The sequence below is a fragment of the Apteryx mantelli genome, chromosome 10, assembly GCF_036417845.1.
Source record: "Apteryx mantelli isolate bAptMan1 chromosome 10, bAptMan1.hap1, whole genome shotgun sequence".
Taxonomy (NCBI): Eukaryota; Metazoa; Chordata; class Aves; order Apterygiformes; family Apterygidae; genus Apteryx; species Apteryx mantelli.
The window spans coordinates 18,326,849-18,471,027 of NC_089987.1; the positions used below are offsets into that span (position 1 = coordinate 18,326,849).

Here is a 144,179-nt window from a genome sequence, read left to right on the forward strand (position 1 = left end):
GTATTCTAGAGAGCAGTAGGTTATAGGGCAATAGACTGAAATTAGATTTTAGCAGAACATGTGTCCTGACCTTTCTTTAAAGCAGATCTATTTACTTTATAATGCAGTTCATCTTGTAGGAACTGATGTACTCATAGCCAGTGTAAAGGTTAAGACATATGTGACTTAAACCTTCTTGCTTCTACCTCTAACATAATTCTCTTTGTTTATATTGTGCAAAGAGATATTTTAAATACCAAGTACTGAAGATAATCTTTTTTGAGGTGATGTTAATTTCAGCTCCCCTAATGTTTATACATGCAGTGGAGCAAATGCGTCTCTAAATTGCAAATCTAATGGGCCTGATCTTCCCAGTGTAAATCAGAATAGCTCCAATGAATCAAATAGTCGAGCCAATGAAATTTCACTGATTTATATCTAGGTACCTAACTTGGAGCTTAAATGGATTAATGCCAGATTTACATGATTGTAAGTGCTAAGATCTTGGCCTCGTGTACTTTGATGCATTATGAGCCAGACTGCGAAACCCTTATGTCAGCGCACAACTTGCATGACTAAGTGCTCGCTGAGGTGGCTGTGGGCTGTGCAATCTGGCTCTGTATTACACAGATGTAAACAAGGAACCACAAGAAAGTTATTAAGTGGCTTTGATGATATCATAAATAAACACGTCATGACACTTAAGTAGCTTTAATAGTATCAGAACCACAAGAAATACGTACAGTCGTATATTAGAGATACCCTGTGTTGTGGTCTTTAAACATAATAGATGAGAGCTGGTTCAGCTATATTATACCCTGATTCTGGATACCATTTGATTTGTAGGGAAAAAATTGCATGGAATAGGACAACAGTAGACAATGCAACGCAAATAGGGGGCTGGCACCTTCCTTACTACTCTTACTATTGTAGTCTACTGATACCCCAGAGCTGCTTTCTCCTTTTTCCTTTGGCTTGCAATCTTCTTTGCTTTCTCTTGTTCTTATTTTCATATATTCATATACTTCATATATTTTCCTAGCCAGACCTTCACCTTCTGAGCACTACCTTTTTTTTGCCATAGGTAAATTTGTGCATTAATGCTGACAGTAATTGAACATTAATACACAAAATAGACATTATATACATGTGTGTGCACACACATATGAGTACCCACATATATAAATACACTTAACAGACATTAATATACACGTAGTAAGAAATGCTGATTCTAGGTATGCAGTGCAGGCTGATTTATAAGGAACACATCCATAATTTAAGTGGTGACAGCATCCAAAGTCTCAAGGCAGTTACTACTTAGGTGATCTTTCAAAATGCATGCACACTCATACAGATATTACCGTGTAATGGCCTGGCAATGCTTCATGCTCTGACGTCCCGCAGCCCTTTAGGACCTGTACAAACACGCTCCCATAACATATCGCTCATTCAGCACAGGGTGAGAGATCACAGAATTAGCTCTTTGACCATGTCTGGAGCTCTTAACCACTGAGCACTACATAAATTATCACAGCCAAATGGACAGGTCTTTCTCTGCTAAAAGTACCATGAGCAGAAAATACAGAAGAATTGAAAGAAGATAATATTTGGCTTCAAACAAAAAGCAAAAATATCTCAGTTTATGGAAGGTTTTTAAACCTAGTCTGTTTGACCATTTGGATAATGATCAAATTTTGTAACATGCAGGGATAAAATTTGAACCTCCAGTTGACAAAAAAAAGTGATGAATGACACCTAGGCAACTTCTCAAACATTGTAGGAAGCAGAATTACAGAAGGCTTTTATGAAAGAAGCTACTAGAAGTAAAATAACAAAAGAGCAACTAAGAGATTAGCTAATTAGTTATCCTGAAAATGCTGCAGGCTTCAAACTCATCCCACCCCAGAGCTGCTCACTTCTTCCATAGCGAGTTTTGTCATATACCAAGAATCAGTCATCTCCCAAGAAGTACTCAGCTAACAGCATGCTTAATGATGGAGTCTTGTGGGGCAGGAAACAATTCCTGAGGAGCATTTTATCTTTACCAACATTTATTCTGAAAAATTGATTTCCAAGGGAGAAAAATAAGTAAGTAAAGTTTGAGTTAAATGAGTTCCTCAAATTTAAAATAATCTGACATAACACAAAACCTCTACCTTAATCTTCTTCAGAATTATATAAAAATATATGCCATAGAGATTTTTTTTAATGATTTTCCACGACAGGAATTTGTACTTCTTGATTTTGCCATTTCTGTTATTCAATACATGTAATCCATATGAATTACAAATTCCAGTTTTATAAACCATAGTAAAAATGGTAATAGAGTAAAAATAGGAGGTTTCATTGAGAGAATCTGAACCAATAGCTCTATTTAGACTTGATATTATAAAAGCCAATTCAGCTGGCTTTTAGGTATTTCCACCTGATTATACCAAGGCTGGTTTTATTAGTGTTTATGTGTACACATAGAACTATACCGATTTTAGCACAATTAGGGTCTGGAACAGAGCAAATAGTAGCAATTTTGAACTAGAGTCTGGGTGTAAGCGCTATCTCTGCGTAAGAGGAAGGGGCTGGGACAAAGGCCAGGAGCAACAGACCCCAATGCCTCTAGAGAAATGGGCCACCTTCTCTTAGGAAGGGTGACATCAAGGCTTAGCTGGGTTAGATAGCAAAGGCTTAAGAAAAGACCAGAAATTTCTTCTTTTGGAAAAAGCAAGCCCAAATGCACAGCACCTGTGATGATATCATTTCCTGATACTAAGTTATATATATCAGGGCACGAAGAGGGGAAAAAAGAGCAAGGGAAGGGTGGATGTTGGTGACATTTACTCGCAGGACACTTGCACTGAGGAACAGAGAACCGTAAGAGATCTCTTCCAAGGCTGACACTCGTGGTAGGGATTTTCCCAGCCGCCTGCTCAGCTGGATGGGCAGCTCGGGGCCTCGGTGGCCACCCCTGTTGGTCCTTAACCAGGCTTTCCTTTTGTTTCATAGCCAGATTTAATCCTGGCAAGTGAAGAATTATTTCAGGAGAAAGACTTTTTTCCATTTTCTGTATGGGAATGAGGCTCAAGAGAAGTCCTCCACGTGTCCCTGGAGATCTCGAGGTCTCTAGCCGGACCACAACCACGAGCCGCTGGAGGCAATTGGCAAAGCCACTCTCTCTACCTGCCTTAACACAAGCGGGACGGTCTGTCCCCGAGTGAAAACCTGCTCTGCAGCCAGGGCGACGGCGCGGCGACGGCTCGATGCAGCCCTCGGCCACGAGCAGGAGGCTCCAGCAGACCATATGGCGTGCGAGTTTCTCAACTCTCCCTCATCCTTCTTTTTTAGATAAATGCATATAAGGGCTGCATTATGCATAGGGAGATAAGGGAAACGGCTAATCATGAAAAAACAGTAATTAATGCAGAAATGTCACAGACAGCATTTTTTTTTTAATGCATTGAATGAGGTTAATGTTTTATATGGATCATTTTTTCAATAAAAGGCCAAGCTATCTCTCACAACTAAAATAAAAAGCAAACTATGAAACAGCACCAAAAACATGATCGTGGTACCCATCCACAGTAACATAATTTCCAGTCCCACAAAAATGCACTTAATCTGGCAGTCTTAAGATCCAAATAACAATTACTGCTGGAATAATAAGGGATATCAGCACTGATTTTAATGTGAACAGAATGGCTTTTGCAGTGTTCTTAGAGGGAAAAGTAGAAATATTATGGAGAAGGCCTTACATAATAACCTTTTTGTAAAGCTTGGATGGCAAGATGATTCTGTAAAACACTGAAGTCACATGCCATTAATCAGAAATGACAGTCTTTATTCATGTATATTTGACTGAAACTGCATAATTTTAGCCTCCAATAGCCCTGGATAAATGACCCTAAGTATAGTGCTTTTTCAAATTGACAGTGATTGATGATGGAGCAAAAAATTATGAACATGGAGAAAATAAACATGAAAAATAGATAACCCCTTTAGTATCAAACAGATTTCTTGTTTTCACTTTTCAAACTCTTTCCATCTCATTTTTTATCTCTATAACCTTGCTCATCATGTTTTAATCATTTTTATGCTACAGCATTTTTTACATTTTGCCTGCGGTGCCCCCACACTAAACCCTGAGCTTGCTGAAAGATTCATTCAGATAAATGGAATTGATTTCATATTTTCCCATTCATGAAAAGAGCCTTTAAAGTTAGAAACTCTTTATGCAGTACAAAACTAAAGCAACTGATTACTTCTAGGAAGCATTTATCTACATCTCTTGACAAAACTGAATAACACTTACTTACGTGCGCAGCATTACTCCTGTCATTAACCAGGCTCCCCAGGGCTGTAGGAGCAGCCCTGCAGCACTCCAGCCCCCTTTATAAACATGAACCACCCAACTGACCATTGGATAAACAGTGCTTTTAAGTGATTAAAAACCCCACCCTATTGACCGCTTTTACAAATCATTGTGTGTTTGCACTAATTGATGAAAAAGTGAAGAAAGACCAGCACCTAATTAAATCTGTTGTGCATTAAAGTGACCATGGCTGGAATTAATTACTGCTGTTACCTGTATCTGGGTGCAGCACCTGCGTCTCTGCACCGCACCTTGACACCAGCTGATACACTGCACATGGAAGGATACAGGCCTGGGCCAACACAACCCATAGCTGGTTTTTATACTCTCCTCAAGGTGTTTGCTTGAGTTTACGGCAGGATATTTGTGCTGGGGACAGAGTGAACAAGCACACATCGTGATGGAGAGAGTGCAGGTTGTGCTGCCAAATGGGCTGGCCCTTGTGGCCAGGGTGCACCCCAAGGAGGCAACTGGCAAAAGGGAGAGGCCCATGAGTGGCCACGCACTTATTGCTGTCCACCCTGCATGGTCAGGTGTGTGGCTGGTCACTCTTTCCCATTGCAAATGGGCTTCAGACGATACAGTCACACAGATGATACAGAGCAGATTTCTTATCATGAGCAAAATGACTGAGCAAGATGAAAGCCAGTGGAGGCTTGCAAAATGTAGAAATGTTTGGACATATTTAGTAACTTAGCTCCTTACAAAAAGCCTTAAGATCTGAAGATGAAATAAGAAATAGATGGTGACATTGTTTTTTTCTCTTCAGACCAGGTATTGGCCAAGTCTGAGCACATTTCAGAAATCACCCCAGTCCTGCTGCTTGCTTTTGCTGCACGGGCTGATGGTTAGGCTAACCCAACACACACTGTTTTGTTTCCCCGTTGAACCCAGCAGGGCTGAGTTTGTGGCAGTGGCTAATTGTCCTAGCCACTGAAATGTTGTTCTAGATAGTGCTTTTATCTGGAGCTATAGGACAACAGAAATCTCTTCTGCCTGTCAGGCTTACATGAAAAGTTTGGGTTTTTTTTCTTTTTTTTAACCAAAAGATTCCTGATTTGAGCAAGTATTGTCAGTTGTTATGAAGGTAAAAACAAAACTTTAAAAGTGTTTCCATTGTTGTTGGTTCACTGTACTCCAAAGCTTCGAACAGATTCTGGGAGATTAAGATTCTGCATCATTTCATTAAGGATACACTAGCGTATGATGTTGCTAGCCTGTACAAAATAAAAGGCTTTTACTGACCCTTTTCTCTATCATGAGAGTAACTTTAGTATTGGATTAATAAGGCTAATACTACCACTGCAGCATCATTTTATGAAAATTTGCTAATGAGATTTGAAATAGCTTAATGAAAATTTCCCGGCTCTTCCAAATACCTAGGCCGCTAATTACTTAACAAAAGTTGGGCTGCATAGCCAGTGCTGGCATTGATAGTGAGTAGTCAATGCAAGGAGAGACAAAGTTTGATTTTCTCACGCTACATCATGTAGTGTCATCCCACATCCCTTTACATTGCTCTGTAGCATGGTCAGGGCAACACGCAGGACCACAAGCGGGATCCCCAGCTGTGGCAACAACAACAACAAGAACAACAACAACAGCAAAAGTTATTCCCTGTTGTTTACTTTGAACAGCTTTTGCCTTTTGGGTTGAAGACGAATGGCTCTTCATCAGACATGTAGTTTTGCCTGTCCTGCTTTCTTGTGTCTGCACGAGGTAGCTGGAAACGTTGTTTTGCAAGTAGGAGGACCTCGGAGGCATTTGCCATGCAGAGACACATGGGGAACACTTGGGACTGGGAGAATAATCACAATAGAGATGCAGCCTGAGTCCACAGATTTGTGACAGATCCATTAAAAGGACCAGTTCCCACTTCTTATAATTATTGCTAAAGGCCATCTGACTCGTCTGGAAAGCAATAGAGCTCCATGTTGTCCTCAGTTCCAGCTGTCACAATTTTCTACTGGGCCACGAAGACAAGGCTCATGAAAGCTGGAAAAGCCTAGGTCATAATTCTGCATTCCCTGGCACATTTTTCAGCTGTGGAATTATGCGAGAGAGGAATCTGTCCTCGGGTGCCTGCTTTTCTCCTACCATAAGTCATGGCTTGTAAAGCTGCATTCAATAGCAGTGAAATGAAAAGAGCCCCTCTATGTAGGAGGCATCAGGGCAAATTTTCACTGAGCGAAGGCCTCCACGCAGGGAGCACTGCAAAGCGATGAATGCCAGTGTTTATCCAGCAGGAATCTGGAGCATCTGAATTTCTCTTTTGTTTTTTTTCTTCTTTACTATCTTTTCATCCAAGTGAAAAGCTTGTGGGGAAGAGCCACTGTGCAGTTTAAAAACAGATTAGAGAGCAGATGTTCGTCTAATCCAAGAACCCACCATGAATTTTTGTTTATTGTTAGATCATGTTTAGACCACAGGAAAAATGAGGCTGCTGCTGGAGTGTGTTTGTGCATATTGCTTATCAGGCCATCCTACCTCAGGTTTAACGCAGAGAGCCTGGTCTTGGCAGCGCAGTCTCAATAGCGTTCATTGGTAGTAGCTGAGTCGAGCTGTTCCTCTGACCTCCTGGTGTCGCCTGGGTTTACACCACTGAGGTTTACCAAGCCTGCAGAGCCATCTGTGTCACTACAGTCGCTATAAAGTGTGACATAAGCTCCAGGTTACTATTACTCAGGCCTTACTTTTTACTAAATATTTATCTACTAAAGCCTTACTCAAGAGATTTTTCTAGGCTCTGGGAACCAAAGCTCCAGACGGGAACCTACCAGCACATGGTTGTCTGATCATGGCTGAAGTCCAGCTGCGGGCTATCAGGACTCCTTTCCAAGCTTGTAGTCCAGATCACTTTAGACTGACTGTTTGGTTTCTTTTTGTTTCCCCACAGTTTGAAATTATTTCATATAACATCTGGGAAATGTGTACACCTTGACTATAGCACTTGGCCAAAGGCAGGTGGATCTATTAGTTATGTCACTAATTAGTCAATCCCCAGCACAAAAGGCATAAGCAAAGGTACATGAATCAATGTTAATAAAATATTAAAACAAGGAGTCCCAAACAGTCTTCATCTATTGATCAGAGAAGGAAAACCACAGAAACAAGCAAAACTCTCAGCCAACGTCCAATATGGCAATTCAGGGACTCAGAGCTCCTGATGTTCATTCACACAAAGGTTACTGATGCATTACTCTGGCGATGTAAAGATATCTCAAAGGGGATATAAATATTCAAACCTTAAGGTCCATTTGTATTGCTGGAGTGGGGGTAAAGTGCCCTTAGGGTAAATGAGAATTAAGATAATAGATTTTAAGGCCAGAAGGGATCACTGTGATTATCTAGTCTGACCATGGAATTTTTACTCAATAATTCATTGACCAAGCTGATGTCTTCTGGTAGAAGGATTGCATTTCAGTGCCACAGGTATTTACCATACAGTGAGCCATGAGAATATTTGCAGTGAATATGTCAAGGCCACATGATGCAGTGAATATGTCAAGGCCACATGATGCAGTGAAGTTCTCTTGGGGTATTCAGATTTGTAAGAGCTGGGTTCCTTGTGTTTGGGAGAGGTTTTAATAGGCTGGGAGCGCTAAGGCTACGTAGCACTGCTTTAGCATTTCTGATATGGGACACTGCAACCTACAGCAGCAGAAACAGGCGTCAGGACCAGCATTCAGTAAAACTGGCTATTAAGAGGAATTCTTTTTTTGCTGTTTAAGGCAACTGCCTTTATACACACGGAGAAGGCACAGCCTGAAACCAGAGACCACATTTATCTCATCCCCTTGCTCAGCTGCCAGCAGTCACGTTTCGTGGTGGAAAGAATCATGGTACTGAACTGGCTGTGGCAGAAAGTGAGGAGGTGGGGAGATTTTGGCTCCAGGGGGGATGCAACAGTTTCAGTCTGAAACATCAGACGATACCATCATTGACCTTGGGCCTGAGCTCCCAGCCTTAAAGATACAAAAGTTCATAGGCACTTTGCTGGATGAAGCTCTTTGTGCTTTAGATGACCTACTTGTAAAAAAATTGGGTTCAAAAATAGGGCCTTGCTGAAAACCAGATGCTGCAAGTGAGCTGAACAATCTTGGGTAATTAAATTGTAATAAAAAAATTGCTTCATTCATTAACTATGGTAATTGACCAAAAAGCAATAGGACACCTGCTATTTTCATTATAACTGCCTCAGTATAAATCAGGGTGCGATCTCTCTGTGAAACAGGTCATTTAGGTTTAACATGGCTTTAGATGGTTTTATTAAACAGCTCATTAATGTCCTCACTTTTTTTATTTCCAATCACTGATTTCAACAGTTTGACCAAAGAAGAATCCTTAGCCCAGGATTTATATCAAATAACATTTCATCAGATTTCTAAGACTATTCTCATCGCCTTTAGCATTTGTTTCATTGCTTCCCATTCCTCTGCCTGGCATGAAATGTAGTCTTTATAGATCTCTCAAAGTTCAGTGGATGTTCCCTCCTACTTTTTTGTTTGTTATTTAAATGTGATAACATACTGTCTCATTGTTATTTTTATTTATTATGTGCCAATGCATGGAAGCCTCTCCCCTACAGAGTACAGTCTGACAGACAGATGTATTGGAGGTGTAAGACTTTTATTTTTCAGTAGAGTGCTTTTTTTTTTTAACATCCTGCACAATAAGGATTTATTCTCTAACTGCATGGATGTCAATACTGGGCCAATTCCCAGCATCCCACTCAGACAGAATTCCTAGGACAATAAGGTACTTACTTACCCAAATAACAACTGCTCTTGCAATTGGTTGACCAAGGACCCAGCCAAACACATTTCTTCGAGTTTTAATTAAAGTAGTAACAGAGCCTGTACTAAGTAACAAGGAAAAGAAATAAGATGAATTTTTATAAAATAACAATTTCACTGTTTATAGTGTCAAAATTACCCCACAGCTTCTGACTGTTTTGAGAATTTTAGCTAAGATTCTTCTTGGCTTTGTTTCGTAAGGGCTCCACTTATTTTTGGTTTCAGCTGTACAGTTTGTACGGCACACTGAATGATTTAACCAAGCAGATTTAGAGTTCAGTAGACAGTGTTCTTTGTTAGATTTTAGTCACATACCAAATTCAATAGACTCTCTGCTGCAGGCGTACGTCAAAATGCCAGGAAGGCATGAGACATTGTTGAATATGTTGGAGTTTATTGTTTAGAAAAAAATTAAACTTGGTCTCTCATTCAATCTTTAATTAAATAGTCATACTCTCAAGCTCAAGGGACAAAGGAAAAGAGGGAATAAAGGCAGTTGTTCTGTAAAATACAACAGATATTTCTTTATCTCTGTATTGAACAAGTCAGTATATGTCATCCTCTCTGAAAATAAATCTCAGTATTTTGGGTAAATATGTTCCAAGCAACGAATTACCATCACTACTGCTAGCTATTACCTACATAAGATCATTAACAAACAGACAGCTTTTCTGCATAAACAGAGCTGTGTTTGTTTCCTAATAAGAACTGCCATCATATTCTCTGTTGGTGAGTTTTGGAAAACAAGTCTTAGATCTCTGTGTAAAGACCTCACACAAAACTGAACAGCCATATGTGATAGCTAGCTAAAAAAACAACCAGTCATTTTTCTACTCCCTGTCTGTAAATTTGTCCTTAAATATGAACACAGAGCAGACTGTATCTTAAATCCTAGGCATGAAGCTTAAATTGCTTAAGACTGAAGACCTGCTTGGAGTCTGCCAAGCCCACGAGTTTGAGCAATACTTTCCAACGCCACTACTAGTGATCTGACCACTAATCCTGCCAACAGGATTCAGAGCAGGAATGCTTGAAAAGTGCCCAAAGTGTGGGCAGGCTCTGCCACAAAAACCAGGACCTGCTCATTATGTTAACCCATGATGCCGGAAGTGTTGACATTCTCCAGTGGTCACTGAAGGACACATACTGCTCTTCAGTAGGTGGGAACACATTTCTTGCATAATTTTGTTATATGATGGAGGCAAGGTTTTCATTTCATGCCATCCAAGCATGTGGTCCTTACAACTCTATGCCATATCACATCATCAACCGACAGTAAAAGAACAATGTCCTTGGCTGCTTTCTGATGTTGACTGTACCATCATCAGAATAACTAACAGAAAAGATAAATCTCTTTTACCCTAGGAATTGTTAAAAAAAAAAGTGTGACAGCATCCTTTATTTCAGCCAATGTAATGAGAAAGGGAAATGGTACAAACTGTAAACTATTCAGTCTTTAAAGTGTAATCTTTTTTTTTCCTCCTTGCAGGACCTATTCACAGTAACTTGCAGCAAATCAGTCAGTAGCACTTTAAACTAAGCTTCTTAAAATTCATATTCTTAATCATATTTAATGTGGATAGTAAAAGTTATTTATATTTCTTCTGAAGTTTTACAGAGTTATGGCCAAAATATGCGCTATTTTCTCACTTTGAATTGTGAAGGTCGGTAAAATCTCCCAGTTAGAGGTGTGCTCTGGCAAGGTAGTAGCAGCAGACTAGGGGTGACCAAACAGCAATCATGATCTTACAGGCAAGAGCTTCCGCGTGTTCCCATTGAAACCAAGAGCACTTGAGCTGCCAGCTAGAGCAGAGTTAGGTCAAAGCTGTGTGCTGCTGAACTTTATTAATATTTGAAAAATAAAATAACAAAAGACTCCTTCAGCGCTTGACAATTAGGCTTAAGGCTTGGAAGAGACTAACTTAACTGAAAATAATGCATTTTCCCCTTTTCTTAGGCTCTCATTTTTATGACTTTTGCCTACAGGTTTTGTTCATGAAAGTTGGCTTTGCCTTCCATTCTGAACTGTCCCAAAACTGGAGTAACCTTTGCAGGGGTTCTAAATTGGGTCCTTTAAACGTAAGCACTAAAAGTAGTCATACCAAAGGTTTACCTAGCCCATTCCCCTGTGTCCAAAACTGGCTGCCATGGGGAGAGTGTAAGAGGAAGACAAGCACAACATGGTATTTTCCCAGACTTGCCTTCTAGTCTTCAACAAATTTACAGCTAGCCGCTTCCTGAGCCAGAAATGGTCTCTTCGTATTGAATAAGCCTCAATGGATTTCCTTGGTGAGTCTGACCAGTCCATCCTCTGATTCCACAAGGACTTCTAGCACCCTCAGCATCCCATCGGAAGGAGTCCTGCACTTCAACTACCCATTCTGCAAAGAGCGTTAGTACGCCACTTGCAGACGCTCTATGGAAAAAGGATCTGACCTTTCCCATCAATGTGTCTAAGCAGGTCTTTACCTGAGAGTACAACAGCTGTTTGGCAGTTTTGTTCAGTTCTTTTAAAGCAGAAGTTAGCTTTTTTACTTAATTGAACAGGCTTGAAGTAAATTCTGCCAATGTTCATTTTCAAACTACAATAGCCAATAATCATTTGCAATCCAGGTGCAGGGGAGGTGTGCGAGAACCTTTTTAAATGTAAAATAACATGATTCTGTGACAAATAGAAAGGAAATCATTTTCAATCTAAAAGGAGTTGGAAAATTCAGGATGTGTACTCATTAAAAGTGCCTTCAAGATATCAAGACAGGCTTTCTCTTTAAATGCAAGATGAATAAAAATGGTAAGCAGCAGTTATGATGTGCAAAACACTTCAATGAGCACAGTTGTTTTTGTTTTATAGAGCTTTTTTTTTTTTAAATCTAAGCAAACTTGTATTGCTTTAAAAAGTTGTATATGGACCAAAAGTGAGAAATGGAGTTGGGAAGAGAGTCCAAACCCATCACTGGTGTGAAGAAGTGCTGGGACTAGCCCCCACCTTCCTCAGCCAAAGGGAGGTCTCTCTGCAGCTCCACATATTCTGGGGCAATTTCCCTGTGTGGAGGAGTTGGAGATTCACTGGACTAAAATAATGGTAAGATTGATTCAGCTTCGTGACCAATGGAGACAACACCTTTCTGTAACGAATACTTGTTTAACTGCTCAGGTGTGGAAGGTGAGACACTGCACTTGCAAATAGCTGAATCACAATGTACTTCACAGGGAAACAATATCAAGACAATATTAACTCTTTCAATACCAACTACATACCAAAAATTTCCCCAAAGCTCAGGACTGCTAACAGTTGATTATACAGCACTGCAAAGTTAAACGGGACTGTACATATGCAGGTCTGGAGCGTTTAATGGTACCAAGCGGGAACAGAGAGCACCCCAAAGCCTCTTAATGTATTTCAGCCCGGCACTGGGCTGTGAGTCAAAACGGCCTTCACTTAAACTTAGTGCAGGCATTTAAGCACCACTCTGAGTTATGATAATTCTTTTTTAGTTAATAAAGATATTGAAGCAAAAGCCATTTTTTTCCTGCTCTGTCAGGACCTGATCCTGAAGTCATTGAGAGCTTTACAATTGACTTCGAGAGGTGATGGCTGAAACCTGACTGTCACTGAAATAGAACTGTAGGTTGGAAATGCTCTACGTGATACTGTAATGGGTTAATGTATCTTTATTCAAGTGCTGTTTAATTCACAGAGGAATCATCTATCTCTGTTTCCAGTTAGTTGAACAATGCTGCTTCAAGGACTAAGTTTCTTTTAGTGTCTGACCAGCAAATCTCAGTCACAGCAATATTTGCCCTGAGCTGCAGATGATTAGCCACTCATCCCGTGCTTTTCCACATATGAAACCCAGGAGGATGTTTTAAAGAAACATGCACAGTTATCAGCACTTAGACAGTCCAGACTTTAATTAATCACGAGAATAATAACCTCCTGGTTCAGCTTTTCATGGAGTCACCTATTTAATCTGCTGCTTCAAATGTAATAAAAACCTCCTTAACAAACTTTTCTTCTCACTCTATTTGCACAGAGCAAAATCTTTAACAGAACTGAAAAATAAAATAAAAGTGTAACATAAATCCTTTGGGAATTCTCATTATTTCCATTTCAGATGTTTGAAGAAAGATGAGATAGATTATAATCAGTTACAGGCTTTTCTACTGTTCTTAATTATGTTTGCTACTCAGGGACACACTTCTTAAGGAGCTTAACTTTAAGCATGTGCTTAAGAGTCATTGAATCCAAGAAGTACAAGTTACGGTTGGGATGCTGGCAACCAGAAATGGTCTTTTAGTAGGCCACAGATATCACTGGCTTATCATCAAGTTCAAAAGGCAGCAGAGGCCATTGGTGCCTGTGGGAGATTTAGATTGGTTTGATTTGATTTGGGTTTTTATTACTGTTTATAATTTTTCTGTAATTAAAAGCTATTAATTTTAAGCATATGCTTAAATCTAAACACATGCCAAATCAATCACCTGAATATCAATAGGCTCGAACACATGTTTTTGCACTGCCCAATAAGGGCCCAAATACAATTATGGCAACCTGGAGGGGTTAGTGTCCCATACCCCATCCCAGTCCCAACATCCGTCACAGACCACCCAGCCGGACATGCACCGTTCAGTTACACTCTTCTCACGCTGATAGCGAGAACGGCAGTGAATCACCTGCAACTGTTTTCTTTTTCTGAGTATTTCCTATCCCTTACACTAAGCAGTCCCCTACATGTGCACTATGCCTTGCAGGGACTCTGCAAGTCTGTCACGCTTATTGCCAGCAGAATTTTATGAGTAGCAAATACAAATCTGGAGGAACTTCTGCGGCACATAAAAGCTCATGAAGTCCATAAATTTGAGAGCAAAAAATTTTCAATTTTTTGGCACTTTCTAAGAACCCGAAAGCTATTGGAGTTCCTTTTCAGATGGTTTCTTGGCTTAGTCAACTTTTTTTTGCCTGTGTTCTCAGCTGAGACAGTACCATGAGAAAAGTTATTGTTTTGTTAAGCAAGACGATGGTGATACGCAATGTTCATGTACGCTTATGTTTCCTTGGCTCCCAGATGATGGCTGGAGATCTGCGTAATTAAAACCACGCTTCCCCACGCAAATGCTCGTTTCAATTCTCTGCTCGGAGTAGGACAGCAACTGCTCCATGTCAGGGTTTCTTAAGGGTGCAGACTAGCCCAAAATATGTAGTGTATCCCAAAATAGGTAGATGAGAAAATAGGTAGGCATTTCCTTTTTCCGAGCTTGCTGGCACGTCATGCCTTGCGCAGCAGCAGGGCCGTGCTGCTCCGGCGGCCGAGCCCCGGGCTGCGTCGCCGCGCGGGAGCCACGGCTCTTCCCCGATGGCCCCACGCTGGTGGCGTGCGGCTCCCCAAAGAGGTGGCCTCCTTTTGCTGCTGAGGTATGTGTTACCCGAGCCCTTCTGTTTGCGTCTTCTCGTGCTCCCGGCTCTGCAGAGCGGCCCTGGAGAAGGCAGAGTTGCTCCCGAGGACGGGAGAGAGCCAGCCTCTCGCTGCTAACAACTCCTACCGAGCATAACTGCGCTCTCTTTCCATAAAATAAAATGTAATAGAATATTGCGTTTTCCAGTTACACAATAGTAATTGTGAATAATTATACAAAATCTCAGGCTGTTTATGGCTCTTTCTAACATTGCGTTTGTGTACACTATATAAACACCATCTGTAGAAAACGTAAGACACAAGCACTGCATGAGCACAGATATATAAAACTGTATCATCTTTTCAGTGAGCATCCAGTTAAACAGTTATTGTCTGCATCTTCCTCTGAAGTACGTCAATTCACCAACTTACCCTTTGGATTCACATTCCTGCTTCATTGCAGGGAAGCTTACTTATCTCCAGGATTTTCTGTTTATTGCAAAAATCTGTAGGCACGTGGCCTGAATCTCTGTGGCCACCTCCACCGAGTCTTTCCTCCGAGGTAACCATGCCGAACGTGCACCCCGCGCCCTGCCCAAGCCCTCTCCGCGCAGGGGCGGCTCTGCACCGGCGGGTGACACCACAGAGCGGTTTCCAAATTTCCCACAGGGAATAGCTTGGGAGGTGTTTCGGGAGAAGGCTGCTAGCTGTGAATACCAAAGCAGGGGCTTTTCCCTCTGCAGAGGCCCCTGCTTAAGTATAAAGTACCAACAGTGCAAATGAAAAGCAATAAAAAAGAGAGACTCTGGGCTTTGAATGCTTCCTAGGGTCAAGCACTAAAACCTCTTTTGACAGTGACACAACCCACACTTGTTGTCCTCAAGAGAATTTGACCCCAAGTAAGGAATTGAACAAAGTGCGCATTTTGTCTACAGTGGACAAATATCTTGCTCTAAAGCAACAAACAAACTTCAGATAAAACACACAGACAGTGATAGGGGGAAAAAAAAATCCTCCCAGAAATGAATCCTCACTACAATTTATGCAAATTTTTAAAAAAGGAACAATGTATTTCTGATTTTATTGACTTTGTGTTGTATGGCAGAAGGTTAATCAAACTAAAGCATTACATTTCTCCTCTGTTATTGATTAACCAAAGCCAAATAGCGTTATCATTTTCCTTAATGCATTTAAATCATGAACATTTTCTCAGATGCTCAGCAGTCACTGTGCGGATTTCAGTGGCAGCTGTCCCCATGTGGAAGCGTCGAGCCTGGACAGAAACACTTTGCTGTGACGGCGGCACAGGCCCAACAGTTTTCATTTTTTCACTTCAGGAGAAAAATTGCTTTCTTTCCCTCCCCTTGGAATTATCTCTGTTTGTACAGGAACTATTCCTACTTCTTTTGAAACATTATAAGTGTGCTTGTAATGGCTGCATGTCGGCGCTGGTCTTCAGCTAAGCCCTGCCCCAAAGTCCTCTGAAATCATTGGGATTATTTCTACTGACTTCATGACCTCTCACGTAGCCTCTAATACAGCACAAAGCTGGGTTTAATATTTAATATGCGCAGTGCTGAGTGGATTTGCTTACGCGGAGAATTTGGCCCAATGACATAGCAAGTGAAATGCTGCCCTGCTGCAGTGACTGTAGTTACACAACTGATTTTGATGGGGCCAAAATGTTACCCTTTAATGAAGATGCAGTAGAACCAATCTTGGCTGATCCTGTTCCCTTAGAAATTATTACTTATATCTTCCATTGATTTTAACACTAAAACAACGTGACCTGAGATGAGGGTTGAGCCCACCATGAGAGAGCCCCAGACAGGGTCTGGTGTGTCCCTTGGTGGTTGGTGCAAGGCCACAAGCCCTGAGACAGCTCCCCCGCTGTCTTGCATGTCATGCAGCTCAACTGCTAGAGAGGCATAATCATGGATTGATTAATTTTTGTTGATCAGCAGCTTTGAAATGGAAAGAAATAAGCAGAACAAACTCAGCTTTGGTTTAATTCCAAGTAAAGCTTCAGCAGACTTCAACAGAACCCAATGCGAGGACATTAGATTTTTATTACTATTTTTGTTCAAAGCTGTTTAATTTGTTCAAGCCTGCTAGCAAGTTCTCGCCATCTTCTGAAGTGAAGGATAAGAATTTCATTTGTATTGGGATAAAAAAAGAAGAAGAAAAAAAAGGTTGCACATTTCTTATAGAAACACAAGTACCTCTGAACTGACATTTGGAATTACATGTATTCCACCAGGAGCTCAAGGTGTGCCATAATATGCTGTAAATGACCAAAACTCTTTTAAATTTACCTGTCACAATGTTATAAGGGAGAAAGTCCATTTATAGAAGGATGATATGTATCATTAGCATCATCTATATTCTGCCAGTGCCACAGTATGCTAAGCAATAACGAAATCCTACATCAGGGCTTGCTGCAAAGCACCTAGAAAAATCACACAAAAAATCCCCAAATGTATGCATGACTTTTACATACATTATATACATTTTTCACATACAATAAGCGTACACATATAGGCATCTCTTGAATTAACTAAGTAGCTGCCATCTAGTTGGATTCTATTTATTCATTTTTTTTGCTGTCACCAGGATGAGGAGGGATGAGGGGGGAGACTGGGAAGAGAAGCAGCCCGTCAGGAGGAGCTCCTCACAGGTGGAGAGCAGTTAGGAGCAGGGTGCAGGAGCTGTTGCGGGGCCAGGCGGCGGCCACAACGTGCTCAGCACACCCGCGGCACACCAGGAGGGGAGCTTACGGGCAAGGCTGGACACATACAGGCATTGCTCACTACTGTCAATTTATATATATGCATATACATACACATACACATATACACACACGCATCCATGCATAGGTACATCAGCCCATCAGAATCCCCTGATCAACAGCCGATAAGCCAAAATTTTCAAAAGTGGCTTCTGGTTTTCAGACACTGAACATTTAGCACGTCTGAAAATCAGGAGCAAGACAGAAATTCAGCAATATTACAGCTACTTACTAATTTTTAAATATTTGTGCTCTATGATTAATTGGAGTACCAAGACCAAGTCCAAAGTTAAGCACCTTTAACCACCAGTTAGAAAAGTAGCTTAAGTATACAACATGGGACTTATTATGTACTTTGTGTTAATACAATGCTCATGTCTGCTATCAGTACACCATGGGATGTAGCATTAAATTAAACCAGTCTGGAGCAACGATATCCTTTAGGTTTTACAAATATCACTGGTAGGTATAACGCTGTTTTGTTTGCCTGCATTTACCTCTATGTTTTGTAAAATATAAATATGTGGTCAAGGCATGTGCTTAATCAAGAACAGTGACTACTGATGCAGGTACAGGTTTTCAGATCTGTGCACAGCTGAAGCACATACCTAAATGTCTGAGTATACAAATGACTAGTCAGATGGTTAATTCTTCACACATTTATCAGGACGCATAGTCACTGAACCAGCACAAAGGTGAGATACCTGTACTTGAAAATCAGACCTGTGACTAGTTTAGAATAGAATTTCATACAAGAAAATTTGGCAAAATGGAAGTTGGATTATGTGAATATCCAGTTCTGATAATTCTTATTACTGCTCTTTGGAATTGTTTGGAAAACAAATACAGCATTTTGCAATTAGACCCCTGATCTATGAACGCACTTGAGCAACTGTATAACTGTAAGCATATGGCTAGTCACTTTAATGAAATTACTACTTATATACATGAATTATCCACTTGTTTTAAGTGATTTGCTGGATCAAAGCCTTTCTTTTTCTATTAGAGCAATAGAACTAAAGTAATACAATGACTCTAATTGGAGAAAATAATGGAGTAAAGGTGGCTGTATCACCGCAGATATCCATCCCCACAGGGGAAGAGGCACGATATCTGGAAAAAGTGCCTATAAAACTACACCACAGCAAGTATTGTATTATTTCAACTTTTTTGGCTAAAAGATTAAAATCTATTTCATTTCAAACCTCTTAAAAAGGCTCTGCACTACTTTGGTTTGTGTAGGAGCTGAAGAGATAAATGCCCCACAAATTTAAAGAAAAAACACGATTTAAAATACTACTTCTACTTTCTAGCTGAAGCAAACACAGTACAATATAAATCTCCAGTGCAGCCTATTCAAGTGTCAGAACGGCTCATTCAAAGCAACATGCTCACTTCTGCAAGATTTTAGTATTATAATCGAAAATGCTCTCCCTCGGATGCACCTGAGAAGCATTAGCTTCTTGGTGACTTTAAGAACCAAATCCTTTAATATAAACCTAGCTTTTCTCACAGGCACTTGAAAATATTTAGCATTTTTTCAGTTGAACACAATTTTCATAATAGAGTAGCTCACTCGGCTACCTGACACCAGAGACAAAGGCAGCGAGCAAGCGGCCGCGGCGAAGGCGGGCAGAGGCCGAGCTGCGAGCCCCAGCTGCAGATGCAAGGAGGCTTCGGGCCACGCCAGTGCCCAAACAATTGCAGTGATTTAGGTGCACAAGGGAATATGCATTTTATTCAATAATGTCCAGATATGACTCTTGCATACCTGATGTCTTTCAATCAACCTTAATGGAAGGTATAACAGATCTTAAATTCCTCTGACATCTGAATTCCATCTCTATGAGCAGTTTTAGGACACTGAAGAAACCTTTTGCTTCTCTAAAACCAATTTGGATGCTTGGTTTAAACTTCTGTGTGCTAAGGGCTTGTAAGCAGAATCTGGTCAATAAACCATCCCTTCTGCTATGAACCAGATTCCTCCACCTAAGCACATATCCCCTTCCTGAACTGCACTGGCTCATCATCACTAACGACTAATAACTACTGACTTTGAGAAAAGTATTCATTTACATTTCACTGGAAAACCCCTTGAAAACATATGAGGGAACGAGGCATTTTTCCTGTGCCAAGCGCTCGGTCCACTCCACCAGCTCAGCCCCGTGCGCAGGGAAACGCGGCTCCGGCACCGGCACACGCGCCGTTCCAGGGCCGCAGCGCCTTTTGCGAAACCAAGCCCTGCGACGATCCCGCGTCGCTTCCCTCCGCTTAGCCTATTAACGCGGGCAAACGCCGCGCGTTCCTGCGGCCGCAAAACCGAAGGCGCGCCGAGAGGCTGCAGTGATAGATTACACGTGCATGCTGTGTCATATCCAATTAGCTCAAACTGACTGTGCGCGCTGCATGCTGCTGTTAGTGCTTGGAAGATCAATAAACATGGCGAAAACGCAGGCAGGCGCTCTGCCTCCGCGGCCGATCGCAGGAGGCCCGGGCCGGATCATGCTCCGGCGCCGCGCGCGCGGCTGCTGAAGAGGGCAGGTGGTGCATAGACACCATTCAGCCTGGGCCTATTCAGCCCCAACTCCTCTAACTCTCCATTCATGCATAGCAAAACACCATCTGGTCCTATTTTGCCTCCAGCAATCACAGCTGACCAAAAACGATAATAACAGCTGTTGCAAAACAAAAGCCAAACAAAGGGGGGAGGGAAAGGTTAGAGCGGAGTCCAGCGCCGAAAAATACTCCGTGAAGGGAGGAATGGAAAAGGAGCCATTCAGAGGCGCGATCCCCATTGAAAAGGGCGAGCGCAGGACTCCTGGTTAAACTCGAGATATTTAATCCATCTGTCCTGCAACCCACAATGGTCAGGTGATAATATAAAATTGAGATTATGTTGCATAGAGGTATTTAAAGCCTTTGTTCTCCAAGTTAGAAACTAATGACCCTGTGTCAGCTAAAAATTAAACCTCCTTATGTTCTTTCATCATGTGTCAGCCTGGGTTAATGTGAAAGCAGAACGTGGTTAACTGGGGTGATAAAGCAGCTGAAACCTTGGGAAAAGCAGGGAGCAGTTAAGTACTTGTAAATGATAGGAAGGAAAACATTATTTAAAAGGTAGATGACACTGAAATCATAGAGATGCTACATTTTTTCCTGTACAAATGGCATATTAAGTGATTTAAATTAACAGTTTTATGTATGACCTATGGTAGCAAAGTTATTTACTCAGACTTGGAGAATATGAACACCAACTTGTGCAGTTTGAAACACAAGATGTTCTGCAATATGCTATTGTGGGTAATGTAAAATACAATTTTGTAACAAGTAGGGGTATGTTCTGTTTTTTCCATGACTCAAATCTTGATATTTAAAATGTACAGTCCCTCCTGATGTTTAATTTTTTTAACTGCAGTAATTAAAACTATTTTTCCTGGAATTGACCAACAGTAATTCAGCAGCTCTTAATCAAATGTGATAAAACCCAGGATTTATGAAATCATTTAATGAGTGTAATAACACCTGCTTCTCGCTGCAAATAGTTGAAAACAGACTTCAGTTGTAATTAACTCTTATCACTAGTGACATTTTTCCAGCGATATTTCATAGGTCTTCAAAATGACAATTACGGAACTAATACACAATTACTGTCACATGCAGTTTAGCAATTATTTCTGAAGACATTTGTCTAAAGGTTTCAAAAAGACTATAAAATGGTTCCCTTTGTTATGTAACATTGCTTAAAACCGACACACACACAAAATCTTTCCCGAGCAGCCTCTGCTGTGACATTTCCAAGGCACGCCGGCTTCCTCATATTTGGAGTAAACATTCGCCATCCCAGACATTATTTGATATCATACTAAGGCTATTATGAGTGCGGGTAGCTGTCAGCTAACACCGATTACAAAAAGCTTCAGTTTATACATGATTTTTTTCTCCTGCTCCAAGAAATCTATAAATTTATAATTAGCATCTCTTGCTGTTCAATATTTGTACATAATAAACAGAGTACCAGAGGATTATGAAATATTGAAAGCTGAATTCATTATTAATAACTCACACTGTACAGGGCATCTTCCCCCAGCTCGGGCTGCAACTTTGGGGGGCTCCATATTCCACTGTTTTTTGGTGGTGTCCCGAGCGCGGTAGCCATGGACACCGCCTGGAACAGGATTAGGATTCTGCTCAGGCTTGACACTTGCTGTTTTTAATTTTCATTTTATCATAAGCAGTTTAAGATTGTTGCCAGTGGTAATTTGCAATTTTTATCAAGACCTCTTCATTATAGCTTCTGACAGGACAGATGCTGTAATTAATCATGCAAGACAACTGGGGATAGTGGTCAGACGGCACTCACGGCGCGGCTACTGCCTGCAAAGAAGAAAATAAAGGATTTCTCCTCCCTGTCAAGAGTAAAAATATATAAACAGCACTAATATCCTGGCAATACGCTGCACGTGAATGTTTCCGTCATCTGAAACCCTTGTCCTCTCCGTCCCCCACCTCCCACTTGCTCCTTTGCTGATGCAACGCGCAAGTCGGACGCGCAGGGACCAGCCGCAGCCACGACGCTGGCGCTTGCAGGCACGAGGCCCGCGGCAGCGGCTGCCTTTACACCGGAAACGCAAAGATACACGGAGAAAACCACGTTTCGCACTTATCGCCATCTCTGAACACGACTGCTCAGACAGGTTCACTGTCCGGTTCCTCCTGCTACCTGCAACGCAGGCGAGGATGAATGTTTTACAACTCTCCCACCTGTTTTCGCTCTCTGATGTAAGCCAGAAAACCTCGGAGAAGCTGCAGGCAGCTCTGCGGCAGCGAGCGCTCGTGGACACGAGAGCTGAGCACACGGTTCACCTCAGGACCCACTTACCCGCCACGTTTGGCAAAACAAAAATCCAAAAAGTTAAATAAATTTTCCAAGATGGCATTTTTATGAGCAAACACTTCTGTTTTTTTATCACAGACTTATGGCCCACAGGTTTTACTGAAATGTGTTTATTCTATAGCAAGATAAAAGCATTTATTTTAGATAAGCAAAATACAAACAACTTAATTGCTGCTATCATAACTCATAAAAAAGTATAAAACAGCATAAAAACACAATAAGCAATGTAGCAATTAATAATTCATGTTACCAGTGTTTACATTAAAGCCTCATTTATGAAAACTTTACAACACATGATATGAAAACTTACAACTTTTAAAGAAAATATTTACATTGATTATTCGGTCGTGGAGTTTCTTTTAAATATTCTACTGGTTTTACAGCGTATTAAAAACTCTTGCTTTTTTATCTTAGCTTTTTGTAATAACAGTTTTATTTAAGTGCATTTCCCTTTTAAAAATACAGTGTATTAAATCTGAAACTCATCACTTCGACACAGAATATAATATTCACATTTGTTCTGTAATTGGAATTAACGTAATAGGGTAACCGTCAATATATATTTTGTTACAAACTATGGTGGGTTTATTTGGAGAAACTAAGTGAAAGGATGGGTCAAACATTTAAGTTTACTCACTTGCATTTGTTTTTCTGAAGACATTTAGGAAAGAAAAAATTAAGAGCTTTGGCAAAAATCTGTGATTTACTCTATTTTTTCATGACAAAAAATGCCATCAACTAACTCATGTCATACAAGTATGATTGTATGAAATCCAATCATCATTTTACAGGTAGTTACAACTGTGCTTTAAGGGCTTCATGAGTTCACACTGCCTTGAAGTGCATTATTCACTTTTAGAGAAAGAAGGGTTATATTATATAACTCTGAAAGACCATTTTGCAGTCATAAGGTCCAGGTATTTATTAGGCCATTTGATTCACATATTGTAGGTAAAGCTTAAATAAATTAAAAAGGCATCACATGAAAAAGAGCACAGTTTTTTTTAAAAAAACAGAAACAAAACCAAAAAGATTTATAGTCAGCTAAAAGATGATACACAGCTACATTGTAGTTCTTTATTGCCTATCTAATAGACACTTTAGAGGATCATTTGATCTGTTATGCATCCCTGCATAACAACCATCAACAATTTACAGTTTCCAGCCAAATATGGTTTACCCCTACCCCCTCGATAAACACACAGCGATGTCGCAGCATCATTTATCTTCAGAAAATACTGACCTGTGATAATACTTGAGTCTGTGCCTGAGGCTGTATTTGTGCCTGGTGCTGCTGAGGTGCCGGCTGCGGGCTCCCCAGGGCCGGGATGGGAGAGGTGATCTGCGAGGCCACCGGAGAGTGTTGCTGCGGGGAAGGCTGCGACTGGTGCTGCATGTGCTGCAGCTGCTGCTGCTGCATGTGCTGCAGCTGCATGTGCTGCAGCTGCTGCTGCATTTGCTGCTGACTCATTTGCTGCTGAAGATGCTGCTGCTGCTGCAAGTGTTGCTGCATGTGGTGCTGGAAATGCTGCTGCTGCATCTGTTGTTGTATTTGCTGATGCATTTGATGCTGGTGGAGTTGCTGCTGTTGCATCTGCTGCATCTGTTGCTGCTGGAGCTGCTGTATCTGGTGCTGCTGGCTTTGCATGGAGGGGCTTACTTGAGATGAAGATGGTGTTGCCACCATGTTTGTGCCCATAGAGCTTATCAACGGAGCTGCAATGTTTGTGGGCATGTTTGATGCAATGGTAACAGAAGCTACAATCTGATTCATGGGCAGTCTCATGGTTAAAGGCTTGGGAGCAATCGCCCTGGGAAGGGACTGCTGAAGAGTTTGAGGAGATGCAGAAACTGTTGCGTGTTGCGAAAGAGAAGTATTCAGAATGAGGGAGGAAGACAAATTTGTGGATGCCAGCGTTTGCTGAACAGAACGAATGGTCTGGGCTTCAGCAGACTCTGCAGCTGCCTGTGTTTGAAAAAGAAGTTCAAGAATTGATATTGGTGAAAATAAAGATCCTCTCATATCAAGTCCCAAAATTATCAAAATCCCTTCCAGCCCTCCCATGCTTCAATGTAAGCAGCTCAGCATGCAGTGAGAAAGACTTCATCCTAAGAATTTGTGCAATTATTATAGTGGTCCCATTTCAGAAATGCTGTGCAGAACATCCTCTATGTTGCCTGCTTTCTTCCTCCAATACAAGCTTTCACAAACGTATTTCTGATTTCTCCTTTTTCAATACTTAACTCCACATTAAATCTAGCTGATTGCACTTAAGATATTTAGAAAGGCAAGTATCCTGGCTCAGTATCACCCAGATCAATTTAAGATACCTTGTATTTTTAACAGAACAGCCTTGTTACTGCTTCTACCAAAACAAAAGCCACAGGTACTCAAGGAGACTTTTTCATCTTTTTTTTTTAATTGGAAAAGACCAACCAGCAGTCTGTAGAAGATCATTCTCATTCACTGATGCCTTCACCACACCTTAATCTGTACCCTGGTGCCCTGGACAAAAAGCTAATTTGTGCCCTTGTTCAACACCAGAAAGCTACAGATGCCACTTACATCGTCTGGTGAAAGAGATATAAGGGGCCCAATGCTTTCTATATTTATATATTTAAAAAAAAAAAAAAAGTTCTTTGGAAGACGGATCTGAACAGGATTATATCCCAAGCACCAATTAAGAGTAGTGTACAGATGCCACAAATTCTCAAACAACTTCTACAATTTGTTTGCTGTAGTTTCTTGTGTCCAAGGCATCAAGTCCTCAGTACCTCCACCAGACACAAGTCTAAGGGGAATGCTTTCAAGAGCACGCAGCTGAAGGAGCCTAAATATGCTGCAAGCAGCACTGCTGCAAGAAATGGGGCACTCTCGTGCTTTTAAAGACATAGTTATACTAGGTGTATTTGAAGATATTGTGTATGCTTAAATTGGACATATTTAAGCACCAGAGGTAAGATTCCTCTCACCTAGTTTTGCACATCTACAGTATACACATTACATCTCAACCAGTTGCCTAGAATGCCTTTAAAGACAGTGGAGAGGAAAAGTCTCTTCCAGTGCAATTATCTGACATGCTTTAGGCATGTACCCTGGAATGTGTCAAATCATGCTTTAGAAGCGTCTTTTCTATCCCTACTCTCAGCAACAACCTTGGATGAAAAAGCTACAGCATGGATGTCTCAAATGAGGGGAAATGAATTCTGGATTTAGAGCATATTTCCACTCCCAGTATTCCCACATGCAGCCCAGTAACTCAGCAACCCAAGTCTCATGGAATTTGGAAGAAAATTTGACTTCTGATGGTTTTGAGAAAGGAATTTAGGATTAAAAAAAAAAAAAACCCTCAAAGATGTTTAGAATTCCAGCTGCCATTGGACTTAGTATCCTGATAGTAAAGGCTTTGCAAATATCATCTAAGTCCTGAAGACAATGAGAAAAACACAGCTTCTCAAACACAAGGAGAAGAAATCTTTCAGTTTTCACGAATGTGTGGGTCTAATTTTTGCTGTTGTATTTCTACGCACTAATGAGAACACCCAGCAACCTTCCCTGTGATTTACTAATGCTCTGCAGTTGCACATTCAAATAAGCATTCTCAGGAGCTACAGATCATCATTTTATTTTATTGCTTCCTTGTGATTAATGATACTTTTGTAATTGATCTTTGTGAAATATCACTACAGAAATAACCACCTTGGTTAGTTTTTACATACATTTTTGATGGACATAAACATATATCCATTCATGTGGTATTCAGGTGCAACAGATCTACCATCAATTTAATGCTGCCAGTTAAAAAGGTAACTTCTCAAATAAGACAGCAGAGCCTTGTTTACACCATATGAGTTCTAACTAGAGATCTGCTAAAACACTCAGCATGGCTCACTGCCAGCTTGTCCATTAGTAAGAACTTCCCAAATTCAGAGACACAGCACATCTCTTTCCCTCACTTGGAAGAAATACTTAAGCTTTCTCATACAGCAACTGCTCTCCAAACCCAAGCAACTCAAGCCTGTCTTTTGAGAAGCAGCACTTACGGGAAAACAAATCTGCAAATAACTTGCAAATGTTAATGATGCAAAGTCAGTATATTTTTCATGACTAAATTTTACTTTACAGTGAGTGGCATTATTTTGCTTCCAAAGATAATCCCTGAGGAAGCATGTTTGCATAGTTACTGTTTGGTAATCATTACTGTGGCATTAGAGATACAAAACAATTTTTGCAAAGACTAAAGACTATTGTTCAAGCAATAGCACCACATCTTTAAAAACTGTATTAAAAAAACCCTAGAATTTTACTTTTGTTTTGAATAACAAACCCTTTCCCCGCTCCCATATGTAAAAACCATTGCCAAATGTTAACTTGCATTACACTGAAGTCACTTCTTGGCTTACCTTGGAAACAAGGCTTGCTCTATAGGCAGCAAGTGCCTTTAGGTATTCTTTTTTGGCAGCTTCAGTTTTTCTTTTATACACCTATTAAAAGACACCACAATTTCACCATCTCCAATTATTAAGAAATTTTTGTCAGAATGCTCTCAAAATCACTTATAAAGAAACAAAAAGCAAAGACCAAAAACCACCAGATGCTCTAATGCTACAACGTTTTCATCCCTGAAAAGTTCTAAATATTCTTGCGGGTGACCACAGACTGTCAGGTCCACTTGCTGGACTTTTACCACAATTTATGTTGATTTATCATGAATAAAAAAATCTGCTAGAGCAACCAACTGTTTTACAAGAATATGTATGCACAATTCGCCTCCCCAGGAAAGGATGTCGTACCGACTCTGAGTACCAGGGATTTGAGAACCCTGAGTATTTCAGATGCTGAAAGGCATCTAAAGTGATAAGAAATAGCAAAAACACCAAGTTGGTAATTGCTTTAAATAAGTATTTGAATTACTCGTAGAAAATCTTTGTATCTCTGTAAAAGGTAGTTTACAGAGTTTGGACAATCCACTTTCCCCACAGCCAATACTAGAGAATCCCACTGAGCGTAACAAGAACAGTTGGGCAAAAAGCCAGTAAATCTTCAATCATTAGTAAATTTAAGGTTTGCCCTTAAATCATGATCACATGTTAAATCAGACAAAAAGCTTCCAAAGGTGTATCACAAACAAGGAATTTTCATACCATGCCAGAAAGGTGTTCTATTAGGGATCTCTTCTTCCACCACAGCTTCCATTAACTATTAATGGGAGCTGCACAGAAGTACCAACAGCCCCAAAGGAATATATTATTTTTTCAATTCATGTGTAGGAGTTACATGTGTATAGAAAGAAGAATAGCCCTCAAGGAAGAACAGGTGATCTTTGAAAACTCATTCTGTAGCGAGTTTGAGCTGCAGAGAGCATTTCACACACTGCATTGTTGTAATGAGGCATACAGGATTGCCTTCAAAGGTTCAAAATCAACAGGCTTTGTAACAAATTCATAAGGCAGATCAAAGGAAATGGTAAATGTGGTGTACCTTCCCCTTTTCTATTCTAACTTCTGATTAATAGGAAACAAGAGCTTTGAAACAGGAATTATCAAAAGGTGGTCTTAACAGGCCTCTAGGATGGCATCACCCGAGCTTTCTACAAACTGCCCTTTAAAATTTAAAGACAAACACAGCTATTCAATATTACCTACTGGGTCATACAACAAAATGCGTTTTAGAGGCCAGATCTTCAGCAAGTTCAAAATCAATGTAGCTCTACAGAGTAAGATGTCTACATCAGCAAGCAGTGCAGCGCACTTGGAGCAGAGGCAGGAGGAGGATTAGTTAGGGGGATTACTGTTTTACTTCTTGTGAGACATCCCCGCATCGATTTTTTACCTGTTTTTGTTCTTCTCCTAAACTGTCCCACATAGATGCCACTATTTTTGAAACCTCTCCAAACGTAGCATTAGGGTTCTGCCCTTTAATTGCAGCCTGCGTATCCCTGAAGAATAGGGCATATGCTGACACCGGCTTTTGTGGCTCATTGGGATCTTTCTTTTTCTTCTTCTTCGGAGTCTTGGGCTTCTTGCCAGAATCCGGGGCAGCTCTTTTTTCTCCAGTGGCCTGGGAAAGAGGAACAAAAGCACAGTCTATATATGCCTGAAGTATAAGTTAGAAGAGTTCTGAAAGATTCTGGACAGTTTGGTTTAATAATAAATGAATAAAATTAGCATGTAGGCAACATTTTGGAGAGTTCTGTTGTGCAAGCCTTACTCCTACCAAATAGGATTTACTGTCAACTTAATCTCATCAGCTCTACCGAGACTAAATGCATAAATAATTACTACTCGTTGTGAGCATGGCTCAATCCTGTAAATTTAATCTGAAAAAGCACACCCCATCACTAATTTCTACAAAAATTTAAGATCTAATCTACAATATATTTTGAATTGGCAATCTGTGTTTCTCCATAAAGACATAATTTCAGCAACAGAGGCTCAAAAGACAAGAGCTTGGAGGCATTTCCTGATTCCCAGGCTTAGACTGTCAACTAAGACATGGGGCAAGGGTTAAAAATGCCTTACCCTTCAAGCAAAAACCAGAAGCAGTTCTCCAGTTTCTCTCTACCTGTAGTGGACACCCACCATGGCAAACACCCACCTCCCCTGCTTCCCATGCAGGGACAGGGGCTGTGCGGTGGCGCAGGTTGTCCCCCTTTCGTTGGACTCTGCATACATTATGGCAGCAAGAGGATACAGTGGCTTAAGATATACCTCTATGATAGTCATTATATTTTGATATTTTAGGGACCCTATACAAAGACCCTTCCATAGACATGATTTCCTTCAACATCATGAGAAAACCTTTCATGAAACAGTCTGCATTAGGCCCTTTAATTATACAACCATAATAACTTCCGCGCTGTACTTTGTTGATCCAGTTTTCCTTTAATAACAGGCTTATTTAATGCAAAATGCAAATTAACTAAACTTTCGGTTTAAAAAAAGCTTGTTTTATTTCTATCTAAAGGCATATATATTTTAAATGAAATGAGAGAATACTGAAATGACAAAACTGTACAAAGTTGACGAGTAAAGAGATTCACCAGGTCTATAAAATCGGAAATTAATCATGAACATGTTCAATAGAATATATGTGTCTATATTATACCCATATATTCTTACATTTGTTATTATGGTGGTATTATGGAAGCTTCCTAAGTAAAGAAGCTAAGCAGCAAGCGAATCACATACTCCACCATACTGTAATGCTTGTATATTTTACATGGCCGCATTGCAGCTGAGACGCTACTGCGACATTCACGGAAGTACACTGTATAGACGCGTAAAGCTTACTCACGACAGCGCTTGGCACAACTTACTCTGTTTGATTCATCTGCATCTTCCTCATTGATAGAGCTGGACGGGGAAGGAGTGGCTGATTTACTTGCAGGAGGGGAGGGAGAAGTGTGTGGCAGGTTAGTGCCTCCTAAATTCAGCCCCAGCTGGGCGCTTAGCTGAGACTGGTTGATGGTGGTTAGCTGAGCAGGAGGCATCATTCCTGAATGAGCCGCGTCCGTCATATGCACGATAGACCTCATGATCAAAGAGTGGTCTTGGCGATACTGAGAAACTTGTGTGTGACTCTGATCCTAAAAGAGATTGAAACATTAGTCATCAGTAGCGACCAGATAACGTGCTCAGGTAAAGTTGTTTTAGCAAGCGGGCAGAACTGACACTGCCTGCTTGCAGCTTGCGTCATTTCTCCTTCATGAGCTGAACGCAGCAACGTGACCACACCTGCCCCAGACTTCACTTCTCCCCCACTTGTTTCTGTGTGGAATAAAAATTGCATTTCCCCATTTCTAAACATGTGTATTTTTTCTCTTGTTGCTGTGTGAAATAACCACATAAACAACAGGGAAACCAGCTGACTGACTACACAGGGAAAACATTGCTACTGAGTAGACACAAACTGCTGTCAAATGCAAAAAGTAAACAAAACTGGTGGGGAAAAAAAAAAAGGAAAAAAAATTTTTCCTCTCCTGATATTCAGTTATTCATAGCTGTTACTAGGAACAGTGGTAGGTAAAAAACAGTGCGGTCTGAGTGGGATTTTTAAGTGATTTTAAAGAAAAGAGCATGGCCCTGCCACGTCGCGGGCGCAGATGCTGCCGCGCTGGGGAGAGCCGCCGAGGTGGCTCCAGCCACTCCTACAGGTCCTGTTTTGCAGGGGCCATTTTTATCTTTAATCCAACGATCAAATACGTATGGAACTAGCAAGCTACGTACCAATCACCAACTTTAATTTTCTTGTGCTTTGTCTCTCAGAAACTCAGTGCTTGCAGGTTTTTGTCTTTACCGTTTCTTGAGAGCAAGAACTATGTCTTCTTATACATCTACACAGTGCTTATCACATTTGGGGAAAAAAAAAAAAAGGGAGGCCCTGAAGGTAAAAGTCAACTGGAACCTGATTATGAACTACTCAGTTTTGTTATTTTTAACTACACACAGAAGATCAATATATAATAAAAGAACATTTAAGCTGAAAAGAAGATTTTCAGAGCAGCTAGTAAATGGAGAGAATAAATAGCTCACAAACTGATTCAGCAACTTGACTAATCTATATCCACTAATCTATATCTATATCTATATCTATATCCAGAGAAAACATGAGAAATAAATGAGATTTTGAAAACTCTTCCATAATTAATAACCTACATTGCAATTAGTAGCAGGTACAATGAGCCTTAATGAAATAACATAAAATGAAACTGCAATGCTGAAAGGAGCCCGGCTTGTGCTCCGCCTGACTTCCCCAAAGGATTCTGACTTTTCCAGGGCTGTCTTAGCACGTGCTGACGAGGCCAGGCCGATTTTCAAAGACCTGCACCAGCAGCGAGGTAACTTTAGCCCAAGTGGCTTGGCTCGTACTTTTTAGGAATCTGCCCCCCAACGGGGGCCTCTGAAAATCTTAGACGACACAAGTGCTGGCAGTGCAAAGAAACAATATACTCGGTAAAGGTGATACACACTTAGTCCTCCCCGCACTTCATCCATCCAAAGTCAGACTGCTACAGCAAACTGCTTCTTGACAGCAATAAATTACATTAATTCTGAATTTGGGGTTCACGTGCCTTTGTGCTGAAGCCTCTATGCAAAAAAAGAGAGCTACTTATCAGCGCAGCAGCGCATTTATTATGCCAGATGTTTCACCTGGATTCAGTACGGATGAAGCACATGCTCATGATCCAGATCCTACACGCTAGATCTCATTTCTCCTATGGGCGTCCGCACTTGTCCCTGTGCCCTCCACACCTTTGCCGGCTTGGCCCATCATCCATACCAGAGCAGGTTTCCTTCCCTATCTCTCAAATTCTTTTAGTGTTTTCAGGAAAGAAGCTTAGTCCCTTAGAGAAGAATGGGTGTATCAGAAGTGGAGCACTTGATACAGAAAAGATCAAACCATCAGACTTACTGGCTGAAATACCCATTTGCTTCAGGGCACCTTTTTGTGAAATTTCCTACTGTTAACTATAGGGTCATTTTGATTTAGAATTACATTGGCAGTGGCATCTGGAAGTCATTCAAAGTCGTTTTTAAAGGATATCACTTTCTGCATATTACTCCACTCTTTTTACTTACAGGCACCATTGTACCGCACGGAGAAAAACTCTGTCTTTAAAACAAAGGCAGAGATAATCAGAATTAGCTTCCCTCATAGAAATTAGCATTCTTCATTAATCTTGTACACAGTGTTTTCCTAGAGGTATTCTACCTCTAAAAGGCTAGCTTCTGTTTTCTCTTTACTATTACGCAAAAGAGGCTTTTTTGGCCTTTACACCAAGGCAACAAAACATGATGACATGGGTTACAAGTGATTTACCCTAAGTCTTGTCATTTCAGTTACACCCATGATTTTACTGAGCCTAAATTCTCTTGACTTGCACTGACCCAGAATCTAATTTTATACACAAGCCCATGAATTCTTAACTGTCTCTTCTTCTGAGACTATTTGATGTTTGTGTGGGTCTTCAACCAACTTATTTCTTTCCTCTTTTTTCTTTTCTATACTTTTACCTAACTTTTTAAGCTAATTAAAAAAAAAAAACTTTAAAACCTCCAGTAAAAGCTATAAATATGAACAATGATATTTTGTAATTGGCCACCTGACATCAGATGAGACATAATATATGAAAAACAATATTTATAGCATTTCCAGTCTCTTCTCGTTTACTGATTAGTAAAAAATTAACGTTCCTATGACAACTACAAACAATATATTTGTTGTACCTTGAACATAAGTTACATTGCTAATCAGTACAAAAAAAATCATGAGGAAAGGAGTGGGAATTTAACTTTTACTGTGTGGTACGGTGTTGTGGCCTCCATAGACTACTGTACATACCCATGTGCAGAAGGGCTTTCAGAGAAGGAAGCACAGACCATTTTTTCATTTGTACAGTGGCTTGCTACGTAGCAAGAAGGTATGGTAGCTAGTCTTTAGTAACATTAGGTCCGCAGCCTTTGTACACACCTTCTGAGCAAACAAATCGAACTAAATCAAAATTGCCATCGGCTATCTTAATTCTTATTTTTTACTGGATCATTGAAACTTCCTGTTGAATCAAAAGGATCTTTAACATTTCACTGTCTAGGCAACAATGAAAAGCATCATATACCAGGAACACGCATGGAAATAAAATTAGAATTGCACTAAAACATCTGCATGACATTCTAATTACATTACTACCCGAATGAAAATTGAAAAGTGAAAAGGTAAAGCTTATGTATTCAAAATAAACCCACTGAGAATACCGTGAAAATACTACACAGTATCACATGCTCATTTCTTACATAAAGTTAACCAGAACAGAAGTGATATATAAGTATTACAGGCATTCAGGATTTTCGTAACATTACTCAAAAACCACAGATTAGTTCTGGCAAAAAACCATGAACTTTCAAGTGGAAAGAATCAAGTTTTGAATGACCCTGATTTGCTCTATGGTTTGGATTGAAGCTACAGAAAACTTGGTGATTTTAGCACAAAGCCAGGCAAAACTCAACAGCTGGTTCTCTGAGCTTGACAATGAAAGAGGAGCATAACGCAAGAAACTGAAAACCCAAAGAGAAATAACTGGTGTGATTCCTTTGCAGGCTGAAGGAACTTTGTCTAGGACCTCTCTGTTGTTACTCTGCATGGTGCTACAAAAACGGAGGTATAGACACATTTATGGAAGGGAACGCCAGCCATGCCTCTGGTCTCTTCAAGGATGCACATGGCACAAAAAAGCAATATAGGGTCCAATAAGCCTTTCCCTCTCAAAACAACTCTATTTAGGCACTCTGGCTTTCTGTCACCACTGTCTTGCATTGCTGCAAGCCTTGAAGGCAGTATTAATGCAGTGAGCAGAAGGCAGGATCAAAGGACCTCATACAGATGTCCATCCATCAAACTATTCTACTCTCTGCTACTCTTGTCTGCTTAGAGACAAAATCACCTCTCTCTTGTTAGGCTACAGAAGTTGTGCTGTTTCTCCTGACGTATGCCAAATATATAGCTGATTTTAATTTGATTTATAAAAGTATGAACTTCTCAAAAAACAATAGAATATCTGTCTTCCTCAGCAGCTAGTAGAAAGCAAACAAAACAAATACAGAGAAATGAGACTTAAAAAAAACAAACAAAGAAAAGAGCAAACTCCCACATGTTAATTTATATAGCGTTTTCAACAGTGGTTTTTGACAGTCAGTGTATTTAAGCCTGCCAAAGAGATACAGCACTGGGTGGTAAGGGAAAAATTAAGGTAATAAAAGACAGTTGGTTCTTCTGATATCAACTCATAAAGCGCCCAGTAGAAACTACAGCCAGCAATACAGTATTTATCTTGATAGATAAATGGTATGAAGGGCCAGCAATGACCTGCAGAGATGTCCTAATTTCCAATTACCCTGCATTTTGAGTGTCATTTCCATTCAATAGCTTTATCCTGGATTTCTGCCCTGATACAATTTTAATCCCTATGAACATTCAACATGATATTTCAAAATATAACTTAATCTAGGAAATTACTTTTTAGAACATTGTGAGTAATACAGAAGTCCTGATTAAAATCAAGGTCTAGAACATTCAATCACTTCAATAGGCAATGCCTCCCCCTAAAGCTCTTCCTAGCCACGCCAGGACAGAGCCCAGGGAAATGTGGGCCACGAAGGCGCAGGCCCAGGACCCAACCCTGTACCACTTGAGCTAGATTTTCGAGGAAAGATTTGGTAAACACACCAACAAAAATAACTATGCAAAAACTCAACATTTACAGTTATGCCTCCTGTACCCTGGTTTTGGAAGGTGACTTAGAACATAATATGTTTTATTGCCTTAGGAATTTGTCAACATCAGTGTAACATAAGCTGAGGTAATATTTTAAAGAACAAATTTAAGCTGAAGCAAATGCACTGTAATGTAAAGAGTGAAATCATCAGTGCCCCTGCCTGTCAACTACTCACTCTACTTTTGGGCAGGTCAGTGTATCTTTAGAAGAAACCCTCAATACTCTTTCTCTCCACAAATAAACTACAGATAAAATAATCCATTAATCTAAATTGTTACAAGATTGGAATTCACTGCCAACCAAAACAAAACAAACTAATGGGATGCTCTTCTCCGTCAGAGATTAAGTCCTTAATTAACAGAACACAGAACATGCCCCTTGGTCCCACCACCACTGAAGAAGTGCCCTCTCCCCTCTTTACACGCCGCAAGCAGTAAGAGCCCTGCCGAAGTACCGTTATCAGAGAGCCACGACAAGCAGGATCTGCTTTGCTCTAGCAGGGAGAAAACTCCCACTTTTTGCCTCCTGCCTCTATAGAAAAGTAAACCTTACCTAATTTAACTCCCAAATAAACACTACAACAACAGACTGTACATCCTAGTTCAGAAGAAATTATGCCTGCAGATGGATCTGAAAGATTGGTTGGTGACAGGAGGCTTATGCACATTCTGCTGCCTGGAAAACATCAAAAGCATGTAATATCCCAGTCCCAATACATCAGAAATTACCAGGTTTTGTTCATACGTAACCCAGAGAAGGGCCCTGGGAAGAAGAAGAAGAAGGAAAAAAAAAAGGAAATAACATGAAGGTCTGCTGGTTTATTTCTCAAAACTGAGCAGCTATTTCCTTTTGTTCTGGCAATCTCAGACGTCTCTAGAAATTTATCTCTCATCATGCGATAGAATCTTCTTATTTGCCAGCAACTCTCAAGTTTCTCTTTAACTTCTGTTCTTGAAATCTCTCTAATCTTTTGTCACGTAATTTCCTTTTTGTCCCTTGATTGTCTTTTGGGTCTGACCTGGAGCCACTGCTGTAGTGGTCCCTCCAGTGGCTGGCTTTCCTCACCCTCGGGCACTGCTCCATCATCTGTAAGTCAACTCAACTGTTACCCAGTGGCTTTCCTGCTGATCCACACGTGTCTGAAAGACAACCAGGCAAGTTCCCACGTGGTCCCCACAGGAGGGACGGAATGGGGCTCCCGCTGCAGCCTGGGCTCGCTCTGGTCCCGGACCCGTCTGCAGCTGGGGCCTGCCAGCGCTCCTACTGATGCTTTGCCATCACCCAATTCACAGATTCCTTACCGTTTGAATTTCTGAATTCCAAATCACAGGCAGACTTCAAAGGTCCCCTGTTACGCAGGAGGCAGCGTAGGGAGAGACTAGGAGGAAGCCTGACAGCCCATGGCCATTCCCAAAGTTATCGAAAATGGGGCGAGGAGTTGGGGGGGCTCATGGCATTACATTTGTTTGGTTAACAATTGCTATAGGTGTTGCAGCTATGTTTAGGATTTTTTTTTTAAAGCAAATCAGTAAAATAGGTCTCACTACCTTTTGTATTACCAGAGCCAGGTATTTTTTTAGCTACTTGGCAACACAGAGTATTTTAAAATTCTAGGGAGACTTAGCATTTCTGCGTGTTTCAGTAATTTGAGCGGAAGCTGAGTATTGGATAAGCTGTCTGAGGGGAAAGGTAACAGCAGGGAATAGGAGGAATTGCAAAGGAAGATTTTTAATGACCCAGGAAGGAGGGTCGCTGGAGCAGCCACAGCCTCCGGCCAGGTGCAATGCGGCGGTCTCGGGAAAGCAGCAGGCTTTGCTCCCACCTCATTTTAGAGGTTGGGCCTAGAGACAGGATACTCTGCAGCCGCGGCCCCGGCGCGAGGCCCAAGCGGTGCCCGCCACCACGTGCAGCCCGCCTCCCCTCTGCACAGCCGCGCGGCGCCTTACAACCGCCTCTGCTGCCCACGGATCCTGCGTCGGGCCTCGTCCAGAGCAAACGCTCTCAGGGGTTTCCCCGACCACTCTGCCCACATCAGCATATTTCTCTTCTTCCATGTGCAAGTCTCTCATACGTCTGGATGGGTCATAACCTACTCGCACCATGTTTTAGCAACGGTCATACCTGCTCTTCAGACAGGTGCCCCCAGCACCTGCTGCCTGTTGTCACCTATGGATGCACCCTTCCTTGTGGCTGCTGTGCACAGTATATGCACATATGGATGCACCCTTCCCTGTGGTTGCTGTGCACAGTATATGCACATATGGATGCACCCTTCCTTGTGGCTGCTGTGCACAGTATATGCACATATGGATGCACCCTTCCCTGTGGTTGCTGTGCACAGTATATGCACATAAGGATGCACCCTCCCTTGTGGCTGCTGTGCACAGTATATGCACATATGGATGCACCCTTCCCTTGTGGCTGCTGTGCACAGTATATGCACATAAGGATGCACCCTCCCTTGTGGCTGCTGTGCACAGTATATGCACATATGGATGCACCCTTCCTTGTGGCTGCTGTGCACAGTATATGCACATAAGGATGCACCCTCCCTTGTGGCTGCTGTGCACAGTATATGCACATATGGATGCACCCTTCCTTGTGGCTGCTGTGCACAGTATATGCACATAAGGATGCACCCTCCCTTGTGGCTGCTGTGCACAGTATATGCACATATGGATGCACCCTTCCCTGTGGTTGCTGTGCACAGTATATGCACATAAGGATGCACCCTCCCTTGTAGCTGCTGTGCACAGTATATGCACATATGGATGCACCCTTCCCTGTGGTTGCTGTGCACAGTATATGCACATATGGATGCACCCTCCCTTGTAGCTGCTGTGCACAGTATATGCACATATGGATGCACCCTTCCCTGTGGTTGCTGTGCACAGTATATGCACATATGGATGCACCCTTCCCTGTGGTTGCTGTGCACAGTATATGCACATAAGGATGCACCCTCCCTTGTGGCTGCTGTGCACAGTATATGCACATATGGATGCACCCTTCCCTGTGGTTGCTGTGCACAGTATATGCACATATGGATGCACCCTCCCCTGTGGTTACTATGACATGGAATAGTCTGTGCTGACCAAGAGACTACGAATAAAGACTCACTTAAAGACTGCCTTCTGCTTCGAATTACCTGTTTTTGAAAAGAACACCAGAGCTTGTGTCGCCTTCTTCAACCACAGCAAGCTCATTACCGCATGGCCTGTGGTGCCCATGCCTAGGAGTAAGGAGGGACGCGCGTGTCTCGCAAAAAGCTGACTACATAATCCGCGCTGAGGACATGGGAATCTGCACGCTATCAGAAAAGTCTATCATTTATCACATCATCAGGCTACCAGTGTCTTAATAGCATGTTAAACTGCTCTGATACTGAGTTGTAGCCCATGGTTTCCGTACGGAAGCGACGGCTCTCTCTTGCCTCCCAGAGGGTGGTTTCCAGCCCGCTGTCCACCCTGCCGCGGCCCTAGGAGCTGCGTACACGTGCTCTGGGAAAGGCAACTGCAAACACACGCCTGCGTCGCTAGACTTAAAGTACTGCACGGAATATCAGCAATACACAAAGCAAAAAAATTACGCCAGAAAAAGTCAAAAGCTCATCAGCTAAAGCCACAGCTCAGATCTGCAGGCATAAAAGCGTCTGCCGCCGTGGCTGATGGTGGCACACGCCGGCACTGCGAATCCCACGCCAGCCCTGAAGGTCCAGCTGCACAACGCATCAGCCACCTTTCGCAACGGTCTGTATTCGGCCAAATGTCACTGATCCGGCCCATAAGAGCATCACTGAACGTGTGATTACTTAGTTTGGAGATTAGTTTCTCACGGTACCACAAATTCTTAAAAAACAGTGGCTATAACAGCTACCATTTACGTGGGAAAGTCCAGTACGAACCAGACTAACATTTTTGATCTGAAGCTTGAGTTTAGTAGTCATAGTTCCTCAAAGGAAAAACAAAAATAAAATAACTTTGAAGAAAATGTCTTCTACTGAGAATAGTTGCTATTCTTACAAACAAATAATTATAATCTTCCAGAATTAGCTGTATTTTTTTGTATTAAAGATGGCAATAAACACGTTCATAACAATAACAAGGGCTTGTTTTAATAGAACGTTCCAGGCACTAAACACATTAATGACCCATGAAATAACTGTTTCATCTGTAACACACTAAACAACATTGTTATAACATTGCATTAACTGAAAACCTACTCCATTTTCTCTAAATATAAGATTATAGACTGAATATTAAAAGAGAGATTTACAAATAAGTTTCTTTGTAATGGAAAATTAAACATATAAATTAGAGGCAGGCAGGCAGGTGCTCTTTTGCCAATTTTAAAGCAACTTTTTTAGCTTTTATTCTTGCAATTTTCTGGTAATCTATTCATTGGGAAGATAAATTAGTAATTTGGGAATGAACTCAGTAAAAATTAGATTTTTAAGTAAAAGGCACCACTATTTTGAAACGTTAATGACATTTCTGTTATGTTATGCAGTCTTTAACAAGCTAAAATTTGCAACTCAGTTGTTTAAAGCCACATCACTGAGCTGTTTATTTAAGTCTCTTCTTGAAATAACAGCAATAGCCACCTTTGGTGTTTGATTTGAGTGCAGGGCCACTCCTAAGTAGTAATGTAATTAAAGATGCGCCTATTCCACTATGAATTAGCCATAGCTGTGCAGAAGCCTAGACGTACTAACAGCATCGCAACAATTATAAAATATAAACAGGCTCAAATCTTCATCAAATAGGGAGCACTATTTCTCTAAAAGCATAAGTAGTATAGGGACCAGTATATGTAAAATTAACAGTCTGTTTCTGAAACATCTGTACTTTTTTGAATAAAAGAAAAAAAAATCAGCCTGAAAAGAGACAATTATTGTACTGTCTTTCTTAGATATCAGAGAAAGAATTTTGAAATTCATCAGAGCTAACCTTCTGTTATGTACAACAGGCTAAGCTGAAAAGAATGTTAACAAGTTCAATTTTCATTCAATCAGCACTACTGCTCTCTGAAATGTTTCATTGCAGGAAAGAAATAAAAATAATCTATATGGTAATTATGAGGATGAATCCCCCAGTAACTTTCAGCTACATGAAAGGTCAGTTCTATTCAAGATATTTTATCAGTCCCCTGCACATACTCCTGTCCTGTCATTTTAAATCTGAACAGCATTTTATTTTCCCATTTACAGCTACCTGCAGAATTAAGTACTTAAGCCAAATAAGAAAAAAAAAAAAAAAAAAGAAATGTTGAATGCTGGCAAAGGCTATAATAGCATGGAGATAAATCGTTCAGCTGCTCTCTCTCAAGCCTCTGGGGCTGCAGATTTTTCTTCTCCTGGTGCACTGTGGGTATTCAAAACTTGTTCAACATGATTTCATTTCATTTCAGGCACTGCCTGAGAAAACTAAATTACAGAATCAATCATACAGAAGGTCAGAGTGAGACTTCATTACAAGTATTGCATGCTTGCATGAATATCTTTCATTTATGACTGACCCAATATGTCACAATAGCTGTCTAGTAAAAATAATCCACTTTCTGAAATTGATGTACTACTGATGTCAATGCTACTCAGCAGGCTGGGCAGATTATAGAGAGGTGTTAAAAAAAGGAACCCTCAGGAGCACCAGTTGTAGTTTTATAGAATTGCCACATTTTGCAGATTAAAATAATTTTTGTATGGCCAGCTCAACAGAAAACAGAGCATTAATATAAAATACTGGGGCTTGATTTTTAATGAGGATATTGCTATTGATTTCTACTTATTTATATTCAGGTATTTATATGGATAGTATTTGCATCGCGTAAATCCACGGTGTTCTTTGAAGTCAAACATACATTAGTGCTCCATTTTTCAGCAGTTCATTTTTGAGTATCAGGATTTTATTTGCATATTATTAAAATATGAAAGTTAATCAAACTGCCTTCATTTTATCTCCTCTTTTTGTGCTGTTGTCTGTTTTTAAATATAGTAAAATGCTCTTAAGAAAGATAAATGTGTTGTGTTTGTTGCCAATATTAATGAAGTTAATCAGTATTGTGACAAATTGTCACTCTTTCTATAACATAAGCAGCTCCTGTATATCAGGAACTACCTTGTTCTTAATAAAATGACCAATTGTTAACTCATCAATACAATCTTTTAATAACTTCTAGGGCAGATTTATTATGAGAATAAACATCTTTCTCGCATTCATTCATTGTGAATGAATTTTTCAATACAACAGTACACAAATAATATGTTAAAAATAATTATTTCCTTTTTTTTGGTCTTCCTGTGGGAAATATGTGAGGTACTTGCTAAAGTATTATGAGGTAGCTAGCCAACTCCATACCCTAAGGGAGACATAGGAGAACCTTGACATAACCTATTTTTAACCATGCCTCTGGCGAATCTGCATTCAAGTTTATAGGTGAACATGTCAGGTAGTACATAGAAAAAAGCCAAAGACACACAGTATTAATCATAATTCTGTCCAAGCCCATTTTATTTTTTCAACATTTGTGATTTAAAATCTCATGACATTTCTTCAAGGTGAAATTCTTCTACTGGACTTTTCAACAGGGCAGGACTACATTTATCTAAATTAAATATTGCTTACAGTAAAGCTCTTTAATGCTTCATAAGATAAGCATAAACTTGCTGTAGTTCATATTACAATAATTTAACTTTGTATTCAGCTAAAGAAGCTTTAGTGATTAGCAATACACTACTAATACAGCCTTTAAATAAGACTATTCTAGTATCACTGCAAAAGAACATTGTTCTGTAAGTGTATACGAACATCATAATTATTTTACAGCCCCATCTTTAGTTCTTTCAGATATAGTAAATTCAATTGACCATGAAATGAAATTTCATAGTCAAAATGCCTCCTTTACATTTTTTTTATTGCTGCAATAAAGTTTTTATAGCTCCAAGGCAAGGTAATTCATGAAATGTCTAATTTAAAGATGAATTCTAATATTATTAATAAATATTTACCAGTTTAATAAAGTGCACATTTTCAGCATAAAATATGATATACCATTTTCATTTTCTATTTTTGAAATACAGATTAACCACTGGAAAATCTCAGTACTAAAGAGAGCTAGAAGAGTTCAGGGGAAACCTATGCAAGGACCCTCTGTTAATATTTTTCAAGTTCCTGAAGTTACCCAGCACTTATGAGCAGCGCAGAAAAGATTAATAACTAAAATACTAGGGAACAGGTCATTCCATCTCACAGTGAAACTCAAAGCTAGCAGTGACAGGGGAGCACCTGGCCCATGAATCTCCCCTCTGGCTCCTCCCCACCAAATCAAGCAATTCCTCATCTGGGAACGAATATCCCTCTGGGGGGGAAACGACACACAAGTCCCCAGACCACAGCTTTGGAGTGGCCACCGCCCTGGAAAACACGACTGAACTCTTGACTTAAGGAGGTATGAGCTCCTGTAGACCCTCTCTTCAACGTATCCAGGGACAAATTCTTGCCATTGAAGCCAACAGGAACTATGTCATTAATTTCTGCATTGCACTAGCTAGAAAAAAGGCAAGAGGGAAAGCCTCTAATCTCGTGGAAGAAGGGGTGAGAGAAGAAGTACCTAGCCAGAGGAGGCGTCCTCAGGCAGGAGGTGTGAAGGTGACCACACAGCCTTTATTCGGGGAAGAATCACATTCAGTGAAAGCATGCAAAATGAAAAGCCAAATCTCTGTCAGGTTACAAGCTACCTGAAAGCACTGATGGGACTGTTATACATGTAACATAAGACTGATCTAGCCCATGATATTTACTACGTGTTCCTGAGTAGCTTTCATTGGATTCAGTGTACACACACCCTATTACTTTAGTTTTCAGGCACAAAACTCCTGGCTCCAAATCCTAGGGTGTTATTAATCTTTTCTTTCTTGCATTGTGATCCAGCATGCCCAGGGCGTGCAGAAAGACCAGGCAAAATGAGATCTGGCAAGAAGCGTCGTACCCTTCCAGGCCCGTTTCAGGCAATCCCCGCTTTGTATCTGTGGTGGTACTGAACTCTCTGCCTGCTAAACACTGAGCAGTCTGTGGTTATTTCTCTACGAGTGCTAGCTACTTCGCACGACCTCAGTGGAAACGTTCACACTTGCAATGAAGCTGGCAGCCTGGAGAATTCCAGTGAAATATTTGCTGCATGTTGACTTGTAAATCTTTAATTGTCACTCACTAGAATAATTAAAAAGAACAAATGATTTACATGAAATCATAACATGACAACACGATGACCTTTATTATAGACAAGCAATAAATCTGTATTTTCATTTCACCAACTTTAGCAAAAGGTCCTATGAAACCACTGATCAGAATAAATATGGGCAATGTAAAATATCTTTTCAGCTAAGCATTCACCCTCTCTTTAATATGCAATAGAGAAACTAATTCTAATTGTAACCATTGAGTTTGAAATGCTAAGTATGACTCACAGCTATTTCTCATCACTGGGAGTGAGAATATTACTGCACACAAGCTCAGAGAAAACCAGGCGGAGACATTCTCCAAAGTTGAAAGGGAAAAATAAGAGGAAAGTGGAAACTGCTCTTGTGCAGCCTCCCACGGAGATCACAGCCAGGCAGTGCAGAGAGCTTCTGCAGAAGCCTCCATACAGCCTCGGGCTCCACTGCCGGTTTCGGTGAAGGCAGCAGACACCTGTGGCTGCCACACGCGTGCCCTCCGCCCGGCCCCACTGCCCCTGCCCCTCTGGCACGGCTCCGCAGGAGGCCCAGCAGCGCGGCGAACGGGCTCGACCCACCACCACCGCTGGGCTCCATGGCAGCCCTGGGCGCAGGAGGGCCTTTTTACAGCCCCGTCCTTCTACGTATGCTTGCGGTACTGATGGTCCCTACCACCTCTTTTACAAGCTTAAAAAAATGAATTTCCATTTATATGGATCTATCCCTTGGAATGTACAGAATACAGGGATTTTTATTTATTTATTTATTTATTACAGCTAGCATAGTGTCTGTCTCCCTTTCTGAGCTACTCTCAATGTTATGATTTCAAAATATCCCTGATGGCTGTTAAGTGTAGTCCCTACATTTAAAATACAGACAAGCAATTCCTTCTAAAGGCTGTAGCTCACCCTGGCCAACAGAATCACTGAGGTCAGAAGGGACCTCTGGAGATTGTCTAAGTCCAACCCCCCTGCTCAAGCAGGGTCACCTAGAGCACATTGCACAGGATTGCGTCCAGGAGGGTTTTGAGTATCTCCAGAGAAGGAGACTCCACAACCTCTCTGGGCAACCTGTTCCAGTGCTCTGTCACCCTCACAGGGAAGAAGTATTTCCTCGTGTTCAGATGGAATTGTCTGTGTTTCAGTTTGTGCCCGTTGCCTCGCGTCCTGTCACTGGGCACCACTGAAAAGAGTCTGGTCCCATCCTCTCGACACCCTCCCTTCAGATGCTTGTACACATTGATAAGATCTCCTCTCAGCCTTCTCTTCTCCAAGCTAAACAGGCCAAGCTCTCTCAGCCTTTCCTCATAAGAGAGATGCTCCAGTCCCCTAATCATCTTTGTGGCCCTTTGCTGGACTTGCTCCAGTAGTGCCACATCCCTCTTGTACTGGGGAGCCCAGAACTGGACGCAGTACTCCAGATGGGGCCTCACCAGGGCTGAGTAGAGGGGGAGAATCACCTCCCTCGACCTGCTGGCAACACTCTTCCTGATGCACCCCAGGATACCATTGGCCTTCTTGGCCACAAGGGCACATTGCTGCCTTGTGCTTAACTTGGTGTCCACCAGCACTCCCAGGTCCTTCTCGGCAGAGCTGCTTTCCAGCAGGTCAACCCCCAACCTGTCCTGGTGCATGGGGTTATTCCTCCCCAGGTGCAGGACCCTGCACTTCCCTTTGTTGAACTTCAGGAGGTTCCTCTCTGCCCACCTCTCCAGCCTGTCCAGGTCTCTCTGAATGGCAGCACAGCCCTCTGGTGTACCCGCCACTCCTCCCAGTTTTGTATCGTCAGCAAACTTGCTGAGGGTGCACTCTGTTCCTTCATCCAGGTCATTGATGAAGAAGTTGAACAAGACTGGTCCCAGTACTGACCCCTGGGGGACACCGCTAGCTGCAGGCCTCCAACTAGACTCTGCGCCACTGATCACAACTCTCTGAGCTCTGCCATTCAGCCAGTTCTCCATCCACCTCACTGTCCACTCATCTAGCCCACACTTCCTGAGCTTGTCTATGAGGATGTCATGGGAGACAGTGTCAAAAGCCTTGCTGAAGTCAAGGTAGACAACATCCACTGCTCTCTCCTCATCTACCCAGCACAACGTTCCTTCAGCTCCTGATGCCAGCAGCAACCGTACAGCAGATTTTCAACTTCTGCAGTACTCGGGATGCACACGACACCAATGGACATGGGCTTCCATATCCCATCCCAAAATTAAAACTCTACGTTTAGAAAGCCTGACTGCTGCTTCACAGGAGAGAGCGACCTGTTTACACACAGTGTAGCATCACCCTATACCTTAACAACAACGTGCATTTGGCTGAATCCACCATTATTAAACACTTAAACTTTTGCCAGCCGCGCAGGGGAACCACGCGATAGCGTACCCTTGCCTGCGGGGTGGCACTGGCAGCATGTGTCATCCCTCATGGGGAGCACTGCTACACAGCTGCAGAGTACTAGCAAGTGCTTGGCACGACCAAAATACCAAGAAATCACACATATCTTCCCAGAGGTCAGTTAAAACCAAGACATTAAACAAATCTATACTACTAAATTTTGACAGACGACATCAGGCAACCGAGACGCACAAAGAACAGGACCTACCATATGCAGCCCGTTGCTGTGGATGACACCGTCTTGCTCCACCAGGTTTCGGGAGATGGTAATAGAGGGAAGGTCCAAGCTCTGCGGAGGAAACTGCGGCGTGAACTCGCTCCCCGGCGCGGGCAGCTGGTCCCCCAGGCCGGGAAAGGGCAGCAGTACGTCAGCCATGCCCAGGGTGGGGTCCGCCTCGGGCGGGGGCGTAATCGGCGGGATTTCGAACTCCTCGTCTCCCAGGCTCGGCGTGTGGAAGGTCTGCTAAGGAAAGCACAGCGCGGGGCGCCCCGTGAGGGCCTGCTCCGGGGCCTGCCGCCCAAACACTGCTTCGCTCCTCGACGTGCGCTCTATACGTCGTAAAATTTATAAGTTTCATATACTAAAGGGCTTTGTGGATCATTCTGATTAAAGATTTAAGTCTCATTATCATATGGCTTTAATGGAGTATCAGTATTAACAGTTTTTTAATGCGTACTTAATTAGCAACATCTGTCTTTGTTGTTAGTCTGAATATCAGCTACATTGGATTTGGCTGTATAACAAATTGCCACTTTATTGATATGTTAGTGCAATAGCACAAACAGCTTACGTTACTCTCATGCTTCATAAAATACTGACAATTTTGCAACACACACACAACACCATCAGTTCAGCACTGACCATTCCACATCTTTCGTCTCCTTCTTAACCACTAACAAACATGAAATATTACAAATCTGGTTTTATTTCTCTTTGAATTCCATCCCTGAAGCACCCTTTTGCGGGCGGGTTATAATTTGGAGGGCAGAAAGGCGAAAGCAGGGTGGGTGATCCCAGCAGCGTCAGGGGCCCTGGAAGCACGCCAGCTTTGCTGGCGCAGTAGGTCTGTTACGGACTAAACACCTGTTAAGACGCCTTGAGCAAAACGTTTACTGCCAGATATCTTTGGGGTTTGTGCATGTTCGTACGTGCACATGTGTCTGTCAAAGATAATCTTTATTCAAGTAGAGTCTGTACCTGGCTTCAACAGTGCTGACTTTTATTTGGAAAACAAACGAGCTACACTCATTCAAATTTCTTGAGCGCTAAACGCACTTTCATATATTATTTCAGGTCCGCTGCTGCTTAATAATAGAAATGCAGCACTTGAAATTAGGCCATTTTATATGTACCCAAATCAGGACTGTCTTGATCAAATCGGGCAGTTGGCAAACCTCAAACAGGCACTCTGTCTTGTTTTGGACATGCAACACTGCTCTGGGATTTGTTTGTTTGTACTAGTTCAAAAATTCTAGGGGGGGGGGACTGTTTTATGGATTATTTACATTGTTTGAAAGAGTGACTTAATGCCAGTTAATTTAAAAATGATACGTTCAGCAAAAGATCTCATTAACTGCCATAAATTGTCATCCTTCAAACTGTTAATGATGATATAAATTAATAACCGCTCGAGAGAAGATGGAAACTGAAACACAAGGAAAACCTTTGCTTGCATATCGAACCTGTCAGCTGTCATTACTGGGCTCACACCAGAAGTGATGAGGTCCCAGGCTGTGGTACGGGAAAAGGCTGCGGAGAGTCTCCAGCTCTCACTCGGTGGCGAATCCTGCAACTTAATCCTAGGTGGGAAACCTGGGCCGTGATTCGGGGGACATTGGGCTTCCATGGCTCTATTACAAAGGGGTGAATTTTTCTTACTGTGGAGCCCCGAGTCCGCCAACACAAAGGAGGGATTGGCCAGGAGAAGTGGTTGGCTAATGAACATAACCCTATGGCTGCATTTGCAGTTATTTTGGCACTAATGTGGTCTAGTAACAGATGCAACTGTAATTTGTGACTCATTTGCTACCCCATTACTGCTTAATGAAATCTAACATATCACATTAACAATACGGATAAACACTCATTCTTGATATGTGGCATTTGGCTGTTTTCATTACCACTGTAATTAACACTTGAAATATTATTTCAATAAATATTTAAGGCGCTTTAAAATGGGTTGTGGTAATCATGACATAGAGACAGAAAACATAAAGCAAACGTGTGGCTTGTTAGCCTGAATATGCTCTAGGATTATACTGTTAAGGCATTATTTACAGGAATAAAATGGGCTTCCAGCTCAGCCGTGCTTATGCCCAAAATCATAGTGAGAAAGCTACATTCATGTTAATGTAAAAACACTATAATTAAATACATTGTAATGCAGTAATTGCAAAGTTAGGTTCATGCTTTAATGCAAGCACTAACACTTTTAATGCAAGCACTAACACTTAATCATATTTTTATTCATTGTTCAAGCAAAGGTGTTCAGTGAAATCAGTATTATTATAGTATGTCTGAACCTCTCTTTACATGTCATATTTATGAGATAGTGGTAATTATAAGAATTGGATCTTCCTTCCCCATCTAACAGAATAAATTGGGGACAGCTGTATAAATATATAACAGAGCTATACAATAATACAATATTTTACTTAGAAGCAGTATTAATCTTAACAGTTACAGCTTACTAGAAAAGGGAGACTAAATTGATGAATACCTTAACATTTTTTAAATGTGAATTTAATTCTCACAATATAATTTGTCCAAGTATGCATATATCTCTTTTAAAAACATATAAAGGACCTAAGAATGAAGATGAAATAGATGTAATCTAAGACGAAAAAAAGCCCCTTAGTGAAGTAGTCTTAAATCCAAATCACTGGGCTATTCAGATTGTAAAGAGGGTCTGAATAGTATGCAATTTGGGATTGCAGAGAGGTGCTGTGATGACCAAGATGGTATAACATTTGTGGGATTTATCTTACCAATCGCATTTTTAAAGTTATTAACTTTTCAAATATTTATATCTTACATATTTAAAAAAAACTGTGTGCATGGTTAAATGCCATCTGTACCGAAATGTTCAAAACATTTGTTCCTTTTGATAAAAATGCAAATCTGGAGAACTGTTGTATCAACATATAACAGCCAATGTCTGACACGGTGAATTATCACAGCTGGAATTAAATTGTCTCTGAACAGCTGCTGGCAGCAGAGCTTTCATCAATGTTTGATTCAAATGTAGGAAAGAAATTCAACAGAAAGAAACATCATGTTGTCATTACAGATGGGGTTTGTGTTCATTATCACAAATAACACTGGAGCTAGTGCCAAACAATATTCCCTTATCTAAGCAGTCTTGCTGGGTAAGAAGAGATGGTGACCATTGTATAAATGATTCATAAAATACTACTCTTAATTCTAACTTTCACATTTATTGTTACACCTTTCTCCCAGATCTCAGATCCCTTTTAAAAGCGCACAAGAATACTTAGGACTGAATTGCCACTTCCACCACGTAAAGGCAAGGCTGCCCAGTTTGCTAACTTTTCCTTATATTTGAAAGATCATTTATGGCATATACCCCATGCATGTATTTAGCTATGCCTGTCGCTGCCAGACCCATCTTGCACGTCTCACCCTGCCGCGGCCCTTGGAAGGAGAGCTGCTGTCTCTTCGGGACGGGCAGATGGGGCTTCTGCCTGGAGCTGGGGCCAGCGCTGGCCTGTTGATGGTCCATCAACAGCCTGTAAGGAGGTGCCACTGGAAGGGCAAATACGGGAACATGGGAGCTGATGTACTTCTCCCCATTTCCCTTCTCAAAGCCAGTGACCAGACGGGTCAGCTCAACCACCAGCTCCGACGCTGGGCGTTGCTCTCCATCCTTGCCGGAAGCTTCGCCCGCTTTCACCCAGCACATGTGCATCAGGCAACAAAGTTGGTTTTGTTTTTCTAACTTAGATGAGTATGAAGAACCCAAATCAAAATGTTTGCATCTATGCCAGAAATTAGCACATTAGCTAGTAAGGACTTTTACTAAGCTTGCCTTCAAAACGTACACCTACTGTGCCTTTATCTGTTTCCTTCTGTTTAATTTTTTTTTCATACATAAAGCAGATTTGTTTCTATTGACATGCTATGTAAGTAACAGCCTTATGGACAGCTAAATTGACTAGTAATGGAGAGCTGTCAGGTTATTTTCTTTCTCATTAAAGTCTTTATTTTGTGCTCCATAAAACACACAAATTCAGCACTTCACTCTTCAGCCATTCAAAGTCTGTTAAATTATCAAAGCAAACAGCAGAATATGAACATAGATAAAAAGAAAAACATCTACCTCATTTGCAGCAAGAAATGCATTATTTGCCTCTGCCATGTTCATGTAGTTGTTATTGTTTCCAAACTGAAAAAAAAAAAAATTTGAATTTTAATGCATGCCACGATAAACCTTTCTTTACCCCATCACTGGTATAGAAAAGAACTGCTTCTGAAAAACAGGTAAGATGTAAATTTGCTGATGCTGTTTAGAAGTCAGAACCAAACTGGATTTTAACATTATTATTATTGCACAGACTTGGGGATGCAGACAGCAGGTGGAAGAGCTCTGAGTGCAGCTCTTCAGCCTTCCCTGTCTACGGAGCAAAGTCACCCCTCAGGCCGAGGGATGACTCTGGAAATTAAGTGTCCCTTAGGGAAAGGCTATTCTCCAGAAAAGGCATTTCAACTCTACTGCATCTTTACGAACACATTATTGTATTTCTGCAGATGATCCTGATCTTGAGGATGGCTGTAGCTGGAAGTAACCTATTGTATTATTATTCTGAGTAGAGCTGGTTTAAAAGAGATGAAGGTCAAGAAGAGGAAGGCAGAGAGTCTACAGCATTTCCTTTAAATCCCATTCTTGCCACAAAATTAAAAGCTAAACAACTCCCTTTTGTCCATCCTTCCTTCCAGCTGAGCTTCCACATCCCCTGGGAACATTAAGGCCGGAAGACTTTGCTGAGGGTTTTACAAATCCAAGAAACACCTCATGCTGAGACCTTGAGAGCTACCCAGGGTGGAGCAGGCTGAGCGACCACTTGCTCCACTGAGATGCGACTCATGGATGCTCACACACGGATGGTCAAGGATGCCATCAATTTATGTCATCCAAGCTCTCCATTGTGCAAATTGGCCGATGAAGATAAATGCTTTTTCTTTTAGGGACTGAGCATAGAAAGGAAGAGATGATCAGCTTTTGGCTAACTGGCACTTAGTTTGTCTTATTCCCTTAAATGGCACTTGCAAAAAAGCAGGTAGTCCGGTAGCTATTTCTGCTCATTTTCGCAGAGGACACAGGCACTCTGCAGTCTTTGCTTCAAGGAACCGATACCATGCATGTCACGAGCTGCCATGTAAACACCAAACCACAAATTTAAGCATTTCCACATTTCTAATATATGATCAGGCACAGCACACATTGAAAAGCAAAATACAAGTAACGAATGAGAGAAAATCCCTCTGCTGTCTTTACAATGCCCCATCACTTTACTATTGCTGAAGCCACACTAAACATCCTTACCTAAGTCACTATTTTTGAGTTCTGCAACTCACAATTTTTGAGGAAGGTTTTATCTTGCCAGGTCTTGAAAATATTTAATTTTTTTTGCTTTGTCAGTAAGTAAGTAAATAAATAAATAAATAAATAGAGTGGCAAAAAACAACACCAGCAGCCTAAGCTCTGCAACAAGTGTATGATGACGGGTAACTATAGAGATTACAGAAATTGTTGTTCTTTTCAAGCAAGAAATCACAAGGTGTCAGGAATCTGTCCTGAAAGGAAACATCTGCCTTGCCCCAGCTCAATTCACCTTCCCAGCACGAGGTGCCTTTCAGCGGGAAAACGTTTCAGACCTCAACTCTCCCCAGCAGCACCCTAGAGCAGTGGTGGCCCCATGAGGGATCCTTCCTGGGAAGTCCCTTTCCTTGAAAGCTCCAAAATCTATTTCTCAAAATCAGACAAAAGTCAAATGGAGTAAAAGAGGAAGAAAAGAGAACTATAATGACAAAGGATGAAAAAAAAAAACCCAAAAAACAGACGAACACAAGCAATTGGCACATTGTGCGCGTGGTGAGCAAACCGGCTGCGAGTCCAGGCTGACCAAATGGCAGAGGACAGCAAAAACCAAGACAACCATGGGGAACAAGGCGAGACGGGCTGGACACCCACCGTTTGTAGCATCCAAACTTTGATTCCACAAGTATAGAACTCTATTCATGTGCTCAGTCTTTAAAGCTGTAACATGTGTCAAGCAACAGGGGACTTAACAGAATACGTAGGCTGCCTCACAGTCATTTAAACTGTTATCCTCAGTTAAATAGATACTCAAGTAACATCAGCCATTTTAAATGCCCGAATGTCACCCATTCTTTTAAATTAAAAAAATTAAATAGAAATGCATAATCAAGTTACTTCTTTGACAAAAAAGGATTTGTGTGCATGTGTGTGCGTGCGTGTGTGTGTGTGTGTGTGTGTGTGTGTGTGTATTTTTGGCAAAAGGACTTAGTACTTAAGCTCACCAGAGTAGTAAGCTTGAGATCAACAGGATAGATTTTCTTGCGCATCAGTTAGTGGGGAACTAAGAAGCATTTACACCAAAAAATCAAATGGCTGCAAAGAAGCTTTTATTTCCTACAGTAACTTTTTAATAGAACAACTTTTTCCTAGAGTCAGTTTTTCAAATTATACCTAAGTGCCAGTAGGTACAACAGGCAAGAATGGCTCTAACCCTGGGTAAATATTTGGGAACAAACCCAACTTTGTTTTAATGAGCTTAACTTCCCAGGAGCTATAGCATCTCAAAATGGGAATGTAGCTGGGTTTTTTTTAATGTTTTTTATTTTTAAATCTTAAACGGTAAAATTCTACGTTGTTTGGATTTACACATATTGTTCCTATCACAGGTACTGCTGATCTGAATGCTAAGTGTTCTTCTTCCTTTGTGTTTTATTAAAGTAAAACAATGGAGAAAATGACAACATAATTTTCCACTTAATATTAAGAGTGTGGAAGCAAAATGAAGAAAGTCAAAGCAAAAAGTTACAACTATATGTCCTTACATTCATTCTGTTACTGGGCGTCAATATTTAAGATTCTACTGTATATGATTCAGGCACTGACATCAAAACCTGGCATATTTAAGCTTTTGTTAGTATGGATCATAACTAAAATTATTTATTTTTTGCCTCTGAATTAGAAATCCATTTAAGACACACAGCAATTATCAGTAAGTATTTTTAAGATTAAACTTCCTTATTATCTAATGGTACCTATAACAACAAAAGAAAATAAAATGGTTATTATCTTAAGGACCTAAACAATTCAGAAAACAAATTAAGCTTAGAGTGAAATAAGAACTGGGTTAGAAATCCTCTTCTGAACAGTTAGTCTGCGAATGTAATTACTGAAGAAACTACAGCTAATCAGCTGTGAATTGTATCCATTAATTAGTATTTGCCCTGGAGAAATGAGAAAAATCAGTAACAATGTTAACACTGCAATGCACTGATGAGTACTGAAACACAGGGCTCTCAGCATTTAGTCAAGCAGGTGGCTCCAATGGTCCAAGTAATTTAAAAAGCTCTCACCTGAAGTGCAGAGTTGGAACTACAAAGCACTTCTTGCATATCTTTGTATCTATATAAGGCTATAATTAATGGCTTTTAATTTAGAAACACTTTGTGATCAGCTGGGAACAGTTATAAATCACTCTAACAGAACAAGGGGTTCTTGTCTATTTTAGTAAAATAATTTGGTAAAGATGTTTTTTTTGTGAAATTACTCTTGTTGCAGTCAACACTTTTCTCCATTTACTTTCCAGAGGATCACCTGCCCAGACCCCTCGGAAACAGTGCAGAGCATTCCTGTGCTTGACGACAGGCGTCCAAATTAAAGGCTGGATGCAGCAATCTGGCCTGCCGAGGTTACTCTTGGGTGTCCCACCTGTTGCACTTCAGTGGGACAGAAAAAGATTAAGATGCAGCATCTAGTCCAGCTATCTTCTTGTCTCGTAACACTTTGCAAGCTACGTAGCCATAGTAATTAGCATCATTTTGCATAAACCTTTGCATCCAAAGGTCTCCGAGCACCCTAACTCTGTCGCTACTGGGAATAAAATCTGTTCAGCATCCTTTGGCAATACACACTGTCAGCCCATTTTTACAGAAATGGTCATAAGTTTTGCATTTTCAAGCAATTTCTGCAATGTCATCCAAATGAGAGGCACAGTAGTTTTACAACCTACTATTTGTTTCCTTTGATATTAGAAATTCAGCATACTGCACTTTAAGTCTTGATAAATATATTAGGCATGAGTACCATAACTTACTGCCACAAAAAAAGACCATACAAACATGCTGATTTTACGAAATGGATTACAAGCAAACGAAACCTCTTCTGAACTTTTTGTGAATCGCAGCTTTCATTCATCATGCAAATCATTGCATTAAAACTATGACGGTTTAGTCCTCTGCTCTTTATTGTACAAGAGCACTTGGATTTAATCTTGATCCTACTGAAATCCGTAAGAATTGACCTGAAGGCTACTATGAGAGAGACTGAATGTTTCCTTACCAATACCTGGTATAGGGAGTGTCAAGAAAACTGATTATTTCTAAAATAGCTTGTTGAAGCTCTTCTCTTAGCCTCAGCCATCAAAACTGAAGCCCAACATCTAGCCTCATTAACCTTTTATCGGAAGGGTGTGTATTTGTAATGCTAAGGGAAAATTCATGTCCCCTCTTCTTCCCCCAGCACATACCCTAACAAAGACCAAATCAACTCCTTGAGCATGCCCAGGCTTTAAATAGTATACAAGGGTCCCACTTTTACTAACCACACACTTTCAAAAAACAAGTATCATGAGCCAAACCTTAAAATATCAGTTTACAAGTCAAGGGATTTGCTGCTTTGAATCATCACAGCACCATGCTATCTGAGCTTTCAAGCTATCTTCTGCATTTACCAGAGCTTATTTTTTTGGTCTTGAAAGCTCTAAGGCTAATGAATTCACATGAATCAAGGAACTGGTGTTTTAAGATAGAAGTCTTATATGGTGAGCTTCATAAAAAAATCTTGGGAGTTAGGAATACAGAGCAGTGATTAAATGTTCGCAGAGTTTGAATTCCTACTCCAAAAAAATCTTCAGAAATCTCAGAAGGTTAAATAGGGGCTATTGTCTGGGTTCTTCTTTTGCAACTGTGATGAGTCAGAAGCCACTGCAAGAAATAAAACAGCAGCTTACACCATAGAAACATAATGGTATTTGCAAATCTGAGCCGTCCTAGCCCATGCCTGAAAGGAGGAAAAGTAAAACTAATGACGAACTTTGAAGGTGTTATGGATACAGAGAATAACATTCTGGACTTACAAACATTAGTGGAAATTTTGCTGTTGATTGCTATTAATGGAGAAATTAGTTTACTTACAACGTTTAGTCATTAGACTTTATTACAACTTCTGTACATTTCTGTCTTTAAATCAATCAAACTGTGGTGAAATTATAACTTGAAAAACATTAGAGCTCACGCCCACTATTCATTACCCAAAAAGGGCAAAGACAGAGATATGTAAGTAACTTAAGACTTATAGGAGCCCACAGACCTTTATTTATCTCCATGGAACAAAAATGTATTTTTATAATCCTAGTATTTTTATGCTCAACAGTATTATTAGATTAATCAGGCAAATCCATTAGATTTTCTAAATAATTCTTCCTCCTGGTTAATTAAAAAAATGCAACAACAAGGAGAAAAAGACCATGGGAAGAATTATTGTTGCTGCAAATAATAAAAACACAACCGTGGAATGTGAATAAGGGTTAAGAAAAGAAAATTTCAAACAAAATAGTTTTGGAATGGGACTGAAACCCATTTTATCATCTCAGAACATACCAGGAGACAGGTAAGATATTTGGCTTAAAAGGAAAGATAGTAATTCTGTACTAAAAGATTACATTTCATAAATTTGAGAATAAATAAAAGATTTATTAGAAAAGATTATAGAATGATTTTTTGGGGGGAAAGCCATATCCCAACCCTTACAGTGAAACAGAGTTCAAATCTAACTATCATGAACACTGACAGTCCTTTAATAACTATTTGTTAATGTTTAGTCAAAATACTCATTTCGAAGTTTCGTAGGATAGTATATTTAGACTAAATTCTCACTGTCTTCATGCAGAACTATGACCTGCAGAACTAGTACCAGATTAGCTTCTGTCAAAGTATTATACAAATATCCTCTTGTATCTGTATTTTAGACAGTCATACATCCAAATTTATCATGTGTAACGTCAGTTTATTGCTTATGGAAAGTGGCAGCCTCAAAAGATTAAACTTCCAGTATTTCTGCAGTAAAATTACAAGCCATATTTTTAAAATATGTCTATTAATAAGATCATTCTTTTATGGTGTGAACATGCTCATATTTTTATACAGAATAATATCTACTTGCACAAATATATATTATGGCAAGGATCTCAGTTCTATCTTCATATTTGGCAAATTAATTCCTCAGAGGTTACACTATCCTTATGAGTAAAAAGAAAGATAACGATCCCAAAAGATGTAATTACAGACCAAAACTAAATTACTTTGCAGGTCTAAGTACTGTATCTTAATAATTTCACCAGAGAACATCTTTACTGCATTTGGGCAGATTTGATTTTGCTGCCTGACCAATAATTACAGCTCTGGCAAATACAATGTCTGATAAGGACATCAATTAAGAATAAGCATTGTGTTATGCAAAAAAAAAAAAAAAAAAAAAAAAAAAATCATGTTCACAGCCTGTCTGATTGAATGAAATGCCAAATTAAATTAATGGAGATTGCTAAGTCTAGCTGGCTGGTGGGGAACCATGCAGAAAGTGGGACAGCATAGACAATAAACTGTCTGTAATTAAAAGATGAGAAGCTGGACTAATGGTACTTCAGCCTGATTACTCCAAACAAAACAATATACACTAAAATTATTCTGGCAACAAAAGTAGAGGGAGTGAGAGGAGGGTTTTTCCCCCCCCCCAATATCAACTAGCATCATCTATGAACGCCACTGTCCTCATCAGAGGTATTAAACACTACAGAAAATAACAACTAAGTATTACTTGTTCTCATCATGAAACACAATTTATTTCGCTAATAAATGTAAAGCAACAGACTGGAATTCTCCAATCATTTCTATATCTATGCATCCAGCTAATCTCTGTAGAGGCTTTACTTTTAAGTGGGATGTGCTCATAGCAGGAGCAGAGTGCTCTTTTCGGGAAAGGAAAGTCCTTCCTGACAGCTGCAATACTTCTGAAGCAGTAGGTGGTATTCATATTATCTTATAAAATACAGGTATTATAGTTTATTTTTGCTACTAGAAATGATGAGGCAGATCTTAGTAGCTGGTTCACAGATGTAATATCACTAAAGTTGTTAGAGATTTAAACTCTCACAGATGAGTGAAGCATCTTTTTAAACTTGAATTTTAAAACCTTATAAATAAATAAAAAAAGGTAATTTTATCTCGGATAAAATGTGCATCCTCAATTTTGACGCTACTTATAGCTACCCTTAGAAATTTGGGTGTTTTTCTGGCAGGACGCTAACATTTTTGAAGAGATAGCACTCATTGCCAACTGCAAAAAGTATTATTTACTGCAGACAACAGGCAGCTATTGGAGCAGAGGCTGGGTGATGCACCGGGGTTAAAAGGAGCTGGGGAGTTTGAGCAGCTGTAGCCAGAGGGCTGTCCATTTGGGTCAGCCTTCGACCAGATGTCCGTAAGCAGATAATGCATCCCAAGTGCATTAAAAACCAAAGCACTCTGTGTACATACATAGTGTATGTACAGATATACATAGAGAGGATATTTCTGTTATCAACAGATACAATTTCTGTAGAAGTTCATGAGGTACCAGACCACCAGTTAACATGTACTATCTATGCCAAGTTCGCACTTGAGCCTTTCAATTCATATTCTTAAAGCAAATCTATGCTAAGTGATTATTATAACACAGTACAATAGAAATCAGCTTTCTGAGATCAATTACGATATTGCTCTTATTTGCAGAGGATGATATCTCCTGGAAGCAGCTTTCTTTCCTACTAGCTTCTGCCTACAAACTTCCACGGGGAGAGCTTAGTTTGTGTGTGGAAGAACTACCTGGGAAGTTTAGTCTAACTCTCTTTGGCTAGCAGAACTTAATATGCAACAGTTAATGCTATGCGTTTCTTCCACATACATTTCTCTAAAATACCCTACCAGTTTCCTGACTTTTGCTCAGCTGTGCAGTCATGCAGGCCCCCCGGAAAGCAAAAGACGTTTCTATAGTGGGTCTCACACCAAAAAGCTTCATTTGCTGAAGAACACATCCGTGATGAGCAACTAGCCAACATCACACAGGAACGTGGCATATTAAAATAAATGGATCTCAGTCCCCAGTACCAGAGTCACATCCCCAATGCTGAATTTTAGGCAGATGAATAATCTCATTACTGGTTCATTAATTATTAAATCTGTACATAAGTGTCCGCACAATCATACATTTGACAATCTTTTGATATTTAAGTTCTTAAAAGCCTTTAATACAGTTGGACCATTCAGATTCCTATATTTGAGTCTTTAATGTCTGCAGCACTAACTTGTTTTTGGTTTTTTTATGCATTCTCTATGCTTACAGCCAGAACAGAAATCTCGGTGGGATAAAACACTTGAGCAAGGTCCTAAAGAAAACAGACATCTTTATATTTTATTCATATATCCTCAAATCTCTGTCAGACGTACTGTTTGCAAACACTATTTAAAAGTATTAGGAAAGCAATTAGAACAAAAATATTTGAAATTACTTTAAAAGCTTTCAGCCAGCAAGTAACAACTTTGACAATAATAATAAAAAACACTGACTTAATCTCTCTAATTCCAGCCAAACTCTTTAATATGAACTCCTTCAGTGAATTCCATGGCCAAAAGCAGTAACTGAATGATATTTTGCCAAGTGTGATACTGTGCTAGTTTTAGGAATAGTAATGAAAAGAATATTTAATGGTCTCATGTTAGACATTTTCAGATCTCTTAAGAAGGATACAGTCTATAAATTTTTTTTATATGCAAGAAGTAACTTTGTATGAATATACACAGTATTATTATTTTGTTGATTGACAGTCAAGGCAATTCAATATAAACTAGATTTTCAATGCTACTTATTCCATGTTTCAATGAATCCATATTAAAAGGCGGTCCAAAGTACACTCTTGGTCCTAATATTCACACAAGGTTAAGGTGTTATAAAATTAGCTTATATCTTGAAAGTTCTCTCCAATTGTTTTGCTGACATATGTTCAAAGAGCTTCAATTTACCTTTTCAGCTTTTCGTAGACAAAGATGGATTTTCCATTCTGCCCACCGTGGCTTCAAAGGTAATATAACTGAGAACTGAGCACTGATTCTGGGTACATCTCAGCAACCACCTATATAAAGACTGTTTTTCCTCTGTAGAAGATTAATACAAACATCAAACTTAGACCAACCAGCTAAGTTTCACATAAAACCGAGCTCCGCAAGACCTACAGATGTTACTTCAAAGGGCTGTAATGTGCAATCACTATCATCACACCCTGTTGTTGCCTGAAGCTTAAAACACATGAAGAGACCAAATGTTAAGATAAACACATTCAGTAACGAAGCCAAGGAGAGGCCACTCTAGTTACGAGAATTTTTAAAAAAATACATTAATATTTGAACAACGTTTTCTTTCTTTGCTTTTTAGCCTAGAGTTTTTTCCAGTGATGAGCTATGAAACTATTTTCATGACTACTCTCATGAGCGCATGCTTGCTGCTGGAATAAACCACACTAGACATGTATGTCGTGGAAGGAATATATTGTTAAATGCAAGAAGAACTTACTTCTATGACTAAGTCTCTTGCTTATATTTTTTTTCCTACAACTTTGTAGCAGTTTAGAGGGGACCGAGGCCAGCGCGGTCCTTGGGGACAGGAGCGGCAGCCCCCTGCGCCCCAAACGCTGCAGCAAGAGCCGCTTCTTCCCCTCTTCGCTCCTCTCCCACGAGTCACCAGGGCTAAAAGACAACCCTACGCCACCACACTCTTGTCCCCAACAGCTTCTTTTTAACTGCTTTAAGGGATTTTTTTTTTTACTTTTTTTTGCAGGGGGACAAAGCACAAGTATAAATTGTTTTCTCCAGATGAACACACCTGTTTCACCTTCCTCCTCCAGGCATTAGGCTCATACAGTCACGGGGTTAATCATGGCTACACCTCATATTTATTTTATGTAAGCTGTCTAAGCATTGACTCTAAGCATTTCTTAGCATAATGACAGCATTTTATTCTTAGAATCCCAAGAAATAGTTTTATATCGCTATATTCAAGATTACCGTAACATTTTCTCACACGAATTTAAAGTGATGTGATTATACTGCAATTGGTCTGTAAGTAGCTTTTCTTGAAACCTTATATCAAATTTCACTCACTCTGGCGAAAATTGTAAATTCCACTCTAGACTGTGATTCAGCTCTACTCCACTAGCAAATTATATCAAGTTTTAAATACAAAATTGATAGAGAAAGGGTGAAGCAGATGTAGACATTTTATAATAATCATAATGGAGGATTAGTCAAGACACTTTCAGGCTAAAATCAGTACATGCATGCAATCCTAAACATCTCAGTTCTCAGTCATGTTGATACCATGGTTCCTATGGTTTTTTTTCAGAGATTAAATACTTTCCATTTCTGAAATACTGATCAGAATCAAAGAGAAAAGCGGCATTTTTAAAGCCTGACTTAACTCCAGTTCACGACACGCCCGGCTGCAGAGGGCCACGCGGTCGGCAGCACGGCGCTCCGCTCTTGCTGCCCCGTACGCGGGGGGCGAGGGGCAGCAGCCCAGGGAGAGGCCTGCCCCAGCCCGGGGGGCTCTGGGGGAGCGGGGGCGCAGGGGACATCTGTCCCTCGGCTTCTTTGCTCCCTTAGAAGCTTTCTAGGGGAAATCTCTCGCTCTCTTGGTTTTTTTATTTTTTTGACACAGGAGATGTTTTCCAAATACTGACAAGACGATGGTCCCTGTTCTGCAGGCCTCAGAAGTAAAGAACGGAAAGGGATAAAGGACAATAATAAAACCCGTTTTCTAGAAAAGGCGCCCAGTTCACGAGGCGGACATGGGAGACGGCTCCCGGGGCGCCCGGCGGGCTGCGCTCGAGCCACCCAGGTGCTGCTCCCCCAAGCGCCGCCGGCACCAGCGATGCCCTCCCGCGGAAAGCCCCGACGAGGCGCGAGGACTTTGCGTGGCAGGCTCGCCCGGCAGGTCACGGGGTGCCTGCAGGAGCAGCTGGCTGCCAGGCCCAAGCTCAGGGCATCCTGCACAGGCAAAGAGGTTTTCCCATTTGGAAAAAATACATACGTACGCCATATAAATAAATACACACCCATGTGCATGACTGAAACAGGCACATAACACACCAGTTTCTCCGGTTTCTTTATCTTACATCAACCTTAAACCTGGAGGATTTCTCCGCTATTTTTAGCTGGGATGAATTACAAATCCCACAGTAGGGAGGCCTCGAGAGAGTCTTCAGCAACAACCAACTTTATTTAAACATGCAGGATTGAATTGGATGCAATGCTCTGCAATAACAGTAGAGGAGAATTAAATTTAAGAGTAGAATAATCCCTCACGCTAGCTTGTATTCCTAATTTATGCCACTGAGACTAATCAGGCTTAATTTATCTCTCTTTAGCTTCCCACTGTTTCATTACAACCTAAAGGCAATGTTTTGGACTGTGGAAACTTTATTTTGTAGGTGGGTAACCTACTTTAATTGCATTTTCATCCGTTAATACAGCCTAGCATTTTTTTCACTTAATTGGGTCACTGTATTTCTTCTTATAGGTGGGCACAGAAATTACTTCCAATATTGGTTGCAGCTCTGAGTTCTGCGGAGAGATGAGAACGCACAAAGGGAACTCTGCAAATTCCAGTTATGACTAGTGAAATGATTAAAGTTTCACTCAAAACCTTCACTTCCAGTATTAAAAAAAAAAAAAAAAAAAAAGAGGAACCCCAACGTTAAAATACTGAAAAAGTATATTAAGCTAATTAATGCCAGTTAAGAAAAATCAGGTTACTCTTCTTATAATCTTTTTTTCAAATGCAACATGACCAATAGCCTCACGCATGCAGAGCTGGAAATGTCTAAGACCATTTGCAGACTAGGCCTCTTAGGTCTTCAGGTAGAGTTCAGCACCGATGTTTCAAAATGCTAATGTCTAACTAGCATTATTATTAAAGTACATATGAAAAAGCACTCCAGAGATCTGAGTAATGTAACTTATTCCCATAATTTTCAGCTGCCACAGAAAGAATACTGGTTTTCAACATAAGACTAAAAATGGGCAATAAAAGCTGTCTTGAACAGTCAAGTGCTACCCTTGATGTCTTGATGTAAGCAAGCCTGAACTTTGATATGTGCAAATTCCTCAGTTTCTTTTCTTGAGGTATAAGAGACACTAGATACTAGGGTGTTTTTTGATGAGCTGTTCCACAGCTTGTAACTCATGCTCTGAAAATACTCTACTAATTCAGTGGAATGAGACAATTCACTGTCTCGGGTTACTCACACTAGAGACATACAAGAAGTTGACTATTTCTCAGCTGAACGAAAATTATCAGATTTAACTTTGCATGAATTCACACTATATTTACGAACAAGCTGTAATCTTTCCAGAAGCTTTATACAAACCCTCTTCTTTGAATGTTCAAGAAACTATATAAGATTCCTAGAAATAACTACTACTTTCAAGCCAGGTTAATAATGAGAGGCCAAATGGGAATAGTCACAAGTTTATATTCATGTAGCAATCTTTATTTTTCATTATTGGCTGATGGTATGAAGGTGATCTGAGCTCTGAAGAAACATTTCTTTGGGCATCTCTGAGAAAGCAGTTATTTTTCATACAGAAACCATTTTGATGAAACCAAAAAATTACTTTGTACCGCAACAGTGTGCTTCTGACAGGCAGCAGTCTGCTATAATTAGCTACCAACTACTGGAAATTGTCTCATTTTTATTTTATATTTTGAACCTTCTAATTACATCCCACTTTTAGAAAGGAAAATTTCCCAGAGATCTGAAATCTTGGTGTAGTAAAAGTGAGACGTGGACTCAGTGCACTCTTAGAAAAGTCCTATATACTTTTTTTGAAATTCCCTTGGCTAGGGCTGTCTCACTACTATATTAAATTTTGGCTCACATAACAACTTTAACCCAGTTTTATGACAAAGCCAGATTATGTTTCCCTGATATCAAAGTTGCATAAGAGTTGAGAACTACTAATCCCACTTCCAGTTCTGGTGAGCGAGTGGAGTGATGCAAAACTATGCAAAGAAGCATGAAACCTGAAAATTGCTTTGGGAGTTCACAGTAAGAGCAAATCACAGGAAATCCACAAGGTTGGTTGCTTCATTGTCTGTAAAACGGAGGCAATTTTGTTCTACCACAAAACTTCCCAGTCACTTTTTCAACCTGACTTAGAAGACACTGCACCATGTTGGTACCAATGCAATGAAAACACAGAAATAGAGGAATAGCATGGGATGTTCTAGCAATTCTCTCGCTACCAAAAAATACTTACCAACCAAAGGCAGAGGAATACCTAACAAAACAACTTTCCCCCTGCCCTGGACTAATTGTTTTGCCTGTAATGACTTGCCTGATCTGTTGTTCTGGAATTATCATTAAAGTCCTCCACTGAAAGACATTTCCTTTGCTGATCAAAAAAACCGCTTCTCAATGGCCTTTTTGAAAATTGTTATGAACAACAAATATACACACACACACATATGTATCTTTTAACTGGAGAACTGACTTCTCAAGTATGATATATACAACTTGGTTTTGAGGCAAATGTTACAGCATTGCTATAAAATGATGTACAAGTCCTGGGTACTAGGAGGCAGAGAAAGGGCAGAAAAAAGACACAAAGGTATAGCGAGACATAATGACTATCAGAACAGGTTAATAAGAAATTAGTTTATCAGGAAGATAAGGAAAGAAAATGGAAACTGGTAAGGGAAAAGGGAAGAGAAACTTTAAGGAAAGATTAGCACATAACAAAGAATGGTTAGGCATTCAAAATTGAAAGAAAAAAGCTTTAGAAATTTGTGATATTATTGTAAAAGATGATTTTGAGATCATCTGGAAGCAATTCAAAACATACACACTTATGTAGTCATACAAATGTAATTTTTTCATCTTTGAAAAAAGACAGTTTATAACATAGCAAGTATGTAATTTTAGCTAATCTCATAATTTCAGCCCATTAATATTTCTAGAGAAAAATGGTTTTCCTTTTTCTCCCAGACAACCTTATGTTCTGGCCTTCCTGATGAGAGTATCTGCTCCAGGGGGTCTACAGGAAACGCCGGGTGACAAACCCACGGTGCTGCTTCGCACTTCCCTTTCTCCACGCTGGCACTTCCCCACCGTCGCTATTAGCAGGCCAGCGAGGCTACAAGTGACACAGCAGCGTCCATCAGTGCCACAGTCCCACCTTCACCCGACCGTATGTACAAACTACTGGTTATAAGAATCACCTCCCCTTCTACATTAAGGGTCCTTGTAACGTATGGAAAAGAGCAGGAGTTTGATACAAATACCTAACTCTGATACAAATAATTAACACAAATTAATCCTCTGCAAATCTGATACACAGTATTATGGGAGTGTTTCAAAATTAATAAGAATAAAAAAAACCCGCCCCTCTCAAAAAATCAAAATGCCAGCGATAAGGGTCACCCAGGAAAACAAGGAACAGCGAGAAAAGGAGAAATTAGCAATGGTCCTTACAGGGGACAAAAAGGGTGAGGGGTTATTTGCCAAAGTGAATCAAGCTCTCCTGTTTGATTCAGATGTTGGCTGTGCTTGTGTGTTACATTCTAGTAACTGGAATATCATCTGTAGCTAAACTAGCTACTATAAAAAAAATAAAAGGGCTATCAATTTTCATGTCGACGTATAAATATATCAGCCTCTGTGATCAAGAAAAAATTTCTGCCATGTAGTAATATTTATCCATGCATGTGCGAACGGGGGATGAGGAGGGTGTGCGTGTGTGCGTGTGGTGACTGCATTCCTTGCAAAGATGTAGACACTAAAAGCTGCATAAACAGAATGCTAAATTGAAAGAGTTCCCATCTCCATCCTACGGCAAGGCTGTGCAAACCCTGCAGCGTTCGCCAATGCAAATTCCCTTTCTATTGTGCTCGCTTTGCCTATGTTTTGCTCCCACAAACATAATTTGAGGAAAGCCAGGCCCCTTTCTGGCCTCGTGACCACCTCGGCAGCACAACCCGTGCCACCGCCTCAGCAGCCCTCTCTCGTTCAGTGTCGCACAAGGGTGTTCAGCTTGCGAATCCCACCGCAGTTCAACCTCATTAATGGACTTGTTTATTATCAGGATCTAAAAATGGCAACATCACATATGATCTGCAAAATGAGTTGATCTCTAGTACCACAATGGAAATGAAACCCACGATGTTTTTACCATACTCGTCTCATACCTAAAGTTCCTGGGCCACCTAAACATTGTCATCAACACTTAGAACAAGTATCAGCAACAAGGATGGAGATTTACAGTGCACCTACAGCTTCCATTAAAAGGACATATGCAGAATCCAATTTCAGCTACCAGCAGTGGTGGAGACCCAAGCTGAAGTACATTCAGGTGACCCAGAGTAAAGACTTCACCACTGGCTTTTGAAGCCACGTGTTCAAGTTCCCGAGAAGACCTGTTATGCATGATGCTGGCTTCAAACCTCCACCCCCTTGTTTATTTGGTGTTCACGCTATAATTCACTATCCATTTGCTTATGCTGATACAACTATTTTTGAGGTCACATCACACTGCAAAATGAAACACTGAAATGATTAGAATGAGTGGAATTTAAAAAAAAAAAGTTCTTTTTCATTTGGGTCAGAAATAAAGGGCTGAGGAAGGAATTCCTTAAGCTATTTACAATGACAAACTGAGCACATTAGGAAACCACACATTTATTTACCAATACAAATGGCCAAATTTTCAGTAAATCAACTTGCTGGATACAGGGAGCCTTTTTGAAAAAGTCAGCTTTTACATAACAGCTGAATTATTAGAAAACTGGCCAAGAAAGGAGATGTTGGAAATGAGATTTGTATAGCAAATCTTAACTCTTCTAAAATAGGGCAAATAATCTATATAAAATTCTCTCCTGACTAAGGAGTAAAATGCATATGACATAATGGAAGCAGTGATGATTAAAATCTATACAACCAGTAGATAAATTATGTTTTGCTATTGTGCACTACCAATAAGCTTATGGATTAGTTCAGGACAAAGAAAGTCATACCCATAAGAGTTAAAAGTTTAAAAAGAGAGATCTGGCTTACATCAAGTTGACGTTTCAGATAAGAGACTGCACTATAACAGGTTATACTTGCAAAAATAATTTTGATTGGCATATCATTTATACTAACTACTGCTTGGAAGCTATCCAGAATATGCAGCGTACTATAAACTGTTAGGAAATATATCTGTGCATTGTTCAATATTTACAGTGTGCTTTATTTTGTAAATATAAGACCTGGCAGAAAATGTAGAGTATTAAAATAGTTCTGTTTAAAAAGAATCCCTTTTTCCCTACAAAAAGAAGTATTTCACTAACAGCAGTTGATAATTTTGTTCAGAAATGTTCACAGTGAAGCTAAATAAACTTTCAATGGAAAATTTTGATTGCTTTGTTCAGCTGCTCAAACAGATTTCTATCTCTCTTTATTTGCATATTTCTGAATATTCTCTTTCAGACCCACATCATTTTTGTTAGCAAAATCAATTTTCTGTTGGACAAAAAGTGAGATTTGGTCTAATGATTTTAAGCTTTTAAATAAACATGAACTGAATTGGTGTAAAGAGCTCCCCTTTAAGAAAAGATCCTTGCTGTTTGGAAAGAAAAGAATTCTTCGCATTCACTGATATCAATCGTCAGCAACACATTTTAACACGAAGGGAGAAAAAAAAATATACAAGGGCAAAACAAAAAGAGCAGTAACCTAATTCTGTAGCTACAACACAGATTGATGCTAAGGTTAATTTTTAAGGAACATTATGTTCCTACATCCATACACAGAGTATAAGAAACATCCAACCATGATATCAAAGTTTTATTGTTGATCTTCTAACGCTCCAGCAGTAGCCACATTTATGAAATTGCTTCCCCTGCACCTGAAAAGAAGGATTGTTCTAAAATTCAGCAGTTCTGCAGAATCCTTTACAACAAACCCCAACCAAATGCAGTTTTTTCCAGGTCTGTTCAGCCCTGCTAATAGTTATTGTTTGCACAACTGTAACTAAGTACATTACCAACTAGTTGTTCAATCTATATAAATTTAAGAAACGTGCATTGCCAAGGAGTGACTCATATATCAGTCTATTATATGCTACAGAGCTGACTGTATTAAACAAATCACTTTCCCTACAGCTGAAGAATAGAAGCTATATACAGAGCAGAGGTTATTGTCTAATTTAAATCTTGGCTCCCTTCCCAGAGCTGTACAAGATTCCAATTTGTGGAAATGTTACTCTCTGCTACTGCCAGAAAGGCTACAGAAAATGGTATTGGGTGCCTTCCAGAAATATGTCTGCAAAATGCCAATCAACAAGTCACTAAAGATTAACAGTATGACTGTACCAAATTAATTTAAATTATAGAAACATATGGCTAGGATGTTTGCACTGCACTTAACACAACACCTGCTTCACAAACAGCTAAGTTGCCTTCTACAGTATGAAATAATATATGTCACACACCTTGAACCTCATTCTTATAAATGGGAAAATCAGTTAATAAATAGTAACCAGGGGTTACCACTATTAGCTCTAAGCCACCATTTTGTAATGGTTAGACCCCTTATTCAAAATTTTAACATCAATCCAAATGAAGTGGTCTTCTCCCATCAGAGTAATTAGCAACTGCAAAAAGGAAGATGAAAAGATGACAGAAACAAACATCTTTATATTCCACTTAAGAAATCCAAAATGGTATGTACGCTTTGCTAAAACCAGCTTCTATTTGTACAGCGGTCCTTCAAACACAGTGTTGCCATGTCTTCTCAGTAGAGTGTATAAAAAGTTAACATTCCTAGGCAAAAGACATTCCTGAAAGGCACTATAGACTCATGAAAAGTGTTAAAGGATAAAAATTAACACACCAAAAGACAAATATTTTAATATTTCCTTGATGTTGTTGTTTCCATTATTTTTATAAAACTTTTTAATATATATGATCGTGTCATCAAACACAAAAAAATGACGGTCCTAGAAATATTTACACATTAGCGTATGCCATATTTCAGCTAAAGAGAAAGGGAGCTGTTTTATGTTTCTCCCCACTGCTTTTCTATTATTGCCTAGCTAATGGATATACATCACACAAATGTTCTACAAGAGCAATAAATACTAAAGTTGACCTATCCATCTGGAAGAAATGAGAACAATACTGCTCACTTTTAGCCCAAATATGACACTGATAAATGAAGCTGTGAGATTCCATCACACTTGCAACAACCTGGGCTAAGCGCCCACCACGTGATCCTTGTACCAGCAATTTTCCCCATTCGTCTTCATTAGGCAGTCACTTGACCTGCCTCCTAACATCCCTGTCCAATTTGAACCTTCAGGGGGTGTTGTGCTTTCTAGCAGTGTACTCTAAAGGCTCTATTCCCTTTTGGAAAAAAGCTTAGATGAACTTAGAATACTATATGAGCCATTTCTTCTGGAAGGAGAACCATCAGATCTTAGTCAAGATTAAAAAAGGGAAATCACAGCACTGCAGAGGAGACAGTAGGTACAGTGGTGTGCGCACAAGGCCAAAACCAATGCACTGTCTGGCAGAAAGCACAAATGTGCAAGAGCAATTGCCCTTTTGGCCATCAAAAGGCTCAAACAAGGATGTGCATAACCTCTCACCACAAACAAAACACCTCCCATCTCCCTACTCAGGTATCACTGCTTGAAGCAAGCTGGAAGAGGCAGCCATAGTGTTCCTAAACTAACATCGTAAGAGAGCTTCATCACATTAGCAGTTTTGCATTATGTCCCCATTATTTTCTTTTTCAACAGTACAATAATAACAGCAGATTTGATTATCCTGTAACGGTGAAAATGAATACCAATTCAATATGAATTTGCTGCTATAATAAAAAGCTCCTAACAGGATTTTTAGAGACCTCCTGGAAAGACTGTTTATAACTTCATGATCACTTAGGGAAATCAGAAAGGCAAAAGGCACCAAAAGGAGTTAAGCTTTTGACATTAAAACTATCTCAGACATTCATGCAATGGCAATAGCTTCGTTAGGGTAGATCTACAATGTTTATCTGATACGTGTATTGACTCTCTTTTTCTATAGCACACAAGCCACTTTCCTTTTTAAACAAGTCTTCAGAATTATGAATGTTGTAGATGGTCATGGTAATGTAGCAATTAAAATACTTCGAGATAGATTTCTTTTAGGCATTAAATTCTTCAGGCTTTTTTCATGTTGATGAGGTCTCACATGAGTGGTTCCATACAGCTGCTAAGCGCACTCGGGACCCACTCATCTAGGAAAACATTGCTTAATGTATGTAAAGACTGCAGAATCAAACAGAAAATACATAAAGATGACACAGAAATGTTGCCTTCTACAGGCAAATGACCAATGACTTCTTTTATACAAATCAAACAGAGTACTTTCATAAACAGGTTCTTCAACCATGCTAACTGGGATTTATTGCATAAAAATTTTTATTTTTCTTTTAAAAAGTGCTTAAATTGTATCTGACTTCAAGGGGAGATACAGAAGGCATGTTATTTTCTGTCATTAGTTTAAAGAGTCCTACAAGCATCAGAAACTATGCTGAAATACTGAATACATTTCCAAAAGTGTGAGTGATAAAATTTATTAACATGATGTACAATTTAAAATCAAGATCCAATTTAGGCGTGTTTATGGTAGTTATATAATTTCTTGACTGCAGGAAGTGTTACAGGTACTGAGGAATTAATCACTGGCAACCTGGAGTAGTTTCACAGAAACGCTCGTCTCAGAGCTGCAATGCTGATTTAGCTTCTTTTTAATCATAACTACATGCTCTCGCATCTGCACCGAAGTGATCACACAACAGGTCCTGTCAACACTTTCACCAGCCTTTTCCAAGACAAAGCAGAATTTACAGGAAACCCATCAGTGGGTGACATTAGGTTTCACCAATATCACTTGTATTAGTATCTGCAGATCTGTATTAGTACTTGTGAAGGCAAATGCTTTTACCAATATAAACTGAGCCTCTCTTCGGAAGAGAAGAAACTGGGTTCTCTCTTGCTTGTCGCTGAAAATTTCAGGCCCTTTGTGTTGACTCCAAGTTCAAAGTTATCACATGGTTTCTTCACTAGTGATGAACATAGGCCTTGGCCATTTTCTTTGTATGAATGGATTCATCTTTCCTCATGAATGAATGAATGTTTTAAAGGCCTTCTGTGATGAGAGACAGAGGAAAAAGAAAAAAAAACACACTCACAAGTGGTTTTTCATGTGTGATTCAGCCTAATGTTGCTGCAGACAGTTGATTCTCAACAAAAAGTGACCCGAAAAGACTGGACTGCGAATCCACTAGTTCTCCAAATCCACCGTATGTCCCTAATCTACCATTTCTGGTTGTCTGAGGCATGTCCTTTCAACAGATTAATACCAAAGTCAATAACAAAACAAATTGCTCTAAATGGAATCTTTGGTTATGAGAAAATGATGATTTAGGAATATTTTACTGAATTCAGTCCCTGAATGAAGCCTTATTCCAACAAGATTAAAACAACTGTTTTTCCAAGGTTGGGAGCTAGAGAAAATCAAGACACTAGACAATGAAAAAGTCACTATCAAAAGAGGGGCTTGATGCAGTTGTCAAGGTTTTTGTTGAAGAAAATAACCAACACCCCAATGGATCTCAGGGCAGCTCCAAGATATGTAACGTTACATGAGAGTCTAAGAAGATAACTGGGAAACTACTCTAAGAAGACCTGATTAAGGCAAAAAAGCAGTAATTTCCTCTGCTTCCAAGAAGCCACGTTATGTCGGGGGGAAAGGAGAAAGGAGGAGAACCCCTATATGCTAGAGCTAAAAGGAAAAAGATATTCCAAGAAACGAAGTCAAGCAAGGAGAGAAACGGATTTTCACCTCCACTAGCTGACGTTTGCTGTGGAATGTTTCATCCGAAGCGATGATGATGTGTTATCATAATGTCAGCTCTGCCACCACCATAATCTGTCACGCCACAGTTACTTGGTGGCTCTTGATGATGAAGCGGCTCCTCAATTCTTCAAGACTGAGTGTTGCTGAAGCAACCTGTAAAAGGATTTGCTAAACATCTTCAGAGAAAGAGAAGCAAAAATATTCTATATTGCTCAAGTTATGGTATGCAGACATTAGTGCAATATTCTGTTAATTGGGAATTAGTTTGCTCTGAATAAAAACTTCAGCAAGCAGTTGCGCCTGCACTGCAGACAACTCATCTTAAATTTCATTAATTTCTCCTCTGCATAACTTCCTTAACTTTACTCAGAAAGCCCTTTCAAACGCAGTTCAGGCATGAACTCTATCATTTATAGTGCAGCATTGTTTATATCAAATCTTTGCAGCAGGGTTATCGCTACAGGTTAATGGATTTATGTTCTGAGAAGCCATGATTAGAATGGGTTTACCAACAGTGACCTGTATTCTGCATTATACAGTGAGAAACATATCTAGCAGCATGATTGTTATCAACCATCAAAAGAGATAGTGAGAGCTGTGTGTATAGACAATACTAAACTCATATGTTTTTATTACTCTATATAGGTATTGTACAGCGGTTAAATTTGACACTTACAAATTGCTGAAGTGAAGATTAAGAAAATAACAGTGTCTATCTCAATGCTAATGGCTTAATTTAGAAAACAATGATGTGCAAGATTTCAAGCGCAGCATGAATATGTATTTAAAATATTCATGGCATTTTATTGAACATTATCATTAGCAGAGGTTATAACAATAGGAACAAATCTTCAGTTTCATACAAGGTAAGAAGTTATTACAAGAATTTCAAAAAATTTGAAAAGGTAGTTCCTTACTGATGGAGGAGAATTAACACCATTGTTCTCCTCTCCTGATGCAACTATACCATTAGAAAAATCAAGCATAAAATAAATATAATGCAATAAGCTTTCAAAAAGATTTCATAAGTTTTCTTTGTCCCTTCTGTAAAATTTTTTTAAGTGCTGTTCAGTACAAAGCAGTAGGAAACTTATGTCATCCCAGCTTTTCTTTCCCTATTTTTAATTAAGATGTACTGACTTGCATCAAGAAAAGAAAAAAAAAAAAGTCAAATATACATTTAAGTGGAATACACAGCTGCCTGCTATACCAGCAGAGCATCAGAAAAATAGGAAAGAAGTTAACAGTAATTATAACATTAAAAAGAATAAGTAGAATACTCAAGGTAAAAGGCAACTAATCACCCAGTGAACAATAGAGCTTGTGCTCAGAACAGACTGTACGTACAGGGCAGGCTGGGACTTCCAAACAATTATGTATGTGCACTTACGGCCTTCCCCTGTTTGAAAGTGAACTTTTACACATTGATTCTTTTACCAAATACAGTGATACGGCATTGGGATACTTTATCCATTCGGCTAGGCAACGTGCATCAATAAAAAAGCATGTAAACTAGGACCCCAGCACACAGGTTCAAAATTTATGCCAAATTAAACTGAAGTCTAAGCACTTCATAGAGTCACGTCTAGAAAGTTACTGACATTCACGAGAGCTTTACCTAGCAGTGTGATATGTTTCCAATCTCTGCAGAAGAAAGAAGTCTTTCTAATTTGGGTTCAAATACGCTTAGAACAATTTGAGCCTATGGGGAAAAGTGAGGTTTCCTGAGCTTCGATTTTGCCCAGTCTTTGACAGATTTTGCCCTGATTTTGACAAGTGTTTGTCCACTGTTTCAACCACGGGCAGGTGAGTCTGGCTGCCCTCCCCAGGAGCAGCAACGCTGAAGCATCGAGGGACGCAGCTACTACAGGACACAACTCAAAGAGCTCTAACTAGGATATTTTACAGGTCAAGTTTGTTTTTTTCTTTCCAATAATCAACCCTGAATCATCAGCCCAGTTAATCATGCCAACTGCTTACTGCACTTAAAAAAAAAAAAAACAAAAAAACCCAGCTTTCCTCTAGAGACAGTAATATATTTGTGTCTGACACGTTGTCTTCGGGAGATAATTTCATTCTGCATCTCTGTCATTTAGTGTAGCAGCTTAATCTGCCTTAGTTGTTGTTACACCTGGTTTGAACTGCTTTTCAGACAGGTGTTTTTTTACACTGAATAGCTATTACACTGGCTATCATACAGCTGACATAAGGCGCCATGCTAGGACCTGCTGACGATCACTTCCAGCACACTGCCACTGACATATTGTTCTTAGAAATACCTGTAACAAAACACCTTTTTAGAGGCAGCTGATCAAAAGAGGCGAAGGTAGGAGGAAAGGTGCTTCTCCATTGAGTGCTGGGTGCCCAGGGCACGCTCGCCAGCTTCGAGCACAAACAGATGCACTTACGACTTGCCAAGACAGTCACTGCCAGGGAGCTCCCTCTTGCAGATTTTCTGATGTGAACCTGTGTTTTGTAATGAAATAATGACCTCTGGAATAATGAAATAATGGCTCTGAAATAACCACCTCTGTGAAATAGCGAAAGACTGAGCTTTTAGATAACCTGTCTTAACTGCTACTGTTACCGCAGGATAAACTGCCCTAGATGCCATATATTTTATATATATATATATATTTATTTATTTATTTATTTTATTTTATTTTTTTAAGACTGAAGGACACCACTGGGCACCACGGGGCAATGCAGCACAAACCCTCACTTGCTGGACACCAAATGATCAGTCAACCCGTTCTGCTCAAACATGCACTTCAGTACTCCGTCCTGGAGAACATTAAACTCAGTTCTGCAGTGAAGATAAGGACTGTCTACAGAAAAAAAATCTGCTACAGGGAACGAAAGACACTAATTTTAAAAATATATATATATATCCCAACCAGTGAAGATTTCTGGCAGCTGCTGAGCTGAAGCACCAACATTACCAAGTTCTTGTTACCCCGTCACCTACAGGCTGATAAGGCATGCGATGCTGCTGACTATGAAACAAGGATTCTTTATTTTCCAAAATCCAGATGCTACTGTAAATTGTCTTGAAAAAATAGTATTTTAAACATCAAGAAAATGATTTAATTTAATGATGCAGAACACACTTCAGTATTTCTCAGTAAAAAGTAGATAAATAATACCTTTTTTAGGGCTAATTCTATTTTGAGATCTGCATAAAAAGAAATATAAGAAGCTTTGATTTTCAAAGGATATGTCTTTATCTTTTTCTTTTACTGCCTTTTTTTGGGTAGCTTTTACTATTTAGCAAATAACTTAGTTCATAGATCTTTTCATTTAGGAGGAAATTAATTTGTATCTTATTTGATGGTAAGGCCTTTTCTTGGGAGTAGAGGAAAAGAGAAACCATTGAAAACACCTAAACAATGTCCAGTTCAAGTAAAAGCATATTACTAGAAGTACAACACCCTATGGAAAACCTCACATAACTTTGTTGACTTATAGCTATAAGTCTATGTATGTTTTGTGCGAGACTACCAGCAGCTTTGCTGGAATCCATGGCTGGAAAAAAAAGAAAAAAAACCCACAAAAAACAGAAACAAACCCCACACCTTCATTTTGAGCTTTTTTGAACAATGGTATGTGTTATTTAAGTTAAGATCAACTCTGAGAGTGTCTATCCCTGAGCAATAACCAACAGCAACATATTCCTGTGAAATTTTCTGGCACAAGAAGTTATTGCTCACATCTGTTAGAGTTGATTTGGAACCCCTACTCACTCTTGGAAGAAAGATCCTTTTATTTATTTCTTGAACATAAGTCTCCAAAGAGTTAGTGATGCCTCTGAGACACAAATGGGGTAACCTAGAAAAACCCTACCTGTGCCAAGGGGTGGGGGAAATAAGTTTCGATGCCACGGTGCAAACTCATGAGCCCAGAGAACTGTACCCCAGCTTGTGGAGTTTTACTCTGATTCCAGTTCAATGGAGCTCCTAGCTTCTTCCCTGGAAGCTGCTGCTATATGTGCAGCTGTCTCAGGAGAGTTACCTATAGGCTTCTGCATCAAGACTCCCCGTCTCAGAGCAACATCTTTTTATGCTTCTGTGTCCCCAGTTTCCCCCCCCCCAGAAAGGCTTGGACATTTGTTATTTTAATTTTTTATGCGACAAAAAATTACCTGAAGGTGGGTTTTCACAGTTCTATTTGGGCACTACTAGTATTCAGTTGTCTTAATTCATCTTTTGCTTGAAATGTGTTAACCTACCCTATGGAAAACATTAGGAGAGGAAGGATGGAATTCCAGCTAAGAAAAGACACGTACAGTTCCCAGTTCTGCCACCTGAGTCTGCAAGACCTTGGTCAAGTTACTTAACTACACTGTAACTCTTGGCCCCGAGTGTCTAACGAGAATAGTAAAACTTGTTACATCATAGCAGACAGATTTTCAGCAACACTAAAATGTAAATGAGAAAATTAAAGGACTATTTCTCCAAATGCAATGAGAATTAACCAAAAGCACTAAGACCTGTAAGGATAAGAGCTAAACCAGGCTTCATAATATAATCACCAGGCCAGATGCTAACATTCAGTCCAGTATCAAATTAACAAGGCGAAAAAATGAAAATATTTGTACCATCTCAGTTTACAAAAAACTTCTGATTAGGAATTAATTCTTTGTATTTGCTTCTACTTCTGTCACCTCAAGTTTGTTAGACCAACTGAAAACAACAACAGAAAGCCACACGCTTAGAGGTTGAGTTAAGATGTAGCAGTCTTTCCTTGGAGATATCCTGGTATTTGTTTACTCCTTAAGTGTAACAGTGCCAAATTTAAACCACAAAGTGCCATTTTACTGGGCTTAGGGCTAGATGTGCAAAGCGCCGTGCTCCGATTCGTGGCTGCACATAGCTTTGAGGCATCTCAGTTCCAGAGGAGAAGCTGCAGTCCCGAATGAAACCAGGAATCGCAGCCTAGAAGTTTCTCACTGATTTAGGCACTTGTCTTAGGAAGCAGTGGTCTTCCCTTTCCCAGGCTCCCTGTAAAACTTTGGCATTTGTGGCTACCTGTAGAAACAAAATTGTAAATGCCTAGAAAGAAAATTATGTGATAAAATCTCAGGTTCACACGGGCTTTAGGGACAAGAATGCTGAAGCAGAGATTTAAAGCACAACCTTCTCATTTAGCGACTTTACATCTGGGTATTTACAGACCTTAACCTATTGCACTAGGGTATAGACTTCTGAACTACTGAGGTATATAAATGACAGAAATCTGAGTTTCTCTCGTTTGGTGAATCTGCTCTGGGTCCTACAGAAACACAGAGCGAAACAGCCTCTCCTGAGAATGAGCAGTGACTGCTGGATATAATTTTGGTTACTCATCTGGCTATCTCAAACAATTTAAGACTTTTTTTTTTCCTTAGTCAGTACAAGGGTGCCTGTACAATGAGAATATTAGTGATATGAAGCTATTTCAGTGGTACCTGTAGTTTTCTTGTGCAACTCAACACCTAGACCTGCACATATGTAGGACTGCCCAAAACAGCAACTGCTGCCACTGTCTGCGATGGCATGGAAGCAAGCTAAGACCGAAGACTTACGTTCTTTAAATTTTTGCTTGCCTCTCCTTCACAGAGACTTTTTTCCATTATTCACCTTGATGATTTAAAAATATAAGCGATTCCATCTCTCTGAGTTAGTGAATTTTAAAAATGGTTTATACAACTTGAGTGTGGCTATTACCTCAAAGCCAACAGCCGGTGGATAGAAAGAGCAGTGGTGCAAGACCGCAGTCAATGTCCAGAGCCATTCCCCCATCTAGGTAGGAATTCAGAATCCACTTCACCTCCATTTAATCCAGTTTTATTCTGGTGTGAAGCTGTTGGTTTCATTTTAGTCTAGAAAGTACATAAGGGTCTATTTTCACTGCATAGCCCTGAGTGGGGAATGCATAAAAAGTCATGAATGTTCCATCTGAGATTATCTTTGTATCTTAAACTGTCCCATCTGCATTACATATGCTATTTATTTATATTACTCACGGCCCAAGTGACAGACAGACCTCACTGAGCTGACACCAACACTGCCATGCAGCCTTCCTGCAGAAGGCAACCAATGCTCTCCAGAGCTGGGAGCTTTTGCCTCACTCCTGCAAGCTAGATAAGGTGACACTGAAACCTCTGAAAAGTTGCTGAGGACAGAGGAAGGAATGCTGGAAACTGCTGTGGTGGAAAATCGCACTGCAACAGAATAAATCATAGGAGAGCCACAGGAGTTGCATTTTTCTCCTTTCCATTTTTGCTAAGATAGTGAGACTGAGGTTGGCCCAGGAGACAGACTCCAGATTGCCACATAAACTGTAGGCAGTAGTATTTAACGCTTTGATCAATTACCTTGCTTACAGTGTGCATCATTTCTCTCTATAAAAACAAAGTATCTAAAGGGTAAAAAGAACTTCCTTGTTTTGAAGATGAGAGGTTTGTATTTTGTTTCACTTCCAAACTGTAAGTTTAAATACATGGTTTTTTTGCTTTGACAAAATCTTTCCAACTGCATTTGGAACTAATACTCAATGTGGAACTATTTGTATCGCTCTAAATCATTAGTTTATAATGCCTGTTTTCTTATCGAACAAGCTTCACTACAAAAGAAACATCACACAAAGAATTCTTCCCAGGAAAAAGAAAATTAGAAAGCACAAAAGATGTTACCTTTGCAAAACTACAGCCTTCAGATGCTAGATTATAATTAGGTTTCCATCCCAAGTATTTCAATGCGCACTGTTAACCTTAGACAACTGTGCATGAACCTTTTAATTAGCATGCTATCTTTGGTGCAATTAATATCTTGTACCTCATATGTTATCTTCAAATTAAAACTTTTACTATCTGAGTCATATTAATTAATCAATGCAGTTCTAAGGGGGAACAGACATCAGTCAAGAGAAAGTCGGTATTTTTAGAATGTTACATCCACTGATATTTTGGAACATTTATTTGTCTTCAAATACTACATGGCTACTACCTTAAGCTTACACTGTTTTTATAGAACAGGCACAGAAACATGACATAATTACTACATGAATTCTTTTGCATTTATAAGCAAAAAGGTTTTGTTGTATTTTACAAAACATCCAGCATTGCAGAATTTTGGCAATCAAGAGATACTTTTAGTTTTTATATATATATATATATATATATATATATATATATATATATATATATATATTATCCTTAATAATCCCCTCAATCACAGTCAAGACTACTCCCCTCTGTTAGGGTCTGTTGCAAAGCATACAGCACCAATTCAAAGTAAGAAGTAAGATTGTTTGACCCTGAAGATATCAGCATAGATGATGATCTTCTATAAGTCTCTGTGTCACCTTGATTTACTGTGATGGATGAATAAATTCATAGCTTAATAACTTGTAGCAATACCTTGATTTGAGAAGTTAAAAGAGGAAATCTTTTCAAAAGATGATTGTCCTTATAAAATACCCAGGAAGAAATACAAATTTTTCATTACATACCAGATTTAATAAAAGTAAACACAAAATAACCATAATGTGGCTAGTGTCTATCAACAGGCGAAGTTATGTTTTTAACATTACATTTCCTGGGCTTAAACCAGAAACTGTTTTATGTCTGTTTATAAGCAAAGACTCTCTAATCTATATTAGACCAAAGGAAATTAGTGTATTCCCAAGAAAACATGACAGAAACCAATTACAAAACTGCAAGTTCTCTTTAACAGTCTTGGAAAATGTAAAGCATGACTTAAAAATATGTAGATTTTCTTAGAACTGCAGCACATCAGATTCCCAGTTCTATTCTACAAACCCTTCATTCTATACAGCCATAAATCTGAAAATTTAGGACAACCAGACAGTTACTTATCACACAACATCGCTACCTGCATAATGTCGCAAGGTAAGCTGGTTGCTATTCTGGTGATTTTACTTTGCAATTCCAATGTGGTAATAGCTCTTTTAGCATACTTCTTCAGTTTTTATTAATCCCATATAAATTAAGATCCAAGTATACATAAGGTTACAATATGCCTATTCTGAAAAAAAAATTCCTAAAACCACAGAGTCTGACATTCTCAGTCATAACACCTGTGGATTTAAGGGGAAAATAACTTCTTTCCTACTTGATACACCTGCATTCTCCTACAATCGTGAATGGTAATAAAAATGTCAGTAGCACCACAACATCACTCATTGGTACGTATAACTGTACAGGACAGGCAACCATGTCGATACCCATTATATATGTACACATAGTCCATAGATAACAATGTATATTGCACACAGTCATAATATGCATGCCTGCAGAGCAATTTCTGCAGTGGTGCCTGGACAGGTCTCCCAGAAGCCTCCACAGATAGCAATGAGCTAAGCTTCAGAGCAGCATCAGCACATTATCCCTACATATTATCATCCCTGTTTTCATAGAAAAAGTCTGTGAGGGATAGGCATAATAAATGGCTTGCCCAAGGTCACGTAGCAAAGTAATAACTGAAATGGGATTGGAACCCAAATGTCCTGACTTTTATTTTAACAAATATACTGTGTTTCTTCTGTTGTAATAAAGGACAGAAAGAAAGCATCTGTTATTTTAAGAGAATACCCTCACTAGCTAGGTAATCAGGTTTGGTTACTTTATTTGGAAAAATCTTGGACTGTGTTCAGAACTGTAGGACAAAGGAAGTTTGGGACCACTAATAAAAGAACCAAATTGGCAGAGAGTGAACTGGATTTGTGTCACATCCACATCAATGTGAATCAGTGAATTTTTAAAAGGAGGATACAATCATTTGAGTGTAATGACTTTTATCAAAATTAATATCTTTTACATTTGTTAGCAAAAAAAACTAGATAGCTTTCATGAGCTGTTCATAATAAAAAATAAAGTTAGTCTGATGGACTAAGTTTAAGTCAAATAAAATCTCTCTCTAAATGCATGTTCTTAAAAAATACACTTTCTTAAAATAGTAAGTTCTGAGAAATATATTTCCTGCTGAAACTGCAATATTCCTTTCATGAAACAAGGAAAAACATATCTAGAATTGTCAGAATTAAGCCTCATCCATTTAACCAGTTTCTAACAAATCCCCGAGCGCAGAAGGTCACATTAGTGCTGGACCACACGAGCTCACACATAACAGTTTATTTGGATACTAATAACTTTCAAACATTTCTAATCCATTAAAAAAAAATCATGCTAATGGCTTATTACAAATTACTACAGCAGCAAGATTACAGATTTTCAACTACTTCTTCAAAAAGAAATCTGTTCTAGACTGAAATCATCAGTAGAGAAGACTCTAATGGAAAGCACTGTGGTGAAACCCAGGTCTATGGGGAGAAGTGGCGGTGGTGTCTGAAGAGACCTCTTTTTCCGGCTTTCCAAAGAAACAAACATTTGAAAGACCCAGACCATGAAAACCCAAACCTACCCAACTGCCTCAGAGTACAGGGATGCCTCTACAACGCTCACAAACTTGGGCACGTTCTTCCAAATCCTCCTGCCTGAAAGGGTACCTGAATTTTTTGCCATGAAAGCAGGGCTAGGATAGGGGTTGTCGTCCCCGCACCCACCCATTGCTGGGTTGGGGGGGGTGTGGGGGGGCATATTCAGTGACAAAACTGCGATTTATACACTTTGAAATTCCAAAGATTTTTATCACAAAACACAGAAGCTTCCTCCAAACTACAACTATGCCAAAAGTTATTATTACTTTTGCTGACTCACCTATCAATTTTTCAATTCTCACGCTAGTGAAGTTAGGCTCATAACATAGGCTCATCTAAGGGCTTCAAGTATCCTCAACTATTCTTAACCAGACCATTGCTGAACTTCGGATGAAGGATGGACATTATATAATCTATTTTTAACTTGAAAACAATTCTTTGGTTAATCCACAATCATCATTTGGTATTTTCCGTTCCAAGGCGATGATGATTCTGGGTAAGAAAAGCAATTTACAAAACTTTGTAACATAGTTTTCATTTACCTTTAATAAATTTGTGGTATAAATGTAAATAGGTGCTTATGCAGATGAAAACAGCACTAAACATCAATTAATCTAATGCTCCTGAGTAAACGTTACTGACATTTTTTAAAGATTTCCTAAATACTAGATTTGTTGGTAAAGGACATTCTGAATATTCAGGGTTTTTAAAGGATGTGGGTAATTTCTTCATACGGTAACAAATCTTCAGACAGTACTTCCGTCTGGTTATAGAAAGCTACAATTGATATCTTTTCCATATATGCTTAACCTCCTACAGATTTATTTGATTCTCAATTACTATTCTCTGGTAAGAGGCATATGTTATAACAGTACACTGCACTCCCACAAGCTATCCACTCAGTGTATTTTAATAAATCTCTGCCAAAGCTGTATAAATTTGATCCTGTTTAAATTTAATAAGGATCAGAATATATCAAAGCACAAATTCCCATGGGAGAAATAGATATTTTGCATAGTTATTGAGTGCCCTATTCATAAATACAATGTGTAAGACCTAGACCATCAACCTTGAATTAAAAAGAAAAAGAGATTAATGTGTGCAAAGCCAGCTACTTCTTAAATAACAAGTGAAATTAGTGTTTAATAAAACATTTTTCCTTACACTACTGTTAAAGATAGCAGCACTGCTGCAGTTTTAATATAAGTGTTCTAACTGCTGAATATTTACAGTATACAAATATCTTTTCAGGTATCTATTGTAATGTTTTGTTTAAAGATATATCCACTTAAGAAAGTCACCAATCGCCAAACATACCACCAATCGCTTTTCTTTGGGTTATGCCTGACCCTTTCGCACTCGGTCTTGCCTTAAACAGAAAGCAGGTGAGCTACCAAAAGCCGCTACCATTACGCAACCTGAGCTAGTTTAGGACACTGAATAGCATGAACATATTTTGATACCCACTTTATTTTCCTTTTTCTGGAAGGATGTCTAGGAGCAGAAGAAATTCTTCAATGCTCTATTAATTCTAGCTTAATTTTAGTGTTTTTCCATAATACCCTACAAAATTTTATGTTCTTCTATTAAGTAGATCCTTTTTTAGAGCTTGCTGTGGCAAAATACCAGGAGATATAACTATGCGAATAGATGATGACCTAGCCATGTTATGCTAAATTTTGAGGAGTGCTGTCATAAACACAAATACTACATGTCTTCCAAATACATACACATTTGCAGAAATAATTAGTCCTTCAGATTCCAATTTTTTTTTAAGTTACTGTTTGTATACAAGGAAAAAAAATATTTCAACCAACATGAGACCATTCCTGACAGCTGCTAGTTCCAGAAATGATTTATTAGTCTTCCCTAGGAAGTCTGCACTCCTTATCATTGCTTTCTGTTAGTAATTGTGTATATAATTGTGCATACAACCCACCACTTTCAAAATAGCTCCATTTTCTCCCATCATTTTTGATGTTTACATGATAATAGGCAAGGAAAGAAATCAGACTGTATTCATCCTGAATTAAAATTCATATTTTCAGAGCAAGTGCAGGAAAGTCAAAAGACAAATCATTTTCCATGAAGGAGAGATCTTTCCCAAGGGGGGGGGGGGGGGGAAGGAATGTACTAAATCAATTTACCATTGTGTTACAAGTCAGCCACTGAGGATGAAATCACGGGCTGCTGAAATTAATGGGAGTTTTGCCATTGACTACAATGGGCCAAAGATGTCATCTGCAGTATTTTACTCTACGCGGAAGCCTGACAGCAGAATGAGTACAGCTCTGCAAAGCAGAATACAACGTAATTCCACCCATCCGGGTGAAGCTGACGCCAGTATCACTTAATCATTGCTGCTGCTCACATATATGATAAGATTCTTGTTTTCTTTTCTTACAGGTGTTGGAGCTGGGAAAAACCTCAGCCATGTTTGTCAGCAATATTTCTTTACCCATTGTCAACATTATGTTGTTACGGCAAAAGTGCAGATATAAAAATGAAGCTGAAAATTCAAATTTTATCAATGGAGCTGTATGGAAACCGCAATACAGTCAACATGGCATTGCCAGGGTATTGCCAGCAAAACCAAAGCATTTAAAACACAGTTACTTTGAATTAACATCAAACAATACCATAATCTAAGTAGTCATCCTGGGCACACACATGGCTAGCTCTTTTATGTGCCACCTATAGCACAGGGTTACAATCTGGCTTCATTTCCAAGAACTTTGGGAAATACTGCACATCCGACAGTGGTAACGTTGGATCCATTCATTTAAGGGATTCGGTGCTTAAGTACAGAGAGGCTGAGTTAGGAGTACAGTAACTTAATTTCCTTGCTTTTATGGGTTTACGACTTTCAACTTTAATGTTATTTCAAAAGTGTTTTGTGCTTATTATGGAGATATTCTGCTGTATTTCCCTTTTCTCAGTTCATGAAATTTTCAATGCAACAAGAGAAAACCAACTCAAATTCCTATTTTGAAAACCATATTGCCATTTTTATTCAGCCTGTATTTTAATATAGCATCAATATTTAACTACTTCATTAAATGAAGTGTGACTTTTATAGTGAAAATGTCAGTCTTTGCAGTTCATTAAATTCATTTAAAACATAGCTGCTTGATTTTTTTTCCTGAAGGAATGAAGGACTATTAACTGAAGGCATAAACTTAGCATTAGCATTTATTTTTTCCCCCTCAAATTAACATTCAAGATTTGTAACAGTCTTTACAAATTTAAGGGATTGTTTGTATCCTTTTGCATTATCTTTATTTTTATAATAGATGTCATTTTTATAGCATATACAACTGTTTATCACAGTTGGATATGACCAGTAGGATGTCACAGAGGATATTAACATGTCATGTGCTATTATGAATCTGTAGAATTCCACAAGTAGTATTAAAAATACATTAATTTGAACTGTGGCATCTGGAAAAATAAACTGTATATGATGTAAAATGTAATAACTTTTGGAATCCAACGGGGTTTATTAGTACTGTTTTTCTGTTTCATAAAACATTCTTTGATGAGTATCCTTTCTCAAGGAGGGTTTCTATTAACTAAGACAAAAGAACACAGGGAAAGCTTCATTTCCAGCAAGGCAGTACCATGTTTTTGCCAGATGTAAGAAATCCTGGTCCTTATTCTCTAGAACTTCTGCGATTAATGTTTGTAAAGCTGGGAAGGCTAATTACTTCTCATTAATAAATGTATGTGATTATAAAATACTTTACTAAAGAGCCGCTTTGAAACTTAGTAAGACATAAAAGTGATGATACTTTCTGTTCACTCTGGTATTCCATTAACGTCTCTAGTAGATCTCAACAACAGCAAAACCTTGGTTTTTGGAAGACAATCACAAGTTCTTCCCTATTTTAGTGTTGCTCCCCCCCAGTAGAGCACTTTAATTAGGCTAATCCTCTTGTAGTAATGCCCCTGCATCAATACGGTCATGAGCCTCACACTTGCTAGTAACAGGTAGCACTGAACAGCTTTGGGTTTTTTTTGTTTTGATGGGGGGGGGGTTGGAGGGGGGCATGAAAATGTGACATCTTAAAGGTTTTCATTTCCATAACAAGTAGAATATCCATCCTTTGAAAAATCAGACCCATTTCCAGTGTCTTAAATACAGAATCCAAAATACCCTACCGTGTACAAACATGTTACAGTTACCACAATGATTTAACTTGGAATTAAGACTTGAAAAAACATCAAATTATTCAACCCACGATTTTAAATTTCCCTAGATTGCCCAATTCCTCTCACCCATGGGTACTTTAGCTTCTATGCACCCAGAAAACCCAGAAACAGGGATCAGAGCAGAGAGGAGGAAGAAATGAGGAATGGGGTCATTAGTGTTTATTTAAGTTAAAAGTTTCCTTCAAGAAACATTCTTCCATTAACGATGTGCACAACAGATAGTCTTATTTTCTAGCAAAACTACTTTGCACGTCCAAATTAGTGCTAAACTACTGTGATTTTCTCTCGTATGAGTCAAAAGTAACAGGGTTTGTAAGAAATACTGGTGCTTGAACTACCTTCATCTAGACGAAATTTTTTCTAAAGAGTACCAAAGAGAATAAAAAATGTATTATCACATGACTTTAATTCTGAAAAAGAAAGAAGAAACTCTAAAAGCTAACTATAGATGCAATATCCAAACACTCACATATACAAACAGCCAGCAGGTATCAATGACACTTATTCCAGATTGGAGCTGAGGACATAACAGTCTTTACACACTTATTTTCCACACTGTTACATCCGCCAAACCTCGCTGATGGGCTCTAATTAGCAATCCCTTTCAGCAACATTACATGGAGGTAAACAAAAAAACATTGCTTTTCGGATGTCAGGAATCAACATGCAGCTGCAAAGGGAAAGGTCTCCAGCCTGGTGCAATACATCTGTACGCGCTAGACAGGTCACTGTTGCCCATATGAATACATAGACACACTCCCTGCGTGACTGGGATTCCCATCCAAATTCCCATCCAACATGGAAACAAAAGTCTTTGCCAACAGCGTTTAAGAAAAGCCCTGTCCCTAATGTGAAACAAGCACTGTGTTTTCCCACCGCATGGGCCTTCTGGCCGAGGTGGGGGACAGCGCCTCTCTTCCCGACCCACGTTTTCCCACTAGAATGGCAAAGGGAGGATCAAATTCATCTTTGCAGACCTATGTGCCTCCTAGGAGCACGGACTCGCTGAGGCTGGAAAGGGCAGACGGCGATGTCTGATCCAGCCTCCTGCGCGAGCACAGTCAGCGCCGAGCTGAGATCTGCTCCCTTGGGTCGCTTGTCCAGTTTGGTCTCAGAAACCTTCAAGGATGGAGACAACCCTTCCGGGCAGTGTCCCAAATGCTCCACGATCCTCATAGTGATTTTTTTTCCCCCTTATCCCCAGCCAGAACCTCTCCTGTTCTGACACCCTTTGCCTCCTGTCCTCCCACTGTGCGCCACCATGACAAGCCTGGCTCCAGCCCTGACCGGCCGGGTCGGCTCCCTCCAGGGTGTCAGTGTCTTTCCTGCACTGGGGGGACCCGAACCCGGGCACAGTGGTCCCAACGCACTCTGTGGAGAGCCAAGGAAGGGCAAGAGCGGCTCCTGCGCCCTCCTGGCTGCAGTCATGCCGACGCAGCCCAGCAGAGGCCGTCGCTGCCGGGGCGCCCGGCTGGCTCACGCTCAGCCGCTTCCCGCCGGGACCCCCCGCGTTTGCAGAGGTTGCCCCAGGCGCCTAAGCTACTCGCAGTTCAGCACGCGTAATTTTAGAGCGTGAGCTCCCTACACAAGCAAGCGGGAAAAGGAAGCACTGTCGTAGTGCTTTAGGGTTCAAAGACACTAAGAGACCTCACAGATCTCCCAGGACCTTCTTTAAGGTCCACTTCATGAGAAAAAGAAATGTTTTTTCTTTTTTTCCTCCAGATAAAACACCCCACTGTCAGTTTGACACGCGAGCAGTAATGAATCACGCGTTAGTATTAAGCAGCTGAAGTAGGAAGAACCACAACTTTGGATAAGTGAGGCTTGGAAGAAAATTTTACATCATCTATAGCCACCTTCTTTCAAAGTCCAACTCCAACAACAAATGAACCACAAACTTAAAAAGCAAAGAAGCTAGAATCCTATTTAAAAAATTATATGTTTTTTTAATTACACTATGTACCAGTCCAAAGGCATATCAAGTAATAATAATAATAAAACTTGACAGCAAGACTTTTTATACTCAAAATTGCCTTACATTCTCAAAGTATATTTCCAAGTTTGCTAATTCCCAGGAAATCATGCTGGAAATGCAAATAATCGGCACCCCTGGAAATGAGAACACCAGTGTCCAAGACCAGCCACCCAGTCCTTACAATACTCAAAGCTAGCAGATTTGTGTTACTTTTTAAATTTTTCTGGACTTTTCAAATTAAACTATAGATTTCCTGAGTCTGAGACTCAAAAACCAGTTCAAACAAATGATCGTTTACCAAAAACATTAGCCTAACAGATTCAAAGCTACAAATGGAAAGTGCATCGCAAAGAACTGAGATTCACCAGTTCTCTGACCTGTGTTATGTACCACCCATTTGGGCCAACTCTTTTCTAAGCAACGACTAAACTAATCCCACTCCAGCACCAGTTTAATAATTCTTAAGATACTATTTGTTGACACACTACTACTAGGTACTTGGTTGTACCTTTGCTTAATCTACTTTTCCAAAATTAAGAAAATGAATTGGAGGAAGTTTCAATTTTCTCTATTCCACCCAGAGGACCATGTCAGGAAGTCACTAAATACTCTCTCTTTAAAATGAGCAAATATACCACCTACACTTTCTATCTATCGTGCACTTGGCTAGCAATGATAATGCATCACTAGGCCAGGAAGAGGAAACGTACCAAAAGATTTCATCAGAGAATTAGAAAAAAATAACACTAATCACAGAGGACAGGAGAAATTTCCCTATAAGGGGAGGTAAGAAATTATCTTGTTTTTGTAAAATGGACTAAAAACAGATACAAACAAACATTTCCAGATAGAGCACAAAGCATATTTCCTGGGACTGCTGTATTCTGAAAAACTTCTAATTTGCTTACAAAAAATTGATGCAAGAGCTCTTTTAGGACTGAATTCCTTCTAAATTAATGTACCGATTTAGTAAAGTCAAACTAAGACAGAAGAATCCTTGTAACTCTAGCTAAAAATATGCACTTCATCTTCATCACTATGGCTGCAAACACAACTACTCTATAAGATGACAACAGCCTATAAAGAGTTGTATAAAATGCATCAATTTACTACTTAAATAGGATTACAAACGGGTCTTTTTAAGGAAAGATTAAAAGAATGTAGTCACGTTGTTCCAATGTACCTTTGATATAACCAGTAATCCATAATTTAACTCTAATCCTTAATTTACCCTGCTGCAACTCCTCTTTCAGCACATCTACAAAAACATCTGGTATTGTCAAAATATTTCCTTAAATTTAAGAAATGTAGAGGCTATTTTCTACAATGGTGGAAACTACTGACTATATTGGGGAATCAGAGTGTTCCCAGCCTTTGCCACACAAACCAGTGAGGTCAGGGTACGAGTAAGGATGAGTCCAAACTTGAGGGGAAAAAAAAGAAGGCGTATCTGCAGAGAACGGCGCATAGCTGCACCGGCTGCTCTAGCTAGGCTGGAGTATTTACAGTGGTGCTGGCAGATAACACTTTTCACACAAACAAGACAACATACTCCATCTTCGTGGATTGAAGGAAATAAAAAGATATCCACTATGATCATTTTCCATTTTCATGATCTCGAAAGAAGAGGAACAGTGTCCCACTGCTCATGAACACAAGCAGATGCTAAAGCAGGCTGCAAAGTTTTGCAAGCATTTCACCTACCCCTCTGGAGGGATGCTGAATTCCTTTGTCCAAACACTTTTTGGAAATGAAGTTCTAATTCAGGCCCCTGAAGCCAGAATATTTTTAGAAACCTGATACTGAGGCTAACAACTTGCACCGTCTTCCAACCCACTACTGGGGCAGGGCAGGGAGAAAGCAGATGACTATCTGCTGTGCACTGTCAAAACACTCATATTGAGACCAACCATCTAATAATTTGATACGATGCTTCTACAGACTGTCAAGTTTTTGAAAAATGTGGATTTTTCCATCACCCCTTTCAGGCTCTTAAAGACCTTTCCCTTCTTTCCACACCCTCCTCCCCCTGCCAAGAAAAAGCACACAGTTTCTGGAGGAAGAACTAAATAATCTCTCCATACTCACAGACACCAGATAATCCCCCAGCATAAACCACATTTATGACAATTTTTCCACTACAGCGTTAAACTTCAGACCTGAAAATTCTTCCCTCGCTATTACGTGTAACTCTAAAATTGTTGTTGAGGCCGTAAGCGATTATCACATCTCTGGTTGCTTGGTCTGAATCAGAGACCTGCAGTCACAGTTAGCCTGGGTACCCCACGGTGAGAGCACCGAGCACGTAGCAAAGTCGCGCGGTTACCAGTGTGAACGTGAACTCTAGAAGAATCATGTTAAGCAAGATTAAAAGCACAGATGATCCAACCAAGGCCCTGTTCCTTCCAGCCAGCGGCAGGATATGGCACTTAAACTCACATATGACCATAAACTCACAGCCTTAGACATGGCCATCACCCCTTCGTGCCCACTACCACTGCAAGGCTGCTGCAGCACCTCGCTCTTCTAGCGGTGAAGAGCTTTATCTCATTGCCAGTCCGAGTTCACAGCCCGCTTTGCTACAGCCACCCTCGTAACAACACAGTCCTTTCGCTTGCCCTAGCGGGTTGCCAGTACTTCTGTTAAAGCAGATACTTTAGATCTCTTATATCTTCTTTTCTGAAGAAAAATCAATTCCCCAACTGTAAGGTATTTATTAAAAAAAAAAAAAAAACTTCGCTGCCAGACCTGCAATTTTGTGTGTCAGTTCTTTCACACTTCAGAGATGAAGATTATCTAGACCTTCCCAACTTGAAGCAGCTGAATGTAGCGTTTTTGTTGGGTATCTAAGCTGGAGAAAACATAACAATGATTCATTTCTTTAGTGAGAGTGCAGGCAAAACCAACTGGAGCCCGTTTTAATGATTTCCAGCGAGGCAGAGGTGTTACTGCCAGTAAGGATGAGAGGCTGGGTAGAGCTGGTGCCTTGTAGCAGCCAGAGTAACTCTTGACGACATAAGCTGGGCCTGTCTGCAGCCCGCACACGATCGCGGCCCAGCCCTTCATTTTGTTGGCAGCAACGAGGAACTGCCTTTATCCTTTTAGGCGATGGGTGGTTCAGCGCCCAGAACACTACAGCTTCGAAATGCATCCTCCCAGCTGAATCTTTTCCAGCAAACTTATGAAGCTCAGCTCCAAAGCAGAAATCTCTCTCTTCTTCAAAGGAGATATTTTCCTATGTGCAAGAGCAGAGCTGCACACATTTCTTCTGACTCCACAGAAGATTTTGGAAAGTAGGGATGAGAAAGCAAATGTTGAATATGGTTCGAATCAGTCTGTACATGCAAAGTTCAGTTTGTTTGAGTGATTGATTGCTTTTTTTAAAGATACACCTAAATCATCTTCACAGGGAAAACGTCCACAGTCCGGATCAATCAAGCAACTGGCCTTTCTCTAGCATTCACACTGAGCTTAGGTGCCTAAAACCTTGTTATTTCTCGTCTCTGCATTCAAAGATGCCAGGCAACTGGGGTTTCACCAAAAGGCTGCAGATGTGAGCTCCTCTGCTGGGGTACCATAGGCAAAACCCAAACCACAGGAAGTTGAGCAACTCAGGCAGACTGAAAACTATTGATCATCCAAATTGCAGCAGCGCAGCAATGGTCCCTGGCCACCGTTCCCTCTTTCTCTTCTTGTCTCGTAGCTACTCCTCTTTTCCTGCTTCAGTTTAGCGTGTGGCTGCTTCCCAGGGCAGCTGAGGGAGCAATGACGGCCTCCTACCACAGCAGCGTGCAAGGTAAGGAGAAACAGTAATGCTCAGCAAAATAAGAAGAAATGGAAAACCTGTAGTTTAAAAAAAAAAAAAGAAAAAAAAAAAACGAGCAGGAGATGGAAGATTTCTTGCTGTCAAAAGTCTGCACCAGATGTGTGTGGTGCGTTGCCTGTCACTCAACATAGCTGCAAAGTATCAATCTCAGTCCGTGACTGAAGGACTAGAATTGATTTTCCTCCATGGAAACTGTTCCCTCTTTTTTACTTTAACATTTGTTCTAAAAGAAAAAGGTTGCATCTTGGGGGCAGAGAAAGCCAGGTGTAAACTTGATGTCAGTTCTCACCCATGCAGAGAATAAATGAAACTCAAAAGATCTACAAATACTTTATATATTCTAAAACTATACAGACAGCTATTATATTATAATTTACAGACTTTATCCTTTCCTATGTATTTTAAATACTAACTCTACTGATGTCATGATATTTTCAATGCAGCTTATTATCATTTTTGAGTCACAGTAGCACTCAGAATGAGGCATAAGAGCATAGTGTTGACCTGCAGTTAGTCACAATATGAATCAAGTTCTTTATCACCACTGCCTCTTGCTTATTTCTCATGATGGGGTAACCTGAAAAACTTCCATTTAGAAATAATTCTGCATAAACCCATGGCCAAGCAACATGGAACATGAGGCAGCTATAGTGCAACACAGTTAACGAGCAAGCCAGAAGTTACAGGCAGCGATAAGGAGCCCCGCAATCTCACAAGAGGATATGTGTATGCTGCTATACGTATCCTGTACAATAACAAATAGCCTCTCCCCACATTTTCCAAGCTGCGAATGATTGTTACGGCTGATTCAGGCCAATACACATTGTCGACATTGTAAAAATGTGTGTGAAAGTGTGACTTTATGAGAGTCATTTCAACATTTATCGGTTACGTGCATTACAAGCAATAGCTACCAATTTTTCTTTACAAAAATCAACACAACAAAACTCAAAAAAACCCCACCTTTAATATATTAATCAAGGGAAGAAGCAGAATTCTTTTCTGGCTTGTGAACTCTCAGCCAGACTACTAACAAAAGGGCAAATTCGGAGACCTTCCTTGGAAAAACTACTTACTACTAACAAGAATACAGGAAGATAGGTGTCAGATGTGTATGATACATTTGTGCTGACAGAATCGAAAGCCGCGCTTCGCCGTCCTTACTCAAGCGCTCTGAACCAGAGGCGACAGAAGCAGGCTGCTCCAGCTAGCCCATCACAGGCTCTTTGCTGACTAAAGTTAGAAAAACAATTTCCTACTTAACCTGGGCAAACCGTAGTTGCAGATCAAGACAAAATAAACACAGACTCTTACAATGCAGTTTTATAGCCGTTTTTCACAGCAGAACTGTAAGTAAAAAAAGAGACCAACCTCAAGACTGTAGACTGCCCATACCACAAATCTGCATGTGCAACATGAAGCGCTGCTGTTTTGCCTACTTGAGCACGTAATTTTAATGAGCGTAACCACTATGTTTTCCTTCCATACAGCCTTTGACTAAAATCTCAGAGCTATATTTAGCCCCCGATCACACTGCCTGCCTTTTGCCTTCCTCAGTCAGAGCTGCTGGTCAGTCTCTGCTGCGGGTCCGTCCCGGGGGTGGGAGGTTGCAATAATTTCGGGTTTTGGCTCTGTGCCATCAGCCAGCCAGGCGCAGGCAAACGCGAGGAAGAAGCCCCAGGATCGCGCGCTCTCCAGGAAACCTCACACAGAAAAGGCACCGGACACATCTGAGAGCTGATCCCACAGAAGCAAACCATCATTTTCATGGGACTACTGGAAGAGGACAGGGTACTAAAACACTCCCCCAAAGCCCCTGATGCACCCGTTTGGGTCAAACATCATTTTAAAAAGACCAGGGCAACTAAAGCCACCAGCACCGACGCCTGCGCGCGCAGGCACTCCCACACGGCTTGTCAGAGCCGCGGCACAGCAGCTCCGCGTGCGTTTTCCACAAGCCCCGCCGCCCAGGGCCGCCTCACGAGCACCACCCAAGACCTGGGCAGCAAAGCCGCCACGCCACACGCTGCGGGCGACAGGCTTCTCAAACGCGGACGCGCCTTACGTTACCCTGAGACACGCCGCGGTCTGTCCGGCACGCAGGCTTGAGATCAGCCTTGTGTTTACTTACAGTTCTGATGGGAAAAACAGTTATAAAGTCACATTGTAAAAGTCAATGGTTGTGCTGTCTGCTGTAGAGAGCAGACAGTGACATAACTTTTTTCACATGTAAGGTTAATGTATTTCTAACCATATTAACCAAACTACAGGAGGAAAGAAAAAGCCATGTTAGGTTGTGATAAGCAACCACAACTATCAGGTCTTTCACTGGAACAAATCAATAGAACGATATCCCTGTATTTACATGACCGCCTATTAACAACATCATTTCATCCACATGCTTACTAAGAATCCACAAAAGTAACCGCATTCAACTACTAAAGCAAACACAGTGCCAATTTTCCAACATCTAATCAAATTCTTATTTATTTAAAAAAAGCAAATTGCTTAAAAAAAAAGAGGACTCCTATCAAAACAGTTTACCGATAAAAATACAGATTAACAAATATACTTCTATAAATAACAAACTGTAAGCCCACAGTATCCCAAACCACCCAAAATTCAACTATTTGTGTAAGCCTTATGACTACAGAGTAGTGTAAAAAGAACAGGAGATAAACATGATATGCTCTGAAAATAAGCTACTCCACTATGCAGAAATTGATTTTTTTGTGGTTTTAACACAATTTTTCGTATCAAAATTAGACAGCTAATCAATATTGCAGTGTTTAAATATGTCCTGAACATACAAACCTTTATATAATTCAGCGACTTTAAATATAGGAGCTGTCCCATGGGGGTAGCAAGGCTGATTTACACAACTCAGGTTGTTTCCACGCATGAGTTCCTTGCAAAAAATCAATACTTTATGATCCTTTACATATCTAACTAACTATTTAGTTTTTAAATCCCTATCTCTTTCCTATTTACTGTTTACAGAATTATTGCACAACGTAAATTATGTGCCCTCTTCTTCAACGCTAAATGCAGAAAACACAAAGTTTCTCTTGGAAAATTATCTTTAGAAATCCAAATGGCAAGAGATCAGCTTTGCACCAGTTCTCAAAAGGTTCCTTCATAACGAAGCTATAGAGAAATGATGAAAAGGAAAAGAGTTTTAGGACTGAAAACTGCATCTTGCTTTTATTGCTATGGATTTTGGGGATCTTATGTCTGCTAAAGCACAATAATAAGATCTCCAAAAAGGTTCAGTGCCTGAGGACTCCTGAAAAACTAGCAGATGGCCACTCCAAAAATCGTGGGTTGATCTTTTACACAGATGTGGGCAACTCCCTTCACCATACAGGTAAACTAAAAACTTCTGAAGGTAGACTTCATTTTCCACAAACTCTACCATATCAATTATTTTACATATTTGCGATCTCTTACTACATGGCTTGGTTGATCAGAACTCTTTAAAATATTATATCTAGAGATAAGAAAATCTAAATGTAAATGTGTCTGTAAAAGCAATATTTTGCGTTAACAGAATAATTTTACATACTCCTCACTGAGGTATGTACTTTAGAAAGGGGAAGAGGAAAGTGAGGAGATACTCACGCTATTGCCCCCGCGGCTCCCACCTGGGCCAGCAACACATGACATCAAGCCAGAAAAATATGCAGAGACAAGCAGATGCCTGACGTCGGAGGGTGCCCGTCCCGACGTGGGCATTGCACCCCACGCACCCTTCGCCCTGACCTTCCTCCCTCTCCCATCCCGCTCCTCTCCACCAGAGTTAGTCTTCCCTCTCCCAAGCCTGTGGCCAGGAGCGGTAAGAAATGGTCATAGTGACCCAGACAGTAAGAAACTTCACAACAGCAAGAAATAAAACCTGGAACTGCCAACAGTTTCCCCCATGAACAGTTTCCCTCCATGCCAAGGGCAAGCCTGACCTAATGTCCATATAAGTAAATGAAAGATTTCCACGTTGAATCAGGCTCCGATGAGGATAAACAAGGCTGAGAAACAGAAGTGCCCACAAAAAATAAGAAAAAGTGTTAGATTTCTATCCAAGGGAATTTTTATCAAGCTTAAAGGAATATTAAGGGATACTCTCAACTTGCAGTTCTTGAAAACGGACTGCTTCAGAAAACATGCTTTGCTTTGATAGCATATCCTCAAGTATGGTTTCTTCATCTTTCTAAAGATTTTTTTTCTTTTTTCCCCTCTTGATATTTATACAGGGCTTTTCAACAAAACTCAGGCTGACAGGCAAGCTGGCCACGCAGGAGGAAAGAGAGAAAGCTGATGCCAATAGCTGGCACAGGAGCTATACAAACAAACTAAAAACTAGACAAACTGTTTGTTTAAAACACTTTTCATTTTCAATAATAAAGTAAAACTGGCTGCTTCTAGTAGTGCACCTTTTCAGACAGAATCAAGTCTGCTGTACCAATCTAATCCCAATCATATCTACAGTACTTAGTTATTTTTAGTGCGATGAAAACAGCCTGTATTTTAAGTTTGCCTGCCCATTACCATGAAATGTCTGAAAAAGTTCACGAAAACAGCTATTCAGATACCCAGGGTGCATATTTCAGAAGCAAGGCTATAGTGACAGCCTCCCCCTTTTGTTTTTGCTAATTCAGCAGTCCTGTAACTGCCTGTATTTTTCAATATATTGTTTCAGGTACTAACAGAGAGAATACACATTCAAAACAGAATTTGGATTGGTCTGACAGGTGCTAACATGCGGTGGAGAAGATATGAAATAGTAATCTTGTTACGAAAATAAATAATGAATAATGCGGCGGCAAGCGTGATCTCATCAAAGTCTTCATCTTAACCCAGCACCGTGGCAAAGACCAGACAGCTCTTGTGTGACATTGTTATCTAAAGTCCTGATTAGATTTTCACCCCAGAGTTCTCAATTTTGGTAGCAATCATCACAAAGATACTATGGTGACTAGCACTCTATAAATACATCATATGGACAGGTAGCAGTATAGAAGGCGGCTATCAGATAAGAGTTTGAAGCATTTGAAAATTCAACCCTGCCATTAGGTCTGTATAAAGCACTCAATTTTATGGCAGTAGAAATGTGATTACAGACAAAACTGTAGGATTAGTGCTGTACAAATTCTTCTATCATCACTCAATAGCATTAGTTAGGTTTGCAGGGAGTGCCAGAATTCAACAAATGCATAGGCATGAATTAACTGTAAATTCAATAAATGCCTGCAGCACAACCCAAAGGTCACGGTTTGATTGGCCTCACTTTGCTAGACACTGTACAAAGCTGCAACAAATGAGAGCCGCACAGAACTTGCGACCTGCGCCAAGTTACTCACGTTTCAAGTATCTGCCAGAGAATATAAGCGGTTATTTCCTATGTTACTATTTCAAATTTTATTATGAATTTGTAATAATCTATTATGGGGTACAGCTAGACTTGATAACTGTATATGAAGTGCAATACTGGATGTAGGCAATGTTATGGGAACAGGCTCTAGTCATCTGAGTGGATTTACTGAATATTTCATTTCCTCATGCTGGAACTGGGCACGTGAGGGGGAGCCCGTGGCCACGGCCATGGGCACGCGCACACCAGAATTGCTTTTGATATGAATAATCACTATTTTAAAACACACCCACCTGTCATCTCCACACATACCATAAGCAGTCTGGATCGTCTCTAAGCATGAAACTCAAACTCTTCCTATGTTACGGTACATTATTACAAATATCTTGCCGATACAATTGTGATCCATTGTAATGAAAATATCTAAAAAAATACATTTGAAAAAAAAATCGCCAGGTTAAAACAATTAGTCCTAAGTAAACTTTGCTTACAGCCAACTATGTGTTGATTACAATTGGTTTAATTCAACATAGGAGTTGCATTATTTGAAAAACAACAAAAAAATTGTACACTGCACAATCCAATTAGCATCACCATTATACAAGCTCATTCTGAACAACGCCGGGTTTTGTAAGGTTGCTGCCCTTGGCACGTAGGGGTTTGCTCTCAAAGCCAGCTCCTCAAAAGAGCTGCATCGCAAACCCGGTGGGATGACTGCTCCCACAAGCCAGGGCGGCGGAAGTGGGAGCGATCACACAAACTATAATCCTGATGCTTTGTGGACACACGCTGCTCCTTCCACTCCCCCTTGCAAGCAGAGGGAAGCATATATTCAACATTTTGAGTGCCAGGTTGCCCAGTCAAATATTTTGGGAAGTTTTTTGGTTCCCCAGCAGTAGTTGCCTGCAGAGTCCTGAGGTTCTGGGAGACTGCCACACCAAGTTCCCCAAACCTTGCTGAAATTGTCACCACCCAGGACTGTATTTATGTCCCTGTCCTCGCCTTTGCTCTGGGAGAGCGCCAGAAAGCTCGCGGGAGCCCTGCGGTGCCAGCGCCATCGACGCCACGCACGGCCCGCGGGCTCCTGGCCACGGCCACCCGCCGGCCACCAACACCCTGCAGCAACCAGCCAACACAGAGCTTCCTCCCTGCATCCCGTATGGGCACAGCATCTCCGACTGTCTGGTATTTGAAGGGAAAACCTATGCCTATATAGCCACGCTAAATTTGCAAGAAGAGCAATTTTCAATTGTTTGCATAACTGCAATCCCTTTTTTCCCAACCACACAAACTAACAGGACTGGCTTATAGCCCCGTTTCAGCTTGCAACTAAACTACTGCTATCTATACTCTACCTGCAGAAGAACGGGGTAACCTTCCTGCGCTGCTTTTGTAAAATGCAAAATATTTCTGCCAAAAACGTTAGGCTCTGGCATCCAGATATGTATGCCAGTGCCTAAATTAAGGTATGTACATTTGAAATTTGTATCCTTCAAGGACAATCTGTGTAGAAGAGATAAATGTTATAAAATGTAGACAGCTACGTAATGAAGTAAGGATTCTGGAATTCAATAACTCATGAGATAACTCAAGCACTGAGCTGTACATGTTTAGGCTTTAGAGTTCTCTTTTTCCTTTTTCAAATAGCATTTTGAGAATTATAGCTCCTTTAATAAAAAAATGCATGTGCTATGAAGAACAGTAGTTCCCTAAATATTTTCAGTACAAGACGTGATTTACTCAATAAGTGAAAAAAGTTTGTTTAGAAAAAACTACTAAACTATAGTCATTGTCCAAAATGACTCTCCATCAGCAGAACCATAAAAGGGCTCAAGACAGAAGCAGAATGCTTCACAACAGCTGGTTTCTTTCAACTTTCTGTAATTTTTTTACAGCTACTTTTTGTGATTTTTTTGTGTATACAGCAGCAGGACTCTTCTAGAAACAAGCAGGCTGTGATTTCACCCATCCAACGCTGGGAACCAGAGGTGGAGCTCTGTTATCCAGAACCACCACCAGCCAGGCACAGGCAGGGTCAAGTTGTATGTACTCTCACACCAGCACTGAAAATTTATCAAATATGGCCCTGATCCAGCAAAGCACTTAAGCACATGCTTTACTTTAAACATGCAAGTAATCCTATTAGAGTAAATGAGATTCAGCATAAACCACTAGACTGCATCTCAGAATACCTCGGTTCTGGCCCTGCTTAGGTCAGTGATCGACTGCCTAACCTTGGACAAATCGCTGTCTTTCTGTGTCGTTATTTCCTCTTTTGCCCTTTATGTGTTTACCATGCTGCACACCATCTCCACAAAAATAATCCCAATCTGCAATATTCTAGGAATTGCTGTAGTACAGATCATGGCGGGGATATTCAGGTACTTTTGGGTACATGGTAGACATTTGAAAAGGGGCTAAAGTAACACTGCCAAGAAACCAAGATGACATCCCCTAGCTTTGGGTCTATTTATCCAGTGCTGGTGACAGATTTCAAAAGCGTGAGGTGGAGCCTGAAAAGCACTTCTGTGGAAGGGAACAGGCCAACAGACACCGACAGGTACAGGGCTAGGACAACCCCAGGCTCTTTTGTTTCCAACCCCAGGTCTCACGTGATCCCACCTCCATTGCTCATCCCACGCTCACAAGGCACCGCAAGATCCCAACCCCTGCTCGGGGATTCGCGGGCCGGGCTGCAACGTTTCTGTTCATATGGCACCCACGGCAGGAAAAACCAGTACGTGTCCAAAGCGTGCAGGTGGAAGACAGCGTTGTTTCATATGGTGTATTTACCCAAAAAGGCCTAATGTTCAACATGATGCCAGGCAGAGTTTTCTACAGGTAGGTCATGTCATCACCTCTATGTTTTAACGATCTTGACAATATTTTCATATAAATAATTTGGCTTTTGCAGTGCCATACACACACATGCAACGTGTTTGCTCCTGCCATGCCACCTTCCATTCCCCGGCAGTTGTTGCCGGCAATGTCACTACCCCGAGGAGAAACGGACTCAGGGTCTAACAATGCGGCAGGCACGGATGAGCGGGCAGGATCATCGAATGAGTTTCAGAGAGACTGGAGGTGCTGCTGTCCCTAGTGAAATCAATAACACTTCTCCCATTTACTTCAGTGGAGTAAATATTTCAGCTCCTGTTTCTACGCCTTCTGGTCATCTCAGTGCCTAACAGAGCAATCATTTATTTTCCTGGAAAAGGACAGACTGCATGAAAAGCAAGGTAGGGGAGATTTTAAAATAAACTTACACTAAATAAAAAAAACCCCTTATAATGATTCATAAAGTAATAGATTATAAGTAATACAGAAGATTAGATTAGATTTATGCAATTAAGATCCTCCTTTCTAAGAACTCAATCACAGATTCCTCTTCTGTCCTTGAAACACCTGTACCCACATCATTGCTTTCCCTACTGCACCTAAGGAGAACTTGGAGCAACAGAACTGCACATGCACCGGCTTGCTCAGGATCAGGCCTTTCATATGCAAAGATATCTCTTATCAGTTATAAGATAAATGCATTATGAGCTGTACTCTTCATTAAAATATTTTCTACCACAGATTGGAAGCCTGGCCTAGAAGATACTTGCCAAAATTATGTTCAGGAGGAGCAGAGCAACTGAACTGCATTTTTCAATAGGTCAAGTTAGTTAGTTCTAACTTTTTCTGAATGCCTGCTCTGTTCTCATTGTATGAGGAAGGGAAATACAGTCAAAAGGTTATAGATAACTCCATGTGCATTTGCAGCAAGTTAGTGAACACAATAAACTTCTGGTTTTGCAGCCATTCAGGATTTTGGACATTAAAAAAAACCCAATCGAAAAGAACTTGCACAGTAAACTATGACAGATCCTGAAATAAATGCATACCATGTATAACGCAATAAAGTTATCGAATAAGTGAAATTTACAGCAAGCATGCTGTCTGTCAGTAAGTGTTGCAAGTTTCCAAAATTAGTTGGCATATCAGACAACAGTGAATATTTACTAGGCATTTTAAAGCTCCTGAAGTCCTTAGCAGCATTCAAAGTTAAGGTTGACATTTCATCTTTAATTCATGCTCCTGTGTCTTTCTGTATTAACTCCTAACAAAGCAGCATGCTAATAGCCTCGGTGCAGAGAGCATGCGCGCTGCCTGAGCCGTGCACACTCCACGGGAACACTATTATACATCGCCAGCGAAAGTGGATCTGGGCATTTTGAAAAGCAAGGCAGCCACCGAATCAGTACTGATAAACTTGAACATTGCAGCAACTGAGGTTGAGATTACTGCAAAGAGCAACAGAAAAGTATACTCCTGATATCCACTCGGAAGTAATTTCTGCAGGAGAAAGTTTTCTTCAGATACTGCTCCTCTTTATTTGCACTCACATTATCTCTCTCTCTGAGAGCGATCTTTGTATTTTATCAAACTTTATCTAGGTATGTGTAAAGGATTCTACAAAACCAGATTTTGACATAAGTTTAGACTTTGTGCAGCACCCTTCTCTTCCCCAGCATCGCATAGAGCGCCTCACAAAAGGCCCCAGAGGTTGGACAAACATAGCACCAGGAAAAACACAGTGTGAAAGGGATCTTTATGTGCATGTGTGAGGGCCCAGCGCTAATAGCTCAATGTGCTATTGACACATCACAGTGCAAACAGCTAAGTCTTTTTCAAAATAGCATGAGTCACAGTGTCATTCTTAACTTTGCATTTCCCAGATTTCGGTCGTTTGTGAAACAAATCATCTCGCTATTATTAAAACGCGTTTCTGCAAATAAAGGCAGTGGAACTGGGGAACGACTGTGGCTGCCGGCTGCAACATTTATTCCATAAATTATATATGCCCCCCCAAAAAGGGGGAACGAATAAAGACCATAAGCAGCACCGCAACCTCCTCGACGATCCTCGCCAAATTACAGCGCTGCGCGGGGTCACCGCTGGCAGCTGATGCACTTTCCGACACCCCTCCCGCTCGGCGCGACCCTCCGGCTGCGCCCGGCGCGGCCGAGCCGGGGCCCGCGGAGCGCCGCCGCCCCGCGGGGCGCGCAAGCGGAGTCACTTCGCGGAGCGGCTCCCCACGCGGAGCGCGGCAGCTGCCCGCCGCCCCCGCGGCGCAGCGCGAAGTTGCTCCCAGCTTTCACCAGACGGGACCCCTGCCCGCGCCCGCGGGGCAGCGCGGCCGGGCCGCACGTGCGCCGCCGCCCGCACAAAGGCGGCGGGGCCGCTCCGCTCCGCGCCCCCCCCCCCGCCCCGCTCCGCGCCCCGCCGCTGCATCACCTTGTTGTAGCCGTAGTAGCCCAAACACTGGGCAAAGTCCAGGGTGGAGGGGTCCCCGGGAAGCGAGCTGCCCGCCGCGGCGGGGTAGAAGCGTACATCCATGCCGGCGCGGCGGTGCGAGGAGCGCACTTGGGAAGCCGCCGCGAGGCTTAATAGATCCACCCTCAGGTGCCGTCCGCGGCTGCGGCTCCGGCTGCGGCTCGGCGAGGCTCCGCGGGGCCGCCGCGCTGCGGGGAGCCGCGCCGAGGCTCCCCGAGGAGCGGCAGGGGCGAGGGGCGAGGGCCGGCGGCGGCAAAGTGCAGGTAAACAAGGGGAGGAGAGGCGGGGGCGGGCGGCGCGGCGCAGGTAGGGGCCCGCCCGCCGCGGCGCGGGGGGGCGGCACGGAGGGCTCTCGTTTTTTAAAAGCGCGGTGCCAAGCCGCGGCTGTGCCTCCGCCGGCAGGAGCAGCTGCTGCGCACAAAGGAGCCACGCGCCCGGCGAGCCGCCCCTGCCGCCGCCGCCGCCGCGCTGCGCCGCGCACTGCCCGCGCCGGGGCGCGCAGCCGGGCCGGGCCGGGCGCGCAGCCGGCACCGCGGCCGCCGGCCGCCCTCCGCGGCGGGGTGCGCTGCCGAGCCGCCGCCGCCGCTGCTTGGCGGCTGCCCCGGGGCTGGCGCGGCGCGGCGAGGGCTGCGCGGGGCCAAGTGCCGCGGGAGCGGAGCGGAACGGAGCGGCGCTGCCCCGCTGCCCGGGCGGAGCGAGCGCGGCCCCCGCCGCCGCCGCGCCCCGCCCCGCCGCGCCCCCGGCGGCCGCCGCCGGCCCGGCCCGGGACCGCGACGGGGAGCGGGAGCGAGGCGGACCGGCCGCGCTGCCCCGTCCCGCGGAGGGCTCTGCCCGGGCGCTGCCGCCCCCCGCCTTGCGCCCCGTCCGTTTTTCTTCTGGGGGGGGGGGGGGGGGAGGTAAATGCACTTTACTGAGTCGCACCGCTGTCTGGCCGCGTGGCAGAAGAAAGGAGATTTTTCCTCTAACGCGCTGTCACGGGTCGGACTCTAAAACCCGCGCGAAACCTTCCTGCTCGCTCAAAGTCGCCGGACGCCCGCTCAGGACGAAGAGCAATAATCCCAATGGCTCAGGCATCGTGGTCGCTGCTGCCACGCTGCCGCAGACGGCGGTGCACAGCGAGCGGCCGCGTCCCAGCCTATTGCTCCAGAACTTCTAAAGGAAACACGGAAAAAGTAGGAGAGGCCGCTTTCCCTCGCTCCAGACTTGTGCCCTTGCAAACAAGGAAGAGGAGGCGCTCTCCACTCAAGGCTTCAAGAGTTGCGGGACAGTGAGCGAACTGCCCCTTGGATGGAGGGCTGTGCCCGGAGCGGCCAACACCGCTGCAAACGCACCGCCGCCTGTCTTGGCTCACGCAGCTTAGTTGCACAGTAGCAAAGCCAGGTCCCCAAGGTCTGGCTGTACAAGAGCACCGAGTCCTTCCCTGGGGGCTGCCGTCTCTGCTGTGGTGTGCCCCATAGCGATGCTCCAGCCCCACGTCTGGCTGCAGCCACCCCTTGTGCCCCACACCGGGTGGCCACACGTGACCATGGAGGCAGGGAGCAAACTGCAAAACAACCAACATCAACCACAACACGCGTAGGAAGTGAACAACTCCCCAACCCCATTCCTAGAAATCCTATTTCCAATATTTATGGTAGCACAAATAGCCCCTGCTAGCACAGGAGAGACCAAATCACAGTATCAGTAATACCTTTAACGCAGATGTTGATCCTAAAGTGTCATCATTTAAAGCAAAGAAAGATCTCTAAAGTGCTATTTTGTTCTAAGAGCAAAATTAAACATAGCATGGATGTGCATCTGTATTTACATGGAGAACATAGTTTAACTTTCTAGAAAACGTACATGAACTGGTGAATGCCTCAGTAGAAAAAAAATGCATATTCAGCCAGATACTTCATCCAATTTCATATTCGTTGTATCACCTGTTTTTAAGCAAAATGAAAAAAACATAAAATCTGCTCGGTTGCTAGAAGAGAAATGGTTGAGGAACATACAGTTCAGGGTGTCCTCATATGCACACCCCATACCTGTGGCAAAAATTATTTAGGCTCATGAGAGAGACAACTTGTTCGGAAATGAGGAGAGAGCTAAGTGCTGAATCTATTGAGAGTGCGGCACTGCATTAGAGCACTCCTCCAGCGTCACCGCCAGGAAAGTGGTAGTGTGGAGACACAGCAAACTCATTTCAACATTTCAGTTGAGGTTAATAAAGTAATACCCACTTTGTTTTATTCATTAGGCAAACATTTCTGGGGGGAAAAAAAAGCACTTGTTAGAATAAGTAGTTTCTCAGGTCTATGAACAGATTGCTGGCACCAAGTTCTTCTGAGGTACTCGACTATATATAAGGCTGTTCCTATGTGGCCTTGCTCTGGCTCTACATGCTTTTAGTGAAATCTGAAAGCGTATTGCCATTGAATTCGGAGGGCAAGTGCTTGAATAAGGAATGAGCAGAAAATAAGTGCAGGTTTAGAGGTTGGTCCCACTGTCACTTTGAAAAGAGACTCTGTAAGGTTGGAGGCTGATGCAGCAGGTGGCTTTAGGCTACGCGTGGCCAACGTGAGCAGCGGAGCTCGCCCCGCGCTGCCGGGCCCAGCGCAGCTCTCCTGTCCCGGCCTCCAGCATGTCAAAATTCAGTCATGCACAGCACTAGTAGGACTGCAGTGAGATCAGTGAATGCTTTTATGAAAAAGAGAAGAGAAACTGGGAAATATATGCTAATGTGCTTTTCTTTTTAAACAAAATACTGTTTTATGTTATATTATTCCAGAGACAATTTGGCAGTCTAACAAATTAGGCAGGTATGTGTTTTCCTTTCTCAACACCTCTTCGATTTAGCTTATTAAATAAGTAAATTTAAATAATTTCTGCTACACTTTAAATCCATATATATGACATCAATCTGGTTGTTAGTAACAATGTATTTATCTCAGGAGTACATTAAGGATGGAATATGAGCCACAGTATTTATATCTTAGTTTTCCTCTCAAGCTAAGCACCTTCAGACCCTTCAGTAAAGCCGTGGCTTTGGAATTCCACTCTCATTTTTTCTTTTGGAGCAGTTGGAAGTATCAGGTATTTGCAATTTTAAGTAACTATTCCCTTCTTTTCTGCTGGTTTAATAAAAGTAAGCGTTTACCTACAGTAAATGGAATGTGCCAACAGTTTCCCTGGTACCGACTAGCCTTGATTTTGAAGAAACTTTCTGAAAAGCGCTGTTCCATTAGGATTCAAACATATGTCTACTAATGCCAACAATTATGATTCAGCCCGTAACACAAAAACTGTGACTTTGTTCCATCTTCAGCTATACTTTCTTCTGACTCATCATCACAATTCAATTTTAAAAGCCATTAAGAACACTCAAACTGCTTTTCTGATATAAGAGCAGAAATTGCCTCGGAGTGAATCAGCCATGTACAAACTGGAAAATGTGCATACACAAATTCTCACTGCTTCTGGAAACCTTCCAGCTCTCACAGGCACACGCTGATGCTCCAAGCCTAGCTGATTTCCACACGCTCCTGGCAAGTTACTCCGTATGTACGGGGAGAAAGGTGCCAGTTTCACGGTGCAGAATCAACAGTAAAAAAGACCTGACGTTCATTTTGGACTTTCCAGGGTCCGTGGCTGATGGCTCCCCCACTAGGACTAGGAGGAACAAGAGGAGATGGGGGAACACTACGTCCCTGCCGTCACCCGTTAAGTGTCCTAGTCCTCCCCCCCGAGCAGCTGGGGGTCGGGGGGGGGGGGGATGAAAGGACACAAAACATAAAGAACGGGATACAGGAGGCGAAGACAAAGATACAGCGCCAGCCAGCTCTGGTTCAGAAAATAATCAGAAACCTCCTAGGATCAATAGGAAATCCCTTTAATTGATTGCAATGGGCTTTGAATGAGGCCTATAGTTTACTTATCAAGCACAGCTGCTGAGAATCAATAATATTTTGCCTCACTCTTGAAGCAACAACTACAGCAGTAACTTTTGGCTAAGAAAATGTAAAATTAACTCCATATTAATTCATTAAGTCCCCTTCTCATCAGATTTTAGGGACATTTAGTATTTCTAAGTGATCGTACAGGCATGAATATCCTATATATATATATGAGTCAGTAAAGAAAAGAAAACTTTTGTTTTTGGCATTAATTCAGATCAAATACTCATTGACATCTCCATTTCTCAGCAACTATCTCAAGCAGAGATCAATAACCGCTTATTAGTCACTGCCCATGTTTGCTGCAGCAAAGGGGGGAATGCCAGCCGGCATCGGAGCAGCCGGGCGATCTGGGGCTGGGTGCGATGGGAAAGGGCTTGGCCGCCAGCTGACCCCTCGCCTGCTCTTGGGCAGCTGCTGCACCCACAAAACGAGAATCTCTAACCTGCCGCTGGAGATCAATCGATAGAAAACAAGTATCGCTTTATAGTCACTCCTTAAAAGTACAAATCATTATTTAAAAATACAAGTGTGGAGTGCTGCAGGAAAAAAAACCACAAGTGAAAGTTCTCGGTTTGTGAAAATTCTGTTTCTTTTGGGCCCAAGTCAGGAAGTGCAGAAGTTTGTGAAACTGTTTGGAAAAAACAAAATTACTAAGCTTCTCAAACATCTACAAGTGCCAGCTTCGATGTCTTTGTAGAATGTTGAAGTCTGCTATTTTACCTGAAGTATTTCACCACTTCAACCCATAACTCACAATTTTGACCATATTCTAGCAGAAAAATAAGTATTCAAGTACACAAGGTGTTTACAGAGCAGAGACAACCACTAATGTGGTTGAACTGTCTTACAGCAAAAAGGTTTCTGTAACTTTAAAAAGAAGTATTCCACAACCCTCCAAAATAACCTGTGTGTAATGGACAATATAGGATTACTTTCTGGCAGAGTGAATATCCTGTTGCTATTGACTGCAGCGTTACAGTATCCTGACATACTAGTACACAGTTATTGTGAGATAAAGACCATGCTGAAAAACAAACTGACTGCAGTACTGAAAACAGAAAAGGAACTGTCCAGTAATATAAAAATTAACTTTTTAAGAGAACAATGACTGGAACAGTGTCCTTTCTAGAAGTAGCATTGAAGAATAAATGCTTTAACTGAAGCTAAGAAAATGTTGCAGTGTATTCCTTTCTTTAGGGATGCCATTTTCAAGCAAGATAGGAAAGCTTGGCCAGAGATGGTTCTGCATACATAGTTTGCTTTTACATCATCTGTTGATAGAAAGCTGTGGAAGCGGTGAGATATGTTTCTCTTTGGGTTTTTTTCCCCTGGCCCTCTCCCCATTCATACACTTGTGGAATTTAAACTAAAAGAATTATTAAAAGAGAGAAAAAAATCTACTGGCACGTACTTTTTAAAGGGAATTTACAAGGACAATGCCTACAGAAAGAAATACATATGTTCATCAAGAGCAATCCACATTCTTCTTGAATGTCTTTAAATTTCTGTGCAAGTCTAAAGGAACTTGTCAGGCAGAAACTTTCATTTTACAGTAGAACCAGATCTAATTACTGAAAGAATTATTTTAATGAAACTTATCTGAAAAGTCTTAGTGAGAGATGGAGAACAGTATTTCCAGACGAGAAAGGTTACATTTAAGCCTTGTGTCTGCACCAGATTCCCTCATACAGATTTTTCCATTTTAATTTAATCAAATGTTCTATTAGGTAATTAGTTGAAATATACACCTTTTATGACTCCGGCTGCACGTCAGGTGCACGCACAGGATTGCAAAGGGATCTGAACAGGGATATGGTGTTCCTGAAGAGACTGAGAAAATACCATTCAGTGATTTTGAGGGTGCAATGCAGGAATACTATATTTCCAATGCAGCAGTCCCCAAAGTGAGGGCACACTTAACCCTGGCGAGCCTGCCAGGTGCCTGGCCGTCCCCGGGAAGCCGTGGAAGTGGTGTCGCAGAGGCTCTCCGGGACCGCAATCACAGTCCGTCACTGCTGGTGTGGAAGGGACGGGCCTAGACGGTTGCCTGGAAGCCGGTGATGGACTCGACGAGACACCGCGGGGACTCAAGGGAAAAGGCCACTGCCACTGCCAAGATGCTGAGGTGCTGAGCCCCAACACTGCTAGGAAAGCAAGGGCTGACCTGTCTGGGATGACGAGTCTCGCTCTCCGTCTCGCTGGGCAGGGCTGGCCGCTTGCCGGGATCTCCTTCTCCCCATACCCATCTCCTGCTCCCGCCGTTCTGCTGCGGGAAGAAGCAACAAATGTCAGGCTGCTGCTCTCAGGTCCCTTTCTACCGTGAAAGCGCCTTATCATGATGTCACCTTCTGCCAGCATGGGTTAAAACAAAAAGTAATTAGTGATCAGTGCTAGAGAATATGTGAAAATGTACAAAAATTTATCCATATTTGGTGAGACTGTAGAAACACAACTTTTGGGGGATAGATCAGATCCATCCAATGACTGGAAGGAGTCTTCCCAAGGACTCATTAGTTATCCTTTTAGGTCTCCTAATTAATGCTGTAGTCTTCTGAGAGCATACATTTTTAATAACTCAGGTATTAATAGCAGTAAGATTCTAGGTGAGAATTAGAAAATGTTTTTTGTGAGTACTTGTACAATAGAGTTTGGGGCTTAGTAATGGGCACATGCATAGTGCATCAGATTAAAAATTAACAAACAGATTTCTAGAAGTGTGATCTAGGGACCACAATAACATCTCCAAAACAAACTGCTGTGCTTTCCTGCAGGAGGCATAAACTTAGTTTTATAGAGTAGAGCTTTGTTTTTGATGCTTCCATGGGCTGGGTTTTCTACATTCAAAAGTTGAAAACAGATTTCAACCAGTTCTCAAGACATTTCCCGAAGCTTATAAACAGTACATGTCAAGCTGTTTTTAAGAAACAACCCTCTCTTCCATGAATTGCTAATATTTAATAAAACATCTGATCACAAAACCAAATCTAGAAAATCAGTACTAAAATAACACTGCAACTTGCTACTAAATACAATGTTCTTCAATATAAGTCCATTTCAAGTCCATTTATTCCAGGGTTCTACAGCAGTCAAAATAATCAATGCAGAATTTTCTGTGCGATTTACACATTGCCTTTTAAAATGAATTGACTGAAACAAAAAATGTTTATTTCTGCTGCCTGGGTTGTTTTCTAAAACATATTCTCTTTCTTTTAAAGTGAGCGAACGACCTCTGCTTCAGGAACAATTTTCTGAGACAGTGTGTTTATCAAATAGCTTCTCTGCTTTCATGAAAACAATTTATTTTCACTGAACTCTTCAAGATAAGCATCGAAGTCAGGAAGAATGTACAATGACATTTATAATTACATTCAAGAAACAAATATTTTGCTCCAAGAGAGGTTTGGGATTTTTTTTCTTTTTCAGAGATACAAACCCACCGCCATCCTCCAACATACCATTTAACAGTATTTTCTCCCTGCAAATACAAAGTGTACTTCCATATGCATGGGAAGAGAAGCCTGGGACAGTCATATGCTCATAGGAAGGCTCCAGCAGGCATCCAAAACAACGAAAGCCGTAGCATGATGCTTACAACCAAACCGCCTCCCCTGCCCCGCTGCAAGGACAATCTGCCGAGGGGGACGGGGAGAGCAGGGGCACTCGCGACCTTGCAGAGCCTGCCCCAAACGCCCCCCCGTGCCCCCGGAAAGCGGCCGTTCCTGGGGGCACGTGCCTCTCGCCGCTTGCCTCCCGCATTTGCCCCTCGCCAGCGCTCCCCGCAGAGCCCACACGGAGAGGGAGAGGGCTCGCGGCCTCGTGCCTTGGGGCAGCAGGGGAGCTTGCCAGGAAGGCTCCCTCCCTTGCCCTCACGGGTGCAGCCCGGGCCCCCGATCGGGGCTACCTACAGCAACAGCTTGCTCGTGCCCGACGATTACTGCTTCCTCTGAACTGCCCCGAAAGGCAAGGTAGTGCATAATGTACCTGACTTTTCAGGACAAAGCAGCCACAAATTTAGACATATAGCACCTGAATTTTTAAATACAAATTCAGTAACTACCTATGCAAAAGCTGTCCCTCGATATGTTTAGGGGCTCAGTTTGGTTTGCCTGGAAACACAGGCCTAACTGGATTAAAAAGACACATTACAGTCAAAACAATGAACGCCCTTTAATTTGTGGGAATTCGTTTTAGAATCAAAGATTTCAGACCCGGTTTATTCCTTATCAGTCAAACATGCTAGCTTTTTATTATTCCGTTTCTCAGCGCACGGAGATAGTTCTCATCATAAAGATGCTCTGATAAAGTTCTCCTCTGGAGACGTACTCTTTTTGTAGGCTCAGCTAGTGAAGAAATATCATTCATTTGTAATACTCATCAAAGAGATGGGGGGAAAAAATCAAAAGCAGCTGAAAAGAGATTGCGTTTCACTAATATACACCAAGGCTTTATTTAAAATATACAATGTTAAATTTGATCAAATATCAACCCACTATTCAGAGTGAAATAATCTCTTTTAATTTGCATGTATCTGTGTGTGCCAAAGAGAAGCGTGTTTGCTTTCAAGCAGGTGCACATCCTGCTATGACTAAATCTCTAACTCATCAAATTGCTTTACCAGTGTGGGACATGCCCTTTTTTCTGGAACAGCTTCAAGCATTTTCCCCAGCATTTCAGCCACCTGTTTACTGAGTTCATACTCCAAAGGAGATGCATGCAATTAGAAACAAGGAAATGAAAATAAATGACCTTGTTTGTTATAAATAACAAAGAGACTCAGCAAAATTAATGCAGTGAAGCCTGACCTCCTGACCTGAAAGAAAGAAGCACCTCATTCCTTTGTAGCAGGCTCACAATGCGCCAGCGCCAGGCATTGTTATGCAGCTTTGCCTCTTTTGACGGATCTTAAAGGACTATGTTCTAAATATTAAATGTTTTACAAGTTAGATTAGGAAATTTGCATTAAAAAGCATGTTGAGACAAAGTCAAGAGAGAAATACTAGAGATTATCATTACCTCGTTTAAAGAGCAGAGGTAAGCCATGTGTATGTTAGTCCACTGTAGTACAGTTTTTCCATTGGAAAAAAAAAACAGCTCTGGAGTTCCAGGTACTAAAGAGATATGGGATGTCTCCTTCAGTGCTCACTGATTAAGAAAAAAGTTCTAAACTACCCAACATTTTTCTTCTGTAAATTGTTTGCGCTACGATGATCTGACTTTTGAGAAAAAAGCAAGGTACAGCCACAAATACTAGAGAAAACATTTTCTTCATTATCCTCCGATGAGGTGAGTAGAAATGCCTTCTTTTGTAGAAAGTCCATTGAAAACCATTTCTATGGGTTACGTTTTCACTCTTGAATGATTCATGTCCTTCTGGAACAGTGTCCAGCTGTAACAGAGGGCAAGGTGTTAGAAATTTGTTTTGTTGCTTGTCTTTCTAGGTAATGAGCACGCACAGCCGTTTTTATGGCAGTCCTCACAAAAAGAGCATTGTGCAATTACAGCGCTGCTTCCTAACTTGTCAGTCTCTGAAAGCAGCCTGTTATTAATGAAGCGACTCCGAAGCGCTGCAGCAGCGCAAGGAGAGCGTGTTCGTATCTCGCTGAAAGCAGCTCCGACAACAGGTATTGTCTGACAAGGATTTTTCCCCAACTTTTTTTTTTCTTCTTTCACATTCACCGACTTCCGCCTGGCTGCTGACATGTGCTGAAGGCCCTTCATGCCGCTTACGGCCTCGGCTCTGCAAGCCTCTCTCCTGCTCTGCCGGCCACGGGGGCACATTAACGTGGACCCGGCGCTGTGCCAAGACGCGGCAGGTCTGTAACTTTGGGGTTTAGGAGCATGAGGCTAGGCCGGCTCTTCTCCTCCCGGCCCTTTCTCCCCTTCTTCCCAACCGCAGAGGAGCGTCGCTGCGATGGAGCAACTCCTCCACATGGGGAGTCGGCAGGACTCGCTCCTGCTCGGATACGGCCGCACAGAGGAAAACTTGGTGAGACCTTTAGCAGTAAGAGGTTGAGCTCAAGGAGCAATTTCCAGCAGAAAAACAGCAGACAACCGCAGCCTCCCTCTCTGTTCCTGAAGTCTTGCGAACAGCTCGTGCTTCTTCCAAAGGTACGTACCATCAGAAGCGGAAGGGCCGCAAGCCTGGCGGCTGGGATGTGCCCAGGTGTCCACTGAAGTCCAGACCGCTCAAATTTCTGCGTGCGGCACGTTTGGGGAAGACCTGCACACCAGCCTGCTGGGAGCTCAGCCCGACCCGAGGGAATCCAGGCTTCGCGACGCGCGGAGCGGTGATCGGCGCCCCGCGTTGGGTCCCCGCGCACTGCCCCGGCGGCCGGGGCGGCTGTTGGGAGCGCAGCCACCGCAGCGCGATGCACAAGGGCTGCAACAGCGGGCACAAAGCTGGACACCCCTCGAAGTGTCTCACGCTCAGAGTAGGAGACCTGACTGGCCCATAAATTGCAAATATTCATGTGAATATCTATCATGAAAAGTCTAGGCTGGCTCTCTTCTGTTGTTTTTTACTGGCTTCATCAGTCAGCTGATGGAGTTCCTCTTTCCTTGTGAGGAATAAGTGGAAAAAATTGATTGCCTTTTGCAAAATCTCGTGTTTATCCATTCAGAATAAATTCTAGATGAATATTCTCCAACATAGTTACTTAAAATTCACATGTTTATTATTTGTCCTGAAACTCAGTCATTGAAATATTTGTAGAAATTCAGCTTAAAAAGCGTGCCATTCCAGGCAGAGCAAATTCAGGGCTCTCAGGAAAAGCCTATTTGCTTTCCCACATCTGCTTTATTATAACCTCAATATAAGATCTCTTAAATGGGAAAAATAATATTGCAAGTATTATATTGTTATGTATTTATTCAGGACAAAGCTCACAGATACCTGAGAGCTGCCTAAACAGTGAATAGAAATATTATAAAAATTTGAGTGGACAGTTTTCTGTTTATTTTTATTTATATTTAAACAATTACTAGAAAAATGCCACTGAAGAAAGGTATTCAGTGCTCCTCATTAATAAAGCAGTAAGACCCTGGCAGCTCCAAAGTAGTTACTGTAAATAGCCAGTGACTTCCCTAAACTCATTTCAGTCCCTTGAGGAATCCTCCTCTCAGGCCTTTCCCAAATTTTTGCATTTTGCCATCACATTGCAGCCATTTCCAACCATGGTGCCACAGCAGCGTCCCACATTCCCAGCCGCGTTTGCAGCAGCTTCTGCGAGCACCGAAGCTCTGCTGAGGTACATAGGCTGAGGCGCAGTTCAGACACGCGTGCTGGTCTTGCATGGACCCAGCACGGCCTTTCCCTCTGCACCACGTGCTCGAACGCCCTTGCATCGTCCCATTGGTGAGACGCACCTCCTTGCTGGGAGCAGAGCTCTGGCTTGTCCCTATCAATAGCCTAAACTGAGTTTTAAGAAAGGAGACGAACACAGTGGCGTTGCACCCAAGGATCAGTGCTAGTCAGGATCATATATGCATACACATAGGTATGCAAAGAAAAACTATTACATAAATGGCTGGACATGAGTAGTGTCCAAAATGAGTGACATTATAAACTGGGTTTAAAGAGCAGCAGTTTTCAGGAGCATTAGTTTACATGAATTAGATGCATAAATGCCTTTCAAATTCAGCTGAAGTCAGGTTTCCCAGGAAAACAAATTGTGTACTTCCACTGCTGAGCTGTTTCCACTGTACAGGAAGGGTAGCTACACACACCGGGACAGGAGAGCACATCTTTGTTTCACGAGTGTACAGGAGAGGCCTGCTGAACATGAAAATGGTCCTGGAGCACAGGCTTCCTACACACAAACTGGAGCCCAGCCAATTGCTGCCCTTGCAATTAACCATTAAAGGTGTCATACTGTCACAGTTATTGTCACCAGCGTCAGGGAAATGTTAGGAATTAATAAAAGTTTCTTCCTTTCCTCCTCTGGTCCCAGTCCAAGAATAGGGTGAGGAATCCGTGGCACAGTCCAGGAGGATAAAGCCAGTGTCAGGGCCAGCGTCCCTATCTCAGTAAGACTGCCCTTACTGTCCGAGGCTCTGGGAGCTATTGCTGAGCACGTAGTGATTTTGCATTGAATCATTAAACCAGCTGTGCTCTGGACTGAACAACCACAACTCTCACTCATTTCTCCATAAAATGCTTTGCCATTCCTTGAGAACGAGTTCTATATAAAATAGCATTTTAGTGTATTCCATCGGTAAAGAATATCTTATATATATTAAACTGGCTTGTAGCAGTCATCTGTTCTTTTCAAAATGTGGCATGACTTTGAATTATTTGCTATATCAGCTATTGCTATAGTAAATTGCCCAGTTATGCTGTGCATGACAGAGTTGCGGAAACACCCTTGACAATGAAGTGAGCGGAGAACTCATACATGATGGCATCCACTGAGCACACTGTTTTTTGGACACAGTTGGGCTTCAACAAACAATCCTTTCTTCTCCTTCTATAGAGGAGCTGCACTGGGGCCTACTTTGGCCATTAGTCTAAGGAAAGCCTTTGTTGAACATATAGCTGCTTCTCGCATTGAAAGAATAAATCACATTCTTATTCTGGGTATGTCTTTGCAGCATTCACTGATGTGAATGTTTTCCATGGCTGAAAAACTGGGTAAACAGCTTGCCCTGCACTGGCTCTGTGCTGCTGTGGCTACATTACCAGCCGAGCAACCTAATTGAAAGCCAGTTTGGATGTGCCTGAAAGAGCTGCAGCCCCTGGGATAGATCTGAACTGCAGACAGCATATCCTCTCTATTTTCAGGAATAATTAGTGTAGACCCTGCTTCTCAGGCTGGGTTCCCAGGATTTGAACCAAACTGGGGCTCACTTTGCCTGAGAAGGAGGAGGAGGGAGAATTCAATCTTTTCTGTGAGCTTACTGATGCAAAACCCAGTGGAGACATGCTTCTGAAATGGTTTTGGGTGTAGGATTTTTTTTTAGGATTAGGTACCTTATTTCAGTTTCTAAAACATGCACACTAGAAGCACGTGTCTGAGTGCTGGATGCCCCCTCTACTATTTTAAATCCACAGTAAGCAATGCTCTGAACTGCTTCAAAGTACAGCAATGCCATATGCAATCATCTGCACAATCATACGTCACTCCTCTCTGTAGCTTCAATTTGCTTCATCATTTGCTATTAACTTACATTTCTGCCCCTCTTCATATTATTGGAGACAAGCAAAACAGAAGATCCAGGTTTTGGCAGACCATAGGGACCTCTGCTGACAGCTTCTCTACAGACGGCCATCTGTGGAGGAACAGAAGTGGTCTTGCATGATTCCCGAGCTTCAGTTATTCAGGATGAAGATTTCTGTCTGACAGAGTGAATCTGAGGATGCACCATGAGCCCAGGAGAAAGGCTCCCACTAACAGGCAGGATGCGATAGCCTCCTCTGAGCTTCTGAACATCTCCCAGGTATGACAACAAATACAGCACACGTACGACCGTGCAATCTACAGAGAGAATTCTACATCTTGTTGTTTTAACAGGAGTTTGTCCGTCTTTGTTATAAAATTAACATACCTCTCCTTTTTTTCCTTCACATTTCGGTTCCTTCTTTTCCATGAAAGGCTGTGCTGCAGAAGAGGACCACGGCTGAAGCGCGAAGGGAGATGCTGGTTACCTGGGGAGGCACCCAGGAAGCACCCGTCCCTAAAGCGCTCTCATCCTTTTTCTTCAGAGTCACAACAGGCAAGTTCCTGTGCTGGGTTTCCACTGGTGTGTGCATTTGTGTACCCTCCTGCGTGGATGTGTAACTTTAAAAAGAAAAAAAAAACAAACAAATCCTCTGATGGGCCAGACATCGTACAATCCCTTCTACCATACGTGTCTTCAAACAGGTAAGGTGATAGACACACTAATATATTCAGTGAAGTCATTTCTACTCCCTCTTTCTACACAATACACGTTAGTGCTGCTGGGGAATTGCTGCAGGAAAACATCGACCATCCAGAATTATGCTCACCTCTAAGTTAAAATTTCTATTCCAAATTTCTCCCTTCTTTTACTAGTTATTAAAACAGATCTGCTTTGCCAAAATTTATGCATAATTACTTGCAAAGATAACAGATCACTGCAAATGAAAATGTTAATTGCTGATTTTTTTTAAACTGTAGATACCTTAAACCTTTTAAGTATTGTTTCAATTATTTCTTCCTCTTGATGCCATTAGTGGATTATTTGATATACATGCTTCCTATTTCTATAAGAAATTACAACTAAATATTTTTGCCATCATTTTTTCTTAGTTCATGCCCCTTTATTCTTGCACCTCAGAAGAGTTCAGCTAGCCCTGTAGCATTTGTCCTGCCTGTCCCCTTCAGAATTACCTCTAGCCCACTGAGATGACCTCTTAATTTCCTCTTTTCTACAGACCTGCTTTCTCTAACTTTAATAAATAACTAAGGTCTCTCTGCCCTTGTACCATACTAGCATCAGTTTTGAACCTTCTCGGTTTGTACAGTATCTTTTTTTTTTAATAACTAATATTGGAGACTGGTCTCTTGGGCACTACCAAAGTACTTTCATCTCTCACTGATGTCAGACCCCATGATGTATCTGTATCTGCATTTCAGAATTTGCCTTGATTCCACATTAATTCTTTTCCTTCTTTTTTTTCGGAATTCCTCAGACTTCTTGCTGTCCATTGGTTTGTGTGGCCTTTAAAAGCATATTTTATACTTCATTTAGATTGTGAGCTCATGATCTTTTCTCTTCTCTTAATTAGCATTCATTGTGTCTCTTCCAATATTGAAGTCTGCTTCTGAAAATTGCCTCTACTTTCACCTAAAAAATGTCATTGAACATCTTTGTTTTCTCTCCTTCTAGAGAGGATTTACATATACCTACTATTTGTAAAGTTACATGGGATGGTGATAAATAGAATACATATTACTTAAAACAGAATATGCAACCCAAAACTATGTTGCCTGTACAGAAACTCAGCATGTCTAGTTTTTCTTTCTGGTTTTATAACAGAAGACTTTGAACTAGATTGTGGTATTGTGTGATGAGCACAAGCACTAGAAAAGCACTGGGAGAACTTGCTTTGGCAGATGCTTTCTCTTCTTGCACTGCTCTATTTGTTACACTTACGATAAATACCGCGCTCAGATGGAATAAGGATGTGTCCCCTCCCCTCCATCACCACTCTTCCACACCAGCCTCATCTCTGTCCTGTCTCAGTGCCCTCCTCTCTGCCGCAACCTAGAAAAGAGCACATAGTACGTGAGGGTAGTGGAGACGGCCATGTGCAGCACCAAGGAGATGTAACCATCCTGTTGTAAACACAGTATCTGGAACATCTGCCATGACTTAAAATCTGCCAAGGATTAAAAGTCGTTGACTATACTTCAAGTCCTAAGGCACTTCCAGCCAGCCATTATTTCCCATGACATGTGCAGCATCTTCATGTCTCCTCCTGCCTGTTTTAACTCCTCCCAGCAATCTGGGATGATTTTATAAAACCCTGGATTTTGTCAGTATTCAGAGAGTCTGTATTAATTCCTTATTCTTTTTCTGTGTTCCTCTGCATCTTTTATTTGTATTATCCCTACCTGCACTGAGATAACTTAGTCAAAATGTTTAACATTTGAAAAATACATTTCTTATCTGTCAGTAGGTTACCTTTGCTATGCGTGAAACTACTGCTTTCTCCAGTGACGTCTTGTTTCTTTTGTATTCAGAAAATCTCTTATCTTAGCCCTTGCACATATCCTTTTATTTTGTACCTTTTCCTTACACTCTTCACTTTTTCCTGTAATCTTTCAATCCTCCCCATCAGCTTTATCTTACGGATGATTGATATATGCACTTCAACAGTCTCCCCTGTTCTCTTATTTATCCCAAATAAACACCTATGCTGGATGGCAGGCATAATTACCTACAAAACTTTAGCTCTGAACACTCTCCAATTTTATTCTTCATCCATACCATTCCATGATCCTCATTCTTTTTAAGGCTTTTCTTTCTTCAGATGATTTTTGATTTAATTATAAACCTAACTTGGTTATAGCACCTCATATCCAGACATTCTCCCATTCTCACCCCTCCAGCCATGCTATAACTGTTATGCAGAACCATGACAAGGATTGTTCCCTTTTTAACCTATGCTTTTAAATTGCGTAAAGAAGCAATATTATAGTGTTCAGTGTGTGATTTGGGCTACGCTCCCAGACTGAATTAAAGCTAGATGGAGTGGCAACTCAGGTATGTCATGTGTTTAAAGGTCTCTGTGTGAAAGAAAAAGAAATCTATAATGCTACCCTCAGGATTTCAGGCAGTGATATTCCAAGTCTGAAAGAAAGGGAATAAAGAAACTGAAAAAGGATACACACCACTGACCAATCAATTGAAAACTACGATAAATGGAAAACAGAAACCTCCCTGGGTTTGCCTTGTGGGCTGATAGCAGTGGCTTTGTATAAAAAGAGAAAGCACTTATGATCCACTTTCTACTTGTGATAGATAAATTAGTTTTTCTGAAGCTGTAACCCACCGTTGCAAATTCTAAGGTGCTGGGGGAAAATCCCACCGCTCGCACAGATGGAAGGGGAATGACACCTCGTCTTCTGCAGACCCCCATCTCCTCACGCACGCAAAACATGTCTGCGTGAAACTCAAAAGCTGCTGAGATGCTCCAGCCTTTACTGCAAAACTGACCCTCACCAAGGATGACGGCCACCTTTGCCAAGACTCAGGAAACTTGCTGGCTAGGCCTAACAGCAGACAAGTTAGAACGGCTCCTGTGCTTTGTGCTGTTGTCCATGGAAAAGGAACCTGCCGCCAGGCTTTTGTGTTTCTACCTTGGATGTGTTCCTTCTGCGTTACACGCATTCTGCTCAACTGTGGCACGTGGCGGTGGCAGGCGATGCTTTCCAGCTCTTCCCTGCCCCGTGCTCCGGCATGCAGAAGGCGCTGCCAACAGCGGAGAGGAGCTGCCTGGGCCCTCGCCTGCCGCAGGGAGCCAGGGTCCCACAGGGAACGGGGCTGTATCCCCACCGGCACTAGGCACGCTCTCATGAAGTCCACCTCATTACTTCTGGACTTCAAATAGACCCCGAGGACCAAAATTACCGAAAATTCAGAATGAGAAAGATTGATCAGCTAGTGCAGGATTCTGCAGGTAGCTGTTACACAGCCTGAACCCTACAGAAGTCCCAAAAGGATCGAAACGCGGCACATAGTCACCGCCCGCAGCAAGGCACAGAGGGAGCCTCTCGGGGAACGGGCATGTCAGAGCGCTGCGGTGATGCAGGGAGCGCTCTGGGACGCGTTTTTAAATACACACAACACAGTTCATTTCTCTGTCTCTAATTCCTTCCCAGCTCCAGGAGTACACCAGTGGCACCTATGGGGCTTTATAATGACATTAAACAATTTATTAGCAAAAGGAAAAAGGATGACACGGTAGAACCAAGCAAACGTGAAGTCAGGTCTGTCAGTCAGGCATCCTGCCTCCTCCCAAAATCCCCTCGGGAGACACAGCGCAGAATAAAAGAAGCCCGAGCGGGCGATCTGGACCGTTCCTTGCTCCCTGGCATTGCTCTCAGACCACACCAACAGACACACGTAACCTCCTCAGGACTTCTCTTAAACACTAATCATGCCATCATCTTCAGCGGGACCCCATGCACAAGAAAGATCATCGGAGGGTCTGTGGGACCAGTCCTAAAAACAGCACGTACAATACTCTCCTCTACAACGCTTTTCTCAAACAAGTTGAACATATTTTGCAAACCCACAACTCACCTTTTTAGTACAGGGACACTTCAGGCCATGAAAGTAAATAGGCAAATATTAAGTGAGGTGACTCAAACATTTACGCAAGCAAAACCACTCTTATTTTGTCAGAAAACAAACAAAGTTCAATGTTGGCAGAGTTTTATAAGCCATCACGCTTCACTTTGTTTTTCCACTTCTTTTTCAGGGCCCAAACTTGAAAGGCGAGGTAACCTTGGTGACCGCTCAGGTCACACCCAGCCTCTCAGGATGGTCCCACAGTTCTCAGGACGTCTCTCCGTCGGGACGTGCAGCGTGCATACAGCTCTGCAACAGGTACTGCTGGGACCGGGAAGCAACACACGACAAGTGTGCGCTGGACATCTGCTTGGGGCACACAGAAGATCAAACAAAACCCCAGCCTCTCTTTTTATTCCTGTCAGTAGAACATGCACTAATAATATTCTATGTTTTATAAATCAGTCCAACATAAAAAAGAGACACTGAGGTAACTTTGTTTATACTTCAGCCATTAAAAAGTCCTACCTTCATATCTGAAGTCGTTATTTTTTCATTACATAGATCAATTGCTATCAGGTTTCTCAAAAGCTGGAAAGAGATAATGAAAAGATAAATTCTAATGGACTGGATACACATCTTCCTTTAAAACAATGCAAGAATTATACAGCGACTGTACAAAACCTGTATTTAATTTTAATGAAAGATATATGTCAGAATAAATCAGATTTTACTGAAATGCTTCCCTGTTTGAGCTTATGACTTTTGCTCTTTTTGTACACAGTTTAAGCAATATAACTTCTAGGGAAGACAATGAATGGAGACGAGAGGCAGATAGCTCTATTCCAAAATGAGGCATGTAAAGGTTGTACAAATGTTGAGTGGATAGTGCCCTAATTCATTACAGAATGGGATTCGTATACTTACCCAGTGAAAAGCTCGGATTAGGCACACAACATAATTTCCATTATGTTAATGTTGCTTTAAAATATATTGCACGGAGTGCTGCAACAATCAAATTATCAATTATAATGTCTACTCAGAGTAGAAAAGTGTTGCAAACAGAGGGCTGATTACTGCTTCAGTACTTCCAATCTGCATACTCATTGTTTAGTACAGGGAAAACAAATTATCTTGTGTTGGCCCTAGTTCAAATTTAATTAAATGAGTGCAAAGCAATTATAATAAAGTACAATAGTATAGTAATGAAAGGAAAATAACTCATTAACCTATTAATCTTTATTTATGTTCCTCTCAAATAAGTATGTAATTTCTTTATCACTGCATCCCATAAGAAATAGCAGGCTCTCACTGCTCATGGCCTGCTTTAGTGGGGCTTATTTTCCTAAAGATCATTGTATGACTTCACTGTTACTATTTATATAGATTTTATTTAATGCGTCTGATTTTTCTCCTCTCCCTTACACAGTGTATTTTAGAACCCTTTCCCACATATCTGTGATGTAGATTATAAACCTGTTCTCACCCCCCTTGTCTTTTAGCACTTGTCAGTTGTGAAAGGTAAACCTCTCTGTGAGCATTGGTATGCTTCTGTCATTGCGCAAGGGAGGCAGCACTCCCAGAACATCTGCTGTAAAAGACGCTCCTACATTAAGACATAGGATGAAAGCATATTATTTCTACAAGGACCTGACACAGCTATTGCCTTACAGTCTTTATGGGTATAACAACCAGCCCCATCCTTTCAAATGTGCTCTTTTGGTTCTCCGTTCCGCGTTTTATCTAAGTTGCTGGGTTGTTTTGCTATTCTGACACATCTCGAGTTTAAGGAAAAACAGTATTTTTAGACAATTAGTCAAATATTGTACTACAGTACATTTTAGCTGTTCTTGCTATATGCCAGCTATCTTTATGACCTTATCTCTCCAGAACTGGTTTTGTTTTCATTGACATCTTACATTCTGCTGTGTACATTTAATGTCACACACCAGTGCTTAGCTTATTGCAGCCAGTCGGGGTTGATTCTATCCTTTCACTAAGCTAAGCCATGCAAAAAAAAGAAAAAATAAAGCCCCCAAACCCCAAGGTTTTTGCTCAAAACTGTGAGGAAGCAGCAGGATTATGAGTGAAAACTTGTTTCTAAAATTGTTACTAGGTAATGCCTTCTCTTTATTATGCTAAGAAACTAAATAATATTACCATTAAAATTGCTAAATAAAATGAAATTCAGATGACACTGTACCACAAACAGTGACATAATGTTATTGTGGTGAACAGGCGAAACTGGTAACAGCTATATACACTGTGACAAAATCAAATTAAAAGAACTATAGTTTTAAAATATAGCTTCCACTTGTGCATGCACAAATGTGATTGCCGGCACGTACAGAAGACCAGAGGTACCTGTGTAAAACATAACCGAGAGAAGTAAAGTTCTGAATATGCATGAAGGCTGGATGAAGGCTCCTTTTGAGAACTGGGAAACAAAACCTTCACAAAAGAGTTTGCAAAGTCAGATGTCCTTAGGCTTTTTCCTTATATAGCGTGGATGTGAGGACCCTTACTGCCTTATAAGATTCTAGCAGAATAGCTTCCAAAAAGTTATTAACAGATTCTCCGAGAGGATTGTAGAGGTGCAAATTTGCAGCTCAGATGGCTGAGAAACATACAAGTTCACCATATCTTTCCTCTTCACACATAGCAAAAAACTTCTGCCTTGTAGAGTGTATTTCTGGTTTCACAATCTGCTGCCGAGAACTCTGTTAGCAAGAAACGCAGCTCTTTAATCTTAATGACACTTAATGAATCAGTCTATTCTCTGCACATTTTTAACATTCAGTTCTTTATTTCACACTTACTGCTCAATTCTTGCTTTTATATTATCTCAGCACTAGTGCCGTATTAACACAACTACACGCAGATCGCACGAGCGCCGCGCGGCACGAACGCCGCGGTTCGCCGGCCGCCCCCGCGGACCCGGTCCCGCGCCGAGCCAGCCACGGGAAAGTGCAGCGCCACCGCCAATAGGTGGCACATTTGCATTTGGCTGAGTAGAGTGCCATAACTCTTGTTTGTTTGTTTGTTTGTGTGTGTGTGTTTGCTTTTACAATGATCCCTGTTTTAATTACAGCATTTCAACATGTGAAGTAATGCTATCATTAAAAAGAGGGAGAAAGCAAAAAAAAAAAAAAAAAAAATCTGCCACGTACCAACATCCAAATCTCACATGAATTGTCATCTTTTTCAGTCCAGAGCAAAATACTTGGCATTGAGATAAATTAATGTTTATCTTCTGTGTGGAGCAACCACTAGAGGGGAGTTTGACACTCATGTTGCAAGTTCACAACTATAGGCTAAACTGCAGGGAAATGTAGAAGATCACAGATCCTGGGAAATTAAACACGATCATCATGCCAAACCCACAAATTCTCACTGTCTTTCCAGATTACTGAGTGAGATGATTTTTATCTGACTTAATAAAAGTCTGAATTCTGCTGCCAGTCGAACTGACCTTGTCCAGCTTCCTGATACATGAAATGGAGGGATGAGCCTGTAGTGAGCTGAGGTAGAGAATATGAGGCATGCTCAGTAATGAAGACAAATATAAAGCAGAATTGCCTGAGATGAGGCTAGACGTCACAGTCATTGGACTTCTGCAAGCTATAGGATACTTAGGTTAGGAAAAAGTCTTTTTCTCTCTTCCTCATGCCTGCAAATCACTATCCTAGCATGCTATCCTGTGAAGATACACAAGTTCCTACCAAGTCTAAAGTATCTTTATATTAGTGTCTGTCTATGTCTGTTATCTGCAGCTAAAATGTACATCTAACTGTCCTTGCTGTTTCCTTCTTTGTACATCTTGGTTTTATTTAAAGTGAACTCTTACTGTTCCGTGCACCAAACGTAGAGTGACAAGGTCAGATTTTCAAAAAGTATTGGCCCCCCTGTGCAATGGGTATAATATACATCTTGGTGAAATTTTCTTTTAATGCAAATATGCATAGTTTCACTGAAGTCAGCTCCAAAAGATTTAGATATATATGCGTAAATCATAAACTTACCCTGCCAGAACATCAGACATGTTGCAGAATACTTGACTGCGGTGGGAATTAGGATACAACTCAAACGCTCAGGCATGAGGAAGTACAACAAATACCCGGTGCCCTCTCCAGTTCTATTGCTCTTTACCCCCATCTCTTTAGCCAGAAGGAATACTTATAGTCTAGTTTATTTCCCTTATTCATCATGCACAATCTCATCATAACACAAGGTTTTGTATCACTGCATCATATGGAGCCCCTCTGGTAAATAATACAACTTCCTTAAAATCGTAGTTTGTACGACTGCAGATATTTTCAGGTGCAGGAACATATCTGTCACAAGTAGAAAGAACTTATATATATATATGTGTGCGTGTGTGTATATATATATATGTACATATACACACATACGCTCAGACACATCATCTTTTTCATATACTAGGTCTTAGATTTACTTCTACTGATCTTCAGAATAACGGAAGAGTGCAGATTCAAAATAATAGAAAAGATAATACATCTCAGAAGGAAAGAGATGAATACACTGCATATTGCTTGTCACAAAGAATGTATTTAATCCATGCTCTTATTTATAGCATCAAAATGTTTTTGACAGTAGTAAGGAGAGTAAAAAGTCAACAAACACAAGACGGACAAGAAGCAAAACTGTACTCAATTTAACTCAAACAGTATTTAAAGGGATATTGATCACATAAGAACATGTAAAATATATATTTAAAAGTTAAAGCTGTCACCCGTTATGATGACATTCCTGCTGTGCGCTGTAACATACTATCCACCTAATTCACTCTAACACCTACCAGTGTAAATCAGAAGTTATTCCACTGACAACAATAGAATTTTTTTTGTCATACAATTGATGCGAGGGAAGAATTTGACCCCATATCTGAAAACCTTCCATTAAGGAGATAATTAACGTACACAGGTGGCTTTTTTTCCCCGAATAATTGATGCAGAAGTCTAACCAGTTCCAAAGGCAGGCCATTTGCTTGACAGACAGGAATTTATTTTCCTCAGTAATGAGCACAGTTTCACATGGATGTGCTTTTTTCTCCAGAAAATAGAAAGGCAAACTATATTTCAGCATTCAATCTTCCGCATGCCAAAACTGCACGTCCCCTAAAGATCTTCTGCAACCCCACTGAGTCCATGTAAGATACTGCAGTTAGCCCTTCAGCAAGGTATCATCATGAGCACTGCTTCCTGAAGGTTTGGAAATGCGCTGAGGACACCAAATGCTTGGAGACTCATGCCCTACCTGCTCCACACACCTCCCACAGAGGTTTCAGGGCAGCTACCAGAAACCAAAAGGCAAAATAACCAAAGGGCATTTCTTCATGGTTGCAACTGTATAATGAAAACACTTCTCATGCCAGCCCTCCCTCAGAGGTGCAGTCCAGTGGAGGACAACGAGAACGGGGACATGATGCCTAGTGATGACCACCAACCCTACAGAAGCAATCATGCTTGGCCTGCAGTTCCTACAGGCTAGATCAGTACTTTTGTCCATCATAAGCATTCTCCTTTGTAGATTAATTCCTAGCATTAAAATTAAGAATGTCTACAATAAAATGAGATTTTAAGATCATAGTGTATTAACTGATCATGAAATAACTACGAGTCTGCAATGTAACAATGTCCCCTACAAAGGGCTACTGCAATCTTAAAATATTTCATGAAAATAGTAATAGGGGCATGTCAATGCTGCCATAAATGTGTTGGCAACCCTTCACGTGGAATACTCTACAGGTTACGTTCTGTTGAATAGTCTACATACAGAACAGGTTCAGAAATGTGCTAGTAGGATGAACATGGGCGTGGAAACCTAGTCTTACAAGAAATGCTCGTGAATTTGCCAGCCTAGCAAAACAAGTAGCTTAAGCAAAAAACCCTTAAAATCACTATTTACAAAGTGTGATTCATCTGTTTAATGGTGACAGAGAATTCAGTATGTAGTCCAGATGGCAGTGCAGATAACAAATCTAGTCTGGCTTTTTGATGCTATGGACATGCTGTCTGACTGGCTCACACTAAGATACATAGATAGATAAATAGATAGACAGACAGACAATGACCTTCTCTTCTTGAGACAGAATTTGCAGTTAATACATACTTTAGAATATAAAATCCAGCTATGCAAGGACTTTATTAATCTACAAAATCAGTATAGGAGAGACCTGAAGACATAGACAGGTTTGTATTTTAAGTTTAGAAGTTCAGATTTTTCTGCTGTCCCCTTAAGAAAGAAAAGGGCAAGGCCTGAGTTCGAAAACCTACTCAATAATAGGTCTTAAGCTTTAAGCTAGAACAGGACAATTCTGGGCCAGTGCAGTGATTCCCCAACAGCTGGTATATGTACTTTGTAGTATTACAAGCTTTTGGCAAAGAAATTCATCTGACTCTGGATTCTATTCCCAGTGCTGCCTTTCCCCAACTTTTAACCCACGGCAATTTACCTAACTTCTGTCTGTTCCTGGTTAGCCATCTGGTAAATAGATAACATAATTGCATCCTTTATAGGCTCATTGTGCAGCTTAATTATTGAATGTCTTTAAGATATGTTGAGCTTGCTGGTGAAGAGTTCTACAATCCATTAATAAATAATAATATAGGGGAACTAAGAGGAGGGGGAGCATGAAACTGAATTGTTGCATAGGATAAACGCTAGTCAAACTGAGGCAGCAGAAATAACAAAGTTATTAGCTGACATGATCTGGAAAGGAAGGGCACGAAATCACTAAATTTACTGCCCTAGAAAACATAGGAAAGGAAAATGGGTTAAACTGAAATGACAAAAAAGAAAACTTGGACAAACAGGAAAGGACAGACCTGCAAAACAGAGTAAGCTTTGTCTCACTGGAGAGGCGTCGATGCTGGATTCAGCCAGGAAGCTTACACTGACTGGAAGGAGAACTTCTCCGCACTTCGCAGTTCACGTTTCCTTCTGCTCCAGTTTGCTCATTTCTTTACAATTCAGCTTACACAGATCGTTCTAATAGACGGCATTGCCACAGGGCATATGCCCTCTTCTATCTCATCTGAAGTGGGTGGTACCTCAGAGACTTGACAGCTTCTCCTGAACGTGTGGCATTTCTGGGACAGACATCTGCACAGAAATCTCCCTAACAGCCTAAGGGAAGCAGCATTGACTCTCTTCACCAGCCTGATCATCTGCAAATTACATCATATGAACTACTTTAACTACCTAAGCATAATTGCCATAAATGATCCGTTGATTGCTATCTGACACTTAGCTTTTCTGTTTTCATTTCCAGATGTTTCTGGTTTTGTCATCACTCGTAACTCCATTTTATCACAGACATGACAACATAAATTTAAAGGACATGACCATACTAAAAAGAAAGAACTATAGCAGATAACTATAATAGAGAATCGTAGTGTTTAGAGTTATCACAAATTTAATAGTTTGCAAATGAAACACAGTTAGCTTATTGTTTATTCAATCCTCATCAAAAAAGTTGCTTTCTACACTGGAATTTTTCATTGCACAGGCCATGTAATTTAGACAGCATGGCAGCCTTCAAAACCTCTTCCCTTAATTTTAAATAAATATCATTTGAACTTTAAAAAGAGTGTTTTTTCTGCAAGTCCTTATTTGAATTGGAAATCTTTTGTTAAAATTAGATTTATAAGACCTCCAACCTTATCTTCTACTTGTTTCACAGTTTTAAGTTATTGCCTCTTCCTACTATAAGTATAGTGAGTATTGGAACTATCATTGGATTCAGTTCTGCAATTCTTATTTACATTTAGTATTATAAAACAAAGGCACCAGTGTGAACAGAGAGATACTTTGAGTTAGGCTGCACAGCAGGAACTCGAAGATAAAGATTTTTTTCGGTCTATTTCTGTAATCAAGCCAAGGCAGGGACATAGCTCTCAGATTTATTTTTTAAGAATCATCTTCTTTCTGGATTTTTTGGGAGTACATTATGTAAGCTGGGTACTTTTTATTTCAGGAATATTGAGGGATTGCTTACGTGGAAGACAAGCGGAGTCCACAAAACCCACCTCTATACTAATATTTTACTATCGTATTGCCTCTGTACTAAAAAGGTACAATTTAATCTTAAAAAAACAAAAAAAAAAGAAAAGAAATAGAGAGAGAAAATGATGTTTTCTGGCAATGTGGATTGGCTCTTCTCCAATGGAAGAAAATGAACAATAATCTTCGGTTTACAAGAACATTTTAACCAAACTGAGAGACATTCCTCAAATAAGTGTGAAGAGTCATTATATACACTATAGAGAAAAATACCTGATATAAATCCAGTGAGAAGGAGAAAAGATGGTAGAAGGAGGATGTAATAGTTATTTTCCAGTCATACGTCTGAATCCATGGCACACACCCTGAGAGATACCGTGCAGCTAAATGTTCTTTTTTCCATACAGCAAACTTTGACAAATCATTTGGCCTCATCACCTTGCACTGAACACCGAATCTTGTTCAATCTTACTCTTAAAAGTATACAAGTGACTCAGAAGAATTCCATGCCTTTTATCTCTAAAATATTAAATATGAACATTTTAGTTTACCTTTTGTCACCCACCACTCATTTGCTTGCTATTGACAACTAAGGCACGTCACTTCCAATAAAACTTCATCCTATCATTCATTTTTTTCTTGAAAAGAAAGCAGGTGAATCCTTGATCTGTAAAAGATAAATGTCATTTTGTTCTAGTCTGTCTGATCAGTCTATCAATGACACCCGTTCATCTGCTGTGGAAAAGTGAACAGTGCGCCATGAATTCGCTAACATTGCATCTGCCAGTGCATTTTTCTTTGATAGTAAGTGAGGCATAATAAACCTTGATCTTTTGTACACTGAATTTTGTTTGAGAAATATGATTCATTGGCTATTTACTGCTACATACTGTCCCTCTACAGATTCAGATTCTGCACCCGCAGTCAAAAACAAAATTCTCACTTAAATTCAACAAAAAACCCCCACTATTTATTATTCTTAAAAAAAACAGAGAAAACTCTATGCTAAAATTTTAGACCTTCATTTTCAGTGCTGACACCTGCAGAGTGATACACAAGAGAAAGAGGACTTATTATCAAAAGAACTCAAGAAGATTCTCCCTGAATTCCAGGAAATATCTTCCTTTTCAACAGCTTATTCAAGATATACGAACGTGATGAAATTCTGTGTTCTGTGTGAGTGAATGCATTTTCATTTTCATTCAGCAAATAGCAATCTGTAACCCACAATGACATTATAAAGAGTATTTGTCTTTGCAGTGCTCCATGGAAGTTGTTTGAACACATCTGTCAAAACTTTTTAGGCTAAAAGCTACATTCGCAATTATTTACACAGAACCAATTGATCATTCAGTGGTTGGAAAAGTATTCTTAGACCATTCTGCCTATGCAATGGTATTTTCCTAACAGTATACATTTCAGTAAGTCCATTTCAAAAACAACCCTATGCATGGGTATCTTTTTATTCAAACACAGGTTTCAGCTTGTGCATACTGCTGTATCTCACCTGAAATTAATGGATTCATGATAATTGACACTTACTATGAACCTGAGCCAGTACGCCATGTGTATTCAGATGAAATAACCTTAATTAAATAAAATCAAAACAGAAAATAGCAGGAATGCTCCCTGTAAAACATATTTCATCTGCCTATAAGAAAGCAATCTGAAGATTACCTTGACTCCATTGCCCTTTCCCATGCTGAGATGCATGTGAAAAAGGTTTCAAAATAATATGGGATAGGTTTCTCCCACTCCAACAGAGAGATTCCTTTGAAAAATAAGTGATTGTAAACTTTAGGAGTAAAAATTGTGTTTTAGATGTCATATTACATTCCCTCTATTTTTTCATCTTGACCTGTGGAAAGTTATTATAATCTATTATATAGAAGCATAACCTATTATAAAGAAATAAAAGAAGTAGGTACATGTCATTCTGAGTATTGCGATATGTAATTATTAGATAAGATGCAAACTAATATACTTTTATGTGTTTACTGTAGGAAACAGTTTTTCAACACTGTGCAAGTAATTTCTTGCCCCCACTTCTACTTTATTCCTAGGAGAAAATTTCTCTCCTACTGTAGATGCTCTCTAGAGGGAGACTACAACTGTATTTATAAGTACACAAGCAGCAATATTCACTGACACACTATGTTCTTAATTGATTTGAATCAGGAAGAAGATTTGGAACAGCTTAACTCACACAGAAGGTACATTGTGGAGCAACTTCCACTTATTAAAAGACAGAAATATATCAGTCATTTATACAATAACAAAAGCTCATTCCCATGAGCTTTGTTTGCTCATTTAATACTAAACTTCTTTCATGGATTTACCATTAGATACACTTTTTCCTTTTCATACATCAAAAACCGGTGAACTCTCTTTCCCCTGCTATAACTTTCCATATTCAAAGCAGCAAATCATCCTTAGAAATTAACTCATCACCTGATATTTGACTTATATTTCTAAATTATTGTAAATATTACTATTTAGCTTTCATTTTAGGGCAGCAGTGAGGAAATCAAACTCTGAGTCAGTACTCCCTTGCATAATGACTAGTGCAAACAACAGCAAAGCAATCCTTGCTCCAAAGACATCACATATAATCAAATTATCAGAAAAAGTAATACTGATCATATTGTCTGTCTGTAAGATTTCATTTCAATTAATCCGCAGATGCCACATCAAGCACTAACTTATCATAACTTGTAATATAATCTGTTTTAGGACAGAAAAACAACACTTCCGATCCATAATTATGGGCTGACTTCACTAAACTGCAGTGCTTGAGAAAACTGAACTCACAAAATGTCTTGGTGTGGGCATAACTCTTCTGTTAGAGTAAAGGCAAAACAGGCATATCATCTAGCAAGAGTGCTTAGCTAAAACGGTCTTTAAGTTAAGGTACACAAATTTAACCTATCTTACATTGTTACCAGGTCTCTACTAGAAAGGCCTGGATGTTTTAGGACATTAATTGGTGTTCATACACTTCCCAAATTCTAGCAGGTCTGCAAAGTTTTATTTCGATAATATCATTACCATCAAACTTCACTGCAAAAATAAAACAAAGCAATAATTATATTCTTAAAATAGATCTTGTTATCTGAGTTCTAGAATTATGTGCATGCAATTCATACACACAGAAATTTATGCAGCTTTTTTGCTCATAGTCAACTGCTAATCACAATATGTGAACTTCTAAAATAATTATCTAGAAATACAGATACCTTACCCGCACGTGTGGTTCTAAGGCTTTGACTCATAATTTCAACATGGCTTTTGTTTAGAGGTTTACACTAATTTCTTACCAATTAATACTAAAAATATTTCCATTATAGAGTATGTTGCCTTAAATTATTAGGCTTTTCACATGCACAAGTTCAGTCATTATCCATTTTCACTTCAATAACCAGGAAGGTACACGTCATGGTTGATAAAACCTATTACGTTAGCAAAAATACACTATAACGCATTTGGCATCCATCAGTGTTGAAGTACTAACATATACAAATGCTTTGCTATAGATTTAAAAATTGAACTAGATTGAGAACCTTTTCTAACCTTAAAGGGAAAATGGGGTCATAAAACTGAGGAAGCTTTATGGCAGAAAGCCGTATTGGTATCTGTACTTAGGTACTCACCAAGTTAAATAATCCTTCCTTGATATTACATGGCAACCAGTTCAGATAAATAAACCAGATCATGTAATTCATAATCCAGAATGGTAACAATTAATTTTCAGAATCTGCCTCCTGTGAAAGAAAGCACTTGTGTTTCAAAGCCACTATTATTTTAGCCCTGATTTACCTGTACCACAACACGCTTTGGCCTATTCCTGCACAGACCTGGAAAGCTCAGCAACTGGGCCTAGAAAGCTATACTCTGCGGGCTTCATGCGACTCCAAATGTAAACAGCAGAACTTACAACTAATTGTCTTTTAGATAGAGCTGACTTAAGCAATTGAGATAACAGAATCCTACAACACTCTGGATGAAGCATACTAAAAATGTGAATTAATAAGTTATCTGATGTGGAGCTCCAGATGTTTCTTACTCTGGCAAGGTTCCTTAAGTGATGATAAGCAGATTTACATACTTAACTAATATGTTTATTTAAAGAAAATTTCCAAATCCAGACTAACATCCAGATTTCTTATTTGGCTTCAGATCAAAAGACATCCTATCGGTAGGGATGGCATCCAGGAAAAACCTTTTCAACATCTGCTTAGAACTAAACAACAGATATTTGATTCTGTGTAAATTTAATTGCAGACCAAATTTTACTTCATCCAGTATTTTTTATATCCTCAAGGCAGTCTGACCTAGTCATTTTGCATATTTAAATCTCTGAATACAGTTCATACACTGGCAGAGAGAGCAGTTGCTCAGAAGAAACTCTGGTAGCTTGTAGTTCGCATTTAAAACGCTGTGAAAACTTCATTCGAAGTGAAGGCAAAAGAAATTTGGGGAAGCAAAACCCTCCCCTCAGTGATTTAAAGAAGCAGGTTCAAAAAATTTTTACGTTCCTTAAAGTCTAAAGAATCTTAAGTAACGAATAATGCAAATTGAAGCTTTACTTTTTCATAAAGGTGGAGGAGGGAAAAGAAAACTTTAAATTAATCCTGCTGTGTCACAGTGGTATTCTTTGAAACTCTTTTTCATGAAAAGTGCTTATGGTTACATTTAAGGAAAACTGTTAGAAAAGACAGAGTTGAAGGAAAAGCTTTTTCCTTCAAGTAAGCCAAGACTAAACAAAAAGAAATGACCAGGAAATATAAAACATGGACTTAACTTTTACAATTAATGATCTTGGAGTAGAGCTTAAATGCAGAAGAAGGGACATATTTTCAAACAAGTTGAGTGCTCCCATACAGTTGTACCTGAAGTCAACATAATGGTTATACAAACATAGAATAGGTAAAAGTTAAGTAATGCTAGTAGATGCTAGCAAATATACAGACTAGTAGATATACATACTGTCTGAGGAATGATGCCAAGGATTAGGAGAGCTGATGGCAAAAACCAGCCAGTGTCTCCTGTGGTACACAAGAGAAAAGAAGTTGGGACAGAAGAAAATCTGCTCAATCCTGTTAATCCTAAAACATGGTTGCTCTACAGTACTTCACAGCCACCACTTTCAACCTACTTTGCAAAGCATGCAAGCACAGGAAAAGTGCTAATCCAAATCACCCTGCCAGGCTGTGGCAGAACCAAAAATACAGCCAAAAGAAACAAGAATGCCCTAGCCACCAAGCCACCAATTTCCTTACATTAAAAGGAGAGAATATGTTTTTACAGTTCATTAGTTATGAAAGAAGCCCGAAAAATGTCACAGGAATGTTCCCTAAATCATACTCAAAAGGAAATAAAAGGAAGCCAACATTTATTACTTCTTTACGAATGTGTGATTTATAAATCGGCATCATGACTCTGGAATACCTGGGGTAAGCAATATTGCTATCGGATGGACTCAGGCTTCCTGTAGTTTCCAGTCAACTTGCCTCTGTAGCTGAACGATAACAAGCAGAAAATGGCATCGTATCAGCTTGTTACTGAAAACAGTGACAGTCCAAGGTTTTGGAGTCAAAATTCTCTTCTCTTGATAGACACATGCAAGTTAGCTTGCCACAGCTGATGACATTCAAGCACGTATGAATGAAGACAAAACCTCTACAATGTTGATAGACTGTAAATTGGCTTAAATTATAAATAGGCTTAAAATAGTAAGATTTTTAACACTTACTGAATATTAAGTTTTATTTCCATAATAGTGTGGGTCTTCACAGGTCACAAAACCAAATTTCCTGACATCTGCAATGTTCAACTAAGAAGATATGCCACTTTTCAAATGAGCTACGATTATCACCTGATCATTTGTCTCCAAGACCTGATGCTTTAAAACAGACGTCACAAAATATGACAATGACACTTTCGGAGGTAAAAGGCCTTCCTCCCGGAGCCCCGCATGGCCAAGCCCTGCTCACGGCTGCATCAACCGAGGCAAGGGTCTGGAGAGAGTCCATGGAGAGGAGCAGCCAGGTGTTTTAGGGTGGATACTTGGCAGTAGAACAGCTGCCCAAATCCTTTGTTACAGCTCAAACTACATAGGGAAGCATTGATTCAATGCTAGGCAATACATTACTGATTTTGCTAATGCATTTTAGATAATTCCATTTAGCTTCGGCTAGCCCCTAATATAACCACCGTGTCCCACAGCATTATTTTCTCCAACATACGTTCCCAACTTCTCTTTAGTTTACTAGCCCTCTTTTGGCATTGACAGTTTCTTCTCTTCTACTCGTTCTTTTTTTTTCATTTTATTCCACATGTAAAGAAATTCGTCCCCAATTCTTTCATGTTGACCTTTCTCTAGTAGCAGTTCACATCCCCAGTTACCTGTACCTGGCACAAGCACAAACAGTGTCTTGTAACATTAATGCTTTCCGTTCCTTCAGGATTTTGAATACATCAGTAGAGTCACCTCTTATTTTCTTCTTTCATGGATCTTGTTTTCCTGATCTCTCTTTCTGTAATTATGTTCCCCAAACCACTGAACCATTCTAGACTGCTCTTTTTACATCCTTCTCCAGCTCTGTGATATCTTTTAAACATGGTAACAAGAAAGGAGCATGACATTTTTTGTTTTTCATTAAAAAATGGTGTTGCCACTGAGTCCTCTCATTCCATACACTTACATTTTGAAGTTCATGGATTTTTCCTTCTTAAAATTTGCATTTTATAAAATATATTATGATTTAATGTTTTTGGCATCATGATTTCTTCTTTTATACTGCAGAAGAACCAAATATACACGGCTTCTGCTTTCGATTTATCATAACTGCTAGTCTCCTTGCCTTATTGCTTCAGTTGCTCTCTGCTCAATTGTAGAATTATTAATATATTAAGACTCTCCATAGTATAGCCACTCCCACATGTCCGAGTGCAACAGGATATGTAAATCAGTAAAGAAGTTTGTACACTATTCAATTCTATTACAGGAACTTTAAAGAGCAGTTTCTGTTTAGATAGTTTCCCAAATGTGCTTCACTAAGAAGGCATTAGCACAGTAAAACCTTCTTTTCTCCCCTCCAGCGATGGTAGGCATTTCAGTGGGTCCAGTTTAACCTTGGCCCAGTCTTTAATAACGCAGCACCTTAATAGTCCACTAGCTTGTACTATTACAGAGAGCTGCATATGAACCGTTCAACATGGTCACATACAACAGACTCTAATGAAAAACTGAAAATGGTATACAAAATTTCCAAAACTATCTAAGTGACATAGGAGCTGCAGCCCCACTTTCAAAAGTGACTTAGATGTGTAAGAGATTTTGAAAACTATAATAATCTGTCAACAATTATGCATTTCTCTGGATTATACTATATCTGTTTAATTACTCACTTGTAATCACTTTTGTGATTAATTAGATTTTCTTTTGAAGCAGTAGTGCATTATTCCCAACAGTTTACTATAAATTATATGCTAAATACTTGCATAACAGTATAAGGAGGTTTATATAAGCCATCCAGAGTTAATTCCTTGATTGGGCTCAGAAAAAAATTTCTAGAGAGAAAGAAAAGCTATGCAGGAGCTAGAGAGGAAAACTGTTGTTCGCAACAAAAGGAGCTTTGTTTGCTACCTGCTTGGGGAAATTGGGACTATTAAGGCAGTTAGGCCACCTGATGAAAGAGGAATTCCCGGCATAAGTGGCAGAGAAGCTGAGCAGGGAAAGGGTGTCTGTCTAGTCCTAAAAGGATGATAGAAACAATTATAAAGCAAAAGCTAGGAAACAAAAACAGTGTTCTCCTTCTAGGGCGAGGCAGGGAGGTTTCCTACAAGCTCGTAACCTAATGGCAGCTAGGACATACAGGCATGAGCTAAAAGCGGCACTCTTGGACGAAGCCACTGAAATTCCCAGAGAACGGTGCGCCAGGGATACGGGCGCCTTCCAGCTGGCTCCGTGCTCCAGTACACCCATGCCTTCGGAAAGCTCCCATGTAGCTATGAATGAACTCTGTGATTGCTACGCAGTGTCCCACACATCTCTTAATTTGTACCTGTATTCTGTGTACAAACTTTGTGTTCCTCCATTGTCACGAATATAATTCTCCCATTCTTTCCTTTTTTTTCTTTTTTTTTTTTAATTGCTATAGGTGCTTTGTTGCTGACAAACTCTGGAAAGTTTGAAATGTTAAAATGGCAATGAAGATATGAAATTTAACATATCAAGGTGCTTTCGATGTCAACCTGGAAGTTCCCCCAGCCTCACATCCTAATAAACCAGCATTCCTTTGGAATTATAAAAGCCATCAGACCATGATAAGGGAGACAAAATCACTTCCAAACTCACCTGAGGTCTTGCAGCTAACAGCACAATTACATACGATACTGTGCCAGAGAATAGTGAAGCAAACATTAGGAGGTTTTTGATTTGTATGTATTATTTCTATAGAGCAGTGTCAGAGCTGACAGCTCAAAAGCATTGTCCCAAACTCTTTCTGTTTAATAATCTGCAAACATGATTGAAGGAAGCAGTAAGAAATCTAATAAAAATGAATGCAGAAAGGATTAAGGAGACAGCTCCATGACGATTTACAGTCCTACACAGTAGTCTCTTGGTACGAGTTCTGATAAGATAAATCTTGTTTACAGGGTGTTAATCCCATGTCCCAAATAATGCTAGTATGCACTGGATTCAAGCCTGCCTTAGAAGACTGAAGCTGCCTTCACATAAAATGAGCAAACATAGGTATCGGCAGCCTGAAGGAGGGAGTAGAAGGTCGCCGGTCGCTCTAGATTACACTTTCCAAGGAGTCACTTATATCACTTATATATATATTTCTTCAGAAAAAGTTTGATGTAAATTGTTTAGATGTAAATTATAAGTAAAGCTTCATTTGAGCTTTTCTGGGTCAATCATTGACTTTTATTATTCTCAGTAGAGTGAAATTAAAAGTTGGCTTTCAGGTTGTTTACATAATAGAGATTTTATGCACTTCCTGCGACTAAAGTGGACTCTTACCTAGTGAAATAACTTCAGTCATAAACAGACCATACGTTTATAGGGTATCAGACACTCTTCCGGATCAATTTCAACTACGAATGTAAAATTTTGCATTTCTCTTTGCGTAGCCAATAAGAGTTCATAGACTACTACTTTTTTTTTTATCTCTTTATACCCAAGTCCCGCCATTTCAAAATATTAGCTAAATAGACATCATCCAAAATATTGCCCCGAAAGGTAATGGTTTGGCCCAGATAGAACACAGCAATTGAACAAAGAAGCAAGATTATATTCTTAGCTCTGATATTTAATTTGCTGGTGACTTTAGTCAGCTCACTTCACCTTCTGTGAATGTTTAATCTTCAGCCTTTCTTACTGTCTGTGTTGACTGTAAGAGTCAAAACACTCTCTTTTCATATATAGATACCTCTCCTGTTTTGTCTCAGAACATCCAAAATCTACTAGAGAAGAAATAATGATAAAATTCATTTGAAAAATTGTAAGAATCCTGTTCAGAGACTGATATTTTCAGTTGCTGCTTACTGATAATAACCATTCTTTTTTACAGTATTTTACTCATATTTTTGAAAATTTGAAAATAAATGTTTCTCTATAGGCTATACTACATGTCACTATCGAGAAGTTAGTTCTCCATTAGAACTTTTCTTTTTCTCCCCAAGTTGTTCTTAGAAACCATAATCCAAGTTTCTTCTCCTTCTGTCATTTGAATGCCTACATTCTATATCGACTGCTAACTAATCTGAAAGCTATGAAGCTGTATTCTTTTTAATCACATCTGTCGTTACAGGAGATGGTCACCTTAGCAGAAAGGTCACTATAATGGGTTGCTAATGGACTATTAAGGGTCTCTCAAGTATCAAGCTGATCATCATAAGTAGAAATTGAGACCCATTCTTTATTTCTGTATAAGATTAATTTTTTCCTCAGTAATTCCATGGATTAATAATGCAGGGTTTGTGCACCTCAGAAACTGCTTTCTGGTTTCTTACCACGTGCCATGCTCTTGACTCCACAATTTAAAAATAAGGTAACACCAACTCCTTTTAGGGATGGGGAAAATAATATGGTGAACAAGAATACTGGAGGAAACAATTAGATGACATTCTTGAAACAGTATTGAACAGTTTTCAAAATTACCTGAAATGATATTCATTTATACCCCATAACACTTTTAAAAGGCACAAGTGCACAAAATATTTCTAACCCAAGGTCTTGCTTTATCTTTGTTTTCTTATCAGATGAATTTCCAGATGCTAACACTTTAGAGAGCTTTGCAGACTATACAGAAATGCTCTGCACTCTGCCTAAGCTTGTTCTCTCAAAGTCGACATCCTTTCAAAAGGAAGCAGAAAACATGGAAAGTGGCACTAGACATTCAGACGTGGAATACTGAACTTATGTTCTTGCTTACATAACAAATGAAAATGAAGAAAGTGGGTTCTTTCCAGTCCCAGCTGGATATGAATCTTATAACAAACTGTCAAACAATTTGACTTATGTCAGATTTTGCTTAGATGCAGTTTTCAGTTTCTTCTGAGCTGAACTGGTTCATTTCACTGATTGGCAATGGAATAAAGAGGTTTGCCTACATTTAGACTTTTCAGCTCTATAGGTTACTGTTCCATAGTTACACATATATAAATAAACAATATATATACAAAGCTTTTTTGCCAGCAATGCCCTTATTCTCAAACACTTCTTTCAAGTCAAATACTTCTTTCTGTCTTCTTTTGGATTTGCACCCTGATCAACATGGTCAGCATGTCTTATGTTTCAAATGGCTTTCTGAAGTTGCTCTTGAGGTTCTGCCTATATTTTCTGACAATCCAAGGTCATCCCACATTGCATCTCTTCTCCTTTACTGTTTCAACACTATCTTGGAGGATAAGTGTCAGCAGGTGTAAACAGGAGAAAGGAGATAAGTGGTACCATTATAGCAATGCTTTCTCTTGAGAGGGGCTACTTTCAGAAAAGAAAGCACTTGCAGCAACTCTTATTTGATTGGCATCATTGTCTAGTGAAGCTGGCACACCATCTTGTGAGCAGGCACAACGCCATCCTAACAGATGGGCATGTGGATAGGAAGCCAAAAGATAATGTATGAGTACCAAATGTGTGTATTGGAGGGCAAGTTTCCCAGTCAGGAACATCAGAACGGCAGTTTATAAGCTTCAGGACCTATGTTTAAGAGAGATAATGTACACATTCCACCTTCACAGTAGACAGTGTGGGCAACAACAACTCCATAACAACCGAAAGAGCCCTATGAGTACGGCAGTTCAGTGGCTGGAGAAGGAATTATCACATGTAACTTCACGTAAGCTAAAGAGCCATGTAAAACCCAAGCGGGGAGTATAAGCAGATGAGAAATACTACATGAATCAGACTAAGGTTCTTGCCTATGACATTGACCAACACGGGCATAACTAAAGACTAGGAACAGGGGACTGTACGGAGGGATCCTGTCTGAGGTATGCCTCCCAAGTTTCAGCAATTGGCAATTTACAGACTTTCTGAGCTGGAATTTGTATGTGGACCATCATATTCAATAATAGCTGGACTTAACTTTGTGAATTTGTATTACATTGTTCTGAATCCATTTATACATTTGGCCCCCACAATATCTGATATTAATGAGTTCTACAAATGAATTATACAGTATAAAATGACTAAGAACTTCCTATGATTTCTGTTAAACTTGCCACTTATCAGTGTCATGGAGTACCAGCATAGTTCTTATGTTATCAGAAATAACTGTTTCTTATTCCTCATTTCTACAGCAATTTTGAATGCATAGACTTCTGCAGTAGTCCTCGCCTGCACTGAGTTCTGTTTGTATTTCTCAGTTACTATTTCAGGCCTTCCAGGTTTCCCAAAACGGTCATAAGGATGGGCAGTTCTTAAGATCTGGTCTGAAATCCTGTTTTGGCTAGAATTTGGTCTTTGTTTACTTTTGTGCTCCCCCCACCGCCACTGCCGTGGCTCATCTGGTCAGCAGCAACCTTACAAGGGGTATAACACTGAATAAGGAGCCAAATCACTGACATGATAAATATTCATGACTGATTGCAGTCAATTCAGGCTTGGCAGTATTACACGTCTTCTTTAAATGGGCTTGCATCACAAGGACAACGACATCTCACCAAATAGTGCCATGCTGTACTTCAGAATGAAACTACATTCTTTGGTCCCCCCTAAGCACTTGCACTTCGCGAAGCCCTGAAGTGCAGTAGTAGAATATAAAAATAACAAATGGCCAAGAAGAATATGAGGAGTTATCTCAAGTGCTGACAACATCTCTCAGCAGAGAGACTGGGACCGCATCCATTTCTGACATCCCATTGCATAATATTGCATAAAATTACATAAAAGTATCCATTCATATTCTCAACTCATTGCTAAATATTCCCTTAGTTGTAGCCTTTTTGGCCTTATTAGTAGCCATGAGCTATGATGTAATTATAATCAAATGGGTTTCATACCACCATGGGGATTTTTAGTATTTCTAGCAGGTATACCCCTAGACATCTAAGGTAGGGCAGAGCAATGTTCTCCTTTATTCCCAAGAACAACAACAAACAGAACACTGCTATATAAGTTTAAATGCTTCTATTTTATACCAGTAAAATTTCAATAAGCTCATACAATACAGGAATTTTTAATACAGATAGCATATAAATGATATTTACTTACCTTTACAAAAAGGACATCTCTTTGTCAGTATAGCATCGTTGTGGGATATTGTAACACAATAGATCAAAGTAAAAATTTAAAATTTTGGTTTTTAATCTTGTATAGACTTTCCTCCAATAGTGCCATTGGGTTTAAAGTATATTAGTATACTTTATCATAGTATATTCACGTTATTACTCCTGTGTCACTGAATACATACATACGAAAACTATTTTAGTACCTCTGACTTTTTTTTTAATCCTCTTTATTATACCTTAAGACATGTTAAGAAACATTATCAGGCTTCACCTGCCTTATTCTCCCGAAAATAAACCCAGGCTGATCTATTCTCTTGCTTTTATGCATGTCCCCATACAAACACATTGAAGCACATTTTATTTCCAGCCAGAAAAAGTAAAAGAGAAAATCTATGATCCTTTTTGGTGTATGTTGGAGCATTTTGCTGTCTTCTTTAGTACTCAAGGTAGAATAAGTGATAATCAATAGCGATATCTGCTTGAATTTGGAAGGCTTGATGGAGGTGCTTTTGCAACACATCACGGTGCCTGATTTGCTGTAACTTAGTCAGGTGTTCTTACCTCTGCAGCAGCACTACGTTTAATTTACACCAATTGTTAGCTGAAATCTATTAAAGGTTATTAGTAGCATTTCAAAGTACAGTTGTATCTAGCTGGTTTGTCTCTTGTTAAAATTGACGAGCTGGTTTAGCTCTTTTAGCATCAAATTTGAGATAAACTAGAATTTGCAGAAGCCATGCAGGTGTCAATAACAACACATAGAGCCACTGTTACGCTTCATTTCTGGTTTTTCTCTATAGCAAAACATTCCCTCTGCTTTAATGGTCTGCCTAACAACCAGGCAAGTCAGGGAAGCACATTACAGTTATGTTGCGTTAAATTAACCCAAGACACAAAGTGAGTTCTCCTCTAAGCCAGAAATAGGACCCAAACGCCATAGTCCTTGCACCAATGTACCTTGTTTGAATGGGCAGCCTCTAAGACAGCAGCTTATTGTGCTTATTCCATCAGTTCTGGGCATCTGTGTTAAGAGGCGCCTTTGATCTCCAGGTATTTCGTTTAACGATACTAGATTTCACAAACAGCTACCAACTGACTAGGACCATACTCAACTCTCTGGTCTAAAGATACTAATAATTCTTTGATCATTTTGTATGCAGGCACATTATTTTGCTACAAAACCAACTTAAAAGGATTCTGAAAAACAAAAGACTAAAAAAAATTATAGTTCTGGTTTTATATGATTCATATTCATAAATGCACACATAATGTGCATTTATGCACATTACATTTGTCATGCACATTACATGTGTTAGAAATATGCCAAATAGTGACATATTTTAAAGTTCAATGGCTCAAGTATATGTTTTTGAAATATGTTTTCTATATGCTTCTCTTCTACAGTAGGTTCACTTTTGCTGGAACATAAGTGTATTCATTCAAAATATTTTTACCAATATTTTTCTCAGAAAAATGCATATGTGAAATATAAGAACTGTTATTTTTAGAGTTCCTATTTTGTTCCAAATTTATCCCAGAGTATTTTCTGTAATAATTCTACTTTTAATGCTTTTATCGGAAACCTGCTTGTATCTAATTTAATTTTAATTTAAAGTGAATTTGGATCTAGGTAAAATGCTGCTTACAGAGTGTGTCTGCCAGAGTATAAATTGCTCAGTACTAAAATGCCCACCCCCTAGAGAACAACTTCTGCAGGTACTTTATAAACAACTGCTGAGGTTACTCAACCTGTTAATTACCGTTGAAAATTCAGCCTGGTATCCAAATTATATACGTTACAAAGAATGCTTATGCCAGAGTTGTCAGCAGCAAGCTGCCTTCTCGATCCCACCCCCACTGCCACTCCGAAATGCCCTTGAAACTAAGGAGATACAGTGTCAGTGAGGAATAAAATGAGGAATTCATCAGAACACACATAGGCTGTAGGTACACACGCTGTAATGACAGACTCTTGCTCTGTAAGCAATTCTTATACATCAGATGTTCCCAACCTAAGTTACACACCTAAAAATAACTGCTCGTGTCAGAGGGTTGTAAAGCAGGAGGAATGAGTACTACTCCCTCCAAAGCCCTAAACCCAAACGGATAAATACTCCAGCTTTAATAATTGCAACAAGGACCATTTCGGAGCACAATTACAATTGATCTACTGACAAGATTGGGTTCAGAAAAGGCTACTGACAAAATTCCCCACCTCAGGATGAAGTTAATGAGGCTGTCGAGGGAGCAGCAGGACCAGATTTAGTGCCAAAAAGGCACCAGTCACACTAGCGAGATACTGAAGGGGAAGAAAAGGCAGTGCTAAGTGATAAGGAACAGTGCAGCTCAATGACAGATAGCTTTAGACTCCTTAAAGTCCAATAAACAGATGACAAAGATTGTTAAATCAATTCATAAGAATTATGCTGAATCCTGACTAAGATGCACATCAGACAAACAGCGCAGCATTTAGAGTCAGGAAATATAAGAAGTCAAGAAGGTAATCTATGTGTCACATGAAATATGAACAAGGAAAAGGCGCTCTCAGACTCCTTGGAAGCAGTTTAGTACTTTCTTGCTGAGCTACAGCAAATTTCTACCGTCAGGATGATGAAGACACCCTGGCATCCTTTCCCCTGGCATTTCACAGGCCAAATACGAAAACAACTGCAAGGGATCTTAAAGGCAGAAAGACCCCTTAATCAGGAAGCACTCAAAGCTCAAGAGAAAATTTCCAGTTCTGCTTCTGAGGATTTTTGGATAAAAAAATCTGCCAGCCAGTCTGGAAAAAAACAGATATGGCAGAACGTACAACAAATCAGCTAGGTTATACTAAGTCATTTTTCTTACAAATAGTTCAGAGGTAAAGTCCCCTCAAAGTCCTTTCAGTGAAATCCTGAAACAAGACATCATGACAGTGGATGACTGCTTATAAACCTCGAATCCACTCCAAGTTAGCCAAACTTGGAAAGTCAGTCTTGGGAACTCTTCAATACAGTGCAAGGGCAAAAACTTTAATGCAGTCCCAAAATGCATGCGTTCAAATACAACAAAAAGATTTTACTTTGAGCTTCAGGTAAAGAGTTTTGAAATGATGTCGATTTCTCATAAGAGTATCCACCTTCAAATCTGTTTCAACTTTTTCTTGTAAAAAAAGACAAGGGTATCTAAGGATGACAAAATCTGGTATCTGGTACACCTAATGACCTAAAAATAAATGAGGTAGCAGAATTTGCAGAGAATAAAATTATTTAGGTTTTCAAAGTCCAGAAACTTGGGAAAGGAGCTTTCAAATGGCTTAATAATCTAGGTCAAAGCCATAGCAGAAAAAATTCAATATTGATAAATGGAAACTAATGTACATGGTAGAGATAATGCAAATTAGTCATTCATCTTAGCAAGTTCTAAGCTAATATACTCAGGGGAGGGCACCTAACTATTATTGTGAATAAACCCAAAGGAAGGCCTGTAGCATGAACAACAGCCTGTAAAAAGAAAAAATATATATGTTTTAATAAATAAGGAAAATGATGAAATAATGCGGGAAAACTATAAATTTTCTGCATCTCATAGGGGATATTGAAGTAATGGGGTTCACAGAAGCAGACAAATATGATGAAAGCAAAAAAAAGCTCTTAGATAAGAAGAAATTGCTTTTTAAACTCATATTTTGTTTATTTTCTTGAAAAGAAGACAAATAGGAACAGGCAGTAATGAAAGTTATAAAGAAGGTCAACTGGGAGCTTTTCTTCTCCTTTTCCATAATACAATAAAATGAGGTAGTTATTAAATTGAAATGGGGCAAATTAGGAACTGATAAAAGGAAAATAATTTTTCTCACACAACACATAATTAGATTTTGGAATTCCTTGCCACGGCATTTTGCTAAGGCCATAAATTTAACAAGATTCACAGAGGGATTAGATTTTATATAGATAAATTCTTGAGATACACAGTGGTTGAAACTAGAAGTTTTACTCAATGTTGACAAAGAATTACTTGAAGTGATCTAAATCTCAATGTTTCAGATATTAAGACAAACTTAATGAGCACTGCACAGATGACCCCAATTCGTCAGAATGTAGAGCTAAGCCATATCAGAGCTCTCAGTCAGTATAGTAATTCCCAGATCCTTATGTTTCACGCAGGACTCTTCAAGGCTATAAAGCTAAAAGTTGGGGTTTGCACTGCCCCTCTGCCAGACAGAGACCAAGGCTGGAATCGGGCAGTGGAGGGGGAGCACTGCCTCGGGGAGCAAACGGAGGGATTTCCTAGCTAGTCCTATTTGAGGTTTACAGCCATGCACACCACAACTAAGAGACTCCATAGGAAAGACGCTCACAGAGAATTTTTTCCCTCCATCTTCACCAGCTATTTTTACTCTCATCAAATCGTTTTCTAAATGCTGATCAAGAAACATTCCAATACGGCAGTTGTCATACTAGAAAGGACAGTAACTGCTTCGTTAAAAACCTGGAAAAATGTGATCCTGTGCATAGAGAACAATGGTCTGCTACATTTTATTTCCTAAATTTTGAAATCATGGTAATGTTACTGGATGTCTCTTTTTTCAACAGCAACCATGATCAAGAACAGTGTCTGGCCATTCAAACCAATAATATGCAAAACTTTTATCACGTAACCTAATAAGTATTTTTTTCAGAGTGGAAAAACAATACTCTAATTCACATAGAAAAGGCAGAAAGTAGGTGCTTGATCAATTTATCACAAAATGTAAAAACGGTCTAGTCAGAGAGATTTCAGGTACTGAGAATTCAGCCACGCATGGGGGCAATGACAAAAGCATAGCATGAGAAGCAAATATGAGGGAATCAGGAAAAGAAGAAGAGAAAGTCTGACAGTTGCAAAAACAGACCCGAAACTGGAGAGGAGATCTGGTAGCTGACAGTTTGGCCTTGCAGGAATACAGACCAACGTTAGCAACGTAAAGTAAACGTCTCCTCACAAGCGTACGGAAGCACTGTATTAGACAACCTTTGTTGGCCTGTGCTCTGAGATAAGATATGTGTCAGGTGTTTGGGTCAACAGAATTTCATTTCTTTTTGCTCTTCTAACTTACAATTCTTTATTGAACTTCAGTATGGATTTACTTCCAAATCACATACTGTACCTTCTTGCACTACTGCTTTTTAGGTAAACACTAACAACACTACAAGATGGA

The 144,179-nt window shown here is 40.4% G+C and overlaps 1 protein-coding gene across 2 annotated transcripts; it reads right to left on the minus strand.

Moving 5' to 3' along the window:
- Positions 1-22,420: 22,420 nt before the first annotated feature.
- TOX3 (TOX high mobility group box family member 3) lies at positions 22,421-100,693 on the minus strand. Of its 2 annotated transcripts, XM_067302906.1 has the most exons (7): positions 100,494-100,693; positions 49,431-49,496; positions 45,299-45,553; positions 29,533-29,802; positions 28,047-28,274; positions 26,618-26,698; positions 22,421-24,179 (listed from the first exon to the last, which is right to left on the minus strand). In XM_067302906.1, the coding sequence occupies exons 1-7, from the start codon at positions 100,593-100,595 to the stop codon at positions 23,442-23,444; spliced, it is 1,740 nt and encodes a 579-aa protein (XP_067159007.1). In that variant the 5' UTR covers positions 100,596-100,693; the 3' UTR covers positions 22,421-23,441. The 2 variants fall into 2 exon arrangements, with proteins under 2 accessions (XP_067159007.1, XP_067159006.1); XM_067302905.1 differs by lacking the exon at positions 29,533-29,802.
- Positions 100,694-144,179: the final 43,486 nt, after the last annotated feature.

Bases quoted from the DNA above. Each gene is read 5' to 3' on its own strand.
- TOX3 (XM_067302906.1), bottom strand. From the start codon at position 100,595: ATGGATGTACGCTTCTACCCCGCCGCGGCGGGCAGCTCGCTTCCCGGG. The intron at 26,699-28,046 runs GTAAAAAATCGA...GTCTTTTAATAG, and splicing joins TAGGAGAAGAACAAAAACAG to GTGTATAAAAGAAAAACTGA. The intron at 24,180-26,617 runs GTAAGCCAAGAA...TTTCAAACACAG, and splicing joins GAGCAAGCCTTGTTTCCAAG to GCAGCTGCAGAGTCTGCTGA.